The following is a 136491-nucleotide window of genomic DNA, read 5'->3' as shown; positions in this document are numbered from 1 at the left end:
AGCCAGTACTATTGTTATTCACAGGTTACAGGAAAAAGTGAGGCTCTGAGAAATCCAGTAATGTGCTGAAGTTTACTCCACTGAGAAGTAGCAGGTGTGGGACAGACTTCAGAGCCCGCTGTCTAAAGCAGGAACCTACATTGTCTGTGAAACTGCCTCTTGGAACAGGCATGATGGGATAAGTTAAGGCACTTATCCTCTCCAGCAGAGAACTCTTTCTTAAGTGGGGGCCCATCACAAATAAAAGGTTAATCCACACAGCATTGTTTTTCTCAAAGTTTAAAGCAAAGGAACTGGTCTAAGTTCCTTCCAAAGCTTGGAAATCACCAACACTGTAAGTCGAGAGGTATCTTTTCTAAATGATGGAGACTCAAACTCCATTATCTAGCAGCTAACTGCATTACATCCCTCACCCTTGGGATCTTTCCTCCGTTATTTAAATTTCAAATTTCTTTTCTTCCCTAAAGCAATTTGAATAGCCGGACCAATTTAAAAGTTTCAGTAAAAGGGAATTACCTTGAGATCAGCCCTTAATATGTCCTGAACACCTTTCTCTCTTCACCTAAGAGCTTCAGTTTTTAAAGTTAATTTAGCCCTATTGACTAAAGTTCACTAAAGAAATCTTGTTCTAAACCCTGTACCCACCGGGCTGTCTTAAAAGTTACGCTAATAATTTTCACTCATATTAAAATTTCACGTGTTTATTAAAAATCATTAATAAACAAAACTATAAGTTATACCTCTTGGATACCATTCCAAAGGAAGTAGCCAAACAAAATATGGCCGAAGTCAAGCAATACTAAGGAAAAAGTATGCATTGCCTGATATGGCCACAGGGAGGCAGCAGAGGGTGAAAGATGGGCCAGGGGTCCTTGGCAGTCTTGTGGAAGCAACAACAGCACCATGTGGAAGCAGCACTAGCTGACTGGGGTGGGGAGGGGGGTTGAGCGAGTTGATGAATGGCTCAACCCTTGATTTCCTCACTTGAAATTCTGTAATACTCTGCACATCAGATGATATACAATACTGGAACAGTTGGACTATTTTTGAAAGAAAAGTAGATTTGGAATCCTGATTCTTCCAATCTGCTCAAAGTCGGTAAATAATTACTACCTGATGCCCACCGTGTACAAGGCACTGTTTTAAGTACTAGGGATCAGGTAATAATAATAGTAACTAACATTCATGGGAAAATAAGTGCCAAACACTTATTTCATTCAATGTTCCCAAAGAGGGGTGCACTTTTATTATCTTCATTTTACGGTGAGGGAACTACCTTAATAACTTCCCAAGGTCATAAAGCAAATGAGCCAGGATTTCAACCCAAATATTTTGACTCCACAGCCAGGGCTGTGAACCATTTTGCTGCAATCTGTCCGGTTCCATCTTATCAAGGTAAAGGATATGGCTTTTGACCTTGAAGAGACCAGTTTAGGGGAAGGAAAACAGCATGAATTGCACCATGCAGTATGTACAACAAAGTGAAAAAAAGAGTGTGTCCTAGAATCACAGAAGTGGGAGAGATTAACTCTGTGCAGTTGACATCTGGGAAGGCTTCACTGAAGAGGTGATGTTTTTGTTGGATTTAGAGGAAGGCATTTCCCTCCTCACCCCCAAACCCCCATTTAAAAAAAAAAAAAAAAGAGAGGAAGAGGGCATTCCCAGCACAGGGAGCAGCATGTGTGTAAAGGCCATCTGGGCAGGGGACAGGTCAGAAGAGGGACTTGGTTCAGCTCAGCATGAGCCTCAGATGCCATGGTCAGATCTGGACTTTCTCTTGTAGACAAAGGTGAGCCATTTTAATGCAGCCATGACACGCTCATATCTGTGCATTATGGGTGAAGATTGGCAGTGTGGAAAATGAATGGGAGAGGCCAGGGAGGGAGACCAGGTGGAAAGCTGTCTTTGTAGCTCAGACTGGAGAGGACAAAAGGCTCCTCTAAGGAGGTCTCCGTGAGCCTGGGAAGGAGAAGCTGGACTCAACCCATTTCCAAGACTGGATGCGATGACATAGGGAAGAGATGGAGAAACCTGAAAAATGGGTGGCCAGCCCTTGTGTATATCAGGCTTAGAGAAACAGAAGGCAGTGCATATTGGTGGGGGATGATGATAACCTTGGTTTTGAATGTGTTATGTATGAAGAGCCTGTGGGACATCCAGGGACGGATCTGGATGGAAGTTGGAAACCGTAATCTAAACTTTTCTCCTGCTGGATTTAAAACTAATCATTAACTCAAGAGCCATTTCCTGAATGCTTATAGGCGAGGCCCTGGGGAGGAAGACCTGCCTAATCCCAGGAGCTTGCCCTCAGGTAAAGAGAAGCAGAAAGCAGGGATCTAAGCGCTCTAATTCAGTTATGAGCAGCTGTGGTACATTGAAAGAGAGGCATCCGTAATCAGATCCAAAGGTTCGGGGAAGGCTTCCCAGAAAGATCCTTGAGTTGGTCTTTGGAAGATGCCTCCCTAGCTGAGTAGACATGGTGGAAAGCAATGATGAGAGGAGGGGACACAGCAGGCAGATGGTCCAGGATGAGGAAGCAAGGAAGCCCGAGACAGTAACAGCGAATCTGGGAACTGTGACAGATTTGTTTTCAAGGGACAGGGGAGAGAGTAGCGACAGAGGCCTAGGAGGCCAGCATTTCCCACTTAGGAAATGCTTTGCCTGCTGAGTCAAAGTCTAGAGTGCTCTGGGGAAGGGGCTAAGGATACCAGAGACACTTGCTTAGCAATGTGATCTTCAAGAAGTCACTTAAGCTCTCAGAGAACCATTAGAGCATGGGACGGTTTTGAGCCTGACACCCGGGTCAGCAAAGAGGTGTGTTTTTTGTTTGTTTTTCTTTATTTTGAGAGAAAGAGCATGCAGGAGGGCAGAGAGAGAAGGAGACAGAATCTCAAGCAGGCTCTGCACTGTCAGCATGGAGCCCAATGTAGGGCTTGAACTGAGGAACCATGAGATCATGACCTGAGCCAAAACCAAGTCAGACGCCCAATGTACTGAATCACCCAGATGCCCCAGCAAAGAGCTATTCTTATCTCTGATGTGTACCTGCCACCTTCAGCCACACCACGGAAGCCAAGGCCACTTTTTATGTGAGAGGGAGGTTTAGTGGGGTGGGGACAAGCCTTGAGGATGGTCCCACTGGACTGTGGGGCCTGTGGCACACACTGCAGATATAGGAGGTCTCCCATCCCCGTTCGTTTCTCTCTCACTGATTACACCTGCCTTTTCCTACTGACCACCCACACTGCTTAAAAAATGTGTGCCCGTGTCTAGCCGCATTCAGAATCCCCACCCGCTATGAAATAAATGAAGCTACTTTCTGGTGAAAGTACAGTTACTGCTTTTGGTTTTCTGCCAGGCACCCAGTGGACACACTCAGATTCATGAGAAGGTGAAGAGATGGAAGGAAAGTAAGAAGAGGACAATGTGGATACCTCCCCACCTCCCTGGGGACCCGTCTTTCGTCATCCATCACATCCCTCCTCCCATCTCTCACACACTGGACATCCCCCAATGGTGTAACTGGGCTCACATCTCATCTCTGCTGCTGTCTCGAGCCACCTGCCCTGGGCATATTCCTTGCCCCACAAGATTCAGTTTCCTTGGTGTTACAGGCTAATACACCTACCTCACAGAGCTGACATAGGGACAAAATGGGACCAGGGCCTGCCACAGCATCTGACCCAATCTTCTCTGGCCCTAAGGTCCAGATCCCTCCTAGAACTGCCCACAGAATTGCCCCCTTAGACCTGGGTTTAGAGTGCGAATCTACCGGGTTTTCTGCCCGTCATACCCCAAGTCTGGCCACTAACTCAGACTAACAATAGGGGAGAAATAAAAGTCAATAGCAGGTCCAGATCTGTGTACAAACAGATAATTCAAGAAAAGTTCTTGGGCCAACAGCACTAGGGGGACCCTGAGCTCACCCTGTCCCACATTTTCAACTAGATATCATCCACATCCAAGCCAACCAACTGCAGAGTACAAACAGATAATTCGACGTAGAAGAAAAGTTTAAATACTGGTAACGGGGTGGGGCAGAGGATTGGTAGGGTAAGCAAAGGGAACAAATAGGCTCTTGGCAAAGGATGAGCAGATATGATCCTTGCAAACCTACCCCCAGATTCTTGCAAGCTCAGCTTAACCCCCTTACTCCCCTCAGCCCCTGGAGTGGAGCGGCCTTGCAGACAGAGTGGCTTCCCGGAGCTCATCTCAAAGACTTTTAAGAAATTATTTTAGAAATATGAATCCTTTGAATGTGCATGAAATTCTAGTGCAAATTAAGAATGGGCAAAAGTGAAGATGCCCAAAAGCCACCCCCTAAGTGAAAACATGTGGCTACTCAACCGAGGAGTCCCGCCCCTTGTGTGTCTGTTAGAGGCAGAGTTGGGAATGGTTCGTGCTGCGTCAGCCGGGCAAAGGCCATGGGCTCCGAAATGACAGCAGGTTGACAGGGTTCAATCAACACAACAGCCAGACCCCAGCTGGGGCCATCGTCAGCTGAAGGAAGTTACCAATCTTGGTGGCCACCCTTAGCACCTAGCCCCTCCTCATCAATTCTGCCAGTCACCAGACAAACATGGGTCTTTCCCCTGTGCCTCTTCCCGGAACACAAAAGCTCTCCCGCGTGCCCCGAGGGACTTCCGGAGGCTAACTCCTCCACAAGGCTTTCCATGGTGTTTCTCCTCGCCTCTTCCAGACCACACAGCCCCCACAGACAGAATCTCATATCTGGGCTTTATGTTTATTCTACAAGAATATAACATGTTAAAACAGGGAAACAGGGATTCAGTACACATTCCTATCTAGGAAACCAGCTCCATTGTCAACAATAAATAAATATTTAACCAGTGAGGAGTCCCTGACACGCTAAGAGGTTCCCAGCACGTAGAGGTAGAGTCTGACGGTGGAGAGGGAGACAGTCAGGCTGCCAGTTCCTGCTGAGATTCTCCAGCAGAGGCAAATTGAAATTACAATAATAATAAATAACAACAGCAACAACAGTAATAAAATAATATGCTATGACAATGGTCACAAAACCAACAATACATTATACTTAAATAATTTTCTCCTGGAGGAGCTCACAGCGCAGAGAGAACAGTGTTGCTTTTCCTGGGGCATAACGGGGCTGCCGGGTTCATTTGCCTCCGTGGCCCGGGCTTGTGCAGAAGTCTCACCACAAAATAGGTGTTTGGTGTTGCCCTGAGGTGACAAGCAGGTTCTGATTTCTCCCAGTCCGCCTCCTCCAAGCAGTCTCTCCCCCCAGCTGCACTCCCAGCTTCTAAAGTCTTCCGAGGGCCATCTCGGTTCCGGGCCCGACTTCCCCCCACACTCTGGTAAGGGCACCTCACATCCACAGGAAAGAAACACAAGGCTCCCCTTCCACTGAGGGCGGCTCTTTTTCCCTGTTCTCACACCCACAAAAAATACTGGCTTGATTTCAATGGAACTTTTGGAAACTGCCAAGAGAGTTCTCATGACCCTTTTCTCCCTAGCTCCACCCTGCTGGGCCCAAGAGCTGGGCTAGCCACTCACTGTGGGGCCCCACACCTGCCTCCTCATGGGCCCTATGTTCAAGGGCAGCATGGAGCCACGAGAGGGCACAGCCCAGCAAGAGGCCCCACAGGCCCTGCTCACAGGCGGACCTTGCCGCAGGCACAGGGTCAGGGACCACCTACAAAGGTCACCAAGAGCACCAAGATTAATTTCACAGGCGCAAGATGGCCCCTTTTCCAGGCTCTCTACTGACTTGCAAAGAGGCTCAAAAAGCCAGTTTTGGAGGTATAAAACTCTTGCTTGGGGAAAGCATCAAATTGGTTCTCCAGCCTCAATAAGATTGTGAGGCTGGACACGGGAATGTTAAGAAGGGCAAGCTAAGCGACCCTCAGACAGCCCAGAGGTGAAGGGGACAGACTGGGAACGCCCTTCTGTGTCCCGGACAGCCTGGGAACTAGGAAAACAGGATGCAATCGGAGTCAGCTGTTCAACAGGCAGATCTGGTGGTCTTCCCCTCTCTCGTTTACAAGTTCCCCTTATCCAGGCTGGAATATTTCCTGCTCCATGGAGAACAAGAGCCAATGATCACTCCACCACCACCTTTCCTTTTCCCGGAGAGCCCCACACAACCCTCATCTCCAGCCCTATCCGCTGGTCCTGGAAGCGGGGGGTGGGGGACCCACTCCTGCACAGAATTCAGTCTCACAGTATCTAGAGGAGAGGGCGCTGCTTCCAAAACAGGCGGCCAGACGGGCTTTTTCCTTCACTGTCCTCTCGGGCCTGCTTTGCAGAACCTGCCTCAGGGATGGGCGACTCCACCTCTCTTCCCGGCTGGCTTCCTCACTGCCACAAGGCTCAGGTGTGTGAGGGCTCCACCGGGCCGCAGCTGGACGGAGAGGCCAAGGCGGCCGCGGCTTGGGCGGCCAGGTCCCGGTAAGCAGGTGACTTCAGGAAGCGCGGATACGAGTCCTTCTCCATCAGGGTGCGGGTCTTCCCCTGAGCCACGTCAAAGCAAGTGGCTGTGGCGGCCTGCACATTCGTCCTGGTCAGCTCCCTGGTCTCGTGGTCTATGTTCACCTGTGGGAAGGAGGGCAACAACGTGGGTGAGTGGAGAGTGGGCAAGGCGAGGGGGTCAAGGGGTCAGGGGGCCGAGGAGAGCCTGACGGGCAGGTGCAGCAGCGGAAGGGGTACCTGTGAACCTGGAAGCTGGGGTCTCCTGAGCTGACCATTAATTGGCTTTTCAACTGTGGGCCTGTCCCCACCTCGGATCCAGCGTCTGCCCTCAAATCTCTCACAGTTATCGAGAACATATTAAGAATGTATACAAATCCGGGGCCTCTGATTCTTGATTTGGGCTCAGGTCATGATCTCATGGTCATGAGTGTGGAGCTTGCTTGGGATGCTCTCTCCTCTTTTCTGTCTGCCCTCTCCCCCACTCACACGCACTCTCTCTCATGAACTCACTCTCTAAATAAACAAACAAACAAACAAACAAAAGAATATATACAAATCCAATCCCATTTCATCCCTGCCTCTGTACAGTCCTGGTTCAATTAGCCATCACCTCTCTCCTAGGTTAGTGTCAGAGCCTGCTAACTGGTCTCTCCCCTCCACCCTCACTCCTGTGGTCTATTCTCCAGCCAGCAGCTACAGCGAGCCTTTTCAAACTCAAGTCAGTCTGTCAGCAGCAGTGTTGTCTTCCCTGGTCACTTGGAGGAAAAGCCAAAGTGTATGCTGGGCCCGCAGGGCCACCTAGGCCCACATCTGGCCACCTGTCTGACCTCATCTCCTACTCTCCCTCCCTCACTCTCCGTGCTCCACACGGGCTCACTGCCTGGTGCGTAGTAACTAGGACATGTGTTCTCTGGCTTTTGCACTTGCCATTTCCTGTGTTAGAATGTTCTTCCCTCCCTTATCTGTTCATATGTCACTTTATGGAACAGCCCACCCATCACTTCCCTTTGTAAAAACAAAAAGACCTCACACGTCCACCCATCCGGTACTCCTGTGTTTTTTTTTTTAATGTTTATTTATTTTTGAGACAGAGAGACAGAGCATGAACAGGGGAGGGTCAGAGAGAGAGGGAGACACAGAATCCGAAGCAGGCTCCAAGCTCTGAGCTGTTAGCGTAGAGCCCTATGCAGGGCTTGAACTCACGGACCGCAAGACCATGACCTGAGCGGAAGTCGGACGCTTAACCGACTGAGCCACCCAGGTGCCCCCTGTGCTCCCTTTCAAATCCTGCTTTGTTTGGATCAAAACACACACCATCACCTGACATATATTTATGTATTTCACCGTTATTGTCATCTTCTCCCATTAGGGTAGAGACTTTTGTCCCTGTTATGTCTCTAACAACTATAACAGTGCCTTGCATGTAAATGGTGCTCAATAACTCTTTATGGAATAATGTGGTAAAAATGAAAGTGCTCAGAAAATACAATACAAAATAGGATACAAAAGCAAGGTATTACTATATTCTCTCCACAAGGTGGCCCCGTGCACTTTACCAAACACTGAGGCCAGCCATGGAGACCTGAGGGAAGGTGGAAAAATTCACCAACCACATACCAACCAGCCTGAGGCACCGTCAGCCAGGGGACTGAAGCAGGTCACACAAGGTCCCTAGGGTGACCTGTCTCCTCACTAGTATATTTTAACCCTCTAATAAGGGCTTAGTTTACAAAAACAGCCAAAACACCTGTCAATCCCTCTAAGCCCCATCAGCGAGTCTGAGGGTAACAGCACCCATGAGTGGCACAGAACCTGGTTTTCCTAGTCTCCAGCCACAGAAGCCCATTCATGCCTGTGCAAAATAAGATCACTCTCTACACTCAACCCTTGCCCTGCTGGACACCCACCACCCCCAGTTCTCAGTGGGGAAAGAGCAGGCAGGTGGAGGGTCCACAGGACACGTGGAGGCTCTGACCTCTTTTGGGGCTTCACTGCGGATGAATTCATCAAAGATCTTGTGAGCCCGGGAGGCCAGCTTGGTAGCCGACCGGAGCTTCTTAAACTCCTCACAGGCCAGCCAGAACTCCAGGTTCTCCTCGCTGAACTCCGTCTTCAGGAAAGCGTGGAAGGCGGCTACTCCATCTGGGGTTGAGGGGAGAGAGGGAGAGACAGGTCAGACAGTGGGACAGCGAGGAATCAAAGAAGAAAGACAGCAATTGTAGTTAATGGCTCTATTTTTAGGATGTAATTTTCTTGAACAAGGACCTGCCTTTGTATTCTGAATAGAGGCTGGCACACTAGGGGATGGATCATTATTATTATTACTACAACTATTATTTTGCCCACGCTTTCAGCATCCCTCAGGCTGGCTCCAAAGCACATGGGTACACACGTGCCACCCCCGGATGGACACAACAGGATCCTACTCACTTTTACTGCTCAGTAGCAAGTCAAATGACTCTTTCCACCCCAGCACATCTTCTGAGAAGTTTCTGCTAGAAAACAAAACAAAACGTAAAGATTTTACTTAAAAAAAAATCAACAAACTAATGCCTAGCATAAATCCTAGCCAGAACTCTGATGGAGGTTGTAGAATTCACACAAAGTGATTACTGGAGCAGACTCCTCCAACCCTTGGTTGAGGCTACAGGTATTTTTGTAGGGGACAATTCAGTAATGGGAAACCAAAGACAGGGGCCTTCTAGTCCTCAGTAGATAACTCTAAGACTGTCTCTTCACAGTCCAAAATTGTTTCTATTCCTCTGACCCTGGGCTTTGTTTTCTACATTTCCCCTCGTGGAAATAAGGGCCTCAGGAATAGAGATTAAGTCTACCCATAACCCCAGAGCCTAGAGCAGCACCTGGCAGTGTTGATTTTCAATATGAAAGGGCTTCTAGGCAAAGTGCACACTAATGGGAGTAAAGTCATTGACTGAAAAGCCTCAAGTGTTCTTAGACCTTGTCCTAGCCCTGGTTGCAGAGACAGTGACATCTGCAGGTGGAGGAGTCTGGTAACTAGACATTCCGACCCTGGGCACACATATCTGTCGGTGGGCCAAGAATCCTGGAGCCACCGACCCAGTCACCCATAGCAGACCAGCAGGAATCTTCACTAAAATCTTCAGGAAGGGGTCACCAAGATGTACCCTCACACGTCCTAATTTCTGTTTGTATTTTCCTCCTTGTGGCTCCTCTCCTCGATCTGGATCCCTCCCCTCTAGGGCCCTAGGCCGGCCAGCAGGACTCACCCCTCTTTGCCGTGTTTGCTACTCCACTCGAACTTGCCAACACTGCCAGTATCAGAGCCCAGCTCTGATTTGTGAAGAAAGATCCCCAGCCGTGTCTTGAACTCTTTGGCTCTGGAAGACAAAGCAGGCACATGGGAGGATTCCCCATTTGCTCAGCCAGGGCAAAGAAGCGTCCCAGAAGAGTTGGGGCTGGTGCCACCCACTTTCCAGCCTCAAGGGTTCCTGGGAACCTTCAGCTGTTCCCAGGGCCTAAACTTTGCTTCTCTTCTTAATATCACCAACCCAGAAACAATGAAAGTAATGTTTCAGCTGTTCCTCAGCAGGACTTACACTTTCTGGGTTCAGAGCACAGCATACATGGCCTCTTTCCCACTTAAGTCACACTAATCTATCTTTGTGCCTGTTGATTAGCAGAATGCAGCTCGGCACCCTCTAGGCTTGTCATGAATATTTCTGGAACTTTGTGGAAACTGATTCCTGCCTTCTCCTTCACAGCCACCAGCTCTGGCAAGGGCTAGAGGTGGCTGAGTAGCTCCCTGGGAAGTGGGCACATCCCTCACTGGTGGACCCAAAAAACACTTCCCTGCCTTCTCAGGGCCAGGGGACTCATGCTCCTAGATCTGGGCTGTAGAATGAAAACCAAGCGTTTAAGAAACTAGAAAGGCAGTTCTGCCTGCTGATGCCAACGTGCTCTTCGTGTAGCCGATCTTTGGCAGGTCACCTGAGGACTGCCATTTGTCAGAGGCTGGGGTATAACAGTAAACCGTGGTCCCTCCACTTCCCCTTGTTTTTCCTCCTCCCTTCTCTTGGCCCGTGGCGTCTCTAAGAGTCTAAGGGAAGCATCTGAGAACGTGGAACTAAGGTGACCTCTGCCTCTCCTCTCAAGTCAGTAGAGTCCCATTCTCCCGCCCACCTGGTCCCCAAGCCTGCCACTCCACTCCTTAAGGACTGGTGGGGCTAGGACTTCTTCCTCCGGGCGGCTGGCAAGCTCCATGGGACAAGCTTCTCTTACCTCTCCAGGCAGGTGGTGGGGAAGGCGGCCAGGGTCCGGCACATAGCTGCGGGTTCAGAGCAGCACGTCGTGGGGAGGATGGTGATGGGCTCCAGCGGTCGCCGCGAGCGCGACGAGACAGAGGGGCAAGAGGCGCGACTGGCACCGTTGAGCAAACCTGAGCTTTATCGGACTGCACGCAAGGAGGCGCAGCTACCGCGGCTTTTATTTCCTCGGAGGGAGTGGGGCGGGGCTGCGCGCCACCGACCAATCGAAGCGCGGGGAAGGTGGAGGCGGGGCCAGGGAGATCGACGGGGCGGGGCACCCGCCACTTGCACACAGCTGTGAGTCGCTGGGCGCACGCGGCGGCCTCCTCCTCCGGGCGGACGCGGCCACGCGGAGGGAGAAGCAGCAGGGAAGTTACACGGCACGAGGTGCGCCCACTCAGTTTAGTAGGAAAAAACCCGTCGGCCTCTAGTAAAAGCAGAAAGCCAAGTCAGCGGTAGCAGGCGGATTTGCGTAGGGGGTGGCACGTTGGGGAGGCACACACACAGTGCCAGTCACAGCCTGAGCCTGAACCTGCGGGGCACTGAAGGACGGGAGCGAGGGGCGCTAGCCGGGCAAGACAGCGTCGTGATTATACTGATAGCAACCATTTACTGTGCTCCTACTCGAAGAGCCATCCCATCACCTCCATTTCAGAGATGAAGAAACTGAGTCAGAAAGTTAAAGAGACTTATCCAAGATCAGAGGGTTGGAATTAGCAGACAAATGGCCCGGGGTCGGGGGGCTCTTTATTGAGCATCTGTATGCCAGGCATTTTTACTAAGAGTCAGGTTACGTAATTTGCTCAGCCTTACACAATTAGTGTTATGCCAGCATTCAAATATGAATTTCCCATGCTTTTTCCACTGCCCTACCACCCAAAATTAGAATCCCAACACCTCTGTAAACTGATAAATGATTGACCCTGGGTTTAAGCAGCAGCTAATTCAGTGTCCTAATCTCTGAGATCAAGGACATCTTCCCTCTCTCCCCATCTTCCCATGAAAGCCTTACAGCCACCCCCACCCCTCACCCCCGTTGCCCCTCAGTTCCCTTGGAATTGCTACTGAAGAGGCTGCATGTGAGGTTTAGAGTGTGGAATCCAGAGCTGGATTTCCAGGTTTCAAATCACAGCTCCACCACTTACTAATGGGAGACCTTGGGCAAGATTCTTAATCTTTCTGTGCCTCAGTTTCCTTATCTCTAAGATGACAATATGATACACCTATTTCATAAAGTTATGAGGATTACATGAGTTCTTAGCTAGAGTTCCCTAGGAGACAGGAAATGCAGTTCCCCTGAGGCATTGCCTTGCTGGGGAAAGTTCTCAGATCAGAGAGGGAGTGAGAGAAGCAGGGTTAGACAGAGGGAAGAGTTAAATGCCATGCTGCTGTGATACAGACCACCATTGGCCCCAGGGGATGCCCCCATTAAAGCAAGGGGACAGGCCTTTGTACCTCACATTAATCATTCAATGTATGTGGTGGCCCCAAGAAGATGCTTAATCTCAAGGCAACTGCCTCTGTCAAGGGCAACTCCCAGAGAGACTGTGCTGTGAGCCTACAGCAGACAACAGGCTGGAGAATGAGGGCCTCGGTCCCAAACAAGAAATCTTGGTGGTATGCCACAGCACCCCTACCAAGGTGGTTAGATCAGTGCTGAACACATAGTCTGCACTCAATAAACTTTAGCTCTCGGGTTTACTTACTAGGAATACAGGAATCACCAGACAATAAGGAAAAGTAGTACGTTTTTTGTGCCTCTTGGAATTTAGGTTTCCATGAGGGGCATCTAAGAGTTGCTGTTCTTTAGCAAAGCCTGGGAGTAAAGGGTCAGAAGAGAGAGACAGGAGGAGAAGAGGTCCTCACCTGAGAGAGTAGGGTGACACAGCCCAGAAAAGCTGGTCAGGGAAGGAAAGGTTAAAACCACAGAAGGGGTGAGGACAGGAAGGCCTGGAGATTGTCGAGGCATTGCTTGAGCAAAAGAGGCCCAAATCAGAGCAACATGTGGGGCCGTTTGACAAAACAGATTCTCTTGTTAAGCCAGGGCCCGTAGAAGATGACCTGGTTAGTAAAAACATAATGCGCTCTGAAGAGTAGAGTCAAATCCTTCCCCAGCCTCCCAGTGGGTCAGTGGACAGAGGCAGGCACAAACACTGGCAGCAGCATCTCAGGTGCCAGCATCCCACCTTCACCCCCATCTCTGGGTCTTCCTTTCTCACAAGTGCAGGGCTGGGTTGGTGTGGGGCAGGGTTTGGGAGGGGGGCAGTGGTGTGCAGCCGGGCAATCGAAGAATGCCTCTTGAACATCTGTGTTGCTCAGCACAACCCTCCATCCACACGAGGAAGCAGCCCACCCTCCCCATCAGCAGCACGTTCTGCTGGAGGAGTTGGTCAGCTGAGGGGAGGCCCAATGCTGCACCCGGTGCCGCTCAGCTCAATCCCCAGCGTGGGATTGTATTATGCAGCTGCCAGGTGGGGATGCGGGTGGTATCCGGGACAGCTTCTCTTCAAGCGACAAAAACAAGTTTATGGACGGACTGAATGCCCGGTCTTGCCCCCAGTAGCACCATGTTGGAATCAGCCCAGACGTGGCCACATAACAACAATGATAGTGATTATGCACAGACCCTCCCTAAACCTTCCTGTTCTGTCTGCATCCCTGTGAATAGGCCAGAGGAGCCTCTTAATTTCTATTTTGCAGACAACAAAACAGCCAGTGCCTGCGGTGACCTTACTTAAGGACCCTGGAACTGAAAACAGCTGAAACCCGGGCCCGCTCTCCAGATCCTGAGCTAGTGCTTTCTCCCATTGGACAAACAAGGCAAAAGAGGCAAGAGAGACAAAGCGGTGCTTGCAGCCTGGCAAATCCAATCCGAGAGCACAAAGCTCCCGGCTCAAGATGAAGAGCCCTCTCTGAGTTCAACCTGCCTCCCGGTTGCCATGGTTTCCTCTTCAGTTTCCAGACAGAAACTTTTTGAAGTTCACAATGTATCCCAAATTCTCTTCCCAGCAGGTGGGCTGGTTCATGTCTGCAATTTCAGTAATGACTCCACAGTTGCTGGAAATCCAGCAAGTTAAGCCCACCTGTGAACCTCACAGGCTCGGGCATGAACCTGACCTCGTTTTTGCCCAGCGCTTGCAGCACAGCTGTGCTGCCTTTAATGGAGGGTGTGGGGACACAGCTCGGAAGCCTGGGTCATCTGGGATCAGGATTAAATATTCCACAACATCCCGGCCACACTGCCCTTCACTCCCGCCCCTGCTCCTCTGCAACCCCACCCAGCACCGCCCTTTCCACAGAGCTGAAGTCTACACAGGACCCTGTCTGCTGAAAACGATCCGGGGAAATGGAAACATTTTCTCGACTTCTGATTTGGTGCAGATGATCCTCACCGGGGTCCGAATGTTCCCAATTCCATCATCGATCTACCAATAAATATTTAGTAAGAATTGATTATGTTCCCTGGCCGGTGGAGGAAATCACAGCTTTTAGGCTCTTCACTGAGTTTAATGACCTTCTATTTCCTCCTCTCTGAGGAAACAGAACTAACACAGTAGGGAAGGAGAGGTGAAAGGAAGTTATTGACAGGAGTTGCAACAGAAGTCCCGGAAAGTGAGAGCTCAGGGAGTGTCTGCGATGTTTTAAAAAGGAGTGAGTGGGGTTTGAGCATGATGGAATATAGCCAAACATGCTGGATGTGAAGGAAGGAGCGTGCTCCCAGCGGGAGAGTTGTACAAGCCAGTTGTAGTTTGGGAGTGCGGGAAGATTTAGGAATCCCTCGTATACAGCCAAGGCTCTCAGGATGCACAACTGCATATCACGGTTTGATAGAAGCATAAAAACAGCAGGAGCAGCACATACCGTGAGGCAGCTCAGTGAGGAGACAGATATCCCTTCCTGAATGCATGAAGTAGACAGTCACCGGGGCCATCTCCCTGCGAGGTCATGACAACAACTATGGGTGCCCTCCCCTCGGGCAGGGGGGCTTGAAGGACTTCAGCCTGGATGCAGGAAAGGACTGTTTTTCCTGGTTACCCTTCAGAGCACTGGGTACAGCTCACTTCAATGGCTGTTTTATTCTTCTCCCACTTCTCCTCTTTCCTCTCCCTCCTGTCTGGGAGAGGTTCTGAGGGTATGGGGGTTTGGGAGGCCTGCTTTCCTCCTCCCCCACCAGGCTAATGGACCCCTGGCTTCCAAGGCAGGGCAGTCTCAGCCACTTGGGAAGGAGGCTGAAACTCTTCAGCGGAACCTATGGCTTATAGGACCATGTCTACACTCTTCTGTATGGTATCTAAGGCTCTGACCGCCTGATCTCACATCCTTCATCGCACACCCTAAAGCCCAACCAAATTCAGCAATTGGCAGGTTCTCATGTCTCCGTGCTGCCTTGCACATAGAAAGCCCCTGAGTGTGAGATTCTCTTGGCCTAAAGGTCTCTCCTCTCTCTGTAATACTCTCTTTAAAAGAAATTTCCTTCATGTGCCTTCCAGCCAACCCCACCTACATCAGAGGCAACCATTATCCTTAGTCCTAAAACCACAGGACCAGTGTTGACTCTTCTTGACTTTATCACTGAATTTTGAGACCTAATTTTGATTTCCAGTCTGTTTGCTCATGAGCTCCTGGAGGGTAGGGACCATTGCCTTGGCCACCTTTTTATCTTCAGTCCCTAGCACCACACCCTGTCCAATGTATGTATGTAAGTAAGTGTTGAGTAGATGGATGGCTCCTGTTTCAACACCAATCATAACAGCTAGCATTTATTGAACACTTACTAAGTGCCAGGCTCTGTTCTGTGTGTTTTCCTCTGAATTCTCTTCCAGTTCTCATAAGTGCCCCCACAAGATGGGTACTTTCTTGTCCTCATTTTACATTTGAGGACACTGTGGCAGAGGCTGGTTAAGTAATCGGCCTCGGGTCACACAGCTACTTAGTGGTCAAGCTGGGTTTTGATCTCGGATAGTCCAAGTCCAGAACCTGTGCTCCTAAGCACATGTCATGCCTGCTGGAGGTATGGCACTCTCCAGAAAGTGGCATTTGCTCACTCTGAGAAGATAAAGGCTGAGCTTGGGAAATCATGGCAGGATGCTACAACCCCTCTTTCTGTTGTAATTTCCTCTTCTCGTTTCCTCTCCAAACATCTCTTCTTCGCTCACTCCATCCTTCTCTCGTCATGCACATCTCCCACTTTCTATCTTTGCCTTTAGTGTATGTCATCACTGGCCCTAGCCTCTTCTGCTTCCTCGGTCCCTTGTGTGTGTGCAGTTCCCAAGAGTGGTTGCAGAGACCCCCCTTTTCTGCTGAAGTCCTTCCATTAATATCTGGGCTTTGATTTTTCTTTGCAGGAAAGCTCCGAGTTCAGCTGCTCTGCCCTGCCACCCTTTCCAGCTGTGTTTCTCCATCCCTCTTTGCTCTTGTGGGACTGTGATTCCCATCCGGAAGGAGCCCCAGAGCAGCTTCTGAGGGAGGCAGATCTTCATCTCCAGAAGTCTTTGGGATGTGTTGGACCCTGGGGACCTTTGCTTGTCCTCAACCTCCTGGGAGCCTGGCTGCTGATAGATGTTGCTTCCAGTGTTTATGCTTTTTCCTAAAGGCTGGTTGTGGCCCTTCAGCAGGCTCCTCGCTCGGTGTATGACGTCTGACCCACATGCATGGTCTTCCCCTCCTGACTGTGACTGTCAGCCCTACCCAACACACTAACCAACCATCCACCTGCCTCAGACTCCTGAATTCTCACTGACTGCTGGTGCCCAGCATCCTCCCCACAGCATGCCTGTCCTCAGCCTGTCCCCATACTCGCCCCCTGTCACCTTCACTCTCACCTACAAGTGCTCCTGCTGTCATATTGATGCGTTCTCTAAAGTACCAACTAAATTAATGGCTGTAAATGACCCCCATCTCACATAAGACTGCCAATTCCAAAATAGGAGAAACTACTCAAGAACCCTGGGTTTCTAAGTGTCTTCCTCTTTCTCACCCTCCCTCCTCATCCCTTTGTTCACTTTTGTCACAAATGTCATATTTCAGAGAGCATTTCACTTCCACTCACTGAGACATCGAAACAAGTTTGTCAGAATGCAGATTTTCCTCCTTTAATAATTTTCCAAGGCCCTGAGGAACCACTTAGGATGAAAGATGAGGGGGGGAAATGGGAGGTCTGGGATTTGCATATGACTGAAAGATGATGTTTACAATTCCAACTCCCTGCTTCTTCCCAGGCTGAGGATGAGCACTTTTGGATCCTAGAACTGCAAAGTCAGACAGGTGCTACATGCTGGGTTGTGCCTCTCTCCAGGCAGGAAGTAAGCCCTGGGATGGGGGGGGGGGGGGTGGTGGAGGGAATCTAACATGCCACCCTCTAGCTGGGGAGTAGGAGGGGGGATTCTGACCACTCACTGTCTCTACCACATTCCTCAACCAGGGCAACCACCAGCGCTTGAGATGGGCAAGGAGAAGGCACTCTGTTCTCTGGGAAGACTCTGAAAACAGCCTAATTGTTGTTTTAAGGGAGGACAGGGATACAGAATAGGTGACGAGGAAGCATTGTCTTATTCTCAAACTGGGAGTGTGTTTGTATGAGTATGTGTGTTTGCGTGTGAGAGTGAGTGTGTAAGGCAGGGAAACCTCTACTGTAGCCGATGAAGCCCAAGCCCACCACCCTCATTTCTCAGGGAGCCTCAGCACATCAGACTATCCCTGATCCCAGAGACACGCAGTGTTGGGAAGTTAACCATTGAGAAGCGGGTGTTCACTTGGGCAGATCCAAAATGGCCCCAGGGAGGCCTGGCCTCCTGCACCTTGGTGCCCAGCACGGTCTCTGGCACAGCACAGGAACTCATTAAATCGTCAACGAGGAGTGAAGGAAACACATCCCATTCTAGATGAGATCTTTGGGATCACAGACATTCTTGGCTGAACTTCAACCAGACAGCTTTCTGGAAATGGGTCACAGACCATCTGGATTACACAGTGAAACATGACTATGCATCTCCCAAACTCGTCTCCCACTGTAGCTTGTGGAGTCCCCCAGTGCAGGTGAACTGGCACTAAGTTGGGGAAGGGTCTGGCAGATGTGAGTGGTTCCAGAGCACAGCTCAAGTGGGAAACAGGGCACCAAACACACATGAAACCTGTGCCTCCTCGTCATACTTCTCTGAAGGTCTTGAGTAAGGAAAACCCCAACACACCTTGTCCCCTTCTCTCCCTCTCCTCTAAGTACTTGACAGGCATGTGCTGGGAAGAAGCTGTGGGCCGGACCCAGCTCTGTGTTTGGGAGTAAGGACAGACTTCAGCCGGCTGGTGGACACCTGGCCCTACTCTAAACCCGGTCTAGGAGGAAGGGAAACTGCTCTTTGTATGCCCTGCCATGATCTAGCAGTGAGCTCAGTGCCTTATAGACACCACCACAGATGGGGAACTGGACAATCATGGGTAAGTAGTCTAACCAAAGTGACATACCCAGTAAATGCAGGTGCCAGGACTGGAACCCAGTTCTGTGTGGCAGGTCCCAACCCAGGGCTACTCCATGCCTGTCCTCTGGTTTCTGAGCAGCTCTTTCACAGGCCCCTGGCCACTGCTTCAGGCCATGTCTCCACACTGCCCTCGTTAGGGATTTCTAGCTGCTTACGTAGGCCACTGAAGAGACGTAAGGACTGCGGGAACAGCAAACCCAGCATGTGAACATCACAAGCACATGCGGAGATGTCAGGTCACAGCTGCAGGAGGGCCTTTGCCATCTCGTGGGAATTAGAGACCTGCCCTCCACGCAGCCCTCTTCCCCTCCTTTGAGTCACCTTCCGTGAACCCCCATGTCAACAGAGAGAGTGAGGGTGAGGGTGGGGAGGGCCGATGCAGGGACACAGAGGGAAAGCAGTTTTATGGGAAACGGGAGGGCGACACTAGCCGTGAGTGCCGGACAAGTTGTAAGGAAACGTGCCTCTCACAATGTGCCCGACACACCTGAGCAGAGGGAGGAACGTGGTTTGATATGCGAGCAGTTGGAGGCTGGGGCTGGCGGAGTTGGGGTGGGAGGGATGGGGCAGGCAGAGCGAGAGGAACAGGTGGTCCTTTCACAAGCTCCCAGGCCATCAGCCCCTGACATAGCAGCTGTCCTAGAAACAGGCCCAGGTGGACGGAGGGAAGAGCACAGCGGGGGGGTGCGTGATGTTCTGCAGAGAAAGAAATGAGCCCTCCCTAATGGGCCCCACGCATCTGAGCACGGGGAGACACGCGGCGAGCTGTGTGACTGAGCCGGGCTGAGCCCCTCCCTTTCCACCAGCCCGCTGGCTGTGCTGCTCCAAGTATGGCCCCAGGGAAACCCGCTGGATCCAAATCCCCAGGCTTCCTGAACCCCCACCCCCCACCGGGGCTGCAGTAATAACCATGATAATCACTAACATTTAGTGAGTGCTTTCTGGCTCTATATTTATGGTGCTTCTGGTCTTCATCTCATTTAAGTCTTGCACTAACCTCTGGAGGAGGTACTCTTACTGTTGTTGTTCTACAGATGGGGAAACTGAGGCAGGGAGAGGTTAATGGAGGAAGGGACAGAAGGCAGAGCCTGGTACCTGGTCACCTGACTCCTGCGCCCGTGCGGTTAGCCACTCACTCCACACACTGCCCCTACCTTCTCCGGAGCTGCAGAAAGCCCTTTCCTGGCCTGGATTTCAAAATGCTCATTTCTCAAGCTCCAAGAGGATTCGGGAGATGAGGGTTTTTATCTTCCCTTATAGTTCAATCTGGTCTTCACTTCTTGGGAAGGGGCAGAGGGAGCACAAGAAAAGAACTTTCTGCTTCCAAGACACAGTTTAGAGAGGGCCAGTCCTGGGACCCCCAGCAGATTTGACCCCGGGGCTGTGCCATTCATCTAGAACATCCCTCCCCTCTAGAAATGGTATTTCACCTATCCAGCAACTACAAAGTCTTCACCTGGAGCTTAGAATTTGGAATTTCGTGCATATGAGCTCATTTAATGCTCACTGTGAACCTGCCAGGGGGCTGCCCACCCTCTGGCTTGCCTCCCATGTCTGTGGCTGTTCCTCTTGTCTTTTGCCCGTTCATCCGATACGGATGCTGCCCAGGGCTGTGGCCTTGACCCACCTCTCTTCCAGTATGATAGCCTCTTTCAGAATAAGCTGTGATTGCTTCTGCCACATCTGTATGCTGATGACCCCCAAACCTATCTCCCTGGCTCCTGCTAGAATTCAAGAGCCTATATCCACCTGCAAGTTGGGTGCCTTCATACTTAACTTGTCCAATATGAATTCAGTATTATATACACACCACCGCATTTGACTAGATTAGTGACATTATTTAACGGTAGTAAGGCATCTATTCACTTGGCTCTAAAAGAAATCTCACTCACCACCAGTGATCCCTTTTTACCATCCTTCCTAACTCCAGTCGGCCTCCAAATCCTATCTACTCTGATCTGATGTCTGCAATCTTCTCCTTCCATCTCCACAACCTTTGTCCCCACTGTCTCTCATGCTAACCAGTCTTCTTCCACCCACTCTGGTGCCAGATAAAGATAAATCAGAGCATGGCATCTCTCTCTTCCAGAGCCTTCAGATTCTCCCACTTTCCCCAGGGTCACGCAGAAACTCCATATCAGGACATTCCAGTTCCTCCACAGTCTGGTTCCAATCAGTTGCTCCAGTGTCCTCTTCTTCCTGCTCCCCTACCGCTTCAGCTCTGGTCACCCTCCACAACCTTTCCGCCAAATACTCCATGTTGCCCACCCATTTGCTTTTCCTTGTATTGTCATTGCAGCCTGGAATGACATTCCTCTTTTGTCTGATAAACTCCTACTTATCTGAAAAGACCCAACTCAAAATCCACTCTTCGAACGTCCTTGTTCTTAGAAGATGCATGCTGAAATGTTTCAGAAGGGATGTCATGATTCCTCTCACTTACTGTCGAATGATTCAGCCATAGCTGTACCTTGAGAGGGAAAGATAATATGGCAAACTATGGTTGAACCTAGGTGGTGGTTGTAATCATCTTTCAATTCTTCCATATGCTTGAAAATTTTCACAGTTAAAATTACCTCATCTCTGAGAGTTTCCTCATTGCCTCTGACAAAATGAATGACCCCTTTCTCTGAATTCCCGTAACACTCTGCATTTGCAGCAATATAGCACTTCACTACATTTTACTTTAATTTTGTGTTCAACAACTTTCTCTTCCATAGACTGTGAACCTACAAAACCATACTAGCTGCACATAGTAGGCACTCAATAACTGTTTATTTCCTATTTACGTCCCCTCCTATAAAGCTGAACTGAAGGAGCAATAAGCCACATGGGGCACCTGGATGGGTGTCTGACTTCGGCTCAGGTCATGATCTCACCGTCTGTGGGTTCAAGCCCCGCGTCTGGCTCTGTGCTGACAGCTTGGAGCCTGGAGCCTGCTTTGGATTCTGTGTCTCCCTCGCTCTCTGCCCCTCCTCTGCTCAAGCTCTGTCTCTATTTCAAAAATAAATAAACATTTAAAAAATTTTTATTTATTTATTTATTTAAAAAAAAATTTTTTTTTCAACGTTTATTTATTTTTGGGACAGAGAGAGACAGAGCATGAACGGGGAGGGGCAGAGAGAGAGGGAGACACAGAATCAGAAACAGGCTCCAGGCTCTGAGCCATCAGCCCAGAGCCTGACGCGGGGCTCGAACTCCCGGACCGCGAGATCGTGACCTGGCTGAAGTCGGACGCTTAACCGACTGCGCCACCCAGGAGCCCCTAAAAAAATTTTTTTAAATAGGCCACAGAACAGGCAGCCCAGCCCCTGATGCTTCATTCTCCAATACATGGATGGATGCCTGTGAGCATAGGACAGGCACCTTGGGGGAAGATAATAGATGGCTATTTACTGGATAACAGAACATAATTTAAAACTCAGGAGATCTAGCCTCTGTGACTGGTTCTATGACTAGCTGTGTGATCACGGGCAACCACCAACCTCTCTGTGTCTCAGTTTTCTCACTTGTAAACAGAGAGTAATAATATCTGTCTCACCCATCAAATGGGAGGAAAGTGTGTGAATGAGCTCTGAGAAGTCTAAGAGATGTACAAAGAATGCAGTGCTATACTGATTTTTGTGATTAAAATGAGCAAGACCTTGTCCTGACCATGACCGGTGAAGAATTCTGAGTCACTGGGTTTTGGGGCAGGGGAAGTGCTTTGCTTCCGTGAAGAATGGGAATTTCCACCCAGCTGGAAGTAATGAGCGGCTGTGGCTTGGGCCTCATTTTCCCCACCCCGCTTTCCCTTTCCTCTGGCCAAGTGACAATTGCTGGGAAACAGACAGAACCAGGGATCTTAAAATAGAGCAGCAAATGTCTGGACTCTCTGCCCCAGGCTTGGTTGCACCATCAGTCAACTCACACTGCATACACACATACACAAACGACTGGCTCACAGGGGCATTCACCCCTCCCGGAAGACCAAGGCCGTGGAAAAAGTAACACATTGATTCCAGAGAAGAGCAGTCATCCAGGAATGCAGTGTTGTGGTTGGCTGCCCAGGCCCAGCTCTGTCGGGAGGAGATGACTTCCCTGATGCTCCTGTATCCTCTGAGGCCTGGGGCTCCCCCAAGGACCAGCTCTTCCTGGAAACAATGGCAGTCGCACTGGCCCCAGTAAGCTGCGGAAAGACAATGAGAGGCCTCTAGGGGAGGTTCTATGACTCACTGGTTTCAGAAAAGCTCGACTTCCCAGACTGTGAGCGCTTCAGTTGGGGATGCTTATGCAACAAAACATGGGCAGCCTAAAGTACTCTGAAGTGGAGAGTCACCTTAAAGACCGGACCCTTCATTGTGTGACCCCTCAGACCCAAAATACTAATCTGGTAAACTTTCAGCCTGATCCTAGAGAAGGGGTCCTTTCAGAGTGCGAAGGTTGAGGTGATGAGACAAAGATCATAATCCTGAAAAGCAACTGTTATGCTCATTTGAAATTCTCCTAAGTTCATTCATTCATAAACAGTTGGTGCCAGGCAGCACATCCCATATATGCACTCATTTAATTGTCACTGTCTACAGGAACCGTCACTCTCCCTGCTTTAATAATGGGGAAGCTGAGACACACAGAGGTCCAAACTCTCACAATGGCAGCACCGTGATTCAAACCCAGGCAGGCCGGCTCCAGTGTCTGTGGGTGTAACCACTACAATACAGCCAGCAGCTGCTGGGAACCTGGCAATGGAGGGGCCCTGGTGAGGATGGGGAGGAGGTCTGGCAGGTAGCTTACTTTCAAGGAAGGAAAACAGATAATGAGCGACTATCAAATTGGTTAAAATAATTGCCAACAGTGATTAACACAGTAAAGAAAATAGAAAGTCGGGTGGGGGGTGAGGGCACTAGTTTAAGTAAGGTGGTTTGGGAAGGTGTACTAGTCAAGTTTCTGTTGCTAAGGACAGAAATGAACTTTCTCTGACTTAAAGAGAGAATAATTTTTTGAAGGGAGTTCGGGGCAACCCACAGAATTTTCAGGCAGTCTCAGAACAAAGATAAGAACAAAGGGAGGCTCAGCAGCCAAAAATCCCTACACAAAACCGCCCTGATGAAGACCCAACAGGTACCAGGGCTGAAGGCTAGACGTCTCAGCCCTCTCCACAACCACGGCTGGAACTCCCCAGATACTGCTGCTGGTTCTGCTGCCCTGGAAACCGGATACCGCCGCTACCACTAACCCCGAAGTGGATTCTCCACCACCCCATTTCTTTGCACCACCAGCTCCTGACTCAAAGTCCCAGATGGGTGCACCTAATTGGTGCCCTGCTGCTTCTGACACAAAAGTCCCAGGCTGTGCTGGGAAGGCATTGGCAGCTCTTGGCACTGGTCCCACCCTGTGCTGCTGGATACACAGGCCTGTGCTTAAGGCACTGTTGGGGGGAGGGCAAGAGGGGATGCTGACTATCCATCCACTCTTTTTTGTTTTTAATATTTTATTTATTTTTGAGAGAGAGAGAGAGAGCGTGAGCAGGGGAGGGGGGGGGGCAGACGATCTGAAGCAGGCTCCCCTACTGACAGCAGCAAGCCCATGTGAGGCTTGAAGTCACCAACCCCGAGATCATGACCCAAGTGGAAGTCGGCTGCTGAGCCACCCAGATGCCCCTATCCATCCACTCTTTATTGAAGCCCACTCCCAACCCAGTTCGGCTGATGCAGCCTTTCTCTTCCCACCAACCACCCCCCCCCCCCCCCACTGGCAATGGGATTTCAGCCTCCCTTCCAATAAAAATAATAGCTACTAATTTTGAGTGCCTATTAAATGCAAATCCTTCACAAACATCATCTCTAAGGCTTACTACCTCTTTGCAAGGTAGTTAATTACCCTCTCCATTTTCAGATGCAGAATCTAAGACTTGGAGAGTTTAGAAATCTCATCGAGGAAGTTGCTGAGCCCATATGTGAATACAGGTCTGTTATGCTCTCAGGAGCACAGGCTACCTCCCAAGGGGATTAAAATTCAGGCAAATTTTCAGCACCGATGTGACCCCCTCCTTCCGAATCCAGGACATCATACATGGGGGGAGGGAACAGTAAACTCCATCTGGATTTAGGACGAAAGGTCCTACAGCCCTTTACCTGCCAATCACCTATGGTCTTCCTGATACCTCAAGATTGCAGCTGTCCCAGCCTTTCAGGTGGCAAAGCTCTGTAAGACCATTTGGCAGGAGTCTCTGGTGCCTTCTTTGTCAAGGAGGACCCACACCCCACTGAGCCTTGCCCCACCAAGCCTCCATAAAGCCCCTCTGGGGTTCTACACTTCTGGACTTATACTGCTATAAGCAAGGCTCACTTTCATAAGATACATATGGCCCCTAAAACTACATCTGAGTTGCATTTTTGTGAATCAATTCTATATACTCATTGGCTTACACCATCACTTCAGATATCATTGTTAATCTCCAAACTCTCTTCACTGCGCATTGACCACCAGATGCTTCAGCTTAAATTATCATCCCCCTGCCCCCTCAGGGCACTCCAGTGGCTCAGTTGGTTAACCATCCGACTCTCAATCTCAGGTCTTGATCTCAGGGTCATGAGTTTGAGCCTCAGCTCAGGTCTTGATCTCAGTGTCATGAGTTTGAGCCCTGCATTCAGTGGAGGCTACTTTAAAAAAAAAAATCATCCCCCTCTGCCTTCCCTACTTTTCTCTGAAAAGATCCATAAGCTAACATTTAAATGTACCAGGGAAGCTTACCATTAATGCATTTCCAAGGGGAATCATCTTAAAGTGAAAAAATTGCTCCTTGAAAAGGAAAACCATCCCCTAGGACATTCATATTATGAATTGGATGGTTTTTTTCTTGGTTTTAATGCATGATATTCCATGTATATACCTAGGGGTCTAGTCATAAACTAGTACTGTAAAATGGGTAATTTGCTCAAAGAGAATGAAGAAAGAAAGAGAGGTAATGAGAATGAATATAGATTTCTGGGCCTTTTTGTTACGGGTTAATCACAGGTCACCCAGCCAGTCATTCAGGACTCAGTTTCTCTCTTTGACACACAGAGCATAGATCTTCTGTATATTTGATGAGGCTGTCATGAGATCTTAATGAGGCTCTCTGGTTAAGGTCCTTTGAGATAAGCACAAAGTATTATTAGAATGCAATCCATATGCATCTATTAAGAGAGCAGCGTCTCACTTACCACTGCTTGCTAAGTGCCCCCCACCCCTGGCCAGGTTTCTATTTTCCCAAAGTGCCAGTGTCTGCATCATTCCTAAAAAGGAGGTTTGGCATTGCATCATTCACACTTTTCCCCAAGGCCTGAACAACAAGACAAACAAAATGGCTGTAAGGTCGAAGACTTGGTCTCTGGCTGCTGCTGGAAATGTGTGCAGCAGTATTTCCCCTGGCAACAGACAGCTGCTGTGTTAGGTGTGAATCAAACATGTAAACCTCTGGAGATTTGTCTTTCACTTCTCCGAGACACAACTTAGCAGAATTGCTGAAAATATGATGACACATTGCCTTCGCACAGGGCTGTCAGGGAGACGGAAGAGAGGAGTGAGGATTACTCTTCACTAGTGCTCAGGAGGGACTCCAGTCCCTATCCCCATCCTCCCCTGGGCCTCCGTGCCTTGACATTATCTCTCTTCTCCACTCTGAGTTTCTGGAACTATCAGACTATAAAAGCAGAGCAGCCCCTAGCTGCCCCAGACACCTTGGATGGTGATTACATCCCTAGAGGTGCCAGGACTCTGCCTGGAGACCCGGGGCAGGAATCAGGCTAGAAATGAGCTTGATTCCTCCATCTGTCCCCTGATTACTTTGGCTAGGAACCTAATCCGTGTGTACATACATGTGGACCTGCGTGCACACACATGTGTGATCCCTGAGCTAAAGGACAAAAATTCTCTCCAGAAATGCCAGTAGTTACAGCTGCATTCCTTTGTCTTTCCTGTTGGAGGGTTGATGATCCCCTGATGATGTGTGAGCAGGAAGAGACATTCTGCATCCTCCTCCAATGATGGATGTAGGCAGGCTTAACAATGTAGAAGCTGGGGGCAGCCAGGCAACCAATAGAAGCCTATCCTGGGGCCCAGGGAATTTATTTTATGTCATCATTATTTGGTACACTTGGCATTAGTTTATATGTCAATGTACACATATCAGCTAGGAATCCCAGCCCATAAACTGTTTTCTTTATTTCCTGTAGCCTAACCTGATTTTTTCAATTTAAGCACCCATTCCACAAACTGCTAGAAAAGCAAAAAACAAAGATCAGATCTACCAAAGGTACTCTCTGCAAAATGGTACCAGGGCTATGAGGCTTTCTATAGCACCAGGCATCAAGCAGTGGGAATGAGCGGCCCTCTGATCTTTGATCCTCTGTCCATTCAGGTTTCTGCTCAGACAGCTACAATCCCTATCTGTGATCAGGTCCAGAAGCTCCCTGCTGCTGTGCTACTTCTCTTGTGGAACAGGAATCTTTTACACAAGTATTGTCTTGTGGACCCCTTGCTCTCCCAGGCCTTCCTTTCTAGCATCTTGCTGCTCTCTGGAGACAACCCTAGCAAACAGATCACAGGCCCCCTCTGCTTTGATAACCAAAGCTATTTACTCCTTTCTGCCCCAGCCCCAGGGGAACCTCTTTTGAGTGGTAAGACCAAACTGCCTCAGAAAGGAGACTTACAGATACTTACAGATGCTGACATTTGGGGCTGCCCATGGGAAAACAAACAAACAAACAAACAGGTTTCCTAAAAGCCCCACTCATGCACACAGAGCTTCCAATGATGTTCTTAGTGTTTTACTCTTACACACAAGTGAACAACTGAGGATCGCCAGACCTTAGAACAAAATCTTGAACACAAAAGAGACAAAAATAAATGGTAAAAAGGAACCTGGAAGAAACAGAAAGGATTGAGGGAACAGAATAAAAAGTAAACAAACTAAAACAAAACAAACCCATCATTAATATCCTTAGAGAAGTAGGAGAAAATATTGCATTTATGAAATAAGATCAGAGTTTTGTTTTGTAAGAAATAATCAGAGAAAAAGCACAAGCTCTTGGAAATTAGAAATATGATAGCAAAAAAAAAAATGATTTAGAGGATAAAGCCCAGTAGTCTTATTTCTAACTAGTAGGAATACCAGGGGGAAAAAGCAAACAGAGAAAACAGTGGGGAAAAAATTACCAAAGAAATAATATAAGCAAATTTTCCCCAAAGTGAAGCATAAATCTCCAAATTGACAAGACCTACCAAGTGCTCATACTGAATGTAAAAAGTCCCACATCAAGCCCCACATCATTGTAAATTCAGAACCCTGGCACATAAAGGAGATCCTAAAAGTTGAGACAACAGAGTGAGGGGGACCAGGGAACAGACCAAAAATGATGAGCAGGAATTAGAATGACATCGGTCTTCTCAACAACAACATTGAAAATGGAAGACAATGGTAATGACTCCAAAATTCCAAGTGAAAATAAGTTTAAGCCTGGAATGTTATCCCTCCCGCCCCCGCCAAATCAAGAGTACATAGAGAATGAGATTTTCAGTCAGAAAAGTCTCAAAAAAATTTTATCTCCCATGTACTCTTTCTTAGAAAGCTACTAGAGTCTGGAAAATATGCTCTGTTAAAGTGAAAACAAGAAAATAAAAAGAGAGGATGGGGTAGGAGACAAGAATTAGGAGACAAGAGAGAGGTGAAAGGAATTTTCAGGAAGTCAGCAGAGGAAAGGGTCATAACAGCTAGACAACAGAGAGAGCAACCAATCTCCATACAAGGTCAGCAGACTCCAAGAGAGCCATCTGGGAGGGGTTGAGGGGGTATCTGTCAGGCTCGACAACATGAAAATGTTATTGAGCAATGTTTCACAGAGCTATGGGCGCATGTGGAAGAACTTAGTCAACTGTTGATATAAAACTAAATGAATGAAAATTAAAGGCAATTATTAACCCAGGAAAAATTTTTTAAAAATGTGCAAGAATTGATATGTAATTAAAATACATTAATTGGTTTAATAGTAAACAATATTTATACAATTATGATAACAACAGCATTGTTAACCAGAAACAGGGGCAGGCTAGAAGAAGAGAAGGAGGGAATGTACATGGGTTTAAAATCCTCATTACCATAATAGGAAGTCTATAACTAACATCTAAAATTGATAAGTAAGCAGCACATTCTGTGAATTGGAAATGTAGGGGAAATACCAGATGAATAACTTAGAGTTGAAAGTGGTTTTCTCTTTGGAAAAGGAGGTGGGGCAGAAGGGAGACAAATAAGAATAGCTAATCTTTATTATGTGTTTTTCTACAAATATAACTTAAAACTAAGTATCCAGGAGTAGTTTTATTTAAAATAAAAGTATATTAAGTAAATATTAAAACTGAACCCCCGGTCATGTATGTGAAACAGATAAACAGGTCTGACACATAAACAGATCAGTAGAGAAAAGAACTACAGGTGCTACCTATACTCAGGTAAGGTGTGGACACCAAAGAGAGGGGAGATGACCAAGAAATTCCTGACTTCTACTCTTTCATCTTATCCAGGGACATTGCTGCCTGTGTGCATATACAGATGTGGCTCACTTGTAAAAACCTGAGAAGCAAGGTAGAAACTCACCAAACACTCCTGGAAAGGTGACAGGGTCTGTAGGTTAGGATGCCAAACATGAGCATCACACTGCCTGCGTTTGAATCCTGGCTTTACCACTTACTAGTTGGGTCGTTTTGGACAAGTTATTTACCTTCCTCAGTCTCCTCAAATGTTTCTACCTCAGGGGATTATTTCAAGGGTTCAGTGAGTTATTGTGTAAAGGGCTCAGAACAATTATTGGTATATTTCAGTATTCTCTCAACAGCCACCAGGTGAATCTGCTGAGTGCAGACACTGGATAAACAGTGTGTGTGTGTGTGTATGTGTGTGTGTTGGGGAAGGGGTGTGGATTACAAAAAGCTCTAAGCCTGTCCCTGCCCTCTAGGAGCTTAAGGAGAGGGTAGGGATTGGGGAAAAAGAAACACCTGTAAGTAGGCATTTTACCAGTACTAGTGACCAGTAGCTGGATGCAGAAAGGGGGGGGGGTGGGGGGGGGGAGCAGGGCTAGTTTCCTAGAGACAGTGACTGTCAATACGTGCTCCATGGGAGGGTCTAGGAGACACTCTCTGGATGGTAGCATCAGTCTCCTTTCTCTAGGAATTTCTCCTTCCCCTCCCACCTCCATGCAGTAGAAGCAGAAGCTGCTACTGCCTCTTTGCCTCCTTGGCCCAAGGAAACACATCCAAATCAAGTTAGCCTCTTACCTGAAAATTTTGGACACAAAACTGAGACAGAATTTTTTTCCCTCTTGATTTCTTTGTGTTAGGACTCATATGTCAACATGAAAGCTATTGGTCATTTTTTTGCCATGGGAACTGGGAACTAGGAAACAGAAAAACAGTCTGCAAGCAGAGAAAAGGGTGCAGCCGACGCACAGATGGACACCAAGGCAGGAAGAGAAACAGGGCTTCTGGGTTCCTCAGGCTCTGCTCACTGTTTCTGATGCCAAACAGGCTATATCCCTGTGTAGGTTCCATGGAGACCCCAAGTACTCTGGCCACCCCCCCCCCATTTTATTAATGTTGCGTAGAGTTGAATTTATGTGGCAAACCAAAATTTCTTTAGTAAAAGAGGAGGTCCCTCCACTCCTTGCTCCTGTACAGGCAGCAGAAAAAAAAGATTTGACCATATTCCCTGATCTGGTGAGACTTTTGGTAAGTGTAAACCTGGAAAAACCCAAAGGAGTCCCTGGGGTTGCATTGAGATGCAGTCTGGCTCTGGGCCCAGACCAGAGCATCTCTGCTTCCTGGGAGGGACTTGGACTGTGGAAGAGGCTGAAAGAGTGGACAGAAACTCTGGGCTGTGGGAGAAGTTGAGGCTATCTGGCTGAGGCTCATTCAAGCTTGAACTACAGAGGCTGAAGTGGGAGGACTGACAGGGAAGGACCAATAAGCATGGCAACAGGAAGGCAAAAAGGAGTGTCAGTAGCTACTAGAGGCAAAGGTGAACTAGAGGAGGGGGTGACAAAGCAAGACTCCGGTGCAGGCCAATGAGTGGTAACCCTTCCACCTATTAACTCTGGCCTCCTCTGCCCATTGTATGCTAGGCAGCAAAACTTGGGGTCAAAGGAATGAAAGGCCAGCTTTTTGAGGGCTCTGCTATGGAGATGAGTCACAGAATTATGGGGTGTTTCCATTGTGTTCCTCTTGGTGGGTATGGCTAAGGAATCGCTGATCAGCAGTTAGAAGCACCACTCAAAGCTACAATTCAAATACTCCAAAGAGCCAAAGATCAGAGGTTGGGAAACCTGGTAAGGCTTCCTAGAGGAAGTAGACCTGGAAAGATGGATAGAATTTAGACGTTTAAAGACCAAGCTTTGGGAATGCAAGCTGGTGCAGCCACTCTGGAAAACAGTATGGAGGTTCCTCAAAAGCTAAAAACAGAACTACCCTAGGACCCAGCAATTACACCACTAGGTATTTATCCAAGGGATCCAGGTATGCTGTTTCAAAGGGGCACATGCACCCCAATGTTTATAGCAACACTATCAACAATAGCCAAAGTATGGAAAGAGCCCAAATGTCCATCGATGGATGAATGGATAAAGAAGATGTGGTATATATACATACAATGGAGTATTACTCGGCAATCAGAAAGAATGAAATCTTGCCATTTGCAACTATGTGGATGGAACTGGAGGGTATTATGCTAAGTGAAATTAGTCAGTCAGAGCAAGACAAATATGTGACTTCACTCATATGAGGACTTTAAGAGACAAAACAGATGAACATAAGGGAAGGGAAACAATATAAAAAACAGGGAGGGGGACAAAGCATAAGAGACTCATAAATATGGAGAACAAACAGAGGGTTACTGGAGGGGTTGTGGGAGGGGGGGGATGGGCTAAATAGGTAAGGGGCATTAAGGAATCTACTCCTGAAATGATTGTTGCACTATTAGTTTTGATGTAAATTAAAAAAAATAAAATTAAAAAAAAAGATTTAGATAGGCAAATTAGAGTTCTGAACCCTATATTTCTTTTTTGTTAAATTATGTATCATAATTATGATATCTCTGTTCCATTGGTTAGGATTAACAGTAAGAATTAAATAATATCTGAAACATACTGGTGCTCAATAAATGGAAATTGAATGTGAAAAATAAATAAATAAATAAATAAAGACCAAGCTTTGCAATATCCAGTAGACAGAGAGGATTCCTCTTTGTAGCTCCATCTCCTGGAATCGTAACACAGCAGATGCTCAGAAACTACCTACTTAGTTGATTTGGATTCCAAGCAAAAGGAATAGCATAATAAAGGCAAGGGTTTGGGCGATGTATATGGGGCCACACGTAGCAGTCCTGTGTGTGGTAATACGAGGCACAAAATAGATCAGTGGAAGACATATTGAAAAACAAGTTGAGGCCAAGGCTGTAATTTCGGAATGGCTGGTCCGTTCTTGAACTCCCTGAGAACAGGGGCCATGACATTCATCCTAGCCTGCCTCATCACGGGATCAAGGCCTGTGCAGAATAGACACACAGAAATTAGTCCATTTAATTTAGGACCTAGTGCACAGAAATTATTTTTGCACACAACCATTCACATTGACATGGTAAATGGTTCGGCGTGTAGACCTGTGTCTGAATCCCACTTGACTGTTGGAGGTATACTTTTTCTGACTCCTTATGTTTTCATGCGAAGGGACTGCCCTAAAGTTATCCTTTGTGTCCCCAACTTGTTCCCTAACTTTACTCAGTCCTACTCATGGCAGTAGCAACTCCCTTGTCTGAGTTTGGAAAAAGGAACTGGGCCTATGCCCAGAGTGGCTTGTCCTCAGGAAGCCTGCAACCCCTACTCTATGCTAAGTTTAGTGGAGCCTCGGGAGAAGCTTGCAATTACAGAGTTCATTTCAGTTCGGGAGAGCCTATTAGCAGACCCATTTGGCAGCCCTCTCAGCCAAGCCTTCCAAACCAGCTTTTATCAGTAATAAAGTTGACATTTTCATCCTTGTATGCCTGACTCCGGAGTCAGACGGAGTTAAGAACTCAGGAAATGAGTGGGGGAAAGAAGTGTTAGTTATTGACTCCCTGAAATCCCAACTCTTACTGGCTTGAGAATTTCTTACCAGTAAGATGGTTATGATGATAATAGCTATTATATAGGCTTTAGTGAAAATTCCAAAAGATAATATGTTAGATGCTTCTCGGTTCAGGCTGCTATTCACAAAAATATCATAGACCAAGTGGCTTAAATGACAAACATTCATTTCTCTCAATTCTGGAGACTGGGAAGTCCAAGGTCAAGGCATGGGCAGATCCAGGCTGGTGAGAGCTGACTTCCTGGCTTGTAGATGGCCACCTTCTCACTGTGTCCTCATGCGGCCGAGTGAATACTCTGATTTCTTCCCCTTCTCAAAAGGACACTAATCCCATCATGGGGGCTCCACCCTCATGACTTCATCTTTACCTACTCATCTCCCAAAGCCCCCACCTCCTAATACCATCTCACTGGGGGGTAGAGTTCAACATGAGTTCGGGGGAGGGGACAGAAACAAGCAGTCCATAACAGATGCTCAGTAAATGTTTCTGACATCCTCTTCTTTAAGCATATCCCTACGAAGGCAGAGTGTGTCCTATTCTATATGTCTAGCATATTTTTTGATGTTTTGTAGAGGTTCGAAAAGTGGAAATGATCATTGTAGGGTCTCCCAGCGACTGATTCATTTCTGCCCATATATTTTAAAACAGTTTATTGAGGCATAGTCAACACACAGTAAAGTGTACATATTTAAAGTGTGAAATCTGATGTTCTGACATATGTAAACACCAGTGAAATCATCACAATCAAAATAGTGAGCAATCAACTACCACCCGCCCTCTCAGATTCTCTCAAATCCCTTTGTGATCTCTACTTTCCACTTTGCCCTGCTCACCTGTCCCCAGGCAGCCACTGATCTGCCTTCTGTCTCTAAGGATTAGTTTACATTTTCTAGAGTTGCATATGAAGGGAATCACAGCATATTCTTTTTGTCTGTCCACTCTTTGAATATAGTGAAGGAACACTGATCCTGAAGTCAACAGATCAGGGCTCTTGTTCTGAGTAGATAATAACAGGTTGTATGATCTTGGACAAACCACGTAATCTTTCTGTACCTCAGTTTCCCTTATCAGTAAGATGGGGAATAATGGTGTCTGCACAACCTCACAGATTCGTTTATGGTAGAAATACTGCATAAGGTATAATACTAGAAGACTCCTTAGTCTCTTCAAGCAAATAACTGACTCTGTGCCTTCTTTTGTCAGGGAAGTGTTATACAGAGTGGAAAAACAGAAGTAGCCCACAGATCTTCCTGGCTTTAGCTTTCTCAGACCCTAAGCCTTGATAAGGGCATATAGGTATGTAGAAAAGTAAAAGGAGAAGGGATTTGTGGGCTCATAATGATGCTGTCTTAGGGAAGCAGTAGGGAGGGTGTAGTGAATATTTCTCACCAGGTTCTCCAAAAATCCTTCTGATCCACCTCCCTCCTGATTCCTCTAATACCTGAGTGTCTCTGGGATTCTGAAGGCATATGAACTTGTATCTTATCAATCAACACCCCCCTCTTCTCCCTCCTACCCCCTCTGGGTTCAGGTTTGGCCTCTATCTTCTCTGGTAAGTCGTTTGTCATTTCTCCATCTGCTATCTCCATGTATTATTGTGGGTTACAGATGTGATCTAGTTTCACAGAGCTGAAGTTTATTTTGCTGTTTCTTATTCTCCTAGTGGTTTGTGAGTTATTCGTCAGAGAGGAAGGGTACAGAAACATCTTCACGCTGCCTCCTTGAAATTGGAAACTAGTGATTTCTTTGCCTGCCACTTTTTTATGAAGATATGATTCACATACAGCAGAACACACAGGTCTTAAGTATTTTAGGCTGAGGAGTTTTGACAAACATATCACCCATGTAACTCACACCACTAGTAAGATCTAGAACATTCTCATCACCCCAGATAGTTTGCTCATGTCTCTTCCCAGTTTCCTGCTACCATTCCACCCCATCCCATCCCCAGCCAGGCACTTACTTTTCTGGTGTTTTTGTTGTTCTTGCTTTTCCCATTGATTGGTTTGCCTGTTGTAAAATTTCACATAAATAGAATCATACAGAACACAGTGTTTGGCTTCTTTTTGGAATTATATTTATCAGTAGTGTATTCCTTTTAATTGCTAAGCAGTGTTTTCTATGATATGATAGACCACAATTTGCTTACCTATCTTCCTGTTTGTTTTTTTCAAGTTTTGCTTGTTGTGAATACAACTGTTTTGAACATCTGTGCACATGTCTTTTCGTGGACCTATGTTTTGAGACCCGTGAGTGGAGTAGCTGGGTAAATACATATTTACCTTTAAAGAAATTGCCAAACTGCTTTGTACGAGCTTGTGTTCACACCAGCACTGTATAAGAATTCCAGTTATTCCACATGCTTGTCAACCCTTGTTGTGATCAGGATTTTCATTTCACATATTTTGGTGGGTGTGCAATGGAACCTCACTGTTGGTTTTGGCCTAATTTTTCCAAATGTTCCCTCATCATTGGTAGAGCCTCTCAGAGCTCTGAACAGGGGTTTCTTGGCACTCTTTTGGGTTGTCATTTGTACGTCACAAGTGTGGCTATTTATGGGCAAGAGAGAATCATTATGAGGCTATGCTAATAGTAATGCGGGTTTCTGTGTTTACAGAGGGCGGTGACTGTAGCCCATTGGGAGATGGCTCCCTGGCAAAGACAAATGTTAATGTGTCATTTGCGAACTTAGAAAAGAGGCCTCAGAGGCCACAAGTGAAAGATTATATAAGCATTGACATCTATTTAAAAAAAAAAAATCTAGCTTCATGAGTTTGGTGCTGTGGATAAAAATAATTTGGAGGCAGAGAAAAGATACAAGAAAAAGTTTTATAACTAAAAAATAAAGAAGCACTTGGAAACCCATCGAACTGTTAAGGACACAAAGCTGTCTCAAATGCTGGCACCACTATTTACACAGTTAGCTGTTGGCAAACTGTTTGATTTGCATTTTCCTAATGATTGATGGTGTTGACAAGTTTTTTAATTTGGTGTACTGGCCACTAATGTACATCCTTTTGTGAAGGGTCTATGTAAGTCTTTGAGCAATTTTAAAGATTATTCTTTGTTTTTCATTGCGTTCTAGCAATTCTTTACATATCCCGGCTACAAGTTTATTGTCTGATGTGTGTTGTAAACATCTCCTCCCAGCATGCCTTCCCTGTTCATTTTAACAATGTCAATTGATGAACAGAAGTTTTACATTTTCACATAGTCTCATTTGTCATTTTTCCCTCTTATGCTTAGTGCCCTTTGTGTCCGAAGAAACATTTACCTGTCTCCAAGCCAGAAACGTATTCTCCTGTTTTCTTCTAGAAGCTTTATGGAAACTATGGCTTTTTGAACTAGCCTCTGAGAAACCCTAGAAAGGCCTTGAGGGGAAATGTTGAGGTCTAGCCACCTTAACCCTGACTTTCTAGTTCCTTTGCTTCCTCCTTCTTCTGCCCCCACCTCAGTCAAAGCAGCCTCTCACTTCACTTTACTATTGAGGCTTTAACTAAAATTTCACTTGACCAAAAGATCCACTTTTTCTCTATTTCTTGTTCCTTGAATACAGGAACCACGCAATCTTTTATTCTTCTTTCTGTCCTACGTACCTTGTGAACACTTAATACAACTTGTTAATTGAAATAAATCTAACCAAACTTGAAAATGAGAAGAGAAGGTCTACTCAGTTTAGCCGAACCTTACATAATATGTACTCCCGGGATTCCAATCTGGGCCAGGCTCCGCTGAGGGGAGCGAGGCTCCCAGTGAGAAGATCAGAGGCCTCTGTCTGCAGCAGGGCTCCATAGGAAGCAATAAGAAAAGCATCGTCTTACACTTATGTAACCTTTTACTATTTATAAAACACCTTCATGTACCCCATATCCAAAAAAGAAAAGAAAAGCTCCTAAATGTAAAAAGACCTTTCCCTACTCATAAAGACGAGCGAATACCCTAGAGTTTTAAATATATGGGGGCCATGGGGAGTGGGGAGGCTGGCCACATTTTCAATTTGAACAGAATTCTGGCCCCTTGGAGTGAGGAGAAAAGACACCCAAATGGCTCTTTCTAAGTTCCCCACTACCCCACACCTTCCCCAAAACTCCCACTGAAGCTCAAGATGAGCCCAGCTTTATCCCTTCAGGCGAAGGTCTTTATCCCTGGCAAATGCAAACGCTGTGGGAAAGACGGGCACACTTTAGTCCCCCTCCGAGGTAAGGCAGGAGGCAGGATTGGCGGTGTGAGGTCAGCAATGGCCATGGTGGGAGGTATTTCCAATGGGGACACTGGGGGCCTCCAGGGTCTCCCTTCCAAGTCTCATAGCTGTGCTCTGGTCAAAATCCGCAGACACCACCCCCGCCTCTGCGTTAGACAGGCAGGTGTGACCTAAAATACAGGATGCCCTCACTTCCTGTCTGTGGCAGTCGCCTCCACCCCAACGCCTGGTTTCTGCCCCCACATTTTCACTATTGATCTCAGGATAACCCCATCAGACCTAAGAAACTGTCCCCAGTCTGTTTCATACCTAAAAAAAAATGAATAGTTGGAGACATTCCGATGGTTAAGATATCATGAAGATTTTTTTCTTAAGTACATAAAAAGCTCAGCCCCATGCCTACACATAATGGGTGTTCAGTAGATCTGTTTTGGAAATAAGTACAGAGTTCACCCCAGCCTTCCGGTCTGTCTCACAGACCTCGACCTAATCATGCTGCTGGGCTGGGCTAAGTCACTTTTTTGAGGGAAAAGAAGGTTAACTATCTCAGGACAAGCCTAATGATTTTTAAAAGACCCGTGGGTTGTGAAATCACCAGTACCCCCACACCATCTGCCTGATTTCCATCACCATGAGGGTTCCCCAGAATTGCTTCAGTGACTTCCTTTCTCCTTCCTCTGCTTCTGAAACAAGGGCTGGGAAAAAAGGAGACTTGTTTTTTGTCATGTCTTTCCCAGGCATCCTGCTCCAATGGACAGAGGGCTCAGGACGCAGGGATACAAATCAGCGATCTGCTTCCATCCCCGTGACAAACATCACCCGTCTATTCCACCAAACTTATCGGCACTGAAACTCGAAATGACCCTTCCTTGTCAAATCTGGATTAGGCATTTTTCACTCTGACTGGTGTGAGTCTATCAATCCGCTGGAGGAAAACCCGAGCTCTGGAGAGGATTCAGATTCAGCAAACAGTTTTTGGAGGTCTACTCTGTGTCAGGCACACATTGCATTGTGTGTGTGCACGTGTGCGTGTGAGTGGGTTTAATTTATAGACCAAGCCGCATAGTACAGACAAGGAGAGCAGGGAAAGTTTGGGATCCTAACCCAGGTTTTACAGCCCTAGGTCCAAGTCCAGTGTTCTTTCCATTAGCCCATAGGAGCCACATTGCGCGCAATCCCAGGCCGCCTTCTCCCGCATCCTCCTAGAATATTACAGACCACATTGGGCTCTCTCCTCTCTGGACACCAGCAGCATGGCCATGTGTCTGTGTCACCTGGAGAACCTGCCAGGCCCAGGAGTTGTATCTTGTTCTTTCCATCCACTGATAGGGTGCAGGGCATATAGGAAAGCAACCGTTTACTGGGGGCACTTAACAGCCTGAGCTTTCTCATATATACTGTCCCCAGAGCTCTGCAACACAGGATAGATAAGCTTTGTTATTTTCTCTGGTGGGAGAGAGGAGAGGAGAGCAGGAGAGGAAGGAAGCACAAGGAAATTAATGAGTGACTTAGGCTCCATCCCTAAACGACCAAAGCACTAAGAATCCTGATTTACGGGGAGCAAGATAAGGTCCATGGTTGGCTGGGAAAATGGAGAGATTAACTTTATTTCTTGAGTACCTACTGGATGCCAGAGAGTGCATTAGGAGGTTGTTAAGAACATTATTTCATTTGATACAATCCTGTAATCTCTGCAGTCATATTTTTAATGGACTTCAGTGCATAAAACTGAATTAATCTTCTAATACTTCATTCATTCATACTATCCTTATTGGTCCATGCTTGGGTCTTAATGATTTTTTTTTCAATCATCTGTTTTAGTGATCTGATGAACACCCTCGAACCTACATCTAACCCAAGAATTGTATCTATTCATATGTTCCTTCCCTATATTGTCACAAACTAAAATAATGTACCGGCCCTCTTCTGTAGTTAACTTTCATATCAGGCTATTAAGAATTGCTGGCTTAGCCTCCCTTGTCCATAAACTCTTGAAATAACAAAACAAATAAGTTTATCTGCTTGATTAAAAAAAAAGAATCCTTCCCTACCTCCCCTTACAACAGGCCAACCCCATCCCCTATCACTTCCTGTCTCTTTTTTTAGATTGTATATCTATGGAAACTTTAAACAATATTGTTTTAATTATATTCAAATTTTAATAGAAGGACTTGCTTTTTTAGCTCAACACTATTTTGCCTCGATTCATCCAGTGTTGCTGCAGAATCACCAGACACCATCCACTTTCACAACTATGTGATACTCTGTTGAGTCAACGTACCATAATCTATCCTCTTGTTTTGAGAGCTTTTTATGTGGTGTCCAGTCTTTTGCTACTTCTACTAAGTGCTACTGTTGCTATTTCGTGCTACTAAGAACACTCTTGTGCACACCTTTTGGTGTCCATGTATAAAAATGTTTCGGAGGTTTATATATCTAGGAGTGGAAATGCTGGGCCCATTTTACAGGTATGGAAACTGAGGCTCAGAGAGGTTAAGGAAACCGTTCAAGATCACATGACTAGTAAATAACCAGATCCAGCATTTGAATCCAGGACTACTGTGAAGAACAGAAGGTGAGGAAATACAGGGGGATAGGAGATAGAGGGGGTAACATAATTATTAAATTATATTTAATAATCTTAGCTTGAGACTAGAACTTATAATCACTGAATGTTCTCAGCACTTTGCATACCTATTCTCATGGCTGTGGCCTGTGCTGTGCATGGGAAGCTCCAGAGGTTGGAAGAACCTCTAGGCAGCCCTGGTTCTGGAGGAAGTCACTTGACTCCTTAATCCCCCCGGGGCTGACTGCTTAGCCACAGAAGTGGCAAACCTTTCTGGGTTTCAGAAGCTGCCCTTTCCCAGGGCATGTCCTCCCTCCTACCAAAGATGGTGCTCCCAGACTCTGCCCCTGCCCAGCCTGCCATCCCCCATGGTGTGCATGCGCGCGCGCGCGCGCGCGCGCACACACACACACACACACACACACACACACACATCCACAACACCAGAGCCTCCTCGCTGTTCCTGATGGGCAGCCTGGATCCTCACCCCTTCTGGCCCAGCCTGCCCCCTCCACCCCATGCATATGCACTTCAGAGGGAGGCCACCCACAGAGCCATTTGATCATCCTGAGTGCAAGGCCACACCACAGGCACAGGCAACAGGCAGGGAAAACAGGACCTGCTGTGTGGTGACGTCAGTGATGGGGCAGATGGGCATTCAAATAAAAATGAGAATTACCAGACAGATACGCCCTTGGCAGAGCAGCTGTTCCCTGGCCTCGGGCTTACAGGATTCCCAGATCTGTGTATATTTAAGTAATGGCAGGGCCTATAAAACCCCTCCCCAGAGGGCCTCCAGGCCCAGATCTTGTTCCTCCGATAGAGGCCTCACTCTTTCCCGAGCCATAGACCTGCCCTCACCCACACCTTCACCTTCTATTCACCTTCTAATGGAATTTGCAAGCAGTTTTAAGGGAGATTGGAACTGAAAAAACTAATATTGAAGCCCTACAGAGAGTCAGGGATATCTATGCACAGGAAGGACAGCCCAGTATAACCTTGACTCTAGAGGGAACATCCAGGCACTCACTGTGCATCATACAAGAGCCCTGGGCAGCACAGGCTGCCATCCAAGAAGTATCAGACTTGACACTGGCCCTTTGGGAGCTTATAGTCTGGGTAAAAAGAGAAAGAAAATGAACGACAGATGAAAAGTTAAATAGGTAGCTTAGCTCTCCTGTAGAAGAAGTGATCTAGAGAGGTCTTTTCTTCAGGAAGGCAAAGCGCAGGCCCAGGAAGTGGTGGAAGGTCATGGCTAAGAGCTTGGTGCTAATCAGACACATTTGGTCTGCAATCCCATCCTGCCATTCGCCTGGGGAAGCGGCAATAACCCTCAGAGACCAACGTACCTTTCTATAAAATGGGATAATAGGGGCGCCTGGGTGGCTCAGTTGGTTAAGCATCCGACTTCAGCTCAGGTCACGATCTCACAGTCTGTGAGTTCAAGCCCCGCGTCGGGCTCTGGGCTGACAGCTCAGAGCCTGGAGCCTGTTTCCGATTCTGTGTCTCCCTCTCTCTCTGCCCCTTCCCTGCTCATGCTCTGTCTCTCTCTGTCTCAAAAATAAATAAAAACATTAAAAAAAAATTAAAAAAAAAAAAAGGGATAATAATGCCTGCTCCATAGGGCTGTGCTGACGCTTAAACAATGAAATGTTTGTAAGTTCCAGTGTATCAAATAAACAAGTCCTGGGGATGTCCTGTGCAGCATGGACACCGTACTGCATATCTGCAAGTTGCTGAGAGAGTAGGTCTTCAAAGTTCTCGTCACAAGACGAGAAACTTGTAACTAGGAGGTGATGGATGTTTACCAGCCTTAACCATGGTGACCAGTTTGCAATATACACAAATAGCAGATCATTATGTTGCACACCTGAAACTAATAAAATGTTATATGTCAATAAAAGCTCAATTAAAAGACAAAAGCAAAAGCCAGGACAGCCCTGCCTTGTGATGATGAGGGGAAAAAAAAAGAAAGAAAATGTTTGTAAAACATGGGCTTATAAGATGCACTTCACGAATAGCAGTGATCAGTGATCCCTATGTCAAGAACTGCGTGACCCCATCAAGTTCTCTGCTCCAACTCAGCGATTATAGGGTGTGTTTTACCTCCTCACCTTGTCTGTTTCTTTCCTCTCTCTCTCTCTCTCTCTCTCTCTCTCTCTCTCTCTCGGTCATGGATGTGTACATACGGCCTTGTTTTTCCCTGCAGCTTCAAAGAGCATCTCCTCTTCCTCTATCCCCACCAATGTCCCCCCTCCACAAACACAGACCCCCCCTCCCCCCAAATGGCGTGAGCCTCTAGGGTAAGCTGAACCTGTCCTCGTGGAAGAGCGAGAGCAGTAAATAGGCCGAGCCCCTGAATCTCTCCACAGCGGCCTGGCATGGCCGGCCTCTGTCTAGCCTGCTGCTAGCCTGTCTGGCTCTGGGACAGATGCTTCCCTGGGGACAGGGAAGTAGAAGCAGGGGCAGGTGCTACTAAGACAAAAAGGCTGGCAGACGGGCCAGCTGCCAGAGTGTGGAGGGGGGCCCTGTGTGTGGGACCTTAGGTGGGGCAGAGCAGGGCACGTGATGAGCATCTGGGCCGCTGCACCCTGCTCACGGCTCACCTCCCAAAGCTAATGGCCCAGGCAGGCAATGCTGAACGCCTCCTTTATTCTAGAGGCCAGGCTCTCTCACTCCTCCTCAAAAGAGGGCTTAACCCAGGCTGGCGAGCAGGTGGCCAACAGCTGCTCCCTCCACAGAGCAAGACTGTCTCCGTGGCTACAAAGCAGGTCCAGATGCCACCCCTCTGCGTGAGAATGTCTCCTCTGGCTGAGACCAGCCCCTCGGAAGAGCTGCCTGCAAAGGGCCATTTGCCAGCGGGAGGGGCCGGGTCCTGCAAGCCCCCTGGCTGCCCACAGGCACCACCTCCCCTCTTCCCTTGCAAGACCCCTTTATCTTAGCAACTGCCAGCCCTGAGTCAGGGAGGCAAACCAATAGATTCTTATGGGTAATTGCTGCATATTCATCTCCCCAGGACTCAACTCCCTTTCTCCCCTCTATGGGGAGACTGCCCTGCTCAGCATGCCCCCACCTGGGGGATTCTGCTATTTGAATGTGACGATGATGCATAAGGTCCTAGAAGCTCTCTTCCAGCTCCTCACCCCTTCCTTGCCATTTCCTGGCAGACGTTGCCAATCTAAGCCCTGCGGAGCTGTGGATTCAAAGCATCCTCGCTATTGGTGACAGCTGACCTGGGAAAGCACTGACTGGAAAACCTCGACAATTTCATTTTATTTAAGGTTTGTGTGTGTTTTTTTTTTAATTTATTTTGAGAGTGAGAGAGATAGAGAGTGCAAGTGGGGGAGGGGCAGAGAGAGAGGGAGAGAAAGAGGACCCCCCCCCCCCGCAGGCTCCACGCTATCAGCGCAGAGCCCTACGTGAGGCTCCATCTCGCAGACCGTGAGGTCACGACCTGAGCCAAGACCAAGAGTCGGACGTTTAACCGACTGAGCCACCCAGGTACCCAGACAATTTCATTTTTAAGACATAAGATTAAAATAATTTCCCTTAACCTCCCAGCAAACATATACACAGCTATTCTGCACTCGTGGTGGGTTCCGGAGCCACTGGGACCTTGAGTGAGAACATGCACATCAGTGACGTTTCTCACATGTCTCCAAAGGCTACAAGTCAGGAGTAGCATTCTGGCCCCCCGCATAAAGTGGGGCAGGGCATACCAAAAGCGCTCCATCAGATAATTTGGTTTTGCAACTCACAGGATCTTGTTTTTAGCTCGGTCAATTCAAAGTTCGGGTCATTTGTTTGCATTCTGTGTGTCTCACTGGAAAGCCTGCATGACAAGTGAGTGATCCCTGCTAATTTAGGTCGTAGGGCATGTAAGGCGGGGACCTAATACCCTGGCTGGGGCAGAGCACCCTCCAGAATGAAAGGCACCTTGTTCTGCTTCCAGTGTCAGGCATCCCATTTGTCAATACAGCTTACATTCAACCTACCGCCCTGGACTTTCTACTGCCCACAGCCCCATGATCGGTTCTAGGATGGTAGCAAACCCGGGTCGAAATCTCCGATACCTGTGGGTACTATTTTGGCGTTGCCTACACATGCCAGCTCCTGCCCAGTGCTTTGCCCATCTCATCTCCAATCCTCACAGCCACCCTGCCTGGAAATGTGGGTACTACTATCCCCCTTTTGCTAACAAGAAAACAGAGGCTAGAAGAGGCAAAGTTCCTTACCCACGGTCACACACCCTAAAAAGCAAAGGTTTCAGGATTCAATCTCAGGCATCCGAATCTCCATGTTCTCACCTGCCATGTGTGTAAGAGGAGAGCCCCTGTCCCTTTTGGCACCTGCAAGGCTAATCTTAATGCCTGAGGAGATGGGGCTGTTTCTCCCTCCGTGGGAAGGGCATGCCCGGAGCCTGTCCCACGGCAGACGCAGGAGACAGAGACCCAGCACGTCTGGGGTTGTGGGCAGGGCTATGACTCAGCCTGCCCCGGGAGAACCACGGGCTTGGAGGAGACGGTAGCAGACCCATCATCCTAAAGGAGACAGAGCACAAAGAGCAGGACAGAAACCAAACAAACTGGCACAAAGGCACCTGAACGCGAAGCTGGGGAAAAGCTCGGGCAGATAATCGGCGAATCCAATTTCCAGCTGGCTCTGCAGTGCATGCGTCAGCCACCAGCATTTCCATCAGGCCTTCAACATCTCCGGGAGCCCAGATTTTTGAGCAAGTAAAAGATAAGGAACTGACCCCCATTCCCACCCCAACCCTCACCTCCGCCTCGGCCTGTGTTGGCGTATACATGCATCCTTCCCACCCCAGGGGCAGCTCGGCTCCAGCACCCCCTCCCCTCCCCTGCACCCACGCACCTCACCCCACCCATGCATTCCCTTCTAGTCTACAGCAAAGCAGGGGTTAAAAACACCAGCTGTGGGTTTACAGGGCTGGGGTTCTAAATCCAATTCTGTCACCTGCAGGTTGCATGACCTTGGGTATGTTAAGCTCTCTGTGCCTCAGTTTCCTCATCTGTATGCGGGGATAAGAACCCAAAATGGTATCTACCTGCTATGGGCTGAACTGTGTCATGTCCCACACACCCCCCACCCCCCACCACTGCCAGCAAATTCATATGCTGATGCCTTAATCCCAAGTACTTCAGAATATGACTGAATTTGGAGATAGGCCTTCAGAGAGGTGATTAAATTAAAATGAGGCTGTTGGGGTAAGCCCTTATCCAACCCGACAGGTGTTTTCACAAGAAGAGGAAGAGACCCAAGGGGCATGGTCACAGAGGAAAGATGGCAAGAAGGTGGCCTTCTACAGCCAAGGAGAGAGGCCTCAGAAGAAATTAATCGTGCTTGCACCTTGATCTTGGATTTCCAGCCTGTAGAACTGTGAGGAAATACATGTCTGTTGTTTAAGCTACTCAGTCTGTGGTATTTTGTGACAGAAGCCTAGCAAATCAACACCCTACCGCATAGCATTGTGGTGGGGATTCAACGAGATGGAGCATCTAAATTGCTCTACAAAGCTCCTGGCTCCTAAATTGTCTTCTATTATATGGCCGCTTTTGAGTCTACAGCCACTCACTTTCTATACCCCTCATTTGGTAAGCCTTGTGCCAATGCTTGTGAAGGGCTAAGTTCCAGTGAGAGTTAAGTAAGTTCTCTGAGGGCCCAGGTAGTAGATTTCTGACCTCCACATCCAGCCTACCCTAGAAGTGCCTAATCTAGAAGGGCTGCTCAAAAACATTTGTAGAAATAATATTGTTTCAATAATTATCCAGGGACTGGAGTAGGGAACAAGGCAGACAGTCTTCAGGAAGTTTATGGTTTAGTGGGAAAGGGGGAGACACTGATCACGTAACACCTTTTGCCTTCAATCAAGAAGCCAAGCGGACTTGGAATGGAGGTGCTGGCTGGAGTCCTGGTGATCCGTGGGAGAGAAGGCACCAGCTGGTACCCACTGTGTGCCTGCTATGTCCTAGGCATTGGGATAAACAGGCTTCCGTGTTAACGTACACTGTGTTCACAACAGCCCCAAGCAGTTGGCTCTGTTTTTATTTTAGTTCTACAGATGAGAAAACTGAAGCACAGGGAAATAACTTTCCTAGGCCCACACAACTTGTAAGCAGAGTTCACAGCTGAGATTCAAACTCAGACTGTCTAGCATCAGAGCCCCAATTATCTGGAAGAGTGTGCTGACGGAACTCCAGTCAAAGATGGTTCTCTCAGGCTCGCGGCTTTGTTTTCATGGCTGGGCACACAGCCACTGTGACGTGCAGTGGGGGGATTGGTGTCCCCTCTGTGCTATAGAACCAGTCATGGGCAGGGGAGGCAGCACCCATGACAGGTCCCCACACTTTCCTTCTAGCTTTCAAAATGGCTTTGTCCCCTACCTCCTGGACAGGGGACAAGAACAGACCTCAACTAAGAAATGCATCCACAGGAGGGAGTTATATCAATGACTTCTCTTGTTTTCCTCTGGCCACTTGCTTGGCGTAGACAATAGGACAGAAGGGATTTTGCTTGTTTTCCCCACATTTACTTCGTGGTAATGAGATGCTCAGCATAGTGTTAAGTGTTTTCCATCTGAAAGAGGCTCTGTCAAGGCCTAGGAGATAGATCTCAGATCCAAAGGGTTCCAGACCCAGCAAACACTGCAGGGAGGGACCAGGGGACCAGTGAGGGGCACTCCAAAGCTGTCCCACCAGAGAAAAAGGTCAGGGCCAGAGAGAATTTGTGAAGGTTTTTGGAGCTTTTAGTGTACTATGAGTCCAGCCTCCCTCCCAAAGGGCTAAGTGCCTGCCTCTCACCTCACCCCCAGGGAGTGTGGGTATACAGGGTTCCTGGGAGAGCCTGACATGTGCCCCTGAGGCTTGGAAACCTAATCCCAGCCTAGAAAATCAAAACATGAGCTGGGGGCTGGCAGGGGGCTCTGGGTGCAGAGCAGAAGCCTTGTGATTCTAGGGTCAAGTATGCCCCAAATGCTTCTAGTCGGCCAGCTGTGGGTCTCTGAGACGAAGACTGGCATGGGGTCATCCAAGGAGCTGTCCCAAAGGGTGGCCTGGAGGAACAGAGTGCAGCAGAGGGAAGCTAGGGCACTTCCCAAGAAGGAGCAAGCACCAGCCAGAGTAGGAAAGCATTCAGCCTGTTTAGGGGAGCTGGAGGTAACAGGGAAAGAGTCCTCAGAGGCAGGGTCTCCAAGGAACCCAGGAAGGACCCACCAGAGTTTTCCCAGGCCCAAAGAGCACCCCCCCACCCCCGCTCCCTTCCCTCTCTTCTTTCCCTGCCCTTCTCAGTTCTGGAAGGGTCAGAAACCCAAGTGGCAATAAGGGTAAGGGGCATAGCTGGAAAGAGAGGAACCAATCACACACCCTCCCCAGCAGCAGGTCCCTGTCCTGCCCAGGCTGCTACCCCTCAAAGCCCAGTCCTCAACACTGGATTTTGGGAGTGATGGTTTGCATGACAAAAGGCTTTTTCAGTTAACCCAAAGCATTCCACCTGTGAAGAAACACCCGCTTTCCTTTAGACAGACCTTCTCTGGTGCATTTTAATGATCTGGATTATTAACATTTCGTGTATCTCTAGCTTTTCCCCACACCTGCAAAATGAGCTTTTACAAGCAGACACTGCACCCTCTTCTCCTTTGGTCCCCTCCACGGACCCGATCACCAGAGACCAGTGTGCTTGATGACTAAAGCACACTTTTCAGGGACACGCCGACCGTATGAAGTGCGCCGCAGTCATGAGCAAGATCAACCCCCTCCATTTTCAGACTGCTCCAGCTGAACAAATACATACACCATCGCTCAGCCTTGTCTCTCCCTGCATTTCAAGCAGTAGGTGGTGCTAATAAAAACCTCGTATTTGTGTAGCACTTTACGGTTCCGAAGCCACCCTCGTCACCTAAAGTCACCCTCCACCCCCCACACCGTCCCAAACCACTCCCCACCCACACGGCTGCTTTTCCTGATGGCCGCCCCGTGCCAGCCCCTGCCTGGGGAGGCCACGTGCCCCCCTGGGGGAGCCCGTGTGTTGTGCGAAGCGTCTCCTCATAAAGAGTCAGCTGGCCAGAAACGTGGGCAGAGAGCGAAGGGCAGCGTGTTCAGGGTGTGTTTATTATGTTCTCACAGCCTTGTTTATAGTAAAGGTGAATGACATTATCCCACTTTGCACAGTAATGAGACAACTCAATGAGGACTCCATCAGCCAAGCGGTTTAAATGGCAGCTGGGCGGCTACGGATCTGTGGTGCACGCCGCGCGTGACTCAGCTAGGGCTCCCGCGGCTGGAGCGCAAGCCGCCGGCCACCTTTCCCCGCACGCGGCACACGGAAGGCGGCCGAAGGGTCCAAAGGGAGTAACGATCCACAAGGGAGCAGTTTCTCGAGCGGGCCTGGCCCCCAACCCTGGGAAGGCCAGTGGCCCCGTCCCGCAGCCTCCCATCTTGGTCCACGGCATCCCTGGGCGGTCCCGAGAGGCCACAGGGACAGGAAGACATTTCTGCTCTTGGCTTCTTCCTCCACGATCTCAGGCCAAGTGGCACAGGTTCTCAAAGGCAGGGGTGACTTTTGCCACCTCTCCCGCTTCTGACCCGGAGAGACGCATATTTAATGAGGGCTGACGCTCGGCGCACTGAAGGACAGTGTCAGGTGGAAAATCAGATTCCTCTGCTTTGCGTGGAAGTAGGCACGGACACGGTCAGGATGGTTCTGGGCGCTCGTGTCGATGGGGACCATCTCTGCCTCTGCCTGTGCCACTTTCACCTCTCCCTTCTGCTTCATGGAGAGGCAGCCGGCACCTCAGCCATTCGTCTTTCCCACCCTGTTCCTTCCTCTTTAGTCTCTTCCCACCCCCCCTCCCCCAGCTCTCAACACAATGGATTCGTGTCTTTCCCTCACAGTCCAGGGCCCCGGGGCGTGTGCACACCCCGGCCCCCTGCTCCCGGAGGCTGGGCCTGCCGCCCGGGGCAGAACACCGTTTCACAGCTTTGGTTTATTCAGAGCAGCAAGTTCTGGGGCGGGCGGGGAGGGGGAGCACCAGAGAATAAAATCAACTAGGAACTTTCATCTGCCCACCCAGCCTGAGACCAAAGAGGTGATCGTGAGGGCTAACAGCAGGCACTGAAGCCCCATTGTGGCCTTGGAAAAGAAAGCTCCAAAGAGCATATTCCTGGGGTGGGTGACCCTCCGATGAGAAACCTGGAAGTTGTCGTGCTTCCGCTATTATTACCCCGACACACCCTTTCCCCTGCTACCTGAGTTTCAACTACCACGTCATCCCATGGCCTTGGATACAGAGGCACAACCGAACGCAGACGGCCAAACACAGAGTGCATGAGAGCAAACAGACAAGGGAGCAGCCCAGGAGGCAAGCTTGGAGGAAGCACTGCGAATGGGGCTCAGGATGAGTGGGAAAACCTCTCTTAATCAAATACCCTCCAGAGCTCCCCACCATCGGCACACCCGCTGCCGAACACTGCATGCAGCTGGAACGTTTTGATCTCAAAGGAGTGAATCAGACTGAGACAGCACAGAGACAGCCTCCCCGAATCAAGCTCAGGGCTGGTGGGTTCCGGGTGTTGTGCCTGATTGCATCTTGGCTTGCTCCAGCCCTCTTGGCCACATGTTTGCATAAGCTCAGCCCTGCACATCCTCACTCCTCAGGCCGGTGCTTCCTCACCTCACCTGCACGTAGAATCACCTGGGGAGCTCTGAAAACTGCTGATGTCTTGGGTCGTGGCCCCAAGCTGTTCTGGGGTGGGACCTGGACATTTAGATTTCAAAACTCTACAGGTGATTCCAATGAGCAGCCAATGGTGGGAGCCACTGTCTTAGAACATCTTTTTTCAAAGCATGGTCTATGAGGACTTACTAAAAATGCAGTTTTCTGGGTCTGAAAACCCAGGTCTTTTGGATCAGCATCTCTGGGTGTGCAACCTGGGAATGAGCACTTGTAACAGGCTTTCTGGGTGAGCCTGGGCATGCTCAGAGGATCCTTCCTCACCCCAAAGGTGCCCTGGGGCTATGAATGGTTGTTACTGATTATGGTCTATTTGGTTTGCCAAAGGCAATGGGAAATCTTACACCTAGCCTAAAAACAGGTTGACGCGCAAATGGGGCCAAAAGGCCACTTGGGGGTGGAGAGCAGTCCTAAAGATCACAGCTCTGCCTGGCCTCCTGCCCTGGCTTGCCCTGGGTCTTCAGAGGTCCCAGGCCCAGAGCAAGCCTCAAGCCCAGAAGGCAGTCCACAGCACAAGCCTGGCACGAGGACAAAAGGAAGACCTTAAATGGAAGAAGTGGCACCTGCAGAGGCCCACCTAGCGAGGCAGATGAGGGCTTGTGGAAGAGGAGACGGGCAAGAGGGCAGGACCGGGAGACATGGACGGTCATGGATGAGGTATGCTTTGATATTGCTCTAGATGTTGTAAACATTTCTCTTTGTTTCGTCACAGACCAAAATCTGGGTTGGCATGACCTAAGTGCCTGAACATAGGCATCAGAGCAGAGAGCTCTGTGCCTTTTGTGGGAAGCAGGACAGAAAGGGTGTGAGGACAGCTCTACCCCATGGGAAGATGGTCTCTGTGGTGTCCTGGACTCATGCTCACAATGGTCTCACACACACACACACACACACGCACGCAGACACTCCACGGGAGTACCATAAATATAGCCATCACATTCCTCTACACACAGACACATGCCCACATATGCTCACATAGCAGCAAAATTCAGGATACCCAAGCTTGGTCCTTCACGCCTCCCCATCGTGGGAGGAAGTCACTGGGCGCCATGACACCACCATCTGCAGCCTTCATTCCACCAATGGTTGGCAAGAACTCTAGGCCTCAAGTGAGGCCACTGCACAACAGTCTTGTTCAGACTTCTCCTGGGGATAGTGGAAGTGGTAAAAAGGCCCCTCTGAAACATTTCATTTTTCCATAACTCTGTGCGGTTCCAATTTACATGCACCTCATATTCGACAGTAGAGTTGGCAGCAGATGTACATTTCATATGTAAACAATGTTTAAAATACCCTGTTCAAGAATTTGATCATTAAATTAATTCTGGCAGCTTTAGCTAAGAATGGTTTTTTACCAGTGGGGGCAGGGGAACACTACCTGATCTAACTAACAACACCTATTTGAGGCATCGGAGTTCTTGAACATGAGATTTCACAGAGTGCTTCGGTGTGAGGGCTAAGAGGTATGTGTTCTCTCCTTGATGGTTCAGACAGACTCACCAGCCCTCACTTACAGATACAACGTGTCATGGCGGAGCAATGGACCCTAACACCAGTGGGACTCAAGAGCCTTCTTGAACTTGTCTAGCTGCAGCCAAGGAAGGAAGAAATTCACAAAGTTACTGGACAGGAATGCAAACACTAGAATCCTGTGTACCTAAAGAGGCCCATCACCCCACAAAAGGAGAATGCTTCAGCCCAGTTCTCAATCGCCTGCACTCCAGAGCTTACGCCTCATCGCAGCTATTTCATTTAGTCAAGCTGAAAGTTGTGGAGATCTGCAATGACTCCAAATCCACCGGCTGTGAATTATCCCAATAGTAACTCCACCATATTCTCTACGATTTGGTCCACCTGGAGACCAGCCTCTTCCAGACTCCTCTTCCACTTTCCGGTCTCTCTGCTGAGGATTCATATCCCTGGCACTGCAAATTTGTGCCGAAGTCCACTTTTCTCTCAGGAAGCTAGGGTGCTTTACGCTCACCCTCCAAGGAAGAGTATCCTGACATATTTCCAAAAGGAGCCTCAGGGTACCATGAAAGCATTTTAGGAAGATTCTCCACAGCCAGATGTTCACAGTGATCTTAGCCTCACCTCCTGTTCCATGTTCAATCCCAAAAGGTCAGAGATCAAGAAGGAAGTTGCTGAATAGCCAAGATGGCCCTCATGAGAGAGACCTTTCTAAGAAAGCATGCTCCCAGGAAGCAAGCTGAAGAGTTACAGCCTAAGTTCCCATTCTCCCCCATCATAATTACATGACCTGCATGGAAGGGGGTACAGGGAGAGACAAGGAAAGTATTAGGCACCATGAAAGCTGTCCATGCTATGGGAATTCACCTCCCTTTGCCAAGCTGTCTGTCATTCTAAGAGATCAGTGATGTGTGATGCCACAGGGAGGTGACGGCGGAGAATACATTAAGCAACAGAGAGGTTATATGGCGCCCCATTGCACAAAAGTCTACTGGAGCTATGTTCCCTGGTCATTCGACTTCTGGAATACTTCTTGGTAGAATCAAGGAAGATCTGCAAGCTGTATCTTTCTTAAAAGCAGATGCCACATCAGAAATCATATAAGAGATCTTCTAAGACCCTTCATGGAATTGTGAGAGTAAAAATGTCTTGTGAATTTCCTAGGCTAAGATGGGCAGTGATGACAGCTTTTCACACTGGTCTAATGGAAATGGAAGAAATAGCCAGCTCCATGGAGTTTGCCGCTTCTCCCAGAGGCCACCTGTCAATGACAGCATTAGAAACCTGGGATTCCCCACAAACCTCTCTCCTACACTAGCACTGGCCACTACATTGTGACAGCAAATCACCTAGGTGAGCCGGAGTCTTCTAGCTATTCCTCACAGGGGTATAGTACAAGTTAGAGCCAGGAATCCTAACTGAGGAGGGTGTGGAAGTGGTGGGAATTGCATTTGCATTATTTACACATTAGCCCAGCATAGGAAATCTGCCTTCTCAGCGGAAATGACCCAAGGCATTGTGAAGGGCAAGTTGCTGCCCCAGAAGGAGGGTAACAGCAGCAAGGTGCTACCGCTAACCAAAACACAAACATGGGTTAATGGGATAGAGTCCGAGCTCTGGTGACTGGATCTTACTTTGGAATGGCCCTTCATCCACTCCTCATCCCCCAGGCTCCCAAACTAAACACCATTGCTTTTTGAACACCTATGACATTTCACATTAGAATATGGTCTTGGCAGCAAGGGGAGGGGGGAAGCCAGTGATCTCCAAGAGTCCCCATCTGAGGTCTAACTGAGCCTCCTCTGGCTTTGGGACAGCAAATCTAAGTACATTTTGGACCTCAGGAACCTGGGATAAGAGTCTTTCTCCATGAGGCTGTGTACTTTTCCCTGCGCTTGGTCAAAGCAAGTCAGGGATGGCTCTTGCATGTTCTTCCTCGTGGCTTCTCGGGTCTGGAAGTCTATGTTTACCTGGAGACACAAACAGAGAGCATGGTCACAGGCCCTCAAGGGCCAAGGTGCCTGGCAACTTCTCCTAGCTATGTAATAATTACTAATGACAGTATCTTATATATGTAAGCTTAGTCATGCTTTTCAAACTGTTTTCATGGAGGTTATCTCTTTTAATCCCAGCAAGAATCCTGTGAGGCCTGAAAAACAGACATTTTTTGTCTAAATTTACAGATAAGGACACTGAAGAAAAGAGATACTAAAAGGCTGCTCTAAAGCAGTATGGAAAGTTAGTAACAGAGCCAAGGCAAAATCCCAAATCACTTAACTCCTAATCCAGGGGTCTTCATGATGTCAAGCAAAGAGTGACACTGAAGGTAAGTATTAATGTGGATTCCCTAAAGGAAGCTTGCCCTCTTGTTTGTTCTTAACCACTAAAGAAACAAATGCCCCAAGAGGAGAGATTATGGTTAGAATGGACATCTCTGTTCTAAGCAGCATTTTAAAGGATCTACAGCATCCTGGGCACTGGCCAAAGACCTCCTACCTCCCAAGTCAAAGAATAATTGAAGACTCCTAGGTATATAGCACACCAAAACTTGTAGACAGCAAACATTTTGTTTCTATAAAATCCTCCCAAGTAAAGTTCTGTTTTATAACTCAGCACAGCCATATATAGAGATTCATTTTATTACTATAAATGCTAACTTATTATAAAATAATATAAATGACTGTAATGACCCATTAATAGGCAGTGACAGATGTTGACGAGGTGCTTTATCCCTAATACTCAGAGTAGTCTTGAAAGGTACACTTTCACTTTGGGGCAAATGGGAGTCAGAGAGACTAGATAACTCGGATAAGACCACACAGCTTCTAACTGGTAGAGCTGAGACTGGAATAAGATTCCAAAGGGGATGCTCATCCCATTAACCTGTGCTGCCTTCCACTAGGAAAACTAACATGGATTCAATGGCATCTATCCTTACAGAATCCCTATAGAAACACAGGTCTTGCAGGCACATGTTTGAAAGACAACTAAAGCACTCCTAATAGAGCCCCTCTTTAGAAGCCCTGGGCTGTGCACTTTAGAAGTGATCCTCTTTTCATTAAGAGCCATCAGAGCAGCGAGGCTCAGTTCAGAAGACAGTCCCCAACAAGACTGGCTCAAACCCCCGCCAAGAGAGAGATGTGAGCCAGGAGCCATGGATAGAGGTCTTACAAGACTCTCACCACCGCCAACACACCTCCCTCGGAGCCTGCACATCCACAAACTCCTCAAAGATCCTATGGGCCTTGGAGACCAGTTTTGCAGTTGATCTGGTCTTCTTGAACTCCTCACAGGCCAGCCAGAATTCTAGGTTCTCCTCGCTGAACTCGGTCTTCAAAAAGGCGCGGAAGGCGGCCACCCCATCTGTGGGTGTGGGGAAGGTGAAAAGGAAGAGAGATAGGAAGAGGCATAAGCTCACGGACTGTAGATGAAAGAGAGAAAGGTAGTAATAATGTGAGACTGGCCCTGATTGTCCAACCTCCACTGCTCCTCCACATCCTCTTGGAGACTCTACCTCTTAAACACACCGGTATCCCCGGAGGCAGGCTCTGCTTCCTACTCAAGGATCAGAGTGATATTAGGGAGAAATGTTTAGGAAGCCACAGTAATAATGACTGTGGGAAACCCTGGTCACTGCTCATCAGCCCTCAGTGGTCACTGTCTGTCCCCTAATGCAGAGTCAGCTGTCCCCTGAGTCTAATGAGGCCAAAGTGATATTCGTAATGCATTCTGAACCCTAATCCAAGTCAACCACCCTAAAAAAACAATCTTTTACAAGACAAACTATGGGAGGGTGTGAATGCCTCAGGGCAAATCCTTCACTACTACCAGAAGAACTTCTGAAAGTAAACACCCTACTGAAATTCAGTCGCTGAAGCCATTCTATTGCCTGCAAAAGATTCCCAGCCTCTTTTAAAACCTTTTGAGGCCCCATGTTTTAATGGTTCATCCCATGGATACTTTATTTTAAAAGATCCTGCTTACCAAATTAAGTGTTTTAATTAAGATTAACTATAATTTTCTCCCAATGACTTAATGATGAACACACCTTTTCATTTTTTAAAATCAATGTCATGCGGGGTGCCTGGGTGGCTCAGTCGGTTGAGTGTCCAACTTCAGCTCAGGTCTGATCTCACAGTCCGTGAGTTTGAGCCCTGCATCGGGCTCTGTGCTGACAGCTCAGAGCCTGGAGCCTGCTTCAGATTCTGTGTCTCCCTGTCTCTCTGCCCCTCCCCTGCTCATACTCTGTCTCTGTCTCAAAAATAAATAAAAACATTTAAAAAATAAATAAAATAAAATAAAATCAATGTCATGCATGTTGCCAAAACAGAGCAACGTGCTCTGATTCTAATCAGAATAAGATGAGCAGAATAAGATTACCACATAGATTTGGAAAACAACATTCATTGCTTGCCTATATACTCAGCTAATGTTTTTATATTAAAATATATTTTATGAATTATCTTAACCCTCAACATACTCTTCACTATTCAAATAAGAGCTACAGCTTTCTACCAACTGTCCTCAGGGGATGTACAGACATAGCCTAGAATAAAGTGACTGAATTGGTTAAAAATGACTCTGAGGGCACCTGGGTGGCTCAGTTGGTTAAGCGTCTGACTCTTGATTTCAGCTCAGGTTATGATCTTACCATTGCGAGATCAAGCCCTGAGTCAGACTTTGCACTGGGTGTGGAGCCTGCTTGGGATTCTCACTCTCTCTCCCTCTGCCCCTCTTCCACTCTCTCTCTCTCTCTCTCTAATCAAAAGAAAAAAAAAAGACTCTGGCTACAATGTTTTCTTTCTTTTCTAAAATTTGTCAAAAGGACAATACGTTAACAGTTCTTAATTCTAAGGGATGGAATCACCTGAGTATCTGAGGCCCACCAATGTGCACCAGGACAATGTGTTGCCCAGGATCATGGATTGGTGGCGCCATGCTGTTGCCATATTTAAATGTTTGTTTTTTCTTTTGTGAAACATTTTCATTTCTCCTAATTAAAGTTATTGGGTATCTTTGTCTTTAAAATGGATGTTATGGGGCATCTGGGTGGCTCCATCAGATGAGCACCTGATTTCAGCTCGGGCCATAACCTCCAGGTTCATGAGTTTGAGCCCTGCATCAGGCTCTGTGCTAACAGCTCAGAGCCTGGAGCATTCCCAGGCCTCAGATTCTGTATCTCCCTCTCTCTCTGCCCCTCTCCCACTTGTGTTCTCTCGTTCTCTCAAAAATAAATAAACATACATTAAAAAAATAGATGTTATAATTCCCTCATTAGAACAACAGTCATAAAAACCAAGTCTTTACTTGCAAGGGGCAGGAAATTGGGGTAGAAAAGGGTTTTGATGCAATTCCCAAAGCCAAGCTTTAAATCAAAAAGAAATCTAAGTTTGGAGGCCTGAATTTCACATGTTTATCAAAAGCAGAGTAGCCATGAAATTTACCATCTAAGCCAGGACATTTTTGAGAGCGAAGAGGGGCATGCCTATTAATTACACAGAGACAATGGGCATAAACCATGACCACCACAGGCAAAAACCAGGACATACGGTCACCTTAAGACAAGACATATGGTCCTCTAAGACAAGGAGTATGGAGAAAGCAGAATATGATGTAAGGTTGTTTTCCATCAGGGAGGATGTAAATAAAATTGCTCCTGTGCCAGGGAAGGAAGAGGGGGGTAACATGGGTTAGACTCCTATGAGAGGTTGGCTCAGAGCCCCACTCACCCTCATTCCTACATTGGGTTTAAAACCTTGAAGAGGGAGTAGAAATCCAAGATAAAATGAGAATCAAAGACAGCATGAAACACTAACGTGGCAATGATTAGGCAGAGAGATGGCTAGAGAATCACTCATTCAATGATTTCTTTTATAAACTACTAATGCACAAAACACTTACATCAGAAAACAGGTCATAAAATCCCTGCCCATAAAAACCCTTGTGGATGCTCTTTTTTCCATACCTTGTCTCCTCCAAGTTCTTACGAAGGTAATCCAGAAGTTTCCACAGGCTCTGAGGAACTCAGACCTGAGAGCTAGCCTGCCTGCCTGCCAGGAGATTGCCATTGCTTGCAGAAGAGGCACCTGTAGCAGGGGCTAGAGGCAGAGGCGGGGTAGAATACCATTTGGAGCTGTGGAAGCCTCCAAGGAGATTCAGTGCCCATGAGAGCCAAGGCAGAGCTGGCTCAGCAAGGTGGTCTCTAAGCAGTGGATGGACACTATCAGTGGATGCAAGGAGGACATAAAGACCACAGGCCAAAGGCCTTCTCCGGCTTTTCCACTGTGGGCAGGGCGTGGGAAGGAAAGGGCAGGGAGAGAATGCTAAAACACTGCATTTATCTAAAACAGTAAATTCAGGGGTGCCTGGGTGGCGCAGTCGGTTAACCACCTGACCTTCAACTCAGGTCATGATCTCACGGCTCATGAGTTCGAGCCCCGCGTTGGGCTCCGTGCTGACAGCTCAGAGCCTAGAGCCTGCTTTGGATTTTGTGTCTCCCTCTCTCTCTGCCTTACTCCCCCCCACCCCCCCCCCCAAAATAAATAAACATTAAAAGAAAACATTAAAAGAGTAAATTCAAAGTGACTTGGAAGAGTTACTTGGACAAGCCTGTTGTTTTTAAATCAGAAGAGACTAAATAAATACCTTGAATGGCAAAGCTGAAAGTTTGCTGTTAATGTTAGATTTCGTGTTATTTTCCATTGAACAAAAACAAGCGCTTGCGAGCAACCTGAGTCAAGTTACAGATAAAGAAAGAACATTACCTTTCTGCCTTCACCGATGGCATTGGTGAAGAGAACCCTGCTCGGGAAACCATCCATGCTAGACAAGATGCAGACATTATCTCCTTTCATCAAAGTCTCAACTGTGTTGGGCCTTTGTGCAGATTAAAAAAGAGAGAGCACCTGCAAAGTGCCCTCAGGAATATTGCTGAACTTTTCTCAATTGTATAGAGCAAGAAGCTTGGAGGAGGGGCTTGACAGAGTTCACACAGGTAATACTATGTAGCATTAAAAATATAAGGTATACTAATTCCCAATCCAACACAGCAATAATGCCACCTCCACCCATCCATTCACTCATTCGCACACACCCATTATGGGACCCAGGCATTCTGCCAGGGGCTAAAAAATAGGCACAACGAAGCCCTCAGAACTTACAGTGAGAGGCTATTTGAGCCAAGAAAACATAATTTGGTAATTACGGTATACATGAAGAGTGGTATGACAGGGAAAGCAGACGTTGCTGGGAAAGTACCCAGAAGGGGTGCCTTAGCCAGACCTAAGGAGGAAAGGCAAGATGTGCAGGAGAGAGAAGCTTCTAAGCTGAGATGTGAAGTTGAAGAGCCAGAAGCTAAGAGAAAGAAGGGAAGAGAAGGTGGAGAAGAGTCTGGCAGGAAGGGGGACCCACACAAGTGAAGGCCTAGAATTAAGAGTGTTCGAGTAATTAGAAATAGTTCAAGAAGATTAGGGTTTAATAATGATAATAATAATAAAAGCAACAATAATAATAATGTTAACAATTATTGGGGTGCCTGGGTGGCTCAGTCCTTTAAGCGTCCGACTGTTGATTTTGGCCCAGGTCATGATCTCATGGTTCGGGAGTTCAAGCCCGGAGTTGGATTCTGTACTGACAGCACAGAGTCTGTGGGGATTTTCTCTGTCTCTCTCCTTGCTCGCTCTCTCTCTCTCTCTCTGCCCCTCCCCTGCTCTCCAAATAAAAAAACATTAAAAAAAATAATGTAAATAATTATTGAGCCCACTCATAAGATACATCAAGAGGTCTGTGAAAGAGCCTGAGAGATAGAAGGATAACACAGCACTGCAAAAAGCCAGGGAAGCGAACGTTTCAAGGAGGAGGAAGCAGCCACGTGTCCAGCACTACCCAGAGGTCAAGCTAGCTATGGGCTGAGATGTGGCTGTTGGATTCGGTGGTGAGATTCAGCAACCATGGGAGGGAGCAGCTTTAGTGGTGTAACGGGGATCCTGGGCACACTGTGGTGAACGTGGTGGTGAATGAGAGGAGAGGAAGCAGAAAACAGTGAACTCAGATGTCTCTTGCAAGAAGGGGAGTAGAAAGATCAGATAGCTTTACTAGAAGGAAACAGGAGGTCAGGAAAAAATGCGGTTTTCTGTGTTTTTGTTTTTTGTTTTGTTTGTCTTGAGTATGTTTGATGTGGATCTAATCAGAAAAGACTGGTTGAATAGGAGGAGTTGAAATTAAAGGAAAGAGTTTAACTGATAAAATGTTACCCCTAGGAAGGTAGAGAAGTAAGCCTGAGAACAGAATTATGATGGAGAGAAGAGGGCTGCGTGTGGATACCAGGAAGTTTCTAGTTTGGGTGCCAGAAAATGAAGGAAGGAGTTCCTGTCTGATTTTAGCAGGAGAAGGTGGTGGGACCTAGGGATGGTAGGGTTTTATTTTGATGTATTTATTTGGGATTTGGGGCAGGGAGTTTTATCTATTTACTATATGCCATACTTTTTGCTGGAGATTTTGCAAACACTAGCTCAATTTATTTTCACAACAATGCTGATCCATAGATAGTAGCACTCTCATTTTCCAAATGAAGACATAAGGCTTACTTGCAGAAGTCGAAGCAATGTCCCAGTTACACAGCTGGCAAGAAAAGCCAAGTTTCCCTACCAGGTCCCTATGACTCCAAAGCAAGATCTTTCCAGATGTATTGCAGGCAGAAGGAAAAGAGCACGGGAAGATAAAAGATTAAAGAAACAAAAGAATGTATCTGGTGAAGGAAAATTCTGGAGAAGGAGGGGGACCCAGAAGAAGTAGAAGAACTTGTGCTCCTTAAAATCAGAAGTAGAGGGGCGCCTGGGTGGCGCAGTCGGTTAAGCATCCGACTTCAGCCGGGTCACGATCTCGCGGTCCGTGAGTTCGAGCCCCGCGTCAGGCTCTGGGCTGATGGCTCAGAGCCTGGAGCCTGTTTCCGATTCTGTGTCTCCCTCTCTCTCTGCCCCTCCCCCGTTCATGCTCTGTCTCTCTCTGTCCCAAAAATAAATAAACGTTGAAAAAAAAATTTTTTTTAATAAAATAAAATAAAATCAGAAGTAGAGTAAAAGAAAGTAGGGTGGATGAAGACAGAAAGAATTGGTCAGGGAAGGGACATATCTGAGATACGTAAGTTTGAACAGCCTTGATCTTCGTTAATTTGCGGTGAAGTCCCCGTGAAGGTGGTCTGCCTCCATATGCTAGGTTTGCAGGATACGACATGAGTAAATCAATGAAGTCATCACCTCACAGAACTCAAAAGCTAGTCTAGGGTCACAGATAGTGAGCAATAATTTAAGATAATTAATTGAATAATTATAAGTCCAGTGTGTGTGGTAGGGGTTTGGGAAGGGTTGACAACAGCTACTTTGGAAAAATGAATAGGAACATGATAAGAAACAGGCAAACACTTGTAAAGGCCTAGGTTCTAGTTCCTGGACAAGGTTACGATGCACCAAGAAGGAAGCAAGAACTTTTAGTTTGGAGTTGTGCCTCTCAGTCAAAGAAAGGACCATCAGGTCCAGGTTGGTAAAGGAAGCTTAAACCCAGAGAACATCAGGATTTAGGATCTAAACATTGGGACATAGGAAAAGGGGAGAAGGATAAACAGGAGGTTTAAAAAAAGTTGAAGTTAGAGGAGGAATCTTGAAAACAACCACCGCAGGCACTGATCGAGCACTTTGGGCCAGGCACTGCATTAAATGCTTTAGGTACCTCTGGCATACTTATAGCATAGGTCCTCATATTATTGCCATTTGTAGAGAAGTAAGTGAAGCTGAGAGAAGTTAAATAACTTGCCTGAGGTCACATGATTAATAAGTGGCATGGATATCAAATTATAAAGCAGGTGTTCTTATGTGAGTCAGGAGTCCAGTCTCCAGCTCTGGATCACGGTGGGGCCCAAACGATGCCTGCACCAGCAATGGCGGGGTGGGGGTGGGGTGGGGAATGGAGGGAGTGCTATCTGAGCCCAAGACAAGGGGGCCATGAGTAACTCCATGGATGGTGAGGTTTCCAGGAATGATGGCAATAGATGAGATGGGGAGAAATCGAAAGAGTCCCTGTGGAAGGCAGAGTTGTATCTTGGGTAGAAGAACAACCTAGAGACAAGGATGGGCACTGGATTACATTAGAACCATGGAGACGGACTCAGGAGGAATGGGGATTTGAAGTAAATGTATGGCAAACTCATACCCAGCTCATGACTTCCTGTCAGCTTCACTGAGGCAGCCTACAGAACCTTTCTGGTCCCACCTGGGATGGGAGCACCACTGTCCCAGTTGGGAGCATCCCTTCTGATCAGAGTCAGGCCCATAATTAGCTCTATGACCTTGGACAACACATTCGACTTCCCTGGGTCTCAGCATCTTCATCTGTAAAGTGAGGGGTTGGATCTTATTAACTCTCCCTGGGGAAGAGTCTGCTCTGCGATCCCTTTGCAAGTCAGGCCTGCACCAGACACAGCTCTTAGCTGATTGTTTTCTGTCCTCCTCCTCAGCAACATCATCACCACAATGCACTGAGGATTTACCCCGAACCAGTTCTGCATTGTCCAATCTACATATGTCAACTCACTCAATCTTCACACCAACCCTATTATCAAGGCAGAGGTTCTGGAGTCAGAGAGCCCGTCTGGGTCCGAATCTGTGCGACCTCAGAAAGTGTCCTCACATCTTGAAGCCCACATCATCTCATCTGTAAAATGGGAATAATGCTGGGACTTACTGCACTGGATTGTTCTGAGAACTGAATGAGGCAATCCACGTAAAAGTGCCCAACGCTCATTACAAGCAGTCAGTAAATGTTAGCTCGGATGGGAGTTTGTCTCACAAAGAGGGAAAGTGAGACTTGGAGAGTTTGGGTTCAATGTTTGGAATCACATGGCCAGTAACAGGGGACAGTGGGTTCACACACATCTGTGTGACTTCAGAGCCCCCTCTGCCTGTGTCTCCTCTCGTGATCGCCGGAGAACCTCATGTCATCTCTTCCTTCAAAGGAGGGATGGACAATAACCCCAAATCAAGCTGTCGCACTGAAAGTACATCACAGTGGGGCAAATGTGACACCTAGCTTACAGAGCTGGAGATTCTCTCACAGGAGGACACCTGCCATCACCTTATCTGTGGTGACAATGGAGGCCTAAACTCTCTTCTTCCCGCAGCACCTCCCTGAGCATCCTTCCCGAGACACAGCAGCGTCACATAGAGCAGACTGGCACATTCCCCAACGGTGGCCTGGGGACACTGTAACAAAGCATGGCTGAGTGACCTTGTAAAGATGCCGAGCGCTTTCAGGCAGCCTCAACCCAAAAATGCGGTCATCCTCATTTCCAGGGCTGGTTTCAGACACAGTGGGAGGGGAACCAAAGCAAAATATGGCTCTTAAAATTTGTCAGGGATTTCAAAAGAAGAGCTTGAGGAGAGATGGGGAGGGTCCAGACCTGAGAAGCAGTAGCGTCTAGAGAACAGATTGTGGTAAAGAAAAAGCTCACAAAGCTCTGCACAGACTGTGCCTGCCCACAGCCCTCCTCCTCTGCTCCCCCACCCCTCTCCACCCCGATCTCTCACCACCCTCCATATTCCCAGGGCTGGCTCTGGAGGCAGGGGTGAGGGTCACTGTGCAAAGAAAAACTTCACCTGGGAACAATGGATGTGAGAAGGGGTGGGGGCCCCTCCCCCTCCCAGAGCAGATGGCGGGAGTGGGCTTTGTGTACAGACCACCTGGCCCACCTTTCCCGCTTCTGGGACCCAGCAAAGGAACGGGATGGGACCAGAGCCAGAGCCATTCCTCCTCGTCAGCTACATCCTTTCTTCCTCCTTCCATCCCCTCCCACCTCATCCCGGCAAACTCTCTGTCTGGTCCTCGCCTGACTCTTCAGCATCTTTTCCCAGCGTCTCTCCCTTTTCTTCTGTCCTCTGTCCCTTGTTGCCCCTCCCCCCCTCTTCCCCCTTCCTTCTTTCCACCAGGACCCTCTCCTTCCCTTCTGCTTCTCCATAAACTGCAGTTGGTTAGAATGAAGGATGCCAGTTTATCTCTGAAAGGCTCATGAGCATTTACGGGCATCTCTCAGCATGACCTGCTTTGCATGAGCTGTGCTCTCCAGCCTGGGGCCCTGTGCATGCCAGACCCTGCTCCCTCCCAGATACCCAGGTCCTGGAGTTTCTGAGTCCCCACAGATCCCAAGTAGAAGGAAAGAGTGACTACTTTCTGATCCCTGGAGCCATTCTGCCTGGGATTGTGCCCTGGCTCTGACACACACTAGCTAGGTGTGACCTTGGGCACTATGCTTAACCTCTCTGTGCCTCAGTTCCCTCATCTGTGAAATGCAGATCCTAACAGTACCTGCTCCATGGAGCTTTGGGGGTGAAGGGAGTTAGGACACGCAGGGCCCGACACTCAGGGAGTGCTCCATGCGAGTTAGTGACCATGAAGCCTGTATTTTGGGGCTTAGGGTGCCATCATACAGAATAAACATGCCTAATGCCCCATGACAAACCTGGTAACTTAAAGGTGGTGGGTGGTGAATAGTTCAGGAAGAGGAGAGAGAAACAAAAGGATCTGTCTTTTTTTTTTTAATTTCATTTTTTTTTTATTTCACTTTGGTTTTCTCTGTATGACATTCTAAGAAGTCAAGGCTCTATGAACATTACACATCTTTTTGAAATTAGTCTCTATCTAGTGCAGGAAGGGAGAGGCTCGTGTCCAGAATTCCTGGAACACTCAGCAGAATCTTGGCATCCCCCTGGGCATGCACAGAATCTCCAAGAACATACCCGTGGCCACACGTGCTGCCTGCTGCCGGCATCTTCCTCTTAGTTCTGTGATGCAGGGTGCTTACATAAGAACTGAAACTGGGTCACTATGAATGAGCGGTACAGCTGGTGCAGCGGGGAGGGTGGCTTAGGTAATAGTTCGACGTCCAGGAGCCCTGATTCAGCTGGCATGGGGTGGGCTGGAGCCCAGCTCAGTTCCCAGGCTTCGAAAAACACAAGATCGCAAGAAATATTTTGGGGGTACCTCTCTGTTTACCAAAGTGCTGTCCCAGACACCAGAGTTCTCTTGCATCCCTGATCAATAGGAAAAAATAAACTGGTGAATGGGTTTCAATGTCAGAGGATAAGAAAGGCAAATTTATTTATAAAATCCAGGATGCATATACTAATGGTGAAGTCAAAAATCTCTTTGATGCAGAACTGAGTTCACTCCTTTGAAATCTGTGATGAGAACAGCATTAGGATCAAAGTCTTTCTTTTGTGTTATCTATAAAATAAAGGTTTTTAAACAAATAACTGGGGCTTAGCAAGGTTTAGGTAAAGAGATTATTTAGAGGACAAACTATTTCCAGTTACTGACATTTATTGGCAAGCAACTGGCATGCTAATTATACTTCAGCCTTGTGATTAACATAATTTTCTTCAATGATCTTCACTTTGTTAGTGTACGTATAGCAAAATGGTATGTTATAACAGTAGTAGGATTTGACAGGTGTTAGACTCTTCGAGCCAGAAAGGACATGAGAGATTAAGGCCTACATTGGACACAAAGAAATGGTGAGGCTCTAAGGTTGGATGGTTTCTTATTCCTAGGATGTGGTAGCAGAAGCCTAAGGACAGCCTGGGTCTTACAACTCCTATTCCAATGTTCTTTTCTATTTTATCAAGCACAAGCTAGGTCAAGTAACAACAACGACAAAAACCAAGCTAGGGCCTGTATCCACAACCAGTATAAGAAATTAGCAAGGAGTTTTCTATTGAAAGGGAAACAAAGAAAAATGCCCCTAATGGGTAAAAGCATTCACAAATGACTCCTTTAATACAAGGGAAGTGTTATAAAGCTCCAGGTACACCAGTCCATCACCTAAAAGGTTCCCAAAATTAAATGTCCAGGAATATTTATCTAATTAGTTTGATACAGGAACACTGCAGGGAGTCTCAAAGAGGGACCACATCAGATTCGCCTGCTGGGTTGTTAAAAACTACATCCCCAGGGGGGATTCTCTCACATACACTGAAGGGAAATTGGGAAGGGATGAGGAAAGGATACCAAAAGCTCATGACACGAAGGGGGTGAGGTATTATGGAATATGAATAAGCACCCCCCCTGACGATTCTAATACAGTCCCCACCCAACCCTCATGTTCAACCCCCAGCTGCCCATGGAAAGAAGCTGATGCCATTTCTAGCATACAGAAAGCATGAAATCCGTTTCCTCTATGAATTTAATGTTGTTATAACAAAAATAATTAAAAGAGTTCTCTTTTGTGGAGCCCTTCTACGTCATGTTATCATACTTAGCATTTCACAACCATAGCCACATTTAAATCTCAAACAACTATGCAAGGCAAGGCTTATCATTCCCCTTTTACAGATGAGGAAAGCGAGGTTTAGAGAAGTTGTGTAATTTGCCCAAGGTCACAGAGCCAGTAAGCGACAGAATGGATGTTGGAGGCCCATCCAATTGCTTTTCATTCAAACCTTTTCCAGCAGACTTTGAATAGTTACCTTATCTATTCCTGGCACTCCTTCTATAAAGGCTAAATGCACCCACATTCCTGGGTGCAAGTAAAGATCATAACAATGTAGAGAGGTTGGCAAAGAGGAAGAGAAACTTCTTTTCCATCCATGTCTCCTTCACATACCTCTTTCTAACCCTTAGCCTCAGTTTATCCAGAAAACACACTTGCCATCTTTGATTATTTACGGCAAACACCGTCCACCATACCCGCTGCATAGGTAGCATCATACCATCAAAGGGTTGTGCTGCCTTAGAACTTTGGAAGGCTGTAACACAGTCTTCAGTGTGTTTCTTGGAAAGCACAGGCCACCTGTGTCACCAAGATGCTCCAGATTCATCGCTTTATGTACTTATGTTTTAGAGTGTTTCTCAAGATTTAGTGGGCATAAATATTACTGGAGGGCTTGAGGAAAAACAAATTACTGAGTCCCACCCCTAGAGATTCTGCCTCCGTCGGTCTGAGACCAAACCCCAGAATTTTCACTTCTTACAAGTACCCAGCAGCTGCTGGGGCTGCTTTCTTTGGATCACACTTTGAGTAACACTATTCCAGAATTTTTTGGCTTGGAGAAGGATGTGGGGAGGGCTATGCAATGAATGGAAACCTGATACTTAAACTGTACATTCTAAAGTTAATGACCATTTGGATGAATAATTAAGGAATTTCATTAGCTCGTAATCTTAACGTTGTTGTTTGTTTTGGGTTTTCTGCTTGGTTGCTGTGTGACCAGATCAAGTCATTATATTTTTCTATATCTCAATCATTATCCCAAAGAGGCCAATTTTTAAAAACCAACAGCTTCCTTATTTATTGGTCTCCTTTTCTTAGAGGTGGATACTAACTCTGTGAATGCAAAAGAGCTTTCAATTATACTATTCCACTCGCCTGACATTCCCTGGGCCTGGTGGGGACAGGTCAGCACAGACCCTCCATGCTCTGGGCAAACAATGCAACAAAGCCAAGGACCAAATGGATGCCCAGGGTGAGGTGTTCTGTCATCCAGGTATAGGATCAGGCTAAAAAAAGTGAGTGAGAGAAAGGGGAAGAAACCCTGTCTACACTTTCCTCTTAAAACTGGAATGAATCCAACTTTTATGTGAAAACACACACACACACACACACACACACACACACACACACACACAAAGGAAGGAGGGAGGAAGGAAGGAAGAAAGGAAGGAGGAAGATTCAGAGTTTGAACTGAATCAGAGTTCAGGACTGAAGGTCCCACTAAAAGTTGGACACGAACATCAGGAGGAAATCAAAGCACACAATTTTGTACCTACTCTCCCGTAACCCATCAGAAAAGAATTCTCCCACAAACTGGGAGTCTTTGCTGTCCTGGGTATGAGGTGCAGAGGCAGGAAGTCTTCTCGATGTGTACATGTACATGCACACACACATGCATACACACAAACCCTCCAGGGCAGTGTAAGGAGCACAGCTCACAGACACCAAGTCTAACTGTCTCTGGATGAGCAGGAAAAAGACGCCAAATTAACCCACATTAGAAATCTTTCTTTGGCTGATCAAGTCACCAGCAATTTCATTTTTCATTTGTTAGTTGGGGGAAAAAAAAGAAGCCCTCAGCAAGTGGCTGTCCCCCAGACCTCCATGGTATCTCTTCAGCTTGGTCCTGCACTTGTAAGTAAATGTGATTGGAAATCAAACTGGTTCAAATATTTGCTTTCCAGATTTTTCTCTTTCTAAAGTTTAAAAAATGAAGTTTCTTTCTTCTTTTCCTGAGGTTTGAGCCTGAGAAGAGCTCCCTACATGGTGGGACCCTGTCGAGGAGGGAAGCTTTCGTAACCCAGGTGCTTCAGCCCCTCATTTGGTTGCCTGAACAATTTCAGCTTTGAAGCAGCTTTACGTAACCCTGCAGGCAGCGCTGACTCAAACCACCTGCCGTAGGTGTTTGGTTATGGCTTAGTCTCCAGGATTGCTACAGACAGCATCCTAGAACAAGATGGTAGTCCTGGATCCAGTCTCTGAAACACCGTATTCCAGATCCTTCATTGTAGAGATGAAGAACCAGATTTTCCAAGAGATTGAGGGACTCCATCAAGGCTGCCCAGCTATTTAGAAGCAGAACCGGGTTAAAATCATTCGGACACAGGTCTGACTACCAGCTAATGTTCTTAACTTAATTGTGCAGAAGCATATTCTCCAATTAAGTGCAAACAATGCTCTAAACTAAAAACAGACCCGCTGCTGCCAGGTCAGTAAGGACTTCTAATACTGACAAAATGGAATTTAAGAGGAACACCCAATATCAGGATTCTATCTGAAATCTTGAAACTCCCTAGCCTGTAGTCAGCACACTATTATTTCTTATGTCCATGTCTCAGAAGGCTGCATTCTCCACCAGGGAGGTCCTGTCCTGTCCACCCCCAACCAACTGCTTAGCACAGACTTCAAACATAATGAACACTTAGTACACCTTTATTGAAATAAATGAGTGCCCAAAACACTCAAGCAGAGTAGGGAAGGTAAAGATGCTCTATAAACTGAGAATGGGGGAAAAAAAGAATTATCTGAAATAGAAAACTCAGGGAGGACAGTTGCCTACATACAGAGGATTACCAGGGGGGTGGGTTCTAGACTAAAGCACATTGTTTCCGGAGCTCATTCGTGATTCTCCTTTCTTTACTTTTTAGGACATTTTGCTATCTTAATTGAAAGCCCTGCACACCTCTGATCAACCACTGTCCCTCCTGAGGGACCAGCACACATGCAATCCCTTTGGAAAAGCTTAATCAGCCCTAATTGAGTCACAGCATTAACCCAAATTAATTAGACTTTAAGAAAGTTGTCAACACCCTTCAAGGTAACCTGGGCTCCAACTCCTCCCTAGCCTTCACAGGGAGAAGGCTATGGAAATTCTGCCAGTGACCTGTGAATACAGGCCTCTTTCTTCTCAAAGATGTTCGCTCATTGGCTTTTTATTTCTATGCTAAACAGAAATCAAAACAGAACATCAGACTCCAGGAAGGATCACAGAACCTCCAAGTCCAAAACAACCTATTTCTGTTGTGCCTTGACAAAGAAGCAATGTGGTGGCCCCTTAGTGGAATCCCCATCTCAGAAAGGAGTAACTGCCTTCCTGGAAACCAAATACATCCAGGATGGAAGGAGAACCAAGTGTCTGCAGCTCTAAAAGTCACTGAATAAAACAAATAAAAGTAAACCTTTTAATCTCCAGGTCTTGTCACTGCAGCAGTTCAAATATACCCTAAGATTCCATCCACTAATTTAATGACCATAAGCTTTGTCTCTAATGGCTCAGCATTAATAACTGGCAGCCAAATTTGCAACCTTATTCTTAAGGCACATTTATTTTGCATTTGATAAATAAGCATCATTAAAAAAAATACCACCATATTCTTACACAACACCTTTAAGTAGAAAACCCCAATAAAGGTGTCTTCTTGTGAAGATTCTCATACCCAGGTGATAGGTAGCACACAGGTGTTTCTATCACCATTTCAGAATGAGGAAACAGCCTCAGGGACTTGAACTAAGTGAGTCAGTTATGAGGCTGAAATAGAAACCAAACTTCAAGATGACCTTGAAGTAAATCCAGCCAGGAAAGAAGGTGTAAATTAATAGTGACACTTGTCTAGCCTAATGTGACTCCAGAAAACAAGTCAAAAAAATAGCCTCATAAAAACAAGCCTTCCTGCCAAATCCAAAGTATTATTGAACATATGCCATTACCTTGGCAAATTTACCACAGAAGCTGGCTGTTTGGGGTACAGCCACATGTCACACACACTCTACCTATGCTGGCTTGTTTTCCTTCCTGAGTGTAGTCCACAGAACATTCAAGTGACTATGTGTCTCACGAAACTACTTGCTACAATATATGCTTAGTCTTAGATCTCACATTTCATTTTAAAATCTGTTCAAGAGTATTTGTTAACTAGTTTACTAGGATCAGGGGCATAGTTAGAGGGAACAGCCCATCCAGCAGAGAGAAAAACCAGTTCTAAAGACATCTGAGGATTGGGGGACTCCATCAAGGCCACTCAATTACCTAGTAGCTGAGCTGGGTCAAAATCAAGAACATAGGTCTGAATATCAGCCAATGCCCTTAACCTCCTCTTACAAAAATCAAGTTCCCCAATTAAGTGGAAACAAGACTCTAAGCTAAAAGCTACCCTTCTGTACCCAGATCAATCAGGATTTCTACTATTGGCAGGAAGGGTATAAAAGGAACTCTGAAGGTCTGGGTAAAACCTTTCCTCTGCAAAAGACCCTCTTCTCTTCCTCACCCCTGCTCGCCCATTCCTATGTATTTCTTGCCACTAGGATTTCTTTTTTTGTTTTTTAAGTTTTATTTATTTATTTTGAGAGAGAGCGAGAGAGAGAACATGAGCAGGGGGAGGGAGGGGCAAAGAGAGAGAGGGAGAGAAAGAATCCTAAGCAGGGGCTCGAACCCATGAACTGAACCCTGAGATCATGATGTGAGCCAAGATCAAGAGTCGGGGCTTAACTGACTAAATTGCCCAGACACCCCACCAGTAGAATTTCAAAGCCTGATAATTTTGGACTTGCTTATGATGAGAAAAAAGCAAGAGCTGGAAAGTTTGGCCGGCATCAAAGCACCCTTCCCACCCCAAAATATGCATGATTACGTCTGTATCTGTTGGGGGACAAAAGGCATGAGAAATGAGGAAAAGGGAAAACAGAAAAGAAGGGGCAGCAGAAATATGTTCTAGTAAAAACCACACCCATCCAGAAACTGAGGAGTGTGATACAGCCGGAGTAGTAAAGCCCCAAAATAAAAAGCAACAAGAAAACACAAAACTATGCCAACTCAAGAGACTAACAAAACGCACAGAATATACATTTGATGGATGAGTAACCCAAGGCTCTCCAGGGACTTGGAGGGAGGTCATTTAATTTTATAAACAAGATCTGGGTGAAACTAGATGGTCATTCCCACTGAGCCCATCACTCCAACTCCCTAAACTGACTTCTTTCTTGCCAGAACTTCTGAAAATATGAAGGCTTCTTGGGACCATACTTTCAACCCAGAATGCAGGAAAGAAGGCCCTCTTCCCACTACACCTAAACTGTGTTTTGTTATCCATCCACTTCCCTAAGCAGGAGGCTCTGTGAGGGCAGGGACCTAAGCTGTGTGGGGCACCCAGTACAGTACCTGGATCATGGTGGGAATTTGGTGCATCTTTTGCTAAACGGGTGATTTGCTGTGACACAATGAGACCTGACTCTACTTACACTTATGGGAGAGAAGCACGTCAAAGGAATCTGCCCACCTCGTGGCTTCTTCTGTGGATAGTCTCCTAGGAAAGAAGAAACATCTCTCTTGAATATTTCTGAAATGACCCCCCACCCCTGCCCCGCCATCAGCAACCATTGAGATTTGCTCAGGCAAACAAATCAGAACAATGAGAGGAAGGGGTACAGACGAAGAACCACACCTGGATTCCTACAGTTCTGTCACTGTCAATGGGTACATTCTTAAGTAACTGATGGCAAACCTCAGTACTGGAATTCAGTGTGTTGAGTACATTAGATTTCAGTCTGAAAAACCAAGCTAAGTAAGCACATGATATAAAGATGCCAAGACAACCATGGAAAGAAACCAGCCTTAGAGTCAGAAAAGGTAGGCTGAGCTCCTGACTCCATATTTTACGGTGACATAAATCTCTTCACCTGTGCAATGGGTATCATGATGCACATCCCAGAACCTCGCAAGGGTTAAAGGAGGTAACATCTAGGACATCATTTAACACAGTACTTGCACAGTACAGGCACTGAATCCAGATTATCTGAACCTAAACACATTTTTAGAGTATTTTTGAGTGCTTGTTTCCAAACTAAGAGCTCAGATGGCCAACTAAGTAGAACCAGGGAGTATCCTTCATCACAGATTCGTAAGAGTGGTGGATAATATGGTTCTCTTAAAAGTAAAAAGAGCTGGTGGCACCTGGGTGGCTCAGTCAGTTAAGCGTCCGACTTCAGCTGAGGTTATAATCTTGTTTGTGGGTTCGAGCCCCACTGTGCTGACAGCTCGGAGCCTGGAGCCCGCTTCGGATTCTGTGTCTCCCTCCCTCTCTGCCCCTCCCCGACTCACACTCTGTCTTTCTCTCAAAAATAAAGAAACGTTAAAAAAAAAAAGTAAAAACAGGGTTCCTATTCTGAATTAAATCATGCATTTTGAAAAGGAAAGTACACGTCCATGCACTCGCGTTTAGGGATATAAAAGAAGCTGCCAAGTGGCAGGGATTTACTGTCACCCGGCTCATCTGGTCAACAACTCAATAGAGAAGAACAGGTCCTACAGCCCTGAGGTGGGCACCCCATGGTGAGCCCCCTGGGAATGCCAGGTGGCCGCACTACTCACTTTAGAGCACGGTTGGGTTTGTCGGGAAGAATAGCTGTGAAATCACTACACGAGTCTGACTTGTGAGACAGGCATCCCAGGCGGGTCCTCATCCCTTTGTTCCTGCAACAACACAGGGCAGAAGGACGGGGAACTGTTGTGATCGTACCTGTCAGCTCTAGAAAGGCCCCCCGGAACTGCTGCTGCAGGAGCCTCAGCTGCCTCCCCTGACCCCCCATCCTGCCCCAGGCGGTCCCTAAAGATTTCATGAACAAGAGGAGAGATACCTAGAAGATCAAGGGATATACTCACTCCCCAACTCGACTACTGGAATGGTAATAGGTACCCTACCCCCTAGAGGCTTAAGGCTTTTTCAAAGCTAACATTCAACTTGATAGTAAGTCAATGAAGGTCATTAGCTTGGAAGAATTTCTAAATTGGGATTCTCTGTAGGGAAAGGAAATACAGCGAAGACAAAATAACAATCCACATTTTGCTCTCCCACTAGGAGGGCAAAGGAGCAACAGCAGCAGTTTCTGATTGCAAAGCCTTGGAAGTGGTACCCACACGGAGGGTAGAGAGTTGTTCGCATAAGACAGGGGTGCAGACCACAGAATCTCAGCACACAAATGAAGCTTTAAGGCAAATGAATTCTGACTCAGGTTCTCCCCACTCATCCCAAAACCGGGGGGGGGATATATATACATATACATAAATGGCTACGGACCAGCAAGGACCAACACCCATAGGTGACTACAATGAATGGTCAAGAACCAGGACCCCTTTCTCAGTTCTTTCATGGACTTCACTCATCTCTCATATTCCTACTTATATTCTGGCTTATCTCAATCAGCATGTTTACAATTTTAACACATATATGTAAAATTCTTGTACTTTTTATTTTCCTAAGACGTTTAAAGGTTCTCTGTTATGGAGAATCCAATGGGAAATTACGCGAATGTCTCTTTCTGACTTACAACATTAGTGCCTTTTAACCTTTAACCAGAGATCAGCAAACTACGGCCCCACAAGATGCCTATTTGTGTAAATAAAGTTTACTGGAACACGACAGCACCCATTCATTTCCATATTGTCTAAAGCTGCTTTCAAGCAGGAGGGCAGAGTTGGATGGTTACAATACAGACTGTATAAAACTCAAAATATTTACTCTCTGTCCCTTGACAGAGTAAGTTTACTGACCCTGGACCTTTAACCGTGGCAGCTCCTCGCATGCAGAGCAAAGGTAAGTGGGAAGGGTTTGGGGTAATCAAATCAGGACTTTGGAGTGACCTAAAAGGGCACCGCCACATGCACACTGGTAACAATTTGCCACAGAAATAGTCCTAGAGAAGTTATTTTCCATGTGGAAGGGAAGTTCTTCCAGCCTGGCTTTCCCTTCCCCTGTTTCACGAATCCTGGACCTGGGCAGAGACATTAGAAGCCATCCAATTCGATCTCTTCCTTTCACTCCACATGGGTTTTCATCCCTGTCCCAGCTTCTCCAACAAACGTCAACTGGGATGGTATTATATTTGGCAAGGGTGGACATTTGTATTCCACAGCCCATCTCCGAGAGCCTTTTAAAGCTGGAACATCCAAGTTCCCAGAAATATCCCCTCTCCTGCAGAAAACTGGGTCTGCACGTCCTATGTTCCCACCTCTGATCTCAGCCAGGCGCATTATGAAGCCATCGATTTTGTGGCATTTTAAAACATTGGTGCTAGCCATTCTATCTCCGGCGATGGTGAGCATGTTATGTCCACTCGCTCTTACAAATCACAGGGTGCTCTGACACCAGGCCATGTGAGCAACTGATTAAGGGCCCCAGAGTCACCACATTCCATGAATTCAAGTAAAGGTCTTGCTCTGGCTGCACCAAGGCCAAAACCCAACTTTCAGGGAGTACATTCACTCCTCGGTGCCCCAGAATCATCAATCACAGAATAGTCAGGTCAATGCCCCCGAAGAGCAATTAAGAGGACTTCAAAAAATGGCAAATCCACAAAAGCCATCTAACCAAGTTTAGCAGGGGCCAGTGTACAGGGTATACTTGTTACCAAGACAACGGTGATTCTCCCAAATAGTTTGCAAAGATCTTCCACAAGATATTCTTTGGGGCCAAATGGTTTTGATTTTCCATCTTGTGTAGCTGAGACCTGAATTATAACCCTGTTAGTTAGGTCTGAAATAATGGGAGCAGAAGTGAGAGTCAAAGGTTAAGGTTACTTAAAAACAACAACAACAACAACAACACGAAACCAGAAATCAAAGCTTGCCCTCATCTCTCTTCCCTGTTCCAGTACCTTATAGAGGTCCCTAAATGGTTCAGTACAAGCTCATGCACAGTCCCACCCCATGAGTCCCACCAGTCAATAGGAGGGTTCGGCGCTAAGGCAGGTCCCGTTTGCAAGGCCACAACTTTGCAAGAAGCACCCAGGAAGGACAGCATGGTCCACACAGATGGCCTGAGGGGCTGGATGCAAGTGGACCACCCGTGGGATTAGAAGGCTGGGGCAGGCTCAAACAGCAGGGGAGAAAGGGGAAAGGGACAGGCGCGGGAAGACAGGTTAGCATCATTACCTGCGTGGCATCAGTAAAGCGGCCATGCAGGCACACGCTTACGGTTAACCCTCTGGCCGGTGTGCAGGGACGTCAGGGCGGGAGATAAGACTGCGGGGCACAGGGGTAAATCCCTCTCACGTCCTCTCACCTAAAATCAAAGAATCTGCTGTAAGAGGGGGGCCACCCTCTCTTATCTGACTGCGCTACAAATCCTCTTGGATGGCTGTCCGCTGACAGAATACCTTCCCACACACAGCCCGCTCCCCACAAATGCCTGCTTGTCCTGAGGAAGGGTGACCAACTAAGGATGAACAGGGACAAATTGCTGGGTGGCTCCTACGTCCCCAAAACACAGCCCATCAACAGTGAAGTGGGGCACATGCCCCAGGGGAGGGAGGCATGGGCCTGGCAAGCCAAAAATTACCATTCTCTTTGTCTTACTCTGGTGGGGCCCAAGTGAACAGCCAGCCAGGGGTGGGGAGTGGGTGGTCAGCGCTTGTTCTAGAATTATTTGATTGGCTGCCTCTCTGATTCTCGCCTTCCTCTAAGGATGGGATGCAAGGGGCCTTGGGAGGGTATAAGCAGGAGGAAGGGTAAAGGCTCATCGAGCACTGTCATGGCATAGGCTTGCTCCTTTGCAGGGATCACAGGCACAAGCTGACAAAATGAATATGCCAACCTCTCTGTCTTGCCCACGGGGAGGCTGCCTGACCTTCCTCAGCCTGGGCACTGGCCTGTTCCCGACCTGAAGCAGGGAGGACATCAGGAAAGGGGACACTGAGGCTGAGGGCTCATCGACTGATCATCTCTCCCTCCTGAGGGTCCCACTCTCAGTACTTCAAACCCTTTGTTCCCACAAAAATGACAGGAAGAAACACGTGAAGAGAGCAGCCTATCCATAAAGGGCTCCCCCGGGGAACCCTGACACCAAACATAGAATCCATTTTAAAAGAAACCTAATTTAGATAGATAAGGTCCCCACTCGATCTTACTCCATGTAAGTTATTTTGATATTACACGGAACATTTCAACAAATACTTTTTGAAATACCGTCTCGAATAATACCATAATTAATAAAATTAAAAGACTGCTTTAAAACTAAACTAAAAAATAAATAAATAAAACCAGTTAGACTTTGTGTAAAAGCTCATCCCCAGGCGACTGAGCTTAGATCATGTTCCCTGCCAGTGAGGACGTCTCCTTCATCCTTGTCCTAATGGTGTGCACACCTGCCTGGCCAGAAGTCAGGAAATCGAAGCTCTTTGCAGCCTTAAGGTTCTCCTACAGCTGCAAGAAATCACTGTTTGGGGCACCTCTGCCTCATTTCCTCCTGCTTATGGGAAACAGCCACAGAGGACGGGAAGCCTGTGCCAGGGGCCTTCATTACTCTGGTGCTGAACAGAAGCAGGGACTGCTCCCCACGTACATGGCAGGCAAGGTCATTGGGGGCAGGTGTTACCAGGCCTCCGGTCACTGCCTTGCCTCTCTTCCCGTTCCCACTGCTAGCTCCTACTGGCTTGCCGGGACTGCTTCCATGCCTGCCTCTCTCCCTTCCAAATCCAGCACTGCCCACCGCTGCCCCTCGGACCTTCCACCATCCCTTTACTCAGCTCAGCCTTGGATTCGATTAAATAAGAATCTACAGGACACTCTGGCCCCCGCTGCCTCCTTCACCCCAGCATCTTGGGACTCTAATTCCATTTGGCCCTTGACTTCTAGGGGACAGAATTCGGGGTTACCAGAGCCCAGACAGGCCTGCAGCAATGTGCCCTCTTAGGTGGACACCAAGTTACAGGTGACGCTGAGGCGGACAGGATGGGACATAATGGAAAGAGAGGATACTCAAGGAAAAAACAAAGGTTAAAAGCAAAGAGCAACGATTTTTAAAGAGGGGAAGAGAAACGAAGAGTCTCAGCAGGGAGAAAGCAATCAATATGCATGGAGAGGCAGGTTAATTAAATATGGATAATGCAATCAGCCCACATGGGCACCTTGAAGAGGAAAGAGAAAAGCAAAAGCCATACTCACTGTCTTTGACCGGTCCTCATGGCCTGCAGGTCTTTGCCAACTGGATGGTCAGAGAGGCTGCAGGCTGAGGAGTTCTGGGGAAAGAGTAGATCTTTCTTTTAGCAGTCAGATCCTCGGTGGGTGAAGAACATGTGTGCATGGATGCACAGGCACACTCGTGCGTGCACACACATATATACACACGCATGCACGCACAACACACCTCCCACCACTCGAGCCGGGCAGCAGGCGGCCCCGCTGAAAGCTCTTCTCTCTGCTTGTCACATCCAGTAAATACTGAAGCAGCCTACACCCAGCGGGCGGCGGCTCAGCTCCCGGGCACAGTCTGCACGCCCATCCTCATTGGCAGGATGCAGGAGGTGCCCCTGAACAGAGCTCGCCTGGCACTCCTCCCGTACCTTCCTCTTCAGCCTCACTAACCTGCTTCCCTGCTCCTCTGGCTGCAGCTCAGGGAGAAGTCCCCACAGCCCAAAGCTGCCTCCCTCTGCACCCAGAGGCTGTGCAGGGGGCAGCGAAGCCGTAGGTATTAACTCTTTCCGGCCACCAATGAGCTGAAAATCAAGTGTCCAGGGGGCCCTCTTCTAATGAGCTCTGCTGCTGGCTGAAGGCTGGTTGCTGCTCAGGGAGCAGGGAGCATAAAGATCTTGCCCCAGACAGCTGCTGACAGCAGGAGCCAAGCTGAATCAAATCTCCTAATGAGCCAGGAGGAGGGGGGCTGTCTTGCTGGGTGTGATGTGATGTGATAAATGCAGAGAGCAAGAAAGCTACGGGGCAGGTCACACATCTAAATTCCACCCCCTTTCTCCCAATTTCTATTGTGCTTCACTACCAAGCCAAACCACACAGCCCTGAAATTACCCCCTCTGCCACATCTCAGCTGTCCCCCTTACTCTACGAAGGCACTTCTCCCCCGTCTGTCTCTACTCCCACCCCCCAGCACCAAACACACCATCACTCCTGACTTCTTAATGAGAAATTTCCACCTCTTCTGCCTCCTTAAAACATGTATATTTCCAATTCTGCTGGCTTTTCCTACAGTGGAAATTCACCTCTCTCCCTCATCCATCACCTAGCAACTTCCCCCTACTTGCATTTGTTATGGAGTGAGACTTTTCCCTTTGTTCTGCCCAATCTGCACATTATCCCTATTTTTCTGTCTTCTGCATTTTTTGTCCTTCCAAACCACCTTACCCACATGGACCTTCACACTGTCTGGTTCAGTCCTCCTCCAGAAGGAGGACTCCCTCTTCCTGCCTTCCTGCTTGCCCTAGTACAGTAGTTCTCTGAGTATCCCCCCCCCCCCACCCTCCACCAGCAGCTGTCAGCATCACCTGGGAATGTGTTAGAAATGCAAATTCTCAGGCCCAACCCCCAGACCTACAGAATCAGAAGCCCAGGGGATGGAACCCACTCTCCCAGGTGATTCTGATGCATGCTAAAGTTTGCAAACTGCTACCCTGGGACAAAGCTGACCTTCTCCACATTCTACTCTAGTCTCTAAGGCTGGATCTCCTGCTCCCACTCAGGAACTAGCTCCAAGCGTACTGAACCTTTGCCGCAAGTCATATCGGACACCTAGAAGGCAGCATTTGCTACAGGCAGCAGAAATCTCTACAGAAGGTGATGGCTTTATAATAAAAATATTAGATTCCATTTGTTTAACCTTTCATAATGTGGAAAGCATGTTCGTGTATTGTTTCTCAACAATCCTATTCCATAGTCAGAGTATTAATCTCCCCAAGTTACAGATGAGAAGATTGAGGCTAGAAAAGGTAGCATGCCTTTTTCTAGGTGACACAACACGTCAGGGGCAACTCAAGGACCAGACTTGTTTTCTTAGAACTCTTACAGCAGAGCTTTCCCTACTACGTCATGCTGGGACCGAATTCCTGGCAGGTCTGTTGGTGCAGAACCCATATTCTCGCAGTGATAGGAGTATGCCTCAAGCACACACTGACGACAGGATGAAATAAAAAGTCTGATGCTGCCTCCACAGTGACTCATTGTCTCTCTCTGGAAATGTCCACAGTGTGCCTCTGTTAGGTAAATGGAACTTCGTGTTATAAAGTGAGATGCAAGAGAAATGTTTTCCATTCCTCAAAGCCCCTGTCTTGAACTCTGACGCTACCTGGGGTTTAGAATTTAAGCATAGGGGGTGCCTGGGTGGCTAAGTTGGTTGAGCGTCTGACTCTTGGTTTCGGCTCAGGTCCTGATCTTGCGGCTTCGGGGGTTCAAGCCCCGCATCACACACACTCCATGCTGACAGCAAGGAGCCTGCTTGGGATTCTGTCTGTCTGTCTCTCTCTCTCTCTCTCTTTCTCTCTCTCTGCCCCTTCCCTGCTCTCTCTCGCTCTCTCTCTCTCTCTCTCTCTCTCGCTCTCTCTTGCAAAGCAAATAAATTTTTGAAAAAGAATAAGAATTGAAGCATAAAGAGAATCCTTTGCTTCTAGACATTTTCTTGATACATGGCAACCGTAAGAAACAGGTTCACATATAAACTGTGAATACGGCCCATTGATAAGCACTTCCCTAATCCAAGAGAAGTTATTGCACAAGGTGGATCCTCCCCGATTCCATGCATACAGCCTTTTTTAAACAAGCACTCAGTATGTGCCAGACATTGTGCTCAACGTTGCACCGCTGCTGTCTTATTTAACTCTCACAACAAACTTACAAGGCTGACATTTTTATCGTCCCCATTTTACAGATGGAGAAACAGAGACAAGTCACTTAAAAGTGGCAGAGCTGGTGCCTGATACCAAACTTCCTGTTTCCAACCCTTGCTATGCCCCTTGCTTTTAACACAAAGGTAGTATCATCATGGGACTCCTCTTCTGGTGCTAAAATTGTGAGATAAAGGCCTCCTCCAAGTCCCAAGCTGCCCCATCTGGCAACCAGGATTGAAAGGCACTGAGGAGTTAGGGCAGGACTGCAGATGGGCCCAAGTCTCACGTGGGGGCTGACTAGTATTAACTTGGCATCATAATCTTCAATTAGCCATTGGAGAAATAATATAGTCCTAGGAAGTCAATAAGCCAACCCAAGTGTTTAAGGAAAGATAGAATCATTAATAAAAATTTAAGGGACAGCAGGAATATAAAGAGCTAGGACATGCATCTAACATGAGTAAAAATAAAAAATTAGGGGTACCTGGGTGGCTTGACCAGTTAAGCCTCCGACTCTTGATCTCGGCTCAGGTCATAATCTCACGGTTTGTGGGTTTGAGCCCCTCATCAGGTTCTATGCTTACAGCACGGATCCTACTTAGGATTCTCTCTCTCTCTCTCTCTCTCAAAGTAAATAAATAAACTTAAAAAAAAAAGAAAAATGAAAGCTAGTCCAAACTTTTTTTTTTAACCCAAACATTCCTAAACATCAAAGTGTAACTACACCGTACCCTAGTTTGAGAAGCACAGACCTAGTACAGGGTCCCTCTCAGGGGAGGACTCTAACTTAATCTTTCTTCCTATAGAGGCAGGTACACTAGGCATTCCTGCGGGGGCAGGGTGGGGGGCTCAGCAGAGCAGAGGGGGTCCACATTCGGGCATGGTCTCCTCTCCTGAAGGAGAGAGACAGGGAAGGGCACGCAGGGAGGGGTAGTAGTGACAAAGGCACTCACCTACGTGCACTGTTTCCCCGGGGTTAGAGCCCTGGCCCAGGAATACAGAGCCCTGGATTCTCTTCTGGTCACTGCTCCTGAGTTGCTGGCTGCAGACTCGGCATAGGACATCTCAGCCCAGACACAGGGTTTTTCCCAGGAAAACAGGCATCACAAGCCCTGCTCTCACTCTGAGTTTCTCACTCTTCCCTGCCCCTCTCAGCTCTTCTCCCTCTCCGTTTGTTCCTCCTGGGAAACCCAACCTCTGGCAACCGTGCTTCAGTCCTGCCTCTTTTCCAGAGGACAACCAGACAACTCCATCCCCCTCAGCCTCTGCAGATGCAACTGTGTCCGAAACAACCTCCTTTCCCTCCAAATCCTCCCTTCCTGCTGGGCTCCCTATGCTTGCTCATGACAGTGCTCTGTCCTAGCCCCAGGGTAGTGAGTAGAGGTATTTCTGGCTTCTTTTTCTCTTGCCCCGTTGAACTGATTTTTAAAACTTCTCATTACATTTCTGAACTATTTCTTAACTTTATCCCCTCTCATTCATTGACACTGCCGTTCAGAGGTCATTGGGCACCCAGCTTGGTGCATTCCTCTTCCACTCCCTCCTAAGTAGCTGATCTTCCTGCCCCCATTTCGATGCCTCCCCCCACCCCCCATAAACCTCATGGCGCACTACACTACCACCAGAGTGACCCACTGAACAGGTACCATAAAGTGAATCGTCTCTATAGTCATTTTCGATGGGCTTCATTGTGGCAACGTGTCCTACCTGACATCCTGACAATTTGGTCCCATTTGCCTATCCGGTCTTGTATCCCATTGTGCACACACACGTGCCTGATTCCTCTGCTGCCTCCTCTCCAGAATGTTTCCCCACACCCTGGATCTACCCTCTTAACTCCCAGTTCCTTCTCTCAACCCAATGCCTCCAAAATAAAAATTCTCCTTTCCAAAGCTTTTCCAGAACACCCTCAATCAGAAAAGGAATCCCTCCATCCCAACACCACCACATTGCCGTGTGACTCTGACAGCCCCCAACATGGTCTATAGTTTATCCTTGTGATTTATGTTTTCCGATCCTCCCAAATGACTACGTGTTCCACAAAGACAGACTCTGACTTATTCCCCTTGCTATCAATTCTCATTGCCTCGTTTGAAGCAGGTGTTTAATAAATGTCAGCTGGATTTGATTTTGAGCTCATAAAAAAAAAAAATTCTGAAAAATCACCGAGCATTCCTTATGGCGCAAACACTTTGGACTACCACAGTCTCAGGGTCAAGACTGCAGTCAGCCTAACGCTAACGACGCTCAGGGGCAGCAGCATGGGTATTTGCGAACTATTGTTCCCAACAGTGCAGTCAGGGCAGGGTGGAATTAATCAAGAGCAAAAGGAGCACCTGGCATTGTCACACAGGCCACAAAAATGTAATTAAATTGAAGATAAAGGGAATTACAGTCTGCAATATAATATTTTTAAAAGCCATGTTAGTAGAGGAGGAGGTTTACTGCCAAAATGCCCCCTGTGTGTTTATTTAATCAACATACCACCTAAGACAGTGCCACATTAAAAGCTTTTAATGAAACAGTCATTCAGATATTAGATTTGAATTCTGGTCAGCATGCTAAAGCTCTTCCACAAATCTTTTAAAAGCAATTTCCACTCTGTAGCTTCCTAGTAACAGCAGAAACATGAATCAACATATGCTGCATTGATTTGGGGTTTCCATGGAGACTGGAAGGACACAGGGAAGGGAAGGACAGAAAGAGGCCACTCGGCCCAAAATTCTACTTAAAAAAAAAAAATACGTCTCGATTTCATCCCTCTGAGTATTAGCAGCCTCATTTCCTGCTCATCAGTTCAAGCATCCAGATATTTAATTTGTAATAAGTCTGCTCAACTTCTCACGAGGAATATCAGAGGGGATGCGGAAAGAAGTCAGCAGTCAAAGGTGTGAGCCCATGAGGTTTGCACAGAGACCCGAACAAGCACAGGATCTGGAATGAGAAGAAAAGACCTCTGGTCCTAACTCTGCGTTAACTAGCTCCATGACACTCACTACCCTAACTAGCTATGTGGTCACTAACATCATGAAGATAAAGGGAATTACTGTCTGCAATATAATATTTTTTAAAAGCCATGGTAGTAGAGGAGGAGGTTTATTGCCAAATGCCCCGTTCGTTTATTTAATCAACAGAGCTTTGATTTTTGATTTATTCTCCCATAAAACACAAATGAACTGTCCTGTTTATTTTTCAGAGTGGCTATAAGAAAGAAAAGGATCCTATAAAGGATCCTATAAAAAGGATGTGGGAAGGAAGATGCCTTGCAAATTCTAGTCCACTGTATGCCCTACCACAGATGGTCCCCGACTTATGATGGGTCCACCTGAGATTGTTCCCCTTATGACCGTGTGACTTTGCTGTGGTGAGAAAGGGACACACATTAAGTGGAGACCAGACTTCGTGTTTTGCATTCTGCTCTTTTTCTCAGGCTGGTGATACGTGGTAGGATGTTTGCTCATGATCCCGCGCAGCGGCAGCCGCGAGATCACAAGAGTCAACAACTAATACCCTTACAACCAACCTGTATGCTTACAACCATCCCGTGTTTCACTTTCAGTGCAGTACTCAATACATTACATGAGATGTTCGACACTTGATTATAAAATGGGCTTTGTGTTGGATGATTTTGCCCAACTGTAGCTAAAGTAAGTGTTCGGAGCATGTTTAAGGTAGCCCAGGCTAAGCTATGAAGTTCAGTAGGTTAGATGTATCAAATGCATTTTTGACTTAGGATATTTTCAACTTATGATGAGTTTATCAGGACATAACCCCATCAGAAGTCAAGGAAAATCTGTATTATACTTGGTGATACTCTGGACTTCTCTTTAAATAGAATTTTGCCAGGGGTGCCTGGGTGGCTCAGTCAGTTAAGCATCCGACTTCGGCTCAGGTCATGATCTCACAGTTCCTGAGTTTGAGCCTCGAGTCGGGCTCTGTGCTGACAGCTTGGAACCTGGAGCCTGCTTTGGATTCTGTGTCTCCCTCTCTCTCTGTCCCTCCCCACTTCACACACTCTCTCTCAAAAATAAATAAAAATAGAATTTTGCCAGCAAGTAAGTATATACGTCTTTTTTAAAAAATCGCTGATTTAGTGGGGAGTATACTGACCTGGAAAAAAGAAAAGTGGGTTGGACAGGCCTGAGTTTCAATCCCTACTCTGTAATTTTCCAGATCTGTGACTATGGGCAAGTTACTCCTCCTGAGTCGTTTTCATCACAGGTAGAATGAAGATAACAGTACCAAAGCTGTAGGCTTATTAGAGGATTGTTACATGGATTAACCGAGTGGCTCGAGCAATGCTTGGCAAACGGCAAACGGCAAATGAGTGTGTAATGTGAGCCACGATCATTAGCCGTCTCGTCTGTTTCGTCATCTGTAAAATGGGAATTAGGATTCCTACTACTTCCCTACTTCACATAGGGGATTACTTGGATGACATCTGCCCACTATTTGATAAACTGTTCGGGAAAATGCCCTAAATGAATACAACGTTGTTATTAAAAGATTCGTGTGTACTACCTGCTAACCGAGGTGACACAAAAATGTATGAAACATGTTTGTGAGGCTTTTCAAGCGTCTTGGTGGATAGGGGGTTACACGTGTCTCTGGTACCTTTTTCATTCTCTTTTGTTCCTTTTGAGCTCTCAGGTGTCTCTTTACCACTCACTGCAGCCTTTTCTGTCCTCTTTTCTTTATTCACTATTGTTATGCTTCTCCTTTTAAGTGTATCTAGAAGGAATTTTAAAATTAAACTTCAGGGGCGCCTGGGTGGCGCAGTCGGTTAAGCGTCCGACTTCAGCCAGGTCACGATCTCGCGGTCCGTGAGTTCGAGCCCCGCGTCAGGCTCTGGGCTGATGGCTCAGAGCCTGGAGCCTGTTTCCGATTCTGTGTCTCCCTCTCTCTCTGCCCCTCCCCCGTTCATGCTCTGTCTCTCTCTGTCCCAAAAATAAATAAATGTTGAAAAAAAAAATTAAACTTCAGAAACTTTGGAGTCTATGCGATTGTTCCTTAGGCCTCCTAAAATTAAATGGTACACCAACACGGGGCAAATGACACAAAATGAGATGTTATAGGGATTTTAGGAATTATAGGACTGTTCCTCCAACAATGGTCACCAGTGTTAGATGTGTGTGTGTGTGTGTGTGCGTGTGTCCACACACACGCGCGCGCACACACACACACACACACACACATATCTATCTATCTATCAACCAAATGCAATACATGGAGTTTATTTTGGACCCTGATTCAAATTTAAAACCATAAAATATTACAAGAAACTTAAGCACTGATTAGATATTGATATTAATGTGATATTGAGGGTTTTTTTTTCTTAAGCAACTTATTATATAGAGATACATTCTGAAATATTTAGAGTTGAAATAATATGTTATCTGGGAATTGCTTCAAAATCATTTAGGGTGGATGGGAGTGCAGGGTGTTGAAGCTGGGAGGTTATACACAGGTGTTCACTGTTCTATTCTCTTGTGTATATTTAAAATTGTGCATAAAACTGTTTTAAATAGTGTGACCACTGACAATATATGCTTCAGTAAAATAAGCCTATGAAGTGTAAACTATTAGTGCAAGAAAACTGAAATATAGAAAGAGGCAATTTGAATAGGAATTGATTTCTGGTATTGTAAGTTTTCTTTCCCACGAATAAATCCATTTTCAGAAAAACCTTTTATTTGACTTCTATGGAGCAGTTGCCAAAATTCATAGAGGTTTCGAGGGGGTATGAGTCTTTGTTATCACCTACAGAAAGTAAACTTTAAAGACTTTGCCCAAGGTCACATTTCGTAAAGCATGGTCAGAACTCCAGCCCAGAGCTCCTGGAATCCCGCCATATCCTTTCTTCCCATTGCTGAGCTGCCCATCTCCACATCCAGAATCCAGGACGGTAAGTAAGTCTTGGATCAGGATACAAATGACGACCTGTGTGCTTACCTCCCCAACCCTTCTTCGTTCCTATTGTAAACTCAGCCTCAAACAGTGAACTTGGCTTTTACAAACTAGCTTCCCATTGGCCAGCTGGCTTCCATGAAGGCAGCTGAAGGGTGGGAGTCCACAGTGGAGGCAGAGAGGGCTCATGGAACACACACAATCCTTCACACACCCCTACCCTGATCTCCTGGTTCACCAATTGAGGCCTCAGATATGAATTATCTCAAGCCCTTTCCCTGTCTCATCCCCTGCGATTCTAGCCACACTTACACACAACTTTCCTTCCTTCCCAACATTCATGGATGTGTCTACTCAAGGTAAATCCTTCCTCCTGTGGCCCTGAGCCCCTCCTTCCCATCTGCCCTGCTTTATCAACCCTGTACCTTTATTCTTTCCTTCTCCCATGTTATTCTATACTTACAAATAAAAATACTCTTTCATTACAAAAATATTCTCCCCTGGGGTGGGAGGTTCCTCCTTTTGTCAGCAAAGCTCCCTGAAAGAATTTCCTGTTTCCCCACTTCCTATCCCTTCCTCCATCCTTTGCAGTTTGGTTTCCATCCCTACCGCTCCCTTGAAAGAGCAACTTCCATATTGTGAGGTTCAGTGGTCCATGGTCCTTGTCCTCATGGACCTCTGGGTGCATTTGCCATGGTGGCGATTTAGTTTTGGCACCTCCACCCCCTCGACCTCCTTGGTCTCCTTTGCTGGCTCCTCCTCTGCCCACTCCATAATGCTGACATTCTCCTGCCCTCTAACCTTGGTTTCCTGCTCTCCTCTCTTTAAATGCTCCTTGGGCAATCTCATCCTTGCCTGTTGTCCCAACTACATTGGGTATACTGACCACTTCTGAATATTTTCCTCTAATTCCGGTCGCTCTTCCAATCATATAGATTCTTTACAGCCCATGGGTTGCTGGACATACCCGTCAGGTATCCCACAGGCACAACAAATAAAAATATGTCTAATAATTAACCATATCATAGCCCCTTCTTCTCCTGACCCATTTTATCCCCCACCCCACCCCCATCACCTTACATACACATACAAATCTTCCTCTGGAATTCCTGGTCTCAGTTTCTGACACCACCAACCACTGAGTAACTCAAGCCAGAAATAAGGAAGTAACTAGACACTACTCCCTTTTCTCTCATCTCCTATAGTCAACCAATTACCAGATCATACTGATCAAATCTCCCTCATCATTTTCACATCTGTCCCCTCCTCTCCATCCTTACTAGTACTGCCCTGCTACATGTCCCACTTGTTCATCCCTAGTTCTTGTCCTCGTTGTCTTTGGTGTCTGTGATCAACCTACCCCCCTTAACTTCAGCTCCATTTTGCAGCCATAGTAACCAGTTTAAATCACAAATATGACTACATTCACTTCTCCTCACAACCTATAAGTCCCCTGGCCTATGGATAAAGTTAAACATCCTAACACATGAGCTCCCCAAGAGCTGGGTCCCACCTGCCTCGAGGGCCACCCACCACTCCCCTGGTTTGTTTTTTCATGCTCCAATGACTCCATGTGGTTCACAATCTTGAGCGCATACCACAGTCTCCACATCTCTGGGCCTCATTCATGCCTTCTCATCCTTCAAATTGCACTTCAGGACCACTTCCTCCAAGCAGCCTCCCCTGCACACCCAGATTCCATAAGTGCCCTACCATGTGCTCCCAGACATGCTTCTGTGTATCAGAACATGGCCTGATCTGGTGCCTGCAACTCTCTTCTACTAATCAGACTCTTAGGTTCATCAAGGGCAGGAAAGTGTATTCATTCATTCATTCATTCATTCATCCATTTATTCAACTAACATTGAGGCATTTCCTGTGTGCCAAACAATGTACCAGGCAGAGTACATTACCTGTGCACATTATGTAAGTGAAAGCTGTATTTTCCATCTCTATATCTCCAACACCACGTACAGTGCCTGGCACCAAGAAGATGCTCAATAAACATTTGCTGAACCAGCCAGCAGACAAGTGAGTGAGACCACGTACAGAGTCACAGAAATGGTACAGGCTCCAGGATCTGGTGACAAGGGTTCACGTTCCAACTCTGCCCATTCATTGCTGGGTCATCTTGGCTGAAGACCTTGCTTTCTTATCTATGAAATCAGAATTACTAAGGCAATGCCAACCTCCTGTTTTACTGTAAGAATTCAGTGGGATATATAAGCAAACATGGATTGTACATTATTCAGTATCATGAAAACATGAAGTCACACTGACGGTGTCAGTCACAGAGAGCAGAGGCCCAACACCAAATGGGTGTGGGGATGGAGGCTGCAGAGGAAGGGGCAGCAGGCCAGAGAGAGAGCAGCAGCAGGACCTAGTTTTCAAAGCCCTGGGGCTGTGATGTAAGCACGAGGGACTGCCACAACTGAAATGTGGCTCCCTCCTCCTATCTTGTGGTGCCAGGGCGCTAGCTATCAATCTCTTCCCCTCCTTAGGCAGTAACAAAAGCTTTACCATTTGCCATCAGGGTCTACAGCTGTGGGCAGAAGGCAGCTCCGGCCCTCTCCCCTCCTCTGAATATAAAACGAGCTGTTTCTAATCCTCCATTTTCAATGACTTCAGCCAAAGGCTTTCACCAGCTCCATTCTGGCCAGTCACTTAGAGTCACGCGAAAAGGAAACTCCTCATAGCCATCAGACCAGGGTTGGGCTCTGGTGCAGCAACAGTGGTAGAAATCAGTGGAGTGGAGCCCCGGCCTCCTCCAGGGACAGCTCTCCCACTGGGATCTGCTCCTACCTTCACAGAGCCCTCAGGGAAAGGAGGCAACTTGCTTTTGAGCCTGTGCTGGGCGCACATTAACGTCCGCGTCCGCGCTGGGGGCAGGAGGAGGCCCCAGGGCTGTGTGAGTGCACTCTGATGCACAAAGATGCCGAGCAGATTCTAACACTTTTCCTTGAGAGACAAGGCCTGGTCGGAAGAGGCCCTCTTCCTTCTAGGACCTTTTGTTGAAAAATTCAGAAGCCTGTTGGAAATTCCATACACAGCACACTAACAAAGGACCCGATGAGAAGGCTGAAGCTTCCTGGCCAGTGAAAAACATCCTAATCCCTGAGGCGCAGATGGGGAGCAAAGGAGCACTTCTAGCATCTCTGGAGGTGTAGATTTTTGGACCAAGAGGAAATAAAAAAGCACAAAACAGTCTGGGATAGGATGGGCAGCACAAAAAGTCTAAGCCATGAAGCCATCACACAAAACAAAGCTTACATTTATGTGGCACAATCACAACCTACAAATTGCTTTCACTTCTCTGGCTGAATTTGATCAGTTCTTAACCTCCTAGCCTCAATATGCTCTGGGAAGTCGAGAGGATTAAATAGCATCATGTAGGGAAATTACCTAGCAAAGGTGTCTGGCACATCTTGGTAGCTGGGAGCTACCATTATTCCTTCTAGTGGATCTCACAAAAACCTTTGGAAGTAAGCTGGGTGCTGATTATTGTGCCCATTTTACAGACTACAGAAGCAAAGTTGTTCAGTAGCCCTGAGTGAAGGGCCCATGGTAATTCCATTAATGGCCCTAGGGAGACTTGAACCCAGGACCACCAGGGCTTTCCCTACTCTATACAACATTTCAGCGTGAATAGATCTTCATCACTGAGATCCACGTTTGGAGGCTTTTGTTAATGGAACTATGATGGGATTTGCTCAGCCATCCATCCACACTCTCACTCACTCCCCTAGGAGTACCTGGCATTTGTGAAATGGCTATCATAGCTAAGGAACCATGATCTTCAGGTCAGAGTTAACTGACCCGTGAAAGAAAGACCTTGGCTTCAGTATCAGACTTAATCCAACCAGACACATATTATGAGAAAGTTTTCCGATTCTTTGTGTATTAGGCACTGGGTGAATTTTTTTTTTAAGTGACTAATGGAGCCAGTCCCCAGGGGTGGCTTAGTGACGCCTGGACACGGTGGACTACAGGGCTGTCTACATACTCTAATAGCCCTGTTCACCCCAGGCCCATGGACCTTCTCTAGGAAACCTACTCTAAGGACTGAGAAGAGAGCAAATGGTTAACAAAAACTAGTTTACGGGATTGATTCAGTGCTCATGGGGCTATCACTCCCAAAATAACAGCCATCGATAGCATAATATCACATTGCATGTTTACAGCTCTGAGCTTTTCCCAAACACTTATATGATCTCAGGATTACAGCTATCTCATTCCCCTACTTTCCAGCACCTCCTCCATCTTCCAAGAAAACCCTGAAGTTTTCCAAATCTGTAGGAACAAATAATCCAAAAAACAACCCACACTGCAGGATGCAGCAGGTTTTCCTTCTTATTTCATTACTTTGAAAGCATCCCAAGATCAGGACTTAGAAGGACCTGAAAGCCAGATTTTCAGGATGTGTGTGAAACAATGGATTGTCATTGAGTGGCTCTAACACAGAAACAGAAAAACCACTCTCCTCCACACCTCCCAAAAGTCACTACCGAGACAGCCCTGAGAAGCACCCATTTAGCTGATGCCAGGGACTCATCACCTCCTATAAGTGGCAACTATGCCCTCAATTCACTGCTTAGCAATTGGTGACCTGCCAAAAAAAAAAAAAAAAAACAAAAACACACACACACAAAAAAACAAAACAAAGCAAAAACCCAGTAGCTATGTATGATGATGGATATTAACTACATTTATTGTGGCAATCACTTTGCAATACATACACAAACCAAATCATTGTGTTGTACACCTGAAACTAATATAATGGTACGTGGCAATTATATCTCAGTTAAAACAAAAACAAAAAACCTTGTCCCAGCAAGTCTAGTTTTAAGAATATGTTCAAGCAAACAATCCAGAATGTGAGCAAAATTTTAAGTATGATGTTATTCCAGCAATGTATATAATAATAAAACAAATTTAATTAATAAAAGAAAGAAATCAGTAACCTGCCGATGGATGTTAGTTACCTCAATGGTGGGAATCCATGTATCTACCAGATCACCACATTGGACACTTTAAACATATCACAATTTTATTTGTTAATTCCACCTCAACAAAGCTGGGGGGAAAGATAACAACAGAAAAAACTGGCGACATCCAATGTACCTTCATCTGCCTCCGACTCATTGTGATTGTGAATCCTGCACTGGAATGTGTCACCAGTGTTAGTCACCAGCAACACCGGGACCTGCACTTGGACGAAACAAAACAGATGCTGTGGGCAGCCAGACTGCTGTGCAGATGACCCACTAAAACAGCAGCAGAAAAGACATGAATGGAGCGAAAAGAGGCAGTGCCACAGTCCTGATATCAACCCCCCCCCCCCTCCGCCCAACAAGGGATCTGAGTGAAGAAATGGCATCTCTTGGGACCAGGAAACAGGTTTCAGGGGGTATGAGGAGTTAGGACTGGGGAGAAAAAAAGAACACAAAAAAAGGACATTTGCAGCTTGGCGCCCACTAAGTGGGAAGAATGGGCATATTCCTGCACTCTCGCTCCGGGCAAGGGTGACAGGCTTCCCCCCCTCTACAAAGCTCTGTGGCAGAATGAACGAGGACTGACAGGAGGGCAGTGCCTTTTCTGCCCTGCGGTGCCCTGCCCTTCTCAGCAAGACTTGTGGCCGGGGTTGGCCAGTCCAGGGATCCATCCAGGCCCTGCTGGAAGGAGCTGCTCTCTCTTACCTGTCTGGCGGAGGGCAGTGCCGCCGGGAAGGTGTGGCTGGCCCCGGCCCCAGCTGGGCATGGCTCGGTGAGGCCCTGAGTTACAGAGTCAGCCACCTCCTGGTACATGGGAGAGGGTGGCAGAGGGACACGGCCCACCTCACCTCTGCGCCCCTGGCAGAGCTGCTGCAACGTGCGGCTCCTGCTCCCGCTCCGCTCTGCTCGCCCGCCCGCCAGGGCTTTGCATCTCATGAACGGGGAAAGAGCTGGCGGCAAGGGAAGGGGGTGGGGAGGCGGAGGGAGGGAGAGGGGCACTCTGATAGATGATGCGCACTGCCACGCCGAGTTGGGGGAGGACTGAAGACTGAAGCAGGATGCCACTGCCTGTGTTGTGTGGCTCTCCCGCTGACAGCTCATCACTGAGGGGCCGGCTGCTCTGGAGAATTCAGGGAGAGGCAGAGAGCAGGGGGGTGGCAGAAGGAGGAGGAGGAGGGAGGAGGGAGGAGATCCCCCGAGTTGCACAGAGGGGAAGGAGGTGAACTCGGGTAACTGGCATGGGGGAGAGAGGATGCACTGCCTTGGCTCAAAGACGGACCAGGCTGGAAACATCACTTGACTAGGTGGTGTGGGGGGAAAGATGAAGCACCATATTCCTAGCCTGCTGTCAAGGTTGTCTCCATCTCCTTCTGTGACCAACTGGCAAGGCCACTCTGCCTTAGGAATTTGGAATAGCTAGACACTTTAGACCAAGCACAGCTCCAACTTTCTCAAAGAGAAGGGAAAAGCTGGCAAGAAAGACTATAATGCATGAAACGTTTGGTGTCACACGTCACTCTACACTGCAGGCAAGTCTGAGTGCCCCTCTGCCACCTGCCCAACCTGTGACCAGGAGGTTGCCGTGGCAAGAACAGGAGCAAAAGGGAGCACCCACCCAGAGGGGATGGAGCATGTCACATGACGCTTCTGTCTGTAAAGTTCCATTTGGATGGTCAGGAGCAAAATCTGCTGGGCAGCTTGGGCCAGTGCCTGGAGAAGCTTCTTAGCCTGAGGGCTAACCCGCAGCATCTGATGCTAGAGTCTACCTGACCTGCCACTGACATGGGGCAGGTTCACTGCACAGGCCCTGGAGCTGACAGTCATCAGCTCTATTTACAACCACAGCAGAGGAAGAGGCTGACAGGAAAGAAAATAAACAAACAGTGGAAGCCGGAGAAGGACCAAAGGAAGCTGCAGCTGGGGAACACTCAGCAAGCTCAGCTAATGAGGGGAAGAGAGATCTCAAATAAGGGCCTTCTCCGGAGGGAGGGGACGGGATGCGGAGGGGGTGGAGAACCGGCATGCTGCAAATTTCCAGGGACTTGTCCATCCCTGGTGCAAGCTAGTGCTCTTCTTCAGGTCTGTCTCCAGAGTCCTGCCAAGCACTGCCCCAGATGACCCCTCGGGTATGGCGGACGGTCAGCACACTGCCTCTACAGATGGCCACAGTCACCATCTCACTGCTGCGTAAAAACATCACACCAATTCAACAAGATCAGGTCAATTCAGCCAGCCGTCATCGGAGCCTACTGTGTGATGGGGGGACGCAAAGATGACTAAGACAACCTAGTTCTGTCTCACAGGGTCCAGAAGGGAGACAGATTTAAATAAGTGACTCCAATGCATGGACATAAGTAAGCTCAGGACTCAGTGCCACCTCAACACTGAGGGAGGGGACAGCCACCTGACAAATCACATAAGTCCTCCCAGAGGAGGCCTCATCTGACCTGCACTTTGAAGATGACCTGTGGATTTTGACAAGCTTGAGTTCAATGGGGGAGAACTCAAGGCAGAGGAACAGCCTGGGCAAAGGCAGAGTCTAAAGGTGCCTGGTGTGTTTGGAGCAGAAAGTGAAGCGGGATAGGAGGCCACCATGGAGGATGTGATTTAAGGGGCACATTGTGACCAGATAGGAAAAAAAAAAAGCTTTAAATAAAAGAGTGTCATTTTCATGATCAGACCTGTGCTTTGAGAAGACACATTTGAGTGATGAGGAACCGGGAGAGAGGGAATCCAATCAAGGTTATGTTGTAAATCCCTAGGCGAGAGGATGAGAACCAAAATGAAACAGTGCACCTGAGAGGAAAGAACAAAGTACAGAGATTTGGGAAGGCTGGATTGGCAGGGCTTGATCTGATGTGAGGGACTAAGGGGGGGGGGTGTTCAGAACAGGAGAGGGTGGGAAGGAGTTGAGAATGGACCTACAATCAGTTTGCTAGGGGACCTCAGTCCTACAACTGCAAGGAACTGAATGCAGCTAAAAAACCCAAATGAGTGAGGAAACAGGTCCTTCCCTAGAGCCTCCAGAAAGGAACGCAGCCCTGTCAACACCTTGGTTTTTATTCCAGTGAGGCCCATGTCAGACTTCCTGGCTACAAGACCTTTGGGATATAGTTTGTGATCATTTGTTATGACGACAGCAGAAAATAATATACAGAGGCTGTCCTTGGTTGTAGTTAGGACATTTCTTGCATAATGTAGACGTACAGAAACAGTTGAAGAACCAAAATCAGAAATTAGATAACCTCTGCTGTTGGACATCTGGGTGGCTCGGTTGCTTAAGCATCCGGCTCTTGATTTCTGCTCAGGTCATGGTCTTGTGGTTCATGAGTTTGAGCCCCACATCAGGCTCTGCACTATAGCTCAGAGCCTGCTTGGGATTCTCTCTCACTCTCTCTCTCTCTCTCTCTTTTTCTGTCCCTTCCCCCACTTGTGCACTCTCGCGTGTGCAAAATAAATAAATAAACGTTAAAACAAAACAAACCTCTGCCTTTCACTGAAGTGTAAGTTCTAAATATCTTCCTTAGAGTATATCGCTCTCACACATACACGCACACACACATATGCATGCACACACACACACACATCCCATAAATGAATGTCTGAGCTCAGTCTTAAATGATTTGTTAGGCTCCCTCCCTTTCTCAGGCATATTCTACTTCCAGCAAAAGTGGCTGTGTCTCTCTGATTGATTAGCCATTGTTGAGGAAGTCTTCCTTTGCTCTCTCATATAGTATCACCTGTCATAGGGAACCTAGTCAATGCTTAAGGTTTAAGAGAAGGAAAGGAGGGAGGGGGCCACCTCCTTTGTCAGCAGAAGAGAACCTCTGGCAATGAGAAAGCAGAACCTGACAACCTGAAGAAAAAAAAAGGAAACAAAAACAGGAAGAAAATCCAAATAACCCAGTCCCAGGGTAGGAAGGAGATTCCAAATAGAAAGAAAATAGAATAGACGAATGGACAGATAGATACAGTTAATTAAAGGAACAAAGAAAGCTGAACCCTACCATAGGGACCAATTTATATATCTATCTGTTAGAGTTCAATCCTCTCTATACATGGGTGCATGTGGGCACAGGCCTGCATATGTTCATGTGCAAACACACACATGAGCGTCACTCACAGAGATTGAAACTTGCAAGTATCCGAAGGCTATTTATACAGAATAGAATTTATACCTATCCAGGAATTCAGCTCTCAACCAAGTTATTCTGTAGGAAGTCTGAATGATCCTTCAATTATTCCCACTTCCCCCCTATCCCCATTTCCATAGGCAGCAAATGGAAATGGTCAAGAACATGGATTGTGTCAAGTTAAGAACAGGTACTCTGTACACAAATTCCAATTCTGCCACTTACCAGTTTTGTGACCTCAAGCACATCACTTAACCTTTCTGTGATCCAACTTTTCTTTTTTCTGTAAAACAGGGATACCCATAGCACCTGCCTTATAGGGATGTTATGAACATTAATGAGTTTATATGTAAGCAGCCTAGACTACTAATGGATATCCCATCTACCCACTCAGGATCAATGTACCCCTTGATTCCTCATAACATCCTATACTTACCCGTGCGTGTGTGTTTCATTATCTGGTTTCTCATCTGTGTATTCCCATTAGACTATAAACTCCATGAAGGCAGAAACTATATCTTGTTTCACTTTGCTTTCCTCATCTCATCCCATGTGCTCAAAAAATCAAAGATGAAATGGAGTTTTCTTTCTTACCTAAGATTAAATTCCCAGGGTACAGGCATAGATGTTTCAAATATTTATCAGTGCCCAGCTCCTGCAGCCTCTGTGGAGATGTGAGGAAATCTCCCCAAGCTTACTGGATGAATAGAAACATGTGATCTAGTCACCACTATGGTACCAATCGACAACCAGTCAACTGCCAGACTTGTGAGTGAGGTCATACTAGATAACCCAGCCAATAGTCAATCCACCAGCTGACTCTGGACACATGAACAACATTAGCAAAGCCAACCCAATCAGGACTGTCTAAATAACTTACATCATTAGGACCTTAATATATGTTTGTTGTTTTAAGCCAAGAAGTTTTAGAATGTTTTGTTACACAGCAAAAGCTCAGATACATCATTGAGTAGCCCAGATTTTGAAGCCCATTCTGGGTACTTCTAGCTCCACTCCCTGAACACCATTTTCATCGTAACTGCCCAACTTTATTTCTGACATTAAAGAGCAAAACTGACATAGGTAAATCAATGAAACCCAGGCTTTATGAGAAAGTCAATTTGTGTTTGTTTCTTCTGAAACCTTGGACAACCTTTCTTAGCCTCAGGATGGTAAATATTTTTTCAGGGTGGTTAAATTGTTCTTGTATATAATAGGTATGTTCATCTACCCACCTATAATGGCACAGTCCACTTATCAAACACAGCTTTGAAAGTTAACTTCATGCAGGCTATTTTGCCTAAGTGTCTAATTTTCCTACAGGAATTGCTTACTCTTGGAGAGCAAAGAGTCATTCCTTTTTACCCTTCACAGTGCCTCGTGTAGCATTTCAGTGATTTCCAGACCTATACATCATGGCCCAGTTAAATTTATAAAATTCCCAAATGGCAACCACAGGGTCATCAAACTTTTATTTTTTCAAATAAGAACATTAAAAAGAGTAATCTACCATTGCCATAATTTTATACAATAAAGATAAATTTTTAATGCTTATTTTTGAGAGAGAGAGAGAGACAGAGTGTGAACAGGAGAGAGGCAGAGAGACAGGCGGACACAGAATCTGAAGCAGGCTCCAGGCTCTGAGCTGTCAGCACAGAGCCTGATGTGGGGCTCAAACTCACAAACTGTGAGATCATGACCTGATCTGAAGTCGGATGCTTAACCAATTGAGCCACCCAAGCACCTTAAAATAAAGATAATTTTGATGCCAAAAACATACAAAGGACATAATCTCAGAATAAAGGATAATTCCTCCCATGAAAGTACAGCTAGCAACCCTGCACCCACATTTAGGTACATAAAATTAATATAAATATTTAAACACGTACACATTCATATGCACATGTATGTGTGCATATGTGTGCATACATGTGTGTGTGCGTGCACACACACACACACTGCATTGTGTTATTTTTTTCTTCCATTTTTCTGTGACCAGTGATGACTTTATCTTTGGCACCAATAGATGAACTTAATTTGGGAACCACTGGCCTACAACATTGCATGTACAAACAATTACTTGGTGGAACACCTAGGGGATATCTTAGCATTCACAACTTCTGCTAAAGAGGTTAGTCTTTCTTCAGACCGACCTGGAAGCTGACACTAGAGCAAGTACTGACCTCCCACCACTGCAGCAGATATAAGTGAGATAAATTTTCAGCACCGCGAAAATGGACGTATTGTAACAAATAGCTGCCAACTCACATTTTCCCAGAACACTTTGAGGGAAAACAATCTTCTTCCATTTCAGCACACTCAGACTTGTGCAGCTAATGGAGCTCAGGAATCCTACTGAGGGGACTCTGCAAACCAATTCTGAATTTTGAGAAACTGCACACTGCCTACAGTCACTCTTAAACAGGCATTTAAGAAAGCATCGCCTCTGACACTAGTATCTAACATGAATGGCCCAGTACACAGAACTGGTCAATAGACACTGCAGAAGCAAATGAAAGAAAAAGAGAGTTCCTGCCTGAACTGAAGAGACATTTCCCAGTCTACATCCAGTCTTTAGATATGAGAGATGGGACATAAATAGCAGAACACACTATAGTCCAATGTACATGTGCACAAGCTTAAGATAAGTGTTTAGTAAACTGCTTGTATATATCCTGTGTCTCATAGATGTGGAATTTCAAAACTTCCATAGAATCAAGCACCTACATCTACCCACTTAAGAGCATCTATATAAATATATGGTGCTCAATATAAAATTTGATGAAAAGATGAATGAACAAATGAACTTCTACAAGAGAGACGATTTATTTATTAACTTAAGCAACATATGTTTATTTAATGCCTCTTATGGGCCAGGCACTGTGCTAAGGCTACCTACCATTGCTAGGAATACTCCCATGAACAAAACAATCTTGGTTTTTTTTGTCTAGCTTTCATTCTCTCTACTCTGCTTCTTGTCCCTTTGTCAAAGTCCATCTAATTTAAGAATCCACCAGCTAGTCCTGAAGATAACTCATAGACATCCCAAGGCCGTTCTCAACAATGACCTAAGAAGCCCATCTTTTGTTTTTCAACCACTGTTGGCTCCAAATCTAGTCTCTTATTCTAAACCCTTAGGTCTGAATTGACTGCTAGAGTTTGAATCTCTTCACTTGCCCTGGTGGATCTCAAACCTGGCTCACTTCCCTTGAGGTTTTCAATCCTTCTGCCGTAGGTAGGAATCTTCACGCAATTTCCAGCCCATTAGGGGGCAGCCACTGAAGACAGCTCCTTCCTAACAAGAAAGAAGCTCTGACCCTTCTATGAGTCATTCCCTTATTCTTAAGTAATCCTTCTCTTGTCTTGAAAAAGAGCAACCCTTCAGCTATTGTTAAAAATAGATATCTGAACCAGGCTGAACTCCAGCTGACAACTGTAATCAAAATTCTGATACCCAGAGAGGACAGACCATGTATGAAGAACCCTTATAAAATACTACCTTAACAAGGTTTATTCCTTATTGAAAGATGGAAATAAAATACTACATTTTCTCAATTCTAAGACACATTTTTTCTCACATTTTAACATTTCTGTGGCCAAGATGTTTTACAATCAGCACATACTTATAATGTGGTAAGGTTGGTGACCCCAATCCGCATCAATGCCCCTCAAAAAATAACGCTGTATTAAAAACATAACTCATCTTTCATTTGATGGAATCTTGTAGTTGGGAAAATGTAGTGGGCCACAACTCTTCATTGCCAAAGGCCAGGCGAGTGCTTATTAAAATGATTCAAATTGAAGTAGAAGAAAAGAAAGGCCATGAGAAAGGGTAGGATTTCCAAAATCTTTAATGCATTAATAATGTCTCCAGCTCAGGGAACCAGAGGCAATACTAGGAAGGAGGACACAAATAATCACTTTCCTCACTTGACAGTTACTAGAATGGCTGATGATCATGTAAAGTGAAGGATTTTGAGTTCCTCTGTTTCTCCCTTCCCCTGCTACCCTCTGCTAGAATGGTGAACAATATAAAATCAGGGAGAAGGAAGAAGCCAAAGCCATGAAAATTCAACAAACTAGTTGACAGCCTTTGATAAGGAGCTGACACCATCTGGGTCATTGTATGGTTTATTTCTTTGTTTAGATTTTTGTTTTATTGTATTCATCATAGGACTTAAGAGGGCAGGTTCTGGAACCAGACTGTCTAGATTTGAATCCTGACTCCACCACTTAAAAGCTGTGTGACTTTAGGCAAGTGATTCAACCCTGCTGTGCCTCAGTTTTCATATCTGTAAAACAGGGATCATAAATAAGTTGATACCTGTACACTTACAGAAATGTCTGCCACATAGAAGCACTCAATAAGGTCATGTATTATTAATACTTGAAATTTCCTTGAAGAAAAATAATCCCTTCTCTCTGGAAAGCCAAAAAAGAATTCCATAAAGCCCTAGAAGAAACTTACATCTTTCCCTGATGCAGAATTATTTCCCCTCTAAGATTAAAGTCACATAAACCTTTCCCCAGGACTTTTCCTTTTTGTGGATGAAAAAAAAACATCAGCAATCTTATCTAGGTGAAGGTGAATTTGCTGCCGAGCAAAACGCTCTTTCAGTGTTGAAAATTTCACCAGTCCTGAATAAGAAAAGGGTAGAGTGGTCCCAGCTGGAGTCAGATGCTTATCATGATTTTGTTTGACTCTGAAATAAGTCTTACCTCATAAACACAGAATTTCCTGAGGAGACTGGAACAAGAGGAATTAGCAACTGTGTGCACACATCTCTGTAATGAACGGGTAGTTCCATATGTCACCATGTCCATGTAAGTGCTCAGAGACTTACTGTATGTCTGAAAAAAAAAAAAAGCACCCAGAGAAACATCAAGTATTTATTTGGGTTAGACTCTTTTTTATAATCCTGCAAAAGGTTACCCACAGAAGATGGGTTATTGCATACAGGGAGCTAGGACTCGGGCATCCTGATTCATCCTCTCATATTAAAGGCAGCCTCTCCTTTTTTGCAAATGACATATCAGATGAAGAGTATCTAAAATATATTTAAAAAATGTATACAACTCAACACCCCCAAAACAAATAACCCAATTAAAAGTGGGCACAAGATGGGGCGCCTGGGTGGCTCAGTCAGTTAAGCGTCCAACTCTAGGTTTTGGCTCAAGTCATAATCTCACAGTCTGTGGGACTGAGCCCCGAGTCAGGTTCTGTGCTGACTGACAGCATGGAGCCAGCTTGGGATTCTCTCTCTCTGCCCCTTCCCCCACTCTCCCTATCCATCTCTCTCTCTCTCTCTCTCTCTCAAAGTAAATAAAGATTAACAAAAATGGGGACAAGACATGAACACACATTTCTCCAAAGACATAAAGATGGCCAAGAGATACATGAAAAGATTCTCAATATCACTCATCATCAGGGAAATATAAATCAAAACTATAATGAGATATCGCCTCACACCTGTGAAAATGGCTAAAACCAAAAACACAAAAAACCACAAATATTGGCAAGGTTGTGGAGAAAAAAGAACTCTCATGCACTCTTGGTGGGAATGCAAACTGGTGCAGCCACTGTGGAAGTCAGTACGGAGGATCCTCAAAAAATTAAGAAAAGAACTACCCTATGATCCAGTAATCACACTACTAGGCATGTATATGAAGATTACAAAAATATCCCATGTTTATTGCAGCTTTTTTAATAATACCAAAATTATGGAAGTAGCCCAGGTACTGAATGATAGATGAATGGATAAAGAAGATGTGGTATATATACGATGGAATATTGTTCGGCCATGAAAAATGAAATCTTACCATTTGCAACAACATGGATGGATCCAGAGAGTACAATGCTAGGGGGATTAAGTTAGTCAGAGAAAGACAGATACCACTCATATGTGGAATTTAAGAAACAAAATAAATAAACAAAGGAAAAAAAGAGAGAGAGAGAAACCAAGAAACAGACTGTTAACTATAGAGAACAAACTGTGGTCGCTAGAGGGGAGGAGGGTGGGGGGATGGGTGAAATAGGTGATGAGGACAAGAGAACACATATCGTGATGAGCACTGAGTAATGTCGAGAATTGTTGAATCACCGTATTGTACATCTGGCACTAATACAATGTTGTATGTTAACTATATTGGAATTGAAAGTAAAAAGTCAATTTAAAAAAAGCACCTTCTCCTCCTGCTGTACTTCCATCATCTTGAGCTCCTCCACCTCTGGGGCAGAGGGTTTTTCGTATCATGACAGAGACAGGCCCTCATTCATTTCATCGATTTCATCTGATGTAAAAGATATTGAAAGGGGAGCTATGGCTGAGTGGGTGTTTCTTTTTTTTTTAATATTTATGTATTTATTGGGGGGGGGGTAGGGGAAGAGAGAGAGGAAGAGAGAGAATCCCAAGCAGGTTCTGTGCTGTCAGCTTAGAACCTGATGCGGGGCTTGATCCCACCACCATGAGATCATGACCTGAATCAAAATCAAGAGTGCGACACTTAATGAGCTGAGCCACACAGGCGCCCCTGCTGAGTGGGTGTTTCTGTCTGCAAAGCCTGGTATGGGAAACACCAGAGGAGTTCGCTGGGTGTGTGGGGGTAGAGGACTGGAGGGAGGATGGGGGCTTCTGCAGACAGACAACTGTTCCAGACACCTCCCAGGGAACAAAGATTAGCTTGGACACCCAGCCCTCAATGGCAGGAGGACAAAGGAAGCAGGCCTGAGAACTTCCCTAACCTCAGCCTCTGGAAACTGGCGCTTGCCACAAGGAGCGTGGAAAATATTTTACAAAAGAGGCTAGACGCACGCCATATGGCTGTGTCCGGAAAACTCCCATACACATCCTTGTTGGAGGCTCTTCTCCCTGTGTAGTGGCTCCCAAAAGTCAGCTTCATTGCCGCGGGGACTTAAGGAATCCGAAGGGACTCCAGGAGCCACGGGGATTGCAATGAGGATGCAGGGAAGAAAAGTCTCCTGAGTGGGCTGCAACACGCTTCAGACTTGGGGCCTTCCCGGCAGAACGGATATCTCTATTCCAGGAGCCAGGGGTCTGAAATCTAGAGAAAGGGATCCCTTGGGGACTATAATGAATGCTGTGCTCTGGCAGTGCCGGCATGGTTCAGCTGTTTGATTAATGCCACACGAGAAGGCAAATTTAATAGAGAGCAAACCCTTCTAGGGTGCCTGCACTGGATAAGATCCTGCACCTCACACCCAGTGAAGAGGACCACAGAGGAGTTTGCGAGACTCCTTCAGGAGCTCTGGGCCGAGGGCAGAAGTGTGTGAAGAGTGTGCCTCTGTCTCAGCTTCTGAGTCCTGAATGCATAACAATGTGCCCTGAGAGCCAGCCAAGGGGAGAAGGGTTTCCATCTGCTCCTTCCCCATTCTCTGCTCCAGCGAAGGGGAGGGGGTGTCCTTCAGCTGTTAGGCCGGTCCTGTATGGCTATTGGCTGACACATTTTCAAAGCCACTCTCAAAGGCTTTGATTAGCTGGCTGTTGCTGGGCAGCAGCTGAAGCCATTTGCCCTGGAAAATGGAAGGAAGCAGGTGTAACCACTCACCCCAACCTGACCCCCCAAAACACACCCCCTCCCACCCCGCATACACTTTACAACCGATTGGGTTACTTTGTCCCTGTACATTTTAATGAGTGCACCCCCTTAGCATCCCTTCCCTAAAATGTAACCAAGGGCAACACTGTTCTTGACTTCTCTCTCAAGAGAAAGGAAGTGCCAGGGGTGCTTGGGTAGCTCAGTCCGTTAAGCATTTGACTCTTCATTTCAGCTCAGGTCATGATCTCACAGTTCGTGAGATTGAGCCCCGTGTTGGGCTTTGCACTGACCATGGAGCCTGCTTGGGATTCTTTCTCTCCCTCTCTTGCTGCCCCTCCCCCACTCGCGTTGTCTCTGTCTCTCTCAAAATAAATGAATAAACTTAAAAAAAAAAAAAAAGGAAGTGCCAGCCCAGGGTGGTACCTGGGTGAGGCTCCAGGTCCTCCTCAGGCTGACTCTGGCTACAGAGGGTGCAGGACAGCTCTCCCATGGTCTGATTTCCATAGCCTTCAGGAATAGCAGAGTGACTGGAAGCCATAGGCATATTGGGAAGACCGAATACTTTTTTTATTACATTCTAATTTTATTAAATACACCCCTCCCCACCAAAACAACACTATACTTAAGAATTAATGTAATCTCGGGGCACCTGGGTGGCTCAGTCGGTTAAGTGGCTGACTTCGGCTCAGGTCATGATCTCGCGGTCCGTGAGTTCGAGCCCTGCATCGGGCTCTGTGCTGACAGCTCAGAGCCTGGAGCCTGTTTCAGATTCTGTGTCTCCCTCTCTCTGAACCTCCCCCGTTCATGCTCTGTCTCTCTCTGTCTCAAAAAATAAATAAACGTTAAAAAAAAAATTTAAAAAAAAGAATTAATGCAATCTCTAATTTTTATTCACTAAATGAGATTTTGTACTTGAAAGTGCTTTGAATTTAAAATTTAATATCTGAAAGGACTCTTGCGCAATCCTCTAATCTGATCACCTTAACAATCCAGTGGGCTAAATACCTTTGGGGAAATTGAGACACCAGAAGAAAACCAAATTACCTAAGGATTTATAATAGTAATATAGAAGAACTGGCTTCATATTCAAGTTTTCCTAATCCCAGCTGAATAGCCTCTCCTACCTTCCCAATTTTAATAAATAAATTGCATATATTGTGAATCATTATTGAAAAACTGTCATATATGTTTACCCAACATGCTTGTTGTGCTTTCTTGCAAGCCCGTTAAATGGGTCCCACACGACTTTTAGCCTGCTCCTTCCTCTACCTGCAGCTCTATCTCAAATGAGGCAAAGAAGTGAAATTGGTGGCAGAATAAGAGTGGGAGTTCGAGCTGATGGACAACAGACAGCATCGCTGAGCAGGACTGTGACGCAACAGCAGCATTTCAGGAAACTTTATCTGGTAGCAAAGTACTAGCCTCAGAAGAAGAGGCAGATGGGAGTTATCACTTCTCTTGGACCATATCCATGCCTGATCTTCCTTGGGGACAAATGGAACTTTTTGCCCCTCAAAGTGTACCATGCCCCTCAAAGTACCTTCAGTGCTTGCATCACAGGGAGCTGCTGCTCCTGGGATGAGCTAAGATTACAGAGATGACCCCAAGATTAGTCTTTAGATGCATCCATCATACCTGGCAGCCTAGAAGACTGAATGCTACTTACAAAGGATTTCAATTTCCAGCTGGTGATGGTGCAGAGCCTGGATGAAACTGGAAAGCAGGTTCTTCTGTCTAAATAGGCAGAGGCAAGGGGTGCCTGGGTGGTCCCAGGGGTTAAGCGTCTGACTCTTGATCTCAGCTCAGATCATGATCTCACATAAGACTGAGCCCAGCGTCAGGCTTCAGGCAGGGTTTGGAGCTTGCTCAAGATTCTCTTTCTCCCTCTTCCTCTGCCCCTCTCCTGCTCATGCTCTCAGGCTCTCTCTCCCTCTCTCAAAAATAAAAACTATTTTGGGGCGCCTGGGTGGCGCAGTCGGTTAAGCGTCCGACTTCAGCCAGGTCACAATCTCGCGGTCCGTGAGTTCGAGCCCCGCGTCAGGCTCTGGGCTGATGGCTCAGAGCCTGGAGCCTGTTTCCGATTCTGTGTCTCCCTCTCTCTCTGCCCCTCCCCCGTTCATGCTCTGTCTCTCTCTGTCCCAAAAATAAATTAAAATAAAATAAAAAAAATAAAAAAATAAAAAAAAATAAATAAAATAAAAACAATTTAAATAAATAAATAGGCAGAGGCAAAAGTTCCAATCAGTCTTTGAGCTGAAATCCTTGAGGCGTTACCTGTCCTCTGATCTTTCCTCCATCACTGACTCTTGGTTTTAAAGGACTTGCCTTGTATCTCATATACTCATTAACAAAGGACTCAACCAGCTAACTTGGGAGAGGGGTAAAGGTCTTAAGTAAAATGCCAACATTATCTATGATGTTCTAAATAAGCACATATTACATTTTTCTGTGACTTCCTAAAGAAATCCAATTCTTTAACTTTGCTATCTGACCCCTAAATGATAATAATGATAGGAATTTTAGACCAGGTCAAAGGCATGGGTCACCAGGAGATGACCCAATACTTCCAGAGACATAAAAACCTTTGTCATGACTGACACCAAACAGATGCCCATCTAACGTACTTCTATCACAGTTATCTAACTGCAGGTACATGGCTCAGTAAGTCACCTCTAAATGGGAGTGCAGTGGGTCATTGGAAAGTGTAGGCAAATGACAAAAGGTCAGGAACAAACTTGACTGTTTGCAGTCAGTGCTTTCATGTGCTCATCCACTCATTCACTGGAGGGCCTGTTTTGTGCCCTGCACTCTGCAATGTTGAATGAGATAGAGGGGTTCCAAATGGTCCAGACTGAACATACAATTCCAAGTCAGATCCCTGACATAAATTTTGCAAAGATCCCACCTCTAAGCTTCCACCTCTCCAAACTCCCAGCGCCTCTGCTCTGAAGAGGAAGGATCACTTTCTCCTGCAACCCAAATTTCTGGGACAGATGCCTATGTGGTAGCAAAAGCTATGACCCAGAACTGTTCCCTGGGAGCTGGGGAAGTGGTGGCATCTGATGTGAATGGCAAACTTCTCTGGTCTCACAAATCCTACCTACCACCCACAGCCCAATCCTGAACAACCTAAAGAGAGAGCAAATTGAACTTGTCCAGGGGTGGTCTAAAGGTCAATTCAACATAGAATTCAGCTAAGAAAAATACCACCCTTTTGTCTTGTGTCTTCAGCTCACCACGACTTTGTTTTCTCCTAACCCGTGCTCACAGCATCCTCCTGTCTTTTCCCTCTGTTCTAAAGTAGAAATGCAGAACCAATATCAACTATAACCTGATTATCTGCAAGAATTGGGCCAGCACAGGGTCATGGATAATAACCACAGACAATTCTGAGAAATCATTTAAATTTGCCTTTGGCCTACATTTGTTTATATGTGTGCATTTCCAAATAGATTTACCTTCCTAATTGGGTTTTGTTTGCATTCCCTCGGCACACACTGACTGGGATGTCAGGGAGGGGGACAGGGGGTGGGCTGAGTGTTGAGAAAAGCTGGGTTGAGATAAAAATTTGTAGGAGTGAAACTTCTAGTTGCATCGTTCACTTAACAAATATTTATTGAACAGCAACAAATGGCATAGCGCGGCACTTGGTTTTGCAGGAGATGCACAGTAGGGATGAGATACAGTCTCTGCCCTAAAGAAGTTTTCCATCTTGTCAAAGGGAGTACATGAAGACTTTACATTTATACAGTTGAGATTTAACTATAGCCTTAAACGTGAGCCGAAATAGCGCTGTTTTTAACTCAAACATCCGCTTTTGATCTAATGGGACTCAGATAAGTAGCGATTCCTCCAGTTCCCATACTTCAGGTTTCTGTGTTTCTCTGCTTGTATAAAATGCAAGTTTCTCAGCTTATATAAAACAGCACAGGAATCATTTCCCAGAGTACGCGAGCGTTGGCGATAATGGGTTGGAGGGGTTTCCCCTTGAGACTCCATGTCTGAATTTACTGACGAGTTAATCACTGAGGAAGCAAATACTCAATGTCTTACATTGTCCTCAGTTCAACAATTTCCAGGCAAGCCCCACCACCCCTTTCTCTTTGGTGTATATCCCCATGCCTAGAATCTGCTACACTCCCCCTCAAAAGGCAGAGGCTCTCCCCAGTTCAGTTGTCCACTGAAAACATGCCAATTTTGGAAAAGCAAGTAAGGGCCAAGGGCTGTCTTGTCTTGGACCTGTATGGAAAGTGGGACAAAAGTGTAGCTCCATGGCACTACACCTCACCCAGATTCTCCCCACTAAAACCGGTTCCTTCCCACTTTCTCTGTCATTTCCACTACGCCAAAAGGAATTAGTGATGTGGATTATGTGTGTGTCTCTCGTTGGACTAGGGAATCCCAGATCCACTCTTACTATCCCCATTTCCAGGAGACCACCTCAGACTCAAGACATCCTTGGTAGACTGCTGGGAGGAAAAAGTGGCCTCAGGCTAGGAATGAGTGATGAATTTACAAAAGGCACCGCCAGCCAGGTTACCAAAGGCCAACATTATCAGCAGCAGCATCAGAGGCACTCATGCCACACATGACCACTTATGTACATGCAAGCCAGGTGCAAACATGAGTCCTGGCCCCCTGACTGCAAGTGACCTATGAAATCAATTTCAGAGGTCAAATGACACTTTTTTACGCACAGTGAAGGGAACTATTGTTATGTGAAATGACATACGTCAAATGTATTCTTATTTTGTATCACAGTTTTTACAAAATGCTGTACAGTATACAGCATTAATATAGGTGAGCATGAAGCAAAGAGCCTTAGAAACAATCCTATAATATTTACTGAATCAATGCTAAAGTAAGAGTAAATATTTGTACATGTAAAAGGAAATGACAACCTAAATTAAAGGATACAGAATGTGGAGGGTGAAGTTGCTTTTAAAACAAGGCTGTGTATAGAACTGTTGGCCCTTCCCAATTCTTGGAAGGCATTCAAGTTCCCAGAAATGCCTCTCATTCCCCTGACTCAGCAAAGAAAAAGGAGCCACCTATTTTAATAGCTTCTTCTATAACTGAAGGGGTTTAGGAACAAGTCAGGGAGAGACGGTGCGATTCATGCCTCAGAATCCCCAATAAACTTTTTAGAAATACACTCTGTAAATCAGGATAGTAATTTGGCTCTCCTGTTCAGCTGGTGCTAATCATGCCACCTGCTAAAGTTGAGCCACAGAGGAGAAATTTGAAGACCAAGATAGAGCAGGTAACTAACCACCTAAGTAGGAAGACCTGATGTTCCCAGAATGCCTTCCTTACTCTTAAAATTAGTATGAGAGTATGTTATCTTACATGAAAATCTTGGGGCACCTGGGTGGCTCAGTCGGTTAAGCATCTGACTCCTGATTTCAGCTCAGGTCATGATCTCACAGTTTGTGAGACTGAGCCCAACATCAGGCTCTGCACTCTCAGTGCAGAGCCTTTTTGGGACTCTCTCTATTCCTCTCTCTCTCTCTCTCTCTCTCTCTCTCTCTCTCTCTCTCTGCCCCTGCTTGCACTCTATTTCTCAAAATAAATACATAAACTTTTTTTTAATCCAAATTCCCCTGAAGAAGTAATACTTTCAACTGTCAGTCATTTACATTTCAGTGTAAATTTGTTTCAGATCATTTTCTAAAACAAGGTATTGAATGGAACTAGAAAAGATTGTGAAGACCCCCCACACACATGTCTTGGAGGATACTACTATTATAAAAGGGGCACCGAGGAAGACAGCTGGAGAGGCAATGACAGCCTTTTGACTTCGCCTTACTCAGAGCTGGCCCAGCTGAGGAACATGGCCTCCTGCCCACTAAGAACACTGGAACAACTGTGAACATTGGCCATTTGAGCTTGGCTTTAAACCTAGAAGTCCAGCTTTCTAAGAACATTGGCTTTGAACCTAGAAGTCCAAATCCAAATATAAAGCACGGTAGGGTGTGCCCAGAAGCATCAAAAATTTGATTTTAGTATTTGTGAAACCATCTTTATTCTTTTTCCTATTCCTACCCCCACCTGCCATCAAGAGAATCATTCCAATAACCCCCTAACTTGGGAACAGATGATCTCCATGCTGTGGCCAGAAAAAGTTCAAGGGGCATAGGCATCTAAGACAGCTATGTGGTCATCATCATCAATAAATAGCCAAGTATTAGATACTTTCTATATGTCAGCATGGTGCTAAATTTTTTCTGTGGATCATTTCTTTTGCTCATCACAACAACCCATGAGATAAGGTTATCATTGTGCAATAATAACACTGAGACTTAGAGAGGCTAAGCCAAGGTTACATGGCTTGTAAGTAGTGCAGCTGAAAGTTAACCAAGGCAGTCTAACTCCAAACTCATAACCAACAGATTAAGCAGCAGCAACTCTTGGGAAGAAGTGCTAGTTGTTGAATAGTCAACCAGAAAAGTCAGCTTCCTTTTGTGTGTCTTCCACTCAGACCTCATGTCTTCACAATATGACCTGATAAAAGAATTTCTGCTCACTGTACCTCCCAGGTCATAGTGGGGAGGAAACCCTGGCCTGGGCCCTATGGTGTCCTTCAAGGAAGATGCATGAAGGAGAGACAGGACCTGGCTTACAGCCACTGTCAGCCCTGTGCTGAAAAAGCAGCCCTCTCTATGGAGGCGTGCCTGGGCTCCCCCACCCCTGAGGTGAAATAATGGCTCAGACAAGGGGTTTGAAGGCATCAATGGACTGACAGCATAATACCCATGACTTTCACAGCATGTGTCTTTCAGCTGCAGAAATAAGGGCAGGATAATTTTAGCTCTGCGTGTCTTAACACAGCTCCACCTCTCCTGCCACCAGGCTGGCTCCAGACAGGGGCCCATTGTGTCCTTCAGCACTGAAGCTCCCAGACCCTGCTAAGAACCATTGACTGCAAAGTCTGGGGAGTAAGTTTGGGCCTCAGTGGGCAACAGGGCTCTGGGCTACCACAAGCTCTCGCCCCAGGCTCCAGAGCTGTGCGTCAGCAGGAAACCACTTCCTCTCTGACCACAGGCCTGAGGTGGTGACCTCTGAATATCCAAGGAGACACTGCTGCCCCAACATCTGCTCACTGACACACAGCTCCCCTCAGCAGCTCTACACAGGCAGAGGACAGGGAAAGGAAAGGATTGCCTGTGCTGAATGCTGGACAGCTGACATCCTCTGACCTAGAAAGAGTGACCTGACCGAAGTGCCTTTTCTCATTGTCCACATACCTTCTTCTCCTGATTTCTTTCTTTGGTTGTAGTGGCTCTTCCTTTTCCTGATTTTCCTCCTACTTCTTCAGCTATGGTTTTATGTATGTGTAGGGTTGTGTGTGTGTGTGTGTGTGTGTGTGTGTGTTTATCCTATATAGGAGATTGTATACCTCTCTTGTGAAATCCCCATTTTATGGGTCTTATTTCTTAGTGGGGAAAACCTAGGGTCTCATCATCTACACTCTGGCCAATTTTGCTCTCCTCAGCCCATTTCCCTTTGCTCACCGAAGGCCAGGCATAAGTGCTTACTGAGGGAAAAGACACAGGAATCTCTGAGCCTTGAAGTATACACACGTACTCCTCCCACCCAGCCACAATATGCTTGGCTCAAACTTAACAGAGCCCTTTGAAAAGATGACCTCTCTCTTTTATGGTCTAATTATGTCTCCATATCAATGTGGCACCTCACACCTAATTGCCTTTAGAACCCAGGACTGAGCTTCCATAGCTCCTGGTGAACTGTCAGTTACTCCACAGGGCCAAAGGCTGGATGGGCACTTACCACAGGGCGTACGAGCTATTGCCACTGCATGACCCCATAATGACACCATATCTCATTGGCACTTCCCTACGTAGTTGGAATTTAAAGTTCTGACAAGCTATCTCTAGTTTCTGTCTTTAAGAGGAAGATATGAAGTTGTAAACTATTGTCAAGCTAACTCTTGTGTTTTGTTTTTTTCAAATATCACTACTGCCCTTTACTTCCTTTGTGATCTCAGGAAGTCTTCACAATCTCCTTGCCTCAGTTTCTTCATCTTTAAAAGAGGGATAATAAAAACTGCCTATCCTTTAGGGCTATTGGGTCAAATAAATGTGAAACGCTACAGTTCTTGGTTGCAAGCAACAAAATCCAAATCTGGACAACTGAACCAATGAGACAGCTCCCAAACTCAAGAGGAAAAAACTGAACGCTCTCATCCCAGAAAAGGCAGGATCCAGGGAAACACCAAGATTCTTGGTTACAGAAATGAACGATTTCCCCAGGGCAGCTCTATTTGGACTAATCAGATCTATTCATTTTTCCCACTTTGTTTCATCCAACTCAAGTTTCGTATTTCCAAGAGAGAGACCCTGACTGGTGTAGAATAGGGCACACACCCATCCTCATTACCAGAGGAGGGCACAGAACTTGGATACACAGATGTGGTATAAGGCTTAAAATTAAGATCCAATATCATGTGTGCCTTGACATCTGGGGAAAACAGGGAGGACCTCAAGTGGCCTGACCACAAATTCTCCTCCCCCTCTGCTCCTGCAAATAAGGTCCTCTAGCCAAAGACCCTTTGTATCAAAAGACCAAAGGCAATACCTATTTGCCCTGGAGGAGCTGGTTTCACTGCCGACTCATGGAATTATTCAAACAACCCAATCACATCCTTGTGTGAGAACCAAGGGCCTACAAAGTCTGCCTCCCAGAGCCCCTGCTGGTTTACTCTACTGCCAAGTACAATCTCCACATGGCTCTGCGTGACATGTGGTCTTCTCCTCCCCCAGTGAGTGTATATGGCTAATAAACTGCTGCCAACCCACCCGTCTGCGTCAGGTATCATGCGTCCAGCCATCCCTATCACCCTCACCAATGCGGTGAAAAAGCAGTGAATAAAACAGGTCCCCCAAGATGGCACACACCAGGGGACGGGTGGGTCCTCAGAGAAAAATCCAGGTGCTATTACCAGAAGTTGAGGGGGAAAGCAGGACAAGCACAAACAACGGGTGTTCAAGACATCGTGAAAACTGTTCAACACAGAGCCTGAAAACCAGAAAGTGAACCCAAAAATGTAGGTAGTAGAAATACTATTTCCACATTGTCATGGAAATCAACAGTCCCTGGAAAGAATCTCCCAGTGTAGCACTTGCCGTGTTTATAGAGTACTTTCTGCCCTCTTCCCTGGCACTTCTTCCCAGCACCTTCAAGGCAGTGCAGAGCAACAGGCATCGGGAAGTCAGAGGGAACACCCCCGTGCGTGACACCCCCTTGCGTGGGATTCCTGCCTTGAGCAGATGGATGAGGCACCAGGGGTACATCACACAAGCACCTTGCTCTGCAATTAAACTCACTGTCAGCCCAAAATGCATCAGGCTGGAAGTGAACAGGTGATAAGCCAGTCACTCCCTGCACTGAAGCACTCCCCTGATTATCTCCCTCCTCCAGGTAAGAGTTGAAAACACTATTTCTGGCAAGTACTGGCCTTCTGAGCAGAAAGCATGGCCACTGGATGACGTATAATCACAAATGCTAGACAGAGCCCCCGGACCTCAAACATCAACCTGTTGCCTATCATTCTGTCATTAAAATGTAATTCTTCCAGTGTCTGAGAGTCCTTTTCAAAATAACACAGGTCCCACCTCGTTGGCAAATACCTTTCCAGAGGGTTGCTCTCTTTATGCTGAAAACCAAAATAGGACACAGACTGGGTACCTGACTGGAAGCAGAACACCTGACTAGGACAAGACCCAGGAGGAAGGAAAGGAGGACTGAGAAGTGGCTGGGGACACACACCAGTGACAAATATCAAGACAGATACTCAGTGGGCTGGGGTCAACCAGCACTGGCCCCTTCTGCTGTAGGACCAGCCAACTTAGTGATGTGGCCACAGTCAGGCATCACCCTAACACCTCTGTCTGCCAAACACTTGGCATCTGCATTAACAGCCAGGAATATGCTGGCTCCAGATATTGGCTAAGTTCCAAACATTTTCAGATGCTGCATAGAGCCTGGGATCTCAGCTCCTTGAGCACCAGGAAACCCTAACTTGGGGTTCCCACCATGTCAGCCCCTATTTTCCTCCTTGGCTTCCCATCATCCTAGCGCTTCACATTTGTGTTATGTTTAAAAATAAAAATTCTTGAGTAGCTGCAGCTCTCTGCAGCTTAAAAGTGCATATAATAACAACAGTATAGGCAACAACTAAACTCAAGACTTTCTTAAATGCCAGGGACTTTATAAATATTATCCTATTTATTTCCCTACAATAATCCTGAAGGTGGGCTTTGTTACTCCTGTTTAACAGGTGAGAAAATCTAAGTCTAGATGTCAACGGACTTGTTCAAAGCCACACAGATAGTAAGCGGCTTAGCTAGGACTCAAATCTAATCGCAAGGCCTCTAATACACTCATTGCCTCTTGAAAAAAGGTGCTGACTTATCATCATGTCCTAATCATGTTGGGAAGGTTTGCCATATACCCATGCAGGATGCATGAAAACATGACAGTTTTTTCTGGAGTTTTTACTCAGGTGTTCAGGATGTAAACTCATCCAACCACTTGGACGTCAATCCATGGCCACATTTGACCTTATTACCCAAGTCTCAGAGAGCCCAGACCCTGCCCTAGAAGTTGAATAAATACGCATATCTTGCCACGTCTGAATTCTACCCTGAATCTTTTAGTCTCTCTCTAGAGTCCTTATTGATACATCTTCTCAATGTGTTCACATTATCACCCACGACTAGAACATAAAAACATCCCTGGCTTGGAGCACCATATGAACAGCATTTATACCTTTTTAAAATGTGGGCATCCTTTAAAATACCCACATTTTACAATAAACAATGCCATTTAGGATGTGCCGAGACAGAAGTATTCTTTTCCTTCTGTTCTTCTATTGTAGTCATGGAGACCTCAAATTTGGTTGAAATGAGCAGACAAAATTAAAACCTGCACAGAAAGTTGGTATCAGGGAAAATAATGACAGTTTATATTTCAGTGGTATTTGTGTGTGAGGCAATTAATCATTCTACAGACGTTACCTCATTCTGATCTTTCACTAAGGTAGGAAAAGGACAGGTGCTTTTCATCCTCCTAAAATCCACACTGGATAAATGGTGAAGACCATGATAAGGAGAGACTAAGTCTACACTACATGAAACTACACGGCTGAGACAAAAAAAAAAAAAAAGTGCACCCACCCAGTTGTTTGGCCTGAGACTGGTCTTAAATTAATCATTTGAAGTTAATGTTTTAATCACTCAACATCACTCATGCATTGGTCCACACAGACAGGAATCACCAAATTTACCAATAAGCCATCAAGAGCAGCTGAGGTCTCTCCATTGAATGTGCCACTTAAAAAAAAAATACATTGCCCTGCCCTATGATGCTCACCTTAATGACTGCCACTGTCCCGTATATCTCCACACCATCATCATGGGAGGGAGGGGGGTTCTAAAATACAAATCTGATCACCTTGCTCCATATTGACCACAGATGGACTTGAAACGCTTCCTGACCAGACCTCTTGCCTACTTTCCTGTTCTATCTCTCAACCCCTCCCCCACTGCCATGTTGTAGTCCTAAGAAGACATTCAAATACAGTAACTAGCAGTAATTTAAACACTACAAGCTGTTGCCTAGCAAGACTACCTCCCCCCACCCAACCCCAGCCTACCCGGCCACCACATACACCTAAACCTTGACCCTCTCATTGCCTATCTGAAAACACCCATTTTTCTCTCCTTCTTTTTAGGATTACTTTTTAAACATCATTATTATTATTTTACTATTATAATCATCAGCATCATTATTATTACAGAAAAGTACACCAAAGATATAATAAATAAAAACAGAAAAAAGAAAATTAAAAAATATACATAATCCCATTACCCAGAGATAAAACCCTGTTAGCATTCTGGAATATTCCTTACAGTCTTCTCCATGTGCACATATAGAGACATTTTCCACCACACCAGTTTGACTTCTGAGACTTGACTCTAGTGCCACTTCCTGTAAGAAGATGCTTCTAACCTTTCCTCCCCCGCCTCCCCCAAACTTAATCATGTTCGCTCCCACTCACCCTTCAGGTCGCCACTTAAATGTCACATCCTCAGACAGTCCTTTCCTGAACACCCAAAGCAAATGACATCACCCCAATTACTCTCTCTGGTAGCACAGTTCTTTTCTTTCATTGGATTATCTGAATTTATAACTGTATGTGTGTTTATACATTCATGTCTTTCCCACTAGACTGTAAGCCTCATGAGACGAGAGACCAGAGCTGGTAATGCTGATCACTGTACCCCCAAGCCTAAAACAGCATCTGTGTCATCAAGCCCACAAGAAGTATGAAAAGCTAAGTAAATGGCAGCTCCCTTCTCCACACCCCCACAAACACCTTACCAATCTCTAACACAGAATTTATTCCATCCTACCAGTTGCTCTACCACTAAACTATTTGCTCCTGGAAGACAAAGGCTATCTTTCCTCCTATGACATATATTTACATCTGAAGTCATAACTATCCCCCCCCCCCCGCCCATAACACAATACCCTGCACACGGCAGATTTCAGTTCTTCTGAATGATTGAAAAAGTGAATGAAGCAAGAGCTGTATGGGCAGGACACCTGGTCAGCAATGCTCTTGGGTGATCCCATCTCTTACATAAATCTTTATTCTTAATAATCGTCTGGCTTTTCTTAATAATCATCTCCGTATGATGCCAAAATATAGCTGAAAAGTGAAACCATTGCTTCACACTCCAGATGTTTCGTTTTCAGAAGCCGAGCATCCAGATGACTGGACACATGTGAACAACTCAGTATCTCTTCACCAAGCTGTCTGACATCTTGGCTCATTCAGAGTCTAGAGAGAAAACAAAATGAATGCTTTGCCCCTCCATAACCAATAAAAGTAAATAAATATAACTAATTTTAATGGAAACTAAAATAAATAATTACTGTGATTAAAGCCCACATTTTCAGTGCACCATAATCTTTCTACATTCCAAAGAGCACTGGCTTGCATAAGAGACAACTGTTATGTGGGAATATCAGAGAGTGCAAATAAGAAAACCCAATGAAGAGTAGCTTACATATCAATAATTTTATTATAGCACATAAGGGAGAAGTCTAGAGGTTGGCTAACTCAGCAGTTCAGCAGCATTAACGAAGACCCAGTTCTTTCTACCTTTCTGCTCTGCCTTTCTTAAAAAATCATCTTCCTCCTAGTTTCAGAGTGGCGTGAATAATTCCAGGTATCCCATACACCACAAATAGCATCTTGCAAAGAAGAATGCACCTCTTTAAAGGAGCAAAGAAAACTTTAGCACACTTCCCCTCCCCAGCTGACTCCTTCTCAGGCCCTACAGACCAAGACTGGGCCATATGTCCATGCTTAACCCAATTATTGGAAAGGGCAATAATATGATCACAGCTGCTTCAGATCAGTGGTTTTTAAACTTTAACAGAGTCACCTAGAGGGTTTGTGAAAACACAGATTGCTGAGCTCTCCTCCCAGGGTTTTGGATTCCATAGATCTTTCTCAGTTGGGGCCTGAGAATATGCATTTTTAACAAGGCCCCCAGTGATATCTATACTGCCCATCCTAGAACCACATTTTGAGAACTTCTGGCTTAGACCAATCATGATTTACCTACCAGGGATGGGGAGAGGGTCAAGCCTGTCAGGTATTATAGCTGCTTGAGAACTGTAGAGAATTGTGATTTTCTTTGCAAAGAAGCGGGTGAGTGGCTGTAGACTGGTCATATTGGAGTCCACCACAGTGAAATAGAATGATAATGCTAGAATGTACTGAGAATTCACATGCATCAAAAACTTCCCTAAAAACAACATACATTATTTAATTCCCCCAAATAATCCTTTGAGGTAGGATTCAGATCAGAAAACTGAGAGTCAGAAAGGCTGCATAAATTGTCCACAGTCATGCTGCTACTAAGTTCTACGGCCTGGATTTAAATGGAGATCTGTGTGACCCCCACCATGGCCCATGCTCTTAGATACGATGCAATTTAAGGACCCGAGTTTGAATTCTGGACCTGCCGCTCTTCCATGCCTCAGATCATAGAGGTTCTGGGGTCAAATATAAATGCCAGATTTCACTGTAGAAATGCTCATAGTTTGGTGGCAAATGAATGGTGTTTGGGGTCAGGCAGAAAATTAGGCCCAGTACTTGTGTGAGTTGACAGTCTTCATCTCTCCAACCTCAACTTCTTTCGACACACAATAAGCGTGCTTAATGCTTGTCTCCTAGGAAAACTGGAGCAGAAATGTGGTAAAACACCTTAGCTGTCCCTGGCACATAGTAGGCAATCACTCTGAGTAGCTCTCATTACTATTACTAACCTCTGACCTAGAACATTCATCTGTACAGAGTAGTTAGGAAGACCATATAAGCTCTGAGAAAATGCCTTGCGCATTTGTGTATTTTAATAACCTGCTGCATTATAGTTGCACACCGTTAAATGAGGGCCACACTACGTCCTGGTACAAGAAGGTGAAAATTATGCTGAGGTTGGGGCGGGCAGAGGGAGGGGAGAGGGGCAGAAGAGGCTACTGGAAACCCCAATAACTTCTGTATGGAAAATGTCAGGCCCATTTTTCCTCCTGAAATGAACAGCGTCTCCTTCTCTTTACATGCCAATGACTCTGAACTGAAATTGTTGAAACAGGATGACACCTCTAACCTCAGCACATGGATATAATCACCTCCCCAGCTCATTTCATCAACAACACCCAGAAGTAACCTGCAACACCCAGAACACCTGCAAGTAAAAGGTTTAAAAGTCTGTTGTTTCAGAGGTTCTGAAAGGCCTTCCCTGATGGACCACCCTAACTCAAAGAATGTCTCCCTACACCTGCACCCACTGTCACTCTTGATTCCCTTTCTGGTTGTATGTCTTCAGAGAATTTATCACTATCTGAAACCACCATGTTGGTTTACTTGTTAATTGTCTGCCTCTCCCGTGGCAAGGTGAACTCCAAGAAGGGAAAAAAATTGTCTGTCTTGTCACTGGTATGTCCTCAACCCTAGAACAGTCCCTGGTGTATAATACTTACTAATTAAGTATGTGTTGAACGAATCATGATGGTGGCCATGATGTCAAAGACATCATCTAGGCTGACTAGAAAAGAGAAAATTGGTGGAACCAGATCGTAGCTGAGAGGATTAGTTCATGAGTACATGTTAAGCAGCACAGAATCTGGAACCCCAGAACAGTATGAGAAATTTGAGAGGGCTAAAGAAGAAAAACACTGCTTTATAGATGTTGTCATGACCCTATTTTACAGAAAGTCTTCTTTTTATAGTTTTAATCGCCATAGAATGGTATATTTTTTTTAAAGTAACCCAAATAAAACTGGGCCATCTTCTCCTCTCACCTTGAATCCAATCTCAACACTCTGATAAATCAAAAAACACTTGCATATTCACAAATCTGATCGTAAGATCAACAAATGGAAATGGGATGTTTTTATGGGAATCTGTAAGGGATTCAGTGGCGGGTGTGATGCTTTTTATCCCCAATCAAAACTTCCTTAAAATTGCTTATACAAATGGTTTGTCCCTACCACCAACTCCCTCCAGTAGTTGCTGAGATCTTCCCACACTCCTCCAGGTTATTTCTTGTTTCCACACCTCCTTAGTCCCTATCAATCCCAGATGTCTCATTATATCCAGCCATGTCCTCACCATGTCTGTTGCCTTCTGCACTCATCACCATAAGGGCCAGGAGCTGAGCAGCACCAAGTAGACTTCGAATCATTTTTCCCTCTATCACAGAAAGCAAAACCAGAAGATAGAATTTTAAGTGAGAAGAGAGTAAAAAGTTAAACTCTTTCTAATAAAGTACTTATAAATAATAAATGCATTTTCACAAGTGATATCACAAAAAGAAGAAGAAAACTAATGTAAATTCAGGAGATGGAGCAAGATACCTTGAAACCAGAAATATAAAATTTCTGAAATTTTCTACATCAAAAGGAAAAAACTTTTTTTATTTACATAGATTGGTAAAGGAAGAAACAAATAACATGTTGCAGAATAATCAAAATAAGTGCACTACATTTACACAATTTATGGTCCTTTTGTTAGCTAAGGGTATAAAATATGTCACATACTCTAACTGGATTGCTCACAAAATTGTCCTTTTCCTCCATGCTCCCAGTCTAATTTGACCACACCCTATTTTTTCCAGTCTGATTTATGTCACTTACCCTAGGTTCCAATCAGAGTATGCTAAATTGGTCTTAGTTTCTACACTATTCATGTAATTTCTGCTTCTTCAGATGCTTCTCTTTTAAATCATCTGATGGTTTTATCATTGCTGAAAATTTATCTAAAATATATTACTCATCGTTTTGAATTTTTCCAAAAGATAAAATGAACCTGAAGAGAAAAAAGGCTTCTCTTCATTTTTCTTGTTTTTTCTTTCCTTTACTTCCTTTTGGGCCTTTGTGTTTCTATTTCAGAGTCCCAAAAGTTGCAAATAGGTTTTTGTGTAAATGACTGAACCTAAGCCCAGATTATCACAGGAAAATAACTAGTCATAAAATAGCAGTGGCCTACATGGTGTAATCTGAGACTACTGAAAGTTCTTTCACAAAAATCTTCACTGACCTGCTTTATGACCTTAAATCTCTATTATGTAAAAGTATATCCTTTTAGGTAGAAGCTTTGCGTTTTCTGTTAAAATGAAACTACCCATGGGAGGGATAATAGCTCACTTCTCTGCTTGAAAATCATCCACTGATTTCCCCATTGGCTACCAAATAAATTTCAAGTTCTTCAGCTGGTCATCCAAAGCTCTCAGAGATGAGCTACCCGCCTTCTGAACATCACCCCCACACCCCCCAACTCAATACCCAACAGGACCCCGGCACTCACATGCTCTGAGCATGCCCAGTGTATTCCTTTCTCTAGACCTTAGCTTATAATGTGCCCCAAGCGTGCTGCCTGATTAGCCCAAATGTATGCTTATCAATAGCCTACCTTTAGCATTCGGTCTATATTCTACCTTGATTATAACTAATTTTTTTTTAATCTTCCTGATTTAGTAAGGCCTTCTCTGGTTTAAAGAAATCCAATTTATTCATTCATTTAACAAATATTTATTTAGGGCTTGTCATGTCCAAAATTCTAGGAGTTGAGGATACAACAGAGAAAAAATAAGGAAAAGACAAACAGTTCCAGCTCAGTTAAGCAAAAACAGGGGAGTCTGGAAGTCTTGGCTCATGTCACTGAAAAAACTAAATTTGGTTTCAGTCACAACTGGGTCTATGGATGTCATCAGAAAAAAATCTCTCTCTATCCCTCTGTCTCTGTCTCTTTATTTCCCCAACCCACCCTACCCCCAAACACTTAATTCTGCTTTTCTTGGATAGGCTTCATTCTCTGGCAGGATTTCTTCACAGAGATATAGAAATGGCCATGGCAGCCTTATGCTTGTATCATCCTTGAGGCAATAACGCCAAAGAAAAGAGACTGCTTCGTTCCCAGGGAAAGGGTATTTTGGGGATCTGCTAAGACGAAATTGAGCCAGGGCCACATTTAGTTTGAGCTTATCTATGTGTCTATCAGTCACTTTCCCGTATATTTCAAGTCATTTCTAGCCACCCTGGTGTAGGAATGGTTTCTAGGAGGACTCTTATCACCCACTGTGCTAACTCATTCAGCTTTACAACACAAAGATGCAAGGCTAGAGTTCATATCATGACGTGAAACTGAGCAACACTGGAAGTATGTGGGAGTAGAGAAGCCATGTTTGAAGCTTACACTAAGTCATAGTTAGTCTATGGAAAACTCTTATATTCACATACATATAAAACTGTAAGCAGAGAATTTGGTTTCGTTGATGTCTAGTCAAAATGTACACTCCCTAACACACTGCATGTAATTATAAAATACCTTCCCCACCCTTTGATAGAGATGGGCAAAATCAAACATATCAGAATTGCTGTGGGTAGGGCACAAGCTTATGCCAGCACCACAGGTTTTGTGTATGAAGGTGCATGCTTTAAGCATCCCAATGTGCCATGTCTTAACACGTCTGTACCCCTCTTGCCCTGATCGAGAAAGTAAATCCAGGTAAAATGTTGCAAAATTGCCAAAAACACAGAAAAATGGCCCAAAGAAGTAAGTGTCTTTTCTACATACTTATTCATTGAAAAAGCAAATATAGCGTAAGAGTAATTTGGTTACATAATTGTATCTGTTATCCCTTGCTGCTTCACAGACTAACCTGCATTGGGTTGCTAGGGCTGCCATAACAAATTACCACAAACCAGGTGGGTTAAAACAACGAAAATGTATTCTCTCATAGCCCTGAAAGTCCTTAGGCCTCAGTTCCTTACCAAGTGGGCTTGGTCCCATAGCCACCTCAGTTTCTTCATGACATGGAAGCTGGCTTCCTCCAGAGTAATGACTGCCCTAGACAGGGAGAATATGAGCAAGGGAGGAAGAGAGAACTCAAGACAGAAACTGCAATCTTTTATAATCTAATGTCAAAAGTGACACATCATTACTTGTGCTACATGCTTTTGGTCCCACAGACCAACTCTGGAACAAGGTGGGAGAATACTACACAAAAGTGTGAAAACCAAGGGGCTGGGGTCCTCAAGGGCATCTTGGAGGCTGTCTCCCATAATAACAGTGCAGCTCAGTATATCAGGACGGCAATTTTTAAATGTATCTAAATTGTTCCACTGTATGCCTTCATTTCAGATTAATTTTGCATTTTGTTCAGAATTATTGATGATTCTCAATTGTAAAAGTATTATAGAAGTGTGCCATAAGGTTAATTACTAAAACAGATGCCCAAATATAGCAGATGTTCACCACACCCCCCAGCAGGACTGCTGCTAACTTCTGTAGACTCAGACTGGATGTGTCCTAACACTTCTTTGTACACTTCCTAGACCAAAAAGAGAATTTGAACCTTTACAGTTTCAAAACTAGAGAGACCAACCTGTCAGCCAGCATAGCCATGAGAAGGAACACACACAAGGGGGACATGGTGATAGGAATTAGGGTGGGTGATAGGACAGGGATCCAAGAGCCACCTCCTACGAGGAGGAGGAGTGAGTGCTGGGGTAGCTGTGGGATCCCCAGAGTGCTGGGAATGGGGAGAAGGACCCCAAAGTGAAACTTGGTAATATGTGCCACCATTGTATAGGACTGACTTTGTAAGGCTGGTGTTCTTGGTATTCTAGAGGTAATGTGTTTTCTACTCAATTCTGTCTTGAAATCCAGTAGGTTCAGCTACACAGTGGTGCCGGAGGTTAAGGTAATGTGACTTAATTACCCAGACATTCCCCACTCACAGGCAAAAACAGAAATATCAGAGGAGCTTTAAAAATAAAATGTAACCCCATCAAAGTAGCAAAACATGAATGTTAAAAACTCATGAGTAACATGTGTGTGCATTTTAAAGGTTGCACCTAAAGAAGATAGTTAATAAATTATGAACACCTAGACACAAGTAAACCAGCTGTCTCAGCTTCCACCACTCTATTAGCACTGCTTCCATTTCCTCTGGATCTTTAACATCTGGGCCCAAAACTCCTATCACTGGCTTCTCAGTAGCTTGCAGCTTGATGTTCTTAGTTAATTACAGTAAACTGGCAATGATTGCCCTTAGGAAAGAATTTCATTTGTGCCTATGTAGCGCTAATCCCAGAAAAGTCCTTAGGTTTCCAAACCTTCTCTGTTTTCAAGAAAACAGCTTTGAGTTTTACTAAGCTTTCTCTGCAGAATGCTTACAAGTATCCTCTGAGCAACCCCAGGTAACCCTCTTTTCATCTAGGGGAAGAGCTAGTTCTACGAAGCCCCCCAAACCCAATGCTGTGCTAACGTATCACTCCACGGAAATCTTCATTCCACCATACCCCTCCCCAGCAGCACTGGAAAGTAGTGCACCCAATGTTAAAGAAACTTTCATGTTGCCGCCACTTCTGTGGTTACTCTTCCAAAGCGAGAAGGAAGCTGGTGGTGGAACCCAGCCACAGCAGCCTGTGAGTTGTACCAGGTCCCTGGCCTCCAGGAGCCTGACAGCCAGGCTTGAGGTTTTTGATGGAGGCTTTTGTTATCTTAGACCCTCCTAGCTGAAGCTGGCTTCTTGGCTTCCTGGGACCATGTACCCCCACCCCTGCATCCCCAACTTCCAGAGACTGGGGGAGTAAAAGGTGAACAACCCATCAGCTCCTCCCTCTCTCTCATTCCAGCACTCCCCACTCCATGCCAACAACTGATGATAAGAGCTAAGCATTTTTTTGGATCCTTACTTCATGTCAGGAACTCTATTTAAGCATTTTTCAGATATCTCTTATGTAAGAGATGACACCTTGGTAAAGAGCACAGACTTGAGTCAGGATTGCCTGAGTTCAAGTCCTGCTCTCCCACTTCCTATCTGTGTGACCTTGGAAAAATTGCTTAATGTGAGTCTTAGCTTCTTCATCTGTAGGATGAGCTAATAAGACCCATAACTTAAGGGCCCACTAAGAGCATTATGTGAGTTAATATACAGAGAGAGTATGTAGAACAGTACAATTGAAGTATTGGCTACCAATATGTCTGGATTGAAGACATTTATGATAAATTGAGATTTTCATGATTTGGAGTTTTTCTCTTCATGACATTTCAAGGAAGTAAAATTGACATTCTGCTTTTTACTTATTCTCCTAAAATGTGAAGAATTTCCAAACAGAACCTTTCCTTGAGAGACTCATGACCCAAATGGAATTAAATAACTAAAAACTAAATATAGTTTTATAGGCTATTTTGTTTGGTGTTATGAATTTTAGAACATCAAATAATTCTACAAAGATTAGAATTCTGATATTGTCTATTCCACATTTCTCTACTTTGTGTTATAATTAATCTTATAAATATTTGCAGACTCAGAAAGCATATGGGTCTATCTAAAGTAACCCAGCTAATGTATTCTTTTATTATGCATATTAACTGACATTCTTTCCCTATTTATTTATCTGAAATTTCTTATTAATTATTTTTATATTTATATATTATATACATTATATATTATATACTTATATAATACATCTCACAATCATATTAACTATTAAAAAATTTTACTCTTGCAAAAATAATGTTTATACTTCATCTAAGAGACTTAACTAAATAAAGAATATAAAGACTTTTCACTCCAAATTACATTTAGAAGAAAACTTATCCAATATTTGAATGTTCCAGTATCCCAATACCCCAATATTGACAACAAATCCAAAAAACATGAAGTGTTCATTTTACAGGTATTGTTACACTTATATTTGATGATGGTAAATAAGCAATTACACAATCACTTCTCACACTCAACTTCAGAGATGTGAGAAATGATATTGTACTTAGTAGATATTCATCTATTAGGGCTTCAAAGACTAAGCCCAAACTAATGATGAATAGCATGTTCTGGCTAAATACCAAAGCCAAAGCCAAGCTTCAGTGTGTCTAATATATTAGAATAGTCTGCAGCCATGACGAGTGATAGTTTAAAAAATAAAGATATGGGGAAATGCTCAAGATAGCACTGAGTACATAAGAAAATGGGACACAGAATTATATAAATAATATGTTCCAAATCATTTCCATATGGAATCTTCAAATCCTGAAGACTAGAGACCCGCTCTAGATAGCACAGGTAAAAGAAGTTTGACATAAGGATAGACATTGTATGTTATGGATAATGTCAATGAAATCCAAGAGCCAAGACTTAATAAAGAGGGAAAAAAATAGAGGAAGGATAAGTGTGCTAAATTCTTCGTCTAACATACTGGGTTATCAATGTCTAAAGTTGATTGAACAAGAAATGGAGATTTGAGGAAAATTTTTTTAAAGACTGAAAACAGGAAGGCAACAGAACAAACAATTGCATTAAAAATTAGAAGGGGAATGGGGTGCCTGGGTAGCTCAACTGGTTAAGTGTTCAACTTGGGCTCAGGTCATGATCTCGTGGTTCATGGGTTCAAGCCCCATGTCGGGCTCTGTGCTGACAGCTCAGAGCCTAGAGCCTGCTTTGGATTCTGTGTCTCCCTCTCTCTCTGCCCCTCCCCAACTCACACTCTGCCTCTGTCTCTGTCTGTCTGTCTCTCAAAAATAAATAAACACTTACAGCAGCACTACCAACAACAGCCAAAGTATGGAAAGAGCCCAAATGTCCATCGCTGGATGAATGGATAAAGAAGATGTGGTATATATATACAATGGAGTATTACTTGGCAATCAAAAAGAATGAAATCTTGCCATTTGCAACTATGTGGATGGAACTAGAGGGTATTATGCTAAGCAAAATTAGTCAGAGAAAGACAAATACCGTATGACTTCACTCATATGAGGACTTTAAGATACAAAACAGATGAACATAAGGGAAGCAAAAATAATATAAAAACAGAGAGGGGGACAAAACATAGGAGACTCTTAAATATGGAGAACAAACAGAGGGTTATTGGAGGGGTTGTGGGAGGGGGGATGGGCTAAATGGGTAAGGGGCGTTAAGGAATCTACTCCTGAAACCACTGTGGCACTATATGCTAACTAACTTGGATGTAAATTTTAAAAAGTTAATTAAAGGGGTTCCTGGGTGGCTCAGTCGGCTGGGCATCCGACTTTGGCTTAGGTCATGATCTCGCTGTCCGTGGGTTCTAGCCCTGCGTTGGGCTCTGTGCTGACAGCTCGGAGCCTGGAGCCTGTTTCAAATTCTGTGTCTCCCTCTCTCTCTGCTCCTCCCCCACTCATGCTCTCTCTCTCTCTCCCTCTGTCAAAAATAAAAAAAAATAAACGTTAAATTTTTTTTAATTGATTAAATTTTTAAAAAAGAAATAAGAGAAAAAAGCAAATAAATAAACATTAAAAAATAGAAGGGAGAATAGTGTAAAACTCATGTCTGATGGGGCAATCAATAGATCTATCTTAAAATAATCGAACAAAAATTACGCAGGACAGGGGTGTCTGGGTGGCTGAGTAGGTTGAGTATCTGACTCTTGATCTTGGCTCAGATCATGAACTTATGGTTCCTGAGTTTGAGCCCCACGTTGGGCTCCATGCTGGAGGTGCAGAGCCCACTTGGGATTCTCTCTCTTCTCTCTCAAAAATAAATAAACATTTTTAAAACATTACACAGGACAAGTATACTACTTAGAAATGAAGGTAACTACCAAAAACACTAAAAACAAAACCACTTAAAGGTGGTTGCCTCTGGTGAGTGGGTATGTGGTAAAGCAGATACTATTGCTTCTTTTAAATGCTCTCTACATGATCTTTTTCAATTCAAGGTTCATGTATTACCTGAATAAACATTTTTTAATGAAATGGCAGACTGTTTAGAGACACTGTCTCCCTAGAATGTGTACACCTGCATGGATGATGAAGATGTTGGCTCGTATGCAACTTCTTCCGGAATACCTGGAGGTGAAAGAGAGTGGCCTGGGCTGGTGAAGTCCTGACAGAGGTTTCTTCCATATCCATCCACTATGCTCCCTTCTACCGGCTCTGTCAGTTCTGATCATTGGCAAAAGTGGGAAACTTCCATTTTTATTCAAAAATCACATCCTTTCCTTACGCCAAAGACAGCACAGTGAAATTGTTTCTAATTTATATTTTGAAACTCCCTCACATAAAAATTCATTATCCTATGAAAATGTGCATTATTCTATAAATGTGAACGGCTTCAAAAGGCAAAGCATTAGTAAAAAAAAAAAAAAAAAATGTAATGTCCTTCCTTGCCACCTAAGTCAAATCCTGATAAAGCTACATTAGCCTACTGATTAGTAATTTTTGCACATTAAAAATTTTATATAGATTTGATAAGATTTTCAACTTTTGTTTAATGAATATTTAATTCAGAAAGCCACGAAATAATAGGTAATTATAGCTCTACAAGAACACATATTGACATGTAGTTTAAGAGACTGTGAAAGGTTCCTTGTGCTTGCAGTGAGTTTATAATTTAAACACAAAGAAAAATTTTAAGGTTGCCAATCAAATATTCATCAGCAGAAAGAATGCACGGAGGATCTCACTTCCTCAGGGCACGTATGCAAAGGAGATACTAAAAATAACATAGGTACAGGTTTGGCAGACCTTGTTTAGGCAAAATTCCAAACACATCCAAAAAGAGCTGATGAAGAAAAAAGTTTCCCTAGCTTGGAAGCAGAGGCAATGGCATATAAGGGTCAGGTTTGGAAAAGATGGTGGAGGGAATAAGCAAAGGGCCTTAGAGGCAGAAACAAATGGGCAAGCCCAAGAATTTTATTTCCCCACCGTTTCTTTTAATCTTTTTCTTAAACCTTTTTTTTTTAATGTTTATTTACTTTTTGAAGGAGAGAGAGAGAGAGAGAGAGAGAGAGAGAGAGAGAGAGAGAGAGCATGAGCAGGGGAGGGGCAGAGAGAGAGGGAGACACAGAATCCAAAGCAGGTTCCAGGCTCTGAGCTGTCAGCAAAGAGACCGATGTGGAGCTCGAACTCACAAGCTGTGAGATAATGACCTGAGCTGAAGTTGGACACTTAACCAACTGAGCCACCCAGGTGCCCCACTTTCAATCTTTTTCTTAACATGAGCTATCCTCTAATATCTTTAGTCCTGACTCACAATGAGGCTCAGGTCCCTCTTGCTGTCCTTAAGAAACTCAGTGATTCTAATGCATAGGGACTTAATGGGTTCTCTCTCCTGGGGCTTGGGGGGGGGGGCGGGGAGGGGGGACTTACATTTTAAGGGCCGACACAAGTTTAAAACACATATGCCTTATCATTCTAACAGATGATCACCTTTTCTTGCAAAGATTTGCCAGGTTTAAAAAAAAGAAAATTTTAGGGGCACCTGAGTGGCTCAGTCAGTTAAGCGTCCTATTCTTGATTTCAACTCAGGTCATTATATCACAGTTCATGAGATCAAGCCTCGCATCCAGCTCTGTGCTCACAGCATGGAGCCTGCTTGGAATTCTCTCTCTCCCTCTCTCTGCTCCTCCCCCACTTGCTCACACACACTCTCTGTCTCCAAATAAATAAGCATTTAAAAATTTTTAAAAAGAGGGGCGCCTGGGTGGCGCAGTCGGTTAAGCGTCCGACTTCAGCCAGGTCACGATCTTGCGGTCCGTGAGTTCGAGCCCCGTGTCAGGCTCTGGGCTGATGGCTCAGAGCCTGGAGCCTGTTTCCGATTCTGTGTCTCCCTCTCTCTCTGTCCCTCCCCCGTTCATGCTCTGTCTCTCTCTGTCCCAAAAATAAATAAACGTTGAAAAAAAAATTAAAAAAAAATTTTTTTTAAAAGAAAATTTTAGAGTCCTTCTAGCAACTCACCTCCTACCTTGTAGAGAAAGTCCCTAGGCCAGTAGACCTCAAATTCTAACACACTTAAGAATTTTCTGGAATACTCCAACTGACTGGTCTCATTCCCTGATATTCTGAGATTCTGAGTCAGCCCCAGAAAGCTATATTTTTAACCAGCATTACAAACCATCCCCTGGCCCACATTTAAAATGTGTGCATTGCACTAGAAGACTGCAGGGTTACAGAAATCTTCACTTCCCTCTGTTGCAGGGAAATCCACCAGGGCAGGTTTTCTGAGAATTTTCTCCGATCTGCATTCTATATTCTTGTCCTCACCCATGACTTGCTTCTGAAAATTATCAAGAATCCTTAATTGTCCTTTCCTTCCCAAGCACGGACATGGGCACTAATCTGCCTGCTACCTGGTAGCTCCTACAACACTCATTCAGAAGCATCTGCAGCCCCTGAAGATTTAGGCAGAAACTAGCTCAGTAATCCTGCACCTTCAGCCCTCACAAACCTAGCCGTGCAAAGAGACCTGCTCCACTCTGGTATTTTTAATTTCTCCAATTAACTGCCTGTTGGTTGACTGACTGGCAGTTGGATTCCTTCCTGTTTCTTGTTTACCTGGTACTATAAAACAATTCCTCTTTGCCTATTCCCCAAGCTTTGTGTCACCCATGTGAGTCCATCCTGCCCCCAAGGAAATAGGATAAACCCTCCAACTATAGTTAAAACATTTCCTTAGAGCTACAAAAGTTGGAAAGTCTTTTTCTAAATCAAGATTCTTGCAATCACTGCTGAAAAAAAGTCTCAATCTGCTTTTTTTTTCAAAAGCCAATCCCAATTAAAGCAACATTACTCAGCCTCAACATTACAATGAGCACAAACACAACAACTGAAACCATGCTGCAGTCCTCAGCAAGGAAAGGGTCACTCTGGTGGTCTAACATAATCTCGAGGTTGAGGGATTATGGTTTAAATGAAAATAAAGTTCACAAACCCTCACAGAGTACTTGGGAATGTCCTTAGACCTCCAGGGTTCTACAGATCACAGTTTGAAAAACACTAGTATAATAGAAAGAATTCTTGTCCCTGCCACTTGTTACCTATGTGACCTTGTTTGTGGTACCTAATCTCTCTGAGTCTCACTTATAACTAAAGAATGCTCAGGAAAAGGCTACAGTATGGAGGATGGATTGCACTGGGAGAGACTGAAGTCTCCAAGACCAGATGGAAAGCTATTGCAATGGCCCAGGTATGGCAGGTAACGAATGGGACTAGGGTACTCGCAGTGGGAATGAAAGGGGTATTTACAACTTTAGAAAGGCTAATTTCGAAAGAACCAATATCAGTGACCAACTGGGTATTTTCCCAACTATGCTCCCAAGATGTTGTTTGGTGTTCTGTGATAACTATGATTCTATCTTCCAAGAAAATATGGGAAACTTTGCTATAAGGTAAGCAGAACAATCCTCACATATCTTATTCCAGAATAATATTTGCTAGATCCACAACTACTAACCCAATGAAATTAGAAATGAAAGTCTGTTTTAGTTCCCTCTCTAAGGGAACTCTCCCTTTCTCTCCTTCTCTCCTTCCTCCTTCTTCTCCCCTACACACGTGCGCGCACACACATACACACACACTCTTACTCAGCACTATAGCAGTACTCAGACTGTCTTTAGTGTACTGAATCTTCTCGGCTGCTACAATCCCAATGAATGCCTCAATCAGAACCTGTCCAAAAACAGGTATTAAATGATTATTTCTTGAATGAATAAATGAACAATGAGCATATAAGGAAACAACTAGACAGATGAATTTTAGGAGCCTGGGAAGTATGTATAACATTCACTCCAAATCCTCTTCCCTGATGGCTAATGTTAAAATTTCAACATTAGAATTTAAATCCTAGGGTGCCTGGGTGGCTCAGTCCATTAAGCATCAGACTATGGCTCAGGTCATGATCTTACGGTTTGTGAGCTTGAGTCCCGCATCCGGCTCTGTGCTGACAGCTCAGTACCTGGAGCCTACTTCGGATTCTGTGTCTCCCTCTCCCTTTGTTCCTCCCCTGCTCGTGCTCTGTTTCTCTGTGTCTCTCAAAAATTAATAAACGTTAAAAAAAATAAAAAGTTTAAATCCTTTGGCCAAAATCTCTCAGGAGAAGATATGGCTTCAGCAAAAGATTTTTCAGACTTATGAAGATGGCAGAGAACTTAAGAGTGGATGATGGTCATTGTAAAGCACTTGGGCTAGAAATAGTTTTGTTATTAGGAACTGAATGTTATATGTTGGCAATGATTGACTAATAGGAACGTGCTATTATGGAATAAGGAATGGCTGATTGAGTAGAAGCTCCTGGAAGATTCTTTCAAGGCAAAAGTAAGATAGCGGCCACAGTAAAAAGAATCAAGAGTCCTTCACCCTGGCAACTCCAAAGATGATTTCTTGTGGCACATGCCTCAGGTAGAGTCCTGGCTACAAAGACAAATGTTATTGTGGCTTCACAGAAATCACAAAGTGAAGCCATCACAGCTTAATACAACCAAGTTGAAAAGTCACTTTAGGAAACTAAAATATCCAATGTATGAAACATATAGGAAACCTGAACACAGAAGCAAATGTATCTCATGGTTCCATAGCCTGCTCTGACAAAGGATTTCAATGTCAACAGTGTGAGTGAGGTGAATCAATTTCACAACAGAGGATATAAAGATATCCGAATGCTATATTTATAGGTAGTGACTCCTCATAGTACCTGATACATGTGTTATACAGGGTTTTCTGTTAATTAAATCTCAACGCAATTTTGTGGCAATTTTATTTGTTCTTTGTTTTAGATACTCCCAAGTATGTTGGGTAAGAAGTGATATGCCATGCTCAAGGGGTGCCTGGCTGGCTCAATTCGTAGAACATGTGACTCCTGATCTTGGGGTTGTGAGTTTAAGCCCCATGTTGGGTATAGATATTGTTTTTAAAAAATGAAGTCTTAAAAGGAAGGAAGGAAGGAAGGAAGGAAGGAAGGAAGGAAGGAAGGAAGGAAGGAAAAAGAAAAGAACCATGCTCAAAATTCCAGGAAATTAATTACCTAGGAGAATTCATGAAAGACTGCAGAAGTATGATGCTGCATTTTTTTAAGTTTATCTACTTTGAGAAAGAGAGCAAGCAGAGGGAGCAGAGAGACAGGGGAGAGAGTGAATCCCAAGCAGGCTCTGCAGGTCAGCACAGAGCCCGATGTGGGGCTGGAACCCACAAACCATGAGATCATGACCTGAGCTGAAATCAAGAGTCAGACGCTTAACCGACTGAGCCACCCAGGTGCCCCTATGATGCTGCATTTTTATATCCATTTGCTACATATTTATTGACTTTGATGAGTGTTAGAACTTGCAAGCTGACACAGGGCATCAGGTATCAAAATCCTAAGGAATTTTGGCAGGGTAGGATAAATGAAGCCAGCAGGTAGGAGCTAAGCTAGGACTGGGATTTGGGGCCAGATGCAAGTATGGCCAGGACAGGACTGAGACAATACACTGGAGTGACTCACCCATTTCTCAAATCTGAAGCCACACTGGAGCACAAGGAGACAGGGACAGCTTGAGGATTGAGGAGGCAAAGCAAATACAGCTAAGGACCAGGGTTCAAGGTAAAAAAAAAAAAAAAAAAAAAGTAATGAAGAAAGATTCAGGCATATCCACCTCCAGTACCAAGTGCTCATCTATACTGTCTAATAAAATTAGGAATATATGTAGACACAACATCAACAGACTAAACAGAGGCTCTTGACATCAGTATTCTGTTTAATGGCATGGCCAAAACAAAAGACACAGCTTGGATGCCAAAATTATTTATTTCAGCTTCCGATCTGGGTAAACAAGAAGCAGGTCAGTCACAATATGATCTAACACTCTACATTCATAGATGGGCGATGACTGACTGGAAGCTGAATAACTCAATTATAATGATGATGGTTACGATTCTCAGAGCCGAGTGTTATGAGATCTGCAGCAAAAAGAGCTTTATGAAGTCCAATCATCACACTTGAGAAGAGGATAATACTCGCCAGATAAAAAGATTAGAAGATTTGCATCAATAAGCCAAAGAAAAAAATAACTGAAGGAATCTTGGGCTTGTTACAAACATATTTTCAATACCTGATACTCCTTTATTCTTCTTTGACTTTGTAGTTGATCCAAATACTTTTCTATGCATTTTTATGTTGTTTCATTATAAGGTATGGTTTTGTAAGAATTAGGCTTGACCAAGATGATCTTTCCGTAATAGAATCTACTAATATTAACTAAGGAGGTAAGGGAATTGACCTAAATACCCAAGTTAGGAACCAAAGAGCCAGAATTTTGTACTGTCAGCACTCAGAGGATGTTGGGAAATCCAGAGCACATGACCATTTAGTGTCAAGTCAACAAAAAGTTGTGATTTACTGCAAGTTGAACTTAGTATTTTCTAAGGCAATTGTGTCCATGGAAATATGTGAACCACTAATATGCTAATATGAGTAGCACTAATATGTAAATTTAAATTTTCAAGTAGCCATATTAAAACAGGTAAAAAGAAACAGGTGAAATTAATTTGTATAGTATATTTTAACGCAATAGAGCCAACGGTATTATCATTTCAACATATACTCAATATTTTAAAATTATTAATAGTATACATCCTCTTTTGTTACACTAAGTGTTGAAATTCGATGTATATTTTACACTAACAACACATTTCAATTCAGACTAGCTCCATTTCAAGTGCTCAACAGCCCCATGTGGCTAGTGGCTACTACCCAGGGCAACAGATCCTAAGAGATCCTAAGATCCTAAGATCTCATATGGGTAGTGAAATTCAAATAGAAAAAAGCACTTACTGAATATATCATATGATGAATCAAATTCCCCAAAACATCAAACTGTTCTAACATATATGTATTACATTATTTATAGAACATTATAATCATCTGTAACTAAAGAAAAGTCACTGCTATATATTTTTTAAAAGAAAAAAAGTGGGTTTTTTTCATCTCCAATAAAATTTATTTATCAGTTAATTTTTGAGGTAAAATGCTTCAATCCAACAGAATTTGAAAACAAGTGCTTTGGGATAACAGGGGTCATTTACAATTCTGAAAAAAAAAATCTCAGCAAAATTTGATGAGCTCAGGGTGAAAGAGAAGGAAGAGGGAAAGAGAAGGAAGGAGGGGACAGGAGGGCACTATGTCACTGACAGAGGACCCAGTTGGGGGGAGGTGGGAGGGCACTTTGTCTCCACTGCATTTTTACCAAGAACCAGTCCTGATATTGAATAAATTTATGCCTCTATACAGCTCCACTGCACCAGTATGCAACTACTTATTCCTCTGGTTCTCTCTTTTCTACATTCATAAGACACACCTTGTAAGGGCGTGGCTCATCTATTCACTCTGACCAGCTTCATGACTGATACTGACCACCAGCACCTCCCCGACATAAAGGAATCAGCAGTGACCTACAAAGGGCCTTTCTACCCTCAAAATACCTCCTTCAGTTCCCACTGTGATGCCTGAAATCTACAAAGAGCTTTCCCTTGGGTTAGGAGAGTGTTTCCCAAAGTTCAATCATTTGATTATGTCTGTCATATCATTATTTATTATATTTTCCTTAAATCTATATTTTTATTTGTATATTAATATATAATATTATATGTTATATTTCCTTTAAATTAACTTTTTTTTATAAAAATACATTCATTGAAGAAGCTCTATCACTCCCAAAAAAGTAAAACCTATACAATTTGCCATAAATACTCTAAAGATAACTAAACAACTATTAACATTTTAAATGGTCATACACGTAACAACTGAAATTCTTTCGCCTCTCACCGGTGGTAAAATTATCACTAATTAAGAACTACTGAGTTAAATATTTCCAAATACTTAAAAAGGCGACTGTGAGAACACAAATATCATAGAACAGGTGTTAGCATTCACAAACAGCTACGAAAACTGCTTGAAATGGGAAAAGGGTTTAGGTTAGCGTTCTCATCTTTATTGTGCATAAGAATCACCTGGGAAGCTTATTAAAAATATAGGTTTCTGGGTCCCACACCAGATTTCATAGATTTAGCAAAACTGGGTTGGGCCTAAATATCTGCATTTTCATCAAGCTCTTCAGGTGATTAGGATTTAGCTGGTCAGCAAATGATGCTTCAAGAAGCGTAGCACAGAGCACTATGACCCAGTAAGAGATGTGAAGCTATGTCATGGATTATAACGCCCTGGGATAGTAGCAGGACGCCAGTACAGAAGAGATGCATGGAGAGAGAGGAGGATCTGAACATCAGCTCCATCAATTCCACTGTTTTGTGGAAGGTATCCTTCCAGAGGAACAGAGCTAAATGCAAACAGTCTACCTGCTTCAGCATAAACCCAGCAACAAAACTGCTTCCATATATCAAAAGTACTTGTATGTATCAGTCCTACCCAGAATCTTTCTATGGATGTCTTGCTTTTTCTCCTCTTTCAGAAAAGATAAAGGTCATGTGTTTATTATGCTTAGAGTACTGGGAATCCATATAAAACTTCCAGTTGATCTTGAAAGTCTATATGAAAGATACGAGATTTTAGGTTGGTGTAAAAAAAAGAGGGGTAGAGATTATGTGATCAGACTCTTCCCAGCAAAGTAGGGTGAATCAAAATGGATTCTACAGGAAATTATGTCATTCCTAACAAGAGCTCTCCAGGTAAACGCCGCCGCAGCAAACGAACCAAGTGAGAAGCAGAAAAACACTCAGCAGAGGCCTGTCTGCAATTTGAGATGCTTTCTGGTTTCCCCCTTATCTCACACCAAATACTGTACAGCTTGCTGTGTGGGAAGCTTCGAAGACGGTCCCCAGTGATCCCTGCCTCCTGGTATTCATGCCCTCCTATAATCCCCTCCCCTGCTGTGTGGGCTGAACCTTAGTAGTTTGCTTCTAATTTGTAAAATATAGCAGTGGTGTTGGGATAGTATACTTGTGTTTCAGTTCTACAGCCATGACTTCCTTCTTGCTCACACTCTGTCTTGCTTGCCGTGTCCGATGAAACAAACTACCATGCTGTGGACGCCCTGTGAGGAGGCCCATATGGCAAGGGGCTGAGGACAGTATATTAGTTCTGTGGCTGCTGTAACAGCTTACCACAGACTTGGCGGCTTCAAACAACAGAAATGTGTTCTCTCAGTTCTGGAGGCCAGAAGTCTGGGATATGATCAAGGGCTCAACGAGGCTGTGTTTCCTCTGGAGACTCTAGAGGAGAATTTGTTCCCGCCTCTTCCAACTTCTGGTGGCCACCAGCATCCCTTGATTTGTGCCTCTATCATTCCAGTCACTGGCTCTGTGGTCACACTACCTCTTCCTCTTCTGGGTCTAATCTCCCTCTGTGTCTCTCTAATACTTCCGATGGCAGTTAGGGCCCACCCAGATAGTCCAGGATAATCTCTTCATCTCAGAAGCCTTAATCTCATCATGTAAAGCTTTACCATATGGTAAATCTTATGCTATGTGTATTTTACCACAATTAAAAATTGTTTTTTAATTTTTAAGGTAATGTTCCCAGATTCCAGAGATTAGGACCTCATAACATTGGGGGCCACCACTCAGCCCACTATAGGTTGTCCCTAGCCAAAAACCAGGAGGGAACTGAGGCCCAGATCAACAGCAAGCAAGGAACTCTGTCCTGGTAACAAACACATGAGCGAGCTCAGAAGCCAGTCCTTCTCCAGTTGAGCCTTGAGATGACTACCCAGCTGAAGCCCTGAGTAGAGCCTGTGAGAGACCCTGAGCCAAAGAACATGGCCATGCATAGATTCCTGACTTAACTGTGAGATAAATACTTTGTAAGCAACTGTGTTCAGGAGTTATTTGCTACCCGGCAGTAGATAACCAACAGTTGCTTTGTCAAGGCTCAAAAAATGGCAATTTATTACATGTATTCACATCTATTTAAGATGAAAAGCCAAAACTATTTTATTAATGGAGGCAAACTGATATTGTGACAAGAGCAAAAGCCATAGATTTAGAAAAAGCCCACTCACTGCATGACCTTGAACTTCCCTGGGAATTTCTTTCCACTTGAGGTAGGTGGTGATAACAATATTTTCCTAATGGTGTTGCTGATAATGTTTAATGACATATGTAAAGCATCTATTTCAGGATCTGGCACATAGTAAGTGCTCAACAAGTAGTAGCTTATACTACTTCTACATGCCTTAAGAAAATATTTTTTTTTCAAAGTAAAAATAAATATATTTTAGACTTCTCATCCTAGATTCTTTTTTTTTTTTAATTTTTTTTTAACATTTATTTATTTTTGAGACAGAGAGAGACAGAGCATGAACGGGGGAGGGGCAGAGAGAGAGGGAGACACAGAATCAGAAACAGGCTCCAGGCTCTGAGCCATCAGCCCAGAGCCCGACGCGGGGCTCGAACTCACGGACCGCGAGATCGTGACCTGGCTGAAGACATCCTAGATTCTTTAATGAAATTATAGTTTCTCCAAGGCCAGTTATTTAGTGTTACTTGAAAAAAGAAAAAAAGAATCTAACATTTCCTGTGATGGACTTACCCAATTCCATGGGCCATGGGCCAGCTATACTATGGGCACCCTTTTTATGGCCAATCCTTTTTGAAACATCAAAAGAAGTTAATATAAAGGACACCTGGGTAGCTTAGTTGGTTAAGTGTCCAACTCTCATCTCATGGTTCATGAGACCAAGCCCTGCATCCGGCTCTGCCTCACAGCACGGAGCCTGTTTGGGATTCTCTCTCTCCCTCTCTCTCTGCCTCTCCCCCACTCATTTTCCCTCTCTCTCTCAAAATAAATAAATAAACAGTTTTTAAAAAGTAGTTAATATAAAATATGGAATCAAGAAATGAGGGAATAAAGAAATCAAGATGAAATTCTTTTGCTGGAGTCAGTGAACATTTATTGACAGAAAGAGGGAGAGAGATGATGCAAGCACTCAAGAGTAAATAAAAGACCTTGAAACCAAGGATGAGTCTGGGAAACCAGTTCAGGGATGGATGGCCATTCAATTCAGGCAGCTGAGGCAGAATGAAGAGGCTGTAATATCTCTTGGAGAGCCAGGGAGACAGTTTTAGAAGCATTTTGTTGGGCAAGAGGCTGAAGGTTAATGGCAAGGACACTAAAAGATGTGAAAGCTGGAGAATTAAGAGAACATTCTCTGTCTTTCATGGAAGGTTTGATCTGGAGTCTCATCCCTGAACCTGATAAACACTTAACCTCTGGTCTTTCCTCATCCCTGAAATCGGGGATCATCCTGGATGGTCTCCCAGGTCCCTTCTAGCTGACACTCATGGCTTCTGCCCGGGTGAAAATGGATTATTCTGCCACATGTGTGCTGGACAATACTCAGCTTTCAGGTGAACAATGAAATATGCTGGTCAGAGTCAGCTGCTGTTTTGCTTCTCTATCTGCTCTCTCTCTCGTGTCAGTATGTTATTCCTCTTTAGGAAGAGAACCAGTGCTTAATACACAAGAGAAAAGCACCTGAAAGATGGCTTTCCAAGGGGGTTCTGCATAGTCTGGTAAGACAATTTATCTTCTCCCTGTGCTGACAGAAATAGTCACTGGGGCAGCTGACGTTGAGTACTGAGATGAAGGAACTGATGTGCTTTGGATGGGGGTATTAAGTCACTGGCAGTCATACACACACATACATTTTCTGGAATTTATGAAGAATTAGGTTTCCTTTTAAAGAAGAAAAGAAAAAAACAAAAAGAACAAGCCAAATTGTTTTTTCCTTTTCCAAGGTATTTTATATTTACTGGCTTTTTATTGCGCCAGAGATTACTATGAATGGGAAAAGGCGGTGCTGAGAATTTCTTTATTATTTCTAAGTGTTCAGGCCTCCCCTTCTTCCATAAGCCTGGTGGGGATCTCTGAGGCACTGATGCCTCTGGTATGTGTACAGGTATATGCGTAGAGGCACTGATGCTTCCTTTCCTTTTGGCCTTGACCTCTGACTCCTTGCACCTTCCTCCCAGCCACCCAGCCAGCGGGCAGCCAAGCACAGCCCACTCCTCCAGAAGCCCTTGCAGGTGCCAGCCAGTTACCTGGCAACAGAGACAATCATGCTAACAGGAGACAAAACAGCAGTGAAGACCAGAG

General features: G+C 45.5%; 2 protein-coding genes and 1 long non-coding RNA gene across 7 annotated transcripts; 1 reads left to right on the top strand and 2 right to left on the bottom strand.

Annotated features, from left to right (window-relative positions):
- Nucleotides 1–4725: 4725 nt before the first annotated feature.
- RGS16 (regulator of G protein signaling 16) lies at nt 4726–11701 on the bottom strand. 2 transcript variants are annotated; one of them, XM_043567718.1, is made up of 5 exons: nt 10711–11701; nt 9699–9809; nt 8881–8945; nt 8426–8592; nt 4726–6573 (listed from the first exon to the last, which is right to left on the bottom strand). In XM_043567718.1, exons 1-5 carry the CDS (start codon nt 10752–10754, stop codon nt 6352–6354), a joined length of 609 nt encoding a protein of 202 aa, XP_043423653.1. In that variant the 5' UTR covers nt 10755–11701; the 3' UTR covers nt 4726–6351. The 2 variants fall into 2 exon arrangements, with proteins under 2 accessions (XP_043423653.1, XP_043423654.1); XM_043567719.1 differs by having other exon boundaries at nt 8881–8942.
- Nucleotides 11702–43503: 31802 nt separating this feature from the next.
- Nucleotides 43504–44640, top strand: LOC122476542. Its single transcript, XR_006295524.1, has 2 exons — nt 43504–43839; nt 44356–44640. It is a non-coding gene; the product is annotated as an uncharacterized LOC122476542 (long non-coding RNA).
- A 2570-nt stretch (nt 44641–47210) lies between these two features.
- On the bottom strand, nt 47211–90469 carry RGS8 (regulator of G protein signaling 8). Of its 4 annotated transcripts, none has more exons than XM_043569370.1 (7): nt 76208–76498; nt 75788–75861; nt 73778–73907; nt 71219–71320; nt 70090–70154; nt 53518–53684; nt 47211–52291 (listed from the first exon to the last, which is right to left on the bottom strand). In XM_043569370.1, exons 3-7 carry the CDS (start codon nt 73801–73803, stop codon nt 52109–52111), a joined length of 543 nt encoding a protein of 180 aa, XP_043425305.1. In that variant the 5' UTR covers nt 73804–73907; nt 75788–75861; nt 76208–76498; the 3' UTR covers nt 47211–52108. The 4 variants fall into 4 exon arrangements, with proteins under 4 accessions (XP_043425305.1, XP_043425306.1, XP_043425303.1 ...); XM_043569371.1 differs by lacking the exon at nt 76208–76498 and adding an exon at nt 75990–76196; XM_043569368.1 differs by lacking the exons at nt 73778–73907; nt 76208–76498 and adding an exon at nt 90057–90463.
- Between the last annotated feature and the right edge of the window lie 46022 nt (nt 90470–136491).

The sequence above is a fragment of the Prionailurus bengalensis genome, chromosome E4 (genome assembly GCF_016509475.1).
Source record: "Prionailurus bengalensis isolate Pbe53 chromosome E4, Fcat_Pben_1.1_paternal_pri, whole genome shotgun sequence".
NCBI lineage: Eukaryota > Metazoa > Chordata > Mammalia > Carnivora > Felidae > Prionailurus > Prionailurus bengalensis.
This window is presented reverse-complemented; position numbering and strand designations above follow the sequence as displayed.

Bases quoted from the DNA above. Each gene is read 5' to 3' on its own strand.
- RGS16 (XM_043567718.1), bottom strand. From the start codon at position 10,754: ATGTGCCGGACCCTGGCCGCCTTCCCCACCACCTGCCTGGAGAG. The intron at 8,593-8,880 runs GTGAGTAGGATC...CCTCAACCCCAG, and splicing joins CTTGCTACTGAGCAGTAAAA to ATGGAGTAGCCGCCTTCCAC. The intron at 6,574-8,425 runs GTCAGAGCCTCC...TCCTTCCCACAG, and splicing joins GCAGTGAAGCCCCAAAAGAG to GTGAACATAGACCACGAGAC.
- RGS8 (XM_043569368.1), bottom strand. From the start codon at position 90,452: ATGAGCTGTCAGCGGGAGAGCCACACAACACAGGCAGTGGCATCCTGC. The intron at 75,862-90,056 runs GTAAGAGAGAGC...CTCTTTCCCCAG, and splicing joins CACTGCCCTCCGCCAGACAG to AACTCCTCAGCCTGCAGCCT. The intron at 70,155-71,218 runs GTGAGTAGTGCG...CTTCTTTCCTAG, and splicing joins AAACCCAACCGTGCTCTAAA to GAGACTATCCACAGAAGAAG.